The sequence below is a fragment of the Schistocerca americana genome, chromosome 2 (genome assembly GCF_021461395.2).
Source record: "Schistocerca americana isolate TAMUIC-IGC-003095 chromosome 2, iqSchAmer2.1, whole genome shotgun sequence".
Lineage (NCBI taxonomy): Eukaryota > Metazoa > Arthropoda > Insecta > Orthoptera > Acrididae > Schistocerca > Schistocerca americana.
Window position 1 is genome coordinate 539,854,870 of NC_060120.1, and position 144,179 is coordinate 539,999,048.

General features: G+C 42.3%; 1 protein-coding gene across 1 annotated transcript; it reads left to right on the forward strand.

The window, feature by feature from the left end:
• The first annotated feature begins 54,247 nt into the window (after positions 1–54,247).
• LOC124596164 lies at positions 54,248–114,101 on the forward strand. Its single transcript, XM_047135200.1, has 5 exons — positions 54,248–54,297; positions 71,444–71,746; positions 102,930–103,121; positions 106,757–106,877; positions 113,793–114,101. Exons 2-5 carry the CDS (start codon positions 71,451–71,453, stop codon positions 114,042–114,044), a joined length of 861 nt encoding a protein of 286 aa, XP_046991156.1. The 5' UTR covers positions 54,248–54,297; positions 71,444–71,450; the 3' UTR covers positions 114,045–114,101.
• The last annotated feature ends 30,078 nt before the right edge of the window (positions 114,102–144,179 follow it).

Sequence of the window (144,179 nt, forward strand, 5' to 3'; positions counted from 1 at the left end):
AACTTACGCACGCTGCAGTGCAGGTGATTAATGGACGAGGGACGCTGCATTGTAGCGGGCGCTAAGTTGGAAATTTGAGTCGGTTGTCCCTGCACACACATCAGTAACTGCACAATGCTACAGGGATGTCCTGAAAACATTGCAAGTCCATATCAGGCGCAAAAGACCACATTTCTGTGAAGCAGGCTGGATGCTGCACCACGACAATGTGCCCCTGCATATTGCCAATGTTGTTGCTGAATATCTTGCAAAAATCAACGTGAAGTGCATCCCTCCCCCCCTCCCCCCTTCCCTATAGTCCGGGTTTAGCCCGGTGTGACTTTTTTCTAGCCATCGTAGGAGGCATTATCAATCATCAGAAGCAGTGGTGAAGGCTACGGAGGCGATTTTGGAGGATCTCTCAAAAAATGGTTTCCAGGATGTATTTGAAGACTGGCAGAAACGCAGGGACAAGTGCATTGCATTCATGGGAGACTACTTTGAGAAGGACCATCAAAATTATGAGGCTGAGTAAAGCTATGTCGTCAAAAAAAGTTATGATCATTCTTTATTGAACAGCCCTCGTATTTTGCGCTTGACACCACGCCATCTTGTATGAACAGCTTGTAGGTCACAAAAAATATTGCTTTCACTACTATATATTGATAAGCAGTTTGTAAGTGTTCTTCCACAATATGCTTTCTGCTTTAAGTACAATTCTATGAAATTTCGCTTCCGCAGTCATGAAAAATTAAAAGCTCAAATTTTTGTTGGTTTCCAAATTCACAAACTGATGAAGGATCACAAATCTGAGAATATGATGAATATTAGCGAAAATATACTTGCACTGCCTTCAGATCTGGCATTCAAAAAACAAAAAAAAATTATGATTTACTAGAACACAGTCAAAACCGTGTCGGAAAGTTTCGTTAAGTTGGATTGTAAATGAGTGAAGAAGTCCACATCCTGCTACCGCTTCATTTTTTCTGGGAGGCCTTGAAAAGCTGGGACATTATAGTGAAGAGCGAGGACAACGCATCCACCAGGACATTAAGGAGATGGAGCTAAGGTACTAGGAAGGATGGAATGGAAATTGTGATAACCGACTGTTGTACATTGAAGAGGGACAGTAAAAATGAAGGATCTGGGAGGAAAACAGCTAAGAGGAAGTTTGAAAATGTAACGTAACAAAGTACTCATAATGTTACTTACAGAATTGTTTGTAGTGGTTTTAGTACATGCCTAAAAATTAAAACAATAGTTATAAAAATATAGACCTTGATTAAAATTTTGTTTTAATAGTTTGGCTTCAATTACTTAAATATTAAAAATATGAGGTATCTTGTTGCCGAAACCTGGTGTCATAGTACAAAATTAAATAAATATACAAAACAGTTTTGCAAATTGATTTCAGAACAGTTATTTTTAAGAAATTGTGTGACAAAAATTTTAAAAATGCAGGCTTGTATTTCCGTTCATGTCGTTTGGCACCATTCTTGTCAAGTGTGATTATCCTGTGTCATTTTCATAAGGTAAATGAACTGAGTGCGTACCTGGACCATGAACTACACGCTTCGCGCTCTCCCCCCTCTACCTCATATATTGTGATGACGAGAACGTCTTGTTGCATCAAAATTTCAATTTCATTCCTCCAAGTCGAGAGCTTCCGCTCGTTATTCAGCTCGACAATGGAGACGTGCGCTATGTCCAGGTATTTTCTGAGAGCAAAGTGTTGATTGTGATTTCTTTTTACGAAATAACTCTGTCAAGTTAAACCTATCTGATGGGACCTTCTTCCAACGTGTCAAGGCTCTATGCAGCGGGCGATAAAAACTTTTCCGTTCGGAATATGAACAGCCCTTGACTCTCTCTCAACGATAACGCGGCACGTGCTGTTATCTTCCTGATGGTTCCACGTACAGTCTCAAGGAAAAACGGAAAAAATAAAATTTTGCCAGCGAAGTATTTATTTCTCACTGAACTTGTTCATACTGGTATTTAGTCGTTTTGATGAAGATATTTCAAGCAACATTCTTACGACGTCTCCATTTAGGACATCTTCAGTTCCGCAGCTTTGTGTAAAAGTCAGACCGCCAACGACTGACGTTGAGCAGTGTTGCTGATTCGCTAACACTGGAAACCCTTACCATTTAACCCAAAAACTTGAGATGTTTACAGAAAGTCTCAGGAGTAATGGTCAATATTCAGGGATATGACATGAAAAATCATTCGAAAGAAAAAAGTCTAGTAAATAAGGGCTTTTAAAAGCATGCCTTAAGTGCTATGAGCACTTCATCTTCGATACTGTAAAACAAATCTCTTCTACAGTAAGCGCTTTCGTTTCCACATTCTGCGAGGCGGCAGTATGGATCAATACAAGAAAAAATGTCCAGTAAACTAATGCTCTAAAGTGCATACTTTAGGAGCCATGAGTACTGGTCCATTTTCGTACTGTGAAACAAATGTATTCTATCGTATGGGTGCTCATAGGCTCTTAATGTATACATTTTAAAATCCATGTTTATTAGACCCTTTTTTCTTATTTTGGTCCATACTACCTCTCCCCAAAACATGGAAACCAAAGTGTTTGCAGTAGCAGGGATTTGTTCATAGTATCGAAGATGAAGAAGTGATCATAGCTCTAAGGTATGCATTTTAGAGCCATGTGAACTAGACTTTTTTACTTCAAATGATCGTTCCTTTCACATCCCTGAATACTGGCCATTTCACCTGGAACACCCTGAGTATTCCTCCCTTATTAGCGACAGCAGTCTTTACATTTAATTTGACGAGATATTATGTTCATTTGTCATGGTCTTTTTCGAATCAGATCCTACCTCTGAGCAGGTGTATCACTGCTGTTGTTTTCCTCTTTTGCTTGACGGCAATAGTCGAATTGTCTGGACGCCATACAAGATAAAAGATTTCAGGCTCTACTATGCCACATTCTGAATTGTAACTTTACCTCTGAATAATATTTCAATTCTTCATACAAATACCGCCCTCTACACACTTCATTTTTATTGATGAAATCCCTCGTATTTTACTGATCTCGATAAATTTGCTGATGAATCCTTAGCATTTGCTTGATGATGTCGCCATTTACCTGGAGCAAAGCAAAATAATCTGGTGACACCATTTCAAAGTAGAAAGATATGATACAATCTGAAACAAAGGCAAGGACGTGTAAATAAAGATACGAGGGCGGTTCAGAAAGTAACCTCCGATTGGTCACAGTGCGGGTTGTGGGGGGAGTAGCGACGCCATCTGTGCGTTCACGCACTCAACAGGTCAGTCGGCATCAAGCCGTGGTCGAGTGAACGTCGTACCTGCGCTAGTTTAGTTTTTGTGGCAGTTTGAAATGTGTGCTGCAATAGAAAACCCCGCCAAATGTGAAGTGCGTGCTGTCATAAGGTTTTTTACAGCCAAAGGATATTCTGCAGCAGCTATTCATCGTGAGCTTTGTGCCGTGTACTGACCAAGAGTTATGAGTGAAGGGGTTGTCTGTGAATGGGTACGTTTATTTAAAAGTGGACGAGGAAACGTTCATGATGAAGAGAGGAGTGGTAGACCATCATTGGTGACTGACGAACTCGTTCAGACAGTTGATGCAAAAGTTCGTGAAAATCGACGTTTCTCAATGTCGGAGTTGTCTACTGGTTTTCCACAGATTTCTAAGACTCTCTTGTACGAGATAGTGACAGCAAGATTGGGTTACCGTAAGTTCTGTGCACGATGGGTGCCCAAAATTCTTACCGACCACCACAAAACTCAAAGAATGGCCTCTGCATTAGACTTTCTGTCACGTTATGAGGACGAAGGAGAACCATTGTTAAACAGAATCGTGACCGGTGACGAAACCTGGATTAAGTACGTGAACCCTGAGTCAAAAGAACAATCAAAGATGTGGGCACATTCAAATTCGCCTACCAAACCAAGAAAAGCCTCGCAAGATTTTTCTGCCAGAAAACTGATGGCAACGGTGTTTTGGGATGCCAAAGGGGTGTTGTTGGTTGAATTCATGGAATGTGGTACGACCATTAATCAAGACGTGTACTGTGAAACAATAAAAAAGTTACGACGGGCTATACAGAACAAACGCCGTGGTATGCTGACTTCCGATATCGTTTTTTTGCACGATAACGCCCGTCCTCACTCTGCTCGCAGAACAACGGCCCTTCTTGAGTCCTTCAAGTGGGATGTTATCAACCATCCATTTTACAGCCCAGACCTGGCGCCAAGTGATTATCACCTCTTCATGCATTTGAAGAAATGGCTCGGGTCACAGCGGTTTGATGACGACGAAGAGCTCAAAGATGCGGTCACAGGCTGGCTCCAGGCACAAGTGGGTGATTTTTATGCAGAAGGAATTTCAAAGCTTGTGAAGAGATACGATAAGTGCCTCAATCGCTATGGAGACTATGTAGAAAAATAGTGCAAAGATGTAGTTGTAAGATGTATATATTAAAATATTTTTATTTAACTTGGTGTATTTTTTTAAATCAACCGGAGGTTACTTTCTGAACGGCCCTCGTATTATAAAGGGTGATGTGGTACATTACTGAGAACTATAATTTTCGGATAAAGACATCATTAATAATAGTATAAGAGTCGAATTTACATAATCATTTTGTTACCTTTGTGTTAACTGTTATGAACAGGGCACAAATGTTTGTGACATGTAGGTACTGACACTTTTTACTCAATAAATTCCTGAGAAGGGATTTAGCAAGAGGCTCTTTTAGGGATTGAATTGGAACTTTCGCTGGTTTACCTATGTGGGTATAGGTTTTATTTTTTTCTGTCTATTTTTATCCATTCATTAGCCTAAGTAATTACGGCAAATAATAATGCGCGGTATGCCCCAGCAATATAGCGCTTGGGGCTAGCGAGAAAAGATAAAGACCATTAGTTTACTTATGTCTGTAAAACTCCTATCGAATGTTTCATCGATCTTATACTGTTTGTCTTCTCCCATCCGTGATAGAGATAGGATGTGGATTTCCGTTTAGTTCCTTATTTCATCTGATCCATCAGTCTACGTCACTGGTATCTATAATGCGAGGTGCGACAATAAAATAATGAGACTGATTTTCTTTGCAAGATGTGGCAACCCTGCAGGCTTGCGTAGGCACAATAACTTTGGCCTTGGTCTATAATCTACTTCTAGTCCAAGCGGCACATTGATGCAACTCCTCAGTCATGAGTTGTGCTGTAATAAGTTAACATGTGTTTTTGTCTCTCGTCACGGAAATGAAACCGCATAATATTGCGCAACGGTATGCCATTTCGTTTTGCGTTAATTTGGGTGAAAACGCGACGACAACTTACGGTAAGCTTCAGAAGGCTTTTAGAGAGGAGGTTATGTCAAGAGCTCAAGTTTTTCATTGGCATAAAATGTTTAGTGAAGGCAGAACGAATCTTGAAGATGAAGGCCGCAGTGGACGACCATCAACGTCACGGACGGATGTCAACTTGGGCAGGGTGCATGACCTCGTATGATCTGATCGAAGATTATCCGTGAAAATGATTGCAGAAGAACTGAACATCAATCGAGAAACGGTTCGTCTAATAATAACTGTAGATCTTGGTATGAGAAAGATTTGTGCAAAAATGGTCCCCAAAAATCTCACACCACAACAGCGAGAAACACGGAAAAATGTGACAGCCGATCTGTTAGAGCAAACGGGAATCAGTCTAGAATTGTTGAGCCGTGTTATCACTGGTGATGAAAGTTGGTTTTTTCAGTACGAGCCAGAGACAAAATACTACAGTTCGCAATGGTGCTCAAAGGGATCACCCAGACCAAAAAAATCTCGCATGTCAAAGTCAAAAGTGAAATGCTTGCTTATGTGCTTCTTTGATTCCAAGGGCATTGTTCATAAAGAGTGGGTGCCTCCTGGACAAACAGTTAGCCAATATTACTACAAAGAAATTTTAGAAAGACTTCGTAAAAGAGTTCTTCTTGTTCGTGCCAACATTGCTTGGATTCTGCATCACGATAATGGGCCATCCCATACTGCACTGTCAGTACAGCAATTTTTAACCTCAAAACAAATTTCAGTACCACCACAGCCACCTTATTCACCAGATGTCACTCCATGCAACTTTTTTCTATTTCTAAGAGTCAAAACGGCGTTCAAGGGACACCATTTTCAAACAACACAAGATGTCCAAAAAGCTGTGATGAGGGTCTTGGAGGATATTACAGAAGATGAGTTCCAGAAATGTTACCATCAGTGGCAGAAGCGCTGGAAAAAGTGTGTGCAATCAGAAGGGAACCACTTTAAAGGAGACAACACTGAACTTGACTAAAACGGTAAGCAATATTTTTTTTCTCATCAGTCTCATTACTTTATTGTCGCACCTCGTACTTCTTAGAAGCAAGAAATTTAAGCTGAGCAAGCTGGATGCCGTAACATTGTCTTCAAAGAAGAAGAGGGGGCAAATAACTTCAGGGCTCGAAGAACTATCATTTAATAACCCAATATCATATCTCACAAATTTTTCCTGCATACAAAAAATCATAGGCCTGACTGTCTGGAGTGAGCGTCGCTGTGCATAAATTAGCTGAGACGCACACTCCCGAGCGAACTCACTACTGTTGTGCCTCTTGTGCAGCGATAGGAAATTTCCATCATATTTACTGTTCTTAAAATTATTAATGAAACAGTAGATATTATGGCTCGAAGTAGTCATAGGGCCATACCCTACTAGTCTGCTTTCATGCCCAGCAGCTAAACTCGCTGAAAAAATAATTTCATACTGATGACCTGCTGACACATGTTTCCAATAGCCTGTTCCACTTGATCCTGCAAGAAAGCACAAACACGCAGATTCAAGTACAGACCAGTCTTCCCCCCCCCCCCCCCCGCCCCCCCCCGCACCACCACCACCCACAAGGCGAGCATATTATACAGGGCTGGAGCTGTGGCCCCTATATTGCCAGGATAGCGTGGAGCAGAGTGCAGTGGTGAGGACCTGTCGAACGCCCAATGGAAATGAAATGAGCGTTTGGCGTCATTGGCCGGGAGGCCCCTCGCGGGGCAGGTCCGGCCGCCATATCGCAGGTCTTATTACATTCGGCGCCACATTGGGCGACCTGCACGCCGGATGGGGATGAAATGATGATGAACACAACACCCAGTCCCTGAGCGGAGAAAATCTCCGACCCAGCCGGGAATCGAACCCGGGCCCAGAGGACGGCAATCCGTCACGCTGACCACTCAGCTACTGGGGCGGACGAACGCCCAATGAGACACCGTGATCAGAAACCGCGTTTCTTACTCATGAATACACAGTTGTTTTTCTTCAAGGCTGCCATTACACAGGCGAGCATACGGGTTCTGGCCACTCTGGTATGTGCTGACACCAGGAGACAAAATGGTTCAAAAAGCTCTGAGGACTATGGGACTTAACTGCTGTGGTCATCAGTCCCCTAGAACTTAGAACTACTTAAACCTAACTAACCTAAGGACATCACACACATCCATGCCCGAGGCAGGATTCGAACCTGCGACTGTAGCGGTCGCGCGGTTCCAAACTGTAGCGCCTAGAACCGCTCGGCCACTCCTGCCGGCCCACCAGGAGACCTCACAGTCTCGGTTGCCGTGGCGAGCGAGGTGAGGGACGCTCAGCTCTTTGCAACGTCACAGTCAGATAGCTGCAGCTCGGTAGGTGTTGCATGTTCTGCCTCTGGTGGCTACCATGTTACCAGAGCGCGCTCTGTGACATCATAGACTGTGCCCCAGAAAAGCAGCCGTTCTGTACGAGGTGGCCGTAGTCATGAAGTGTTATATCATAGCCCCTCGTTGAGGGAACAGCTAGCGACGCAGGTGCCCACTCGTAGACGCAGGTCAGGGGGCAGCAGCTACTGCGCTCTCCTGTGTTGATGGCAGTTCAGCAACTCACCAGGTACCAACAGCTTGGCCTTCAGGGAGCTTGGCATGCAGATCTTCTCAGCAACAAAGGCAGAAGCGAGGTGGCAGCAGCTCACAGCAGCTAAGTCCTTCAGGTTGGACAAGCTGTTGCATCATGGATGGTAGCCATCTAAGTGGGTCATGGATAGAGCATCAAAGGCCCCACCTCAGGACTTTTTAGCTACAAACTGCGAACTAAGACGTGAAAGTCAGGGTATTTGTACAAGTCAGTCTATCTAAGATGTAATTCTGTGGCATCAATGACTGATTGTTCTCCAGTTTTTTGAAACCGCCAAAACTCTACACCATGCCGCAGTATCCTAACTCTATTCTTCATGATTTCATTCCAATTGTTTCTGCAGCATCTGTGTGCCAAAAGTCATTCTTGCATACGACTTAGGCGCTGTTGCTTCACTGTGTAGTCAACAGAAAGACATTACACTCCCTTCTCCATGAGGCCGCTCAGGTGCATTGGCACCTTGATCTTTCAACTCAGGTGGTGTGTGGCATTTAGTTTAGTGGTGTGTCCATGCTGCATGCCATATCGACTGTTTCTCCACATTAACATTCCACTCTAGATATTGTGCACCACCATGCCTTGACTTCCGCTCTGGCTGTGACATTTTCTGGACAAACTTAAAAATTTTTCAGTCTCCCTGAAATATCATTATGGAGTGCAACAGTATATATAAACAGCAATTCTGCTGGCTGAACTCATTTCAGTTTCACACTGTCTGCTAACGCCAAGTATGAAACTACATTGATGGTGTGTGCCCTACACACATTAAAGACATAAACTACTGAATTTTCTCTTTGGTGATAATAACATAGAGAAGTTAACGAAGACTATTGATGACAGTTGTGACTGCACGTACATATGTTTATGTATAGATTTGTGTGTCTTTCTGTTATGTTTGCTACATGACGTTTTATCATTTTCCAGGATTATTAAATGAGGATATTATCAGTGCAGAACGGGTGCCACATGAGCCAGCTGCAGAAGGTCAGGCTGATATGTAACTGTGTATGACTGTGTGTGTTTTTACAAATTATACATATGTGTTTTTCTTCCATAGGATTTTGCAACCAATTACACCTCATGCTAGTGTATGAGCCAGCTGTACTTGAAGGCAGCATAAAGCACGTATCAAATGGGTCTCCAACTATTTACGACAACTCTTAGTGAATAAATATACGTGTTAATTCATGTTACAAGTGTTTCTACAATTTAGACATGTACACAATAATTGTGATATATTGTTTCTTCTTGCTGTTTCTGTGGGACTTAGATAACATAATTAAGCAGTGGAAGCAAGTCGACATTGCAGCTGCTGCTTATGATGAGTTGGCTAGCATTATGCCAGCACCTAGAAGTTCTTTTACAATGTACAAGCGCATACAATACTTCATTGTTGTTTTGTTTCTGGGGACTTAGATAAAATAATTGAGCTGTATAATCAGATCAATGTCGTGGTTGCTTACAGTGACATAACACTATACCCTATCCAAAGATCATGGCAAATGATTCTGATTGTTCACAGTCAAAGAAGTAGCTACTAATTCACATAAAAAAGTGTTAATAATAATCCCTCACACTTGAATGATCATCACATTTTCTCGTTTCTAGGGATATTAGGAAGTTGGAATGGGTTGGAAACGTGATTAACGACCTAAAACATTGCAATGTTGTTTCAACGCCATGCTCCACCCAGAGTTACTGAGGTACGGCCCCCTTTGTCACTGACCAAATAAGTAGAGATTAATTCACGTCAAAAGTGTTAATAATTCACAGTTGTATACAATGCTTATAATTTGTTTTTTTTTTTTTTCTTATGGGAAGCTAAGGTGACAATGTGATGTATGTGCTACAATTAAATTACTTGACAGCTTGACAGTTATATGAAATCCAAGTGGGATAACAATACAGATGTCGATGAATCGCCAGGTACGTACAAGAAATTATTACTTATGTCTATATAATCACTTATACACGTATGTTGGGACTTAAATGTGGCAACACTGCTGTGGAGACACTATGCAATGGAATCTACTATGGTCGCTGATAGCACACGTTGTTGACATACCTACATTACCTATGAGCAAATAGACTCGCCCGTCCCACGTCACTGGCGTGCGCACAATCGAGGGAAACACAGTCACTTGTGAGCGAGCGGTCTAACGTAACGGTGTCACTATGTTTTCGAAACAGGATCAGTTGGATCAGGATTGAATGTGCCAGAGGTCGTACAGCACGACAGTATCATCAAGGTCTTCAAGAGGAGTGAGAGGAATCGGCATTGCCGTACAGAACAGTGGCTCGTTGGGTAAAAGCCTTCAACGAAGGTCGGCAAACTGTCGCAGACATGCATCGGGCAGGTAGTCCTAGCGTCTCTGAAGATGAAATCATGCTGTCGCCGCGTTGGTGGACAGTGATCGACGCCATACGATTCGTGAGCTCGCCCACGAATCTGGATTAGCGCATACGACTGTGCTTCGCATCCTGAAGGAACGCCTGGGTATGCGAAAAGTTGCATCACCATGGGTTCCACATGACTTGACGGAAATGCAGAAATGGATGCGTTACGACTCTGGTCAGACGCGTTTGGAGCGCTATAAGCGCTAAGAAGAGGCTTTCTTACGCCGTATCGTAACACTGGATGAGACATGGGCCACAATAGTGTGAGCCAAAACTGAAACGCCAGACCAACGAATGGGGTCATTATAGGTCGCCTCGGAAGTCGAAAGTGCGTCAGAGCCCCAGTATGGTGAAAGTTATGGTGGTTCTCGTGTACGACTGTGATGGTGTTATCCTAACAGCAGAACATCAATGCACAGTATTATTGTTCGTATTTGGACTATCACCTGCGACCAGCTTTGCGAAAGAAGCGGCGACACTTTCTGCGCAATCCACCCATCATTTTGCACGACAATACGTGGGCACATACAGTGCAAGCTGTGGCTGCTATTTTCGGTCGATGGGACTGGGAAGTACTGTACCATCCACCATACTCCTCGGACTTAAGTCCTTGTAAATTTGATTTGATTCCGAAGATGAAGGAACCACTTCGTGGTATTCGCTTCATAACTGTTCCAGAGATTCGACAGGCAGTAGACCGCTCCATTCGCACCACCAACAGAACAGGCTCTGCTAACGGTATACTACGCCTTCCACATCGCTGGCAACGGGATCTACACAACGCCGGTGACTACTTTGAAGGACAGTAACAGGTTCAAACATGTAACTCTTTTGTATCGGGCGTGAATAAATAGTTGCCACTAATTTCCAACCCTCGTAAATATAATTAATGGCGTAAACGCATAAAGTTGAAAGTACACGATACTACAAGCAAAAAAGTCTCAGTAAACATAGGATCGAAAATGCATACCATAAGACCTACGAGCAATTTTTCGTCTTCGATACTGCGAAGCAAATCTCTTCTACTGCAGGCTCTTTGCTTTCCACATATTGGGAAGTAGTAGTATGGACCAAAAGGAGAAAAAAATGTCCAGGAAACATTTGCTCTAAAATGAATACCTTAAAAGTTATGAGCATTTGTTCATTAGAATAGTTGTGTTTCCAAGTGGCGAAGATGAGCACGTGCTCATAGCTCTTAAGATGTGCATTTTAGAGCACATGTTTACTGGACATTTTTTTCTTGTTCTGGTTCACATTACCATTTCCCAAAATATGAAAAGCAAAGAGCTTTCAGTAGAAGAGATCTGCTTCACAGTATAGAAGATGAAAAATTTCTCGTAGCTCTTATGGTATGCATTTTCGACCCTGTGTTTACCGAGACTTTTTTGCTTCTGACAATGTCCTAAAAAAATTATGCCTTTTACATTCCGAGAAGATTCTTCTGTAGGCCTGCAGTTATCTGGGTTTCACTAAGCTTATCTTGAGTTTTATTATCATTAGAATAAGTGTCATTTCTTTTATTGTCTGACAGTAATGATTAGAGAGACCAAGATCTTTTAAAACTACTTTACAGTTTTCCTTGCCGATATCTATACGTACATGGAGTAAAACTGATGCTTAACATTTTGATATCCTAGCAGCAGTGTTTGGGATTTGTGCCAACCAAAAGTGTTCAAAAAGTTTTAGTAAATTATTGCTATTTCAAATTCAGCACGTGCATTAATATTCATGTCTCCACGAGTTATTACGTTAGTTTTTTTGGGGCTGAGACTCTTTCCAGGGCTTCATGTAATTTGTTGAAGAAATGTCCACATTACCACTGTATGAGTGGTACACGCACTGAATGATTGACTTTTGTGGACATCTAGCTTTGCTATTTCAACTGCTGCCTATTCAAAATGGTTATTTACATTAACTGCGACCAGATCTACTCTAACTGTAGAATGTGCACCATATCTGACATAAATACCCTTTAAAGTATTTTTACAACAGCAGTTTGCACATTCACATGACGACAGGACTATATACCGTATTTCAATGTCTCTGAATAGTGCTCTGTAATGCATACGACTTTGTTGGGCAAAGATTGTAATTCAACTTGTAGCTGGTGTACTTCATTTTTAATAGGCTGCATATTTTGGTGAAGAATAGATAATTCTGAGCAAATTACGATGGCGTTTGTCCTTATGATTTCTCTTTCTCTCTGATAACTGAAGATTGTGTGTTACATTCTATCTTCCGTGCACACGTTGAAGAAATTTGTAAACCAGTTGAGACTTTTCATGGGAGGGAACCTGTTGTCTTGATTTAGCTCAATAAGACTAGTTCTCCTACTCATGAGAACAGGTATTTGAGAATGTGTGGTCCTAAATTCATCTGCTATATTCTCAGTAATTACGTCGACCAACACCCTTTCCCAATCCCGCCGAAGTGCATACTATACCTAGTGTAGCCCCATCTTTCAATAATCCCCACCAACACCATTGAAATGTGCGCGCGGTCATTAGTCATCAGCTCCATCTTCAGCTCCACGATGAGTCACCTAACAGCACTGCCAAGGCGAGGCAAATCATGCTGCCAGAACAGCTCAACATTGCGCACATTGACGCTACCACTAAGAGAAGCTATCTTTCTTGGGTGTACGCTTGACACCTATTTAAGTTGTTCCCTGGCCCACTCACTACTTCTGTCCAGTCATTTTTCATGAAACCGTTACACAAACATCCTAAACCCTCAATCACCCCTCGGGCATGGATGTGTGTGATGTCGTTAGGTTAGTTAGGTTTAAGTAGTTCTAAGTTCTAGGGGACTGATGACCTCAGATGTTAAGTCCCATAGTCCTCAGAGCCATTTGAACCATTTGAACCTCAATCACCTGATTTAGCCCAGCGTTCAGCTTGAAAGTGCTGGTGACCAGATATTTTTCTGCTAACATCTCCTGTAATTGAGGGCGTACACACCTGCCATGATAGCTGCCTAGCAACTGTACTCTCTTCTTTCTAACGTTAGAGCCTTTCCTGGCCATTCTATTCATGGAGGGAGCTAGTTGCACATTTCCTACTCCTTCACCATCTTGAGACTCCTCTCCCTTCAGTCTGGTGGGCGGAACCAGATACTGAAAGATGCAACAAAACTGCCGGACCGCGTCCACATCCTCCCAGCCTCCCTATCAACTGCAAGTTCCCAGCCACCCCTCTCAACACTGCCTTCCTTCATCCTCTCTAGTTCTCTCCTACCTTCTCCCAAATTGGCCTGACATAACATGTATCAGACTTGATCAAGTAGTATCAAGATAATAGCGCCGCCAACCACTGCCCCGCCGTCTGTCTGCACTGTTATACCAAATGTAAGCAAACACGTAACTCAAGTATGGTTCTTCTGTTTACCTATGCGCTTAAAGCCTGCGTTCTGTTGCTGTAGCAGTTGGTTAACTTGCTCCTACGTTAGTGAGGCATTCACAACGTATACGACGGTTGAAAAAGAGTGTATCGTTTTTGGCGAATGTCGCCAAACTATTTGAGGAGCGGGAGTATGCTGATGAGTATCTACATCGTGCCAGGCATCACGATCTGTCTTTGCAAACATTATCAAAAAATTCGAGTAACTGGAAGTGTGGGGAATAAAGTAAGCTAAGAAAAAAAGAGCAATTGATGGAAGAACTGAAACTAACATTTCAGTAGCAGTAACACACAATGCAAATGTCTCTGAGATGCATCGTGGAAGTGCGAGTTTTCTGCGAACACTACATTCCATTGCTTTTCATCCTCTTTACATTTCGTTGCATCTACAGCCTGACGCCCATGACTTCGAAAATTGGTTGTAGTTCTTCGAATGCTATCTACGAAAAGTTCAAAGCGATGTGGCACCATTTACAAACCATGGTCAAGTCAATCTTCGCAATATGTACTAATCATCAGGTGAAAATTCGCACTGAGTCAAAGAAGTGCGCGACCGCTACGGTCGCAGGTTCGAATCCTGCCTCGGGCATGGATGTGTGTGATGTCCTTAGGTTGGTTACGTTTAAGTAGTTCTAAGTTTTAGGGGACTGATGAACTCAAATGTTAAGTCCCATAGTGCTCAAAGCCATTTGAACTATTTTTCAAAGAAGTGGATAAAAACAACGCTATTGGTCTATCAACCTTAGGTAAATGTTCTGAAGACCCGCATCAGTGGTTCCTTTTTTACTGGAGTAGATGGAGTCTAAATACACTCAAGCATCTCGAATGCCTAACAAGGGGAACTCCCCAACGCACCCCCTTCAGAGTCAGTCATAAGATTGCCCAGTGGATAGCCCTTCAAAAACTGAACACAGATCAAGCATGAAAACAGGAAGAAGGTGCACTGAACTGTGAAAAAAAGCCAAACAGGAACAGTGAACTGTCCAAGCTCAACAAGTGTAACATCGAGTGAATTTGCAGAGCCACGGTGTCGTGGGTATGTGGTGGTCACAGTGTTGGAAGAAGAGAGAGATCTGTGTTCGAATCGCTCTCGCGCCCCAATTTTTTTTTTTTCTCCTCACAAAATTATGTACTGTCCGTTCGGTCATTGACGTGTCTGTTCGCTGTATTCAAATTTATGTCTTTGTCGTGATGTAGCGTCCGTTTGCAACAGCGGGGTGCAAGGAAGGGACCTCCTGACGTACGTACCTCCTATTTGTTCTACACAAGGACCTCATGTTATGACACTAGTGTACCGTTTTGAAAGTTTTGACCCCTGAATTCCTTTGTCGTAACATTGTTCACATCTGTTTGCATGTTGTTTTCATTTATGTGAGAAGTCTATGCGGCATATCGCCTGCTCTCACTGTTCATCACATTTACTTGCGACGATAGCGCATTCTTTCGACCTGACTCATGTTCTATAAACGGTGTATGGTATGACAATTGCCAAACCAACATAAGGAGAACAGACAAGTCAATGGCCGGACGGACAGTTCATAATTTTGCGAAAAAATAAATAAATAGAATTGCACACGAAGGAGATTTTAACATGGATCTCCCGTGTTGTAGACCAGAATCGTGAAAACGCAACCAGGACGCGTGGGTCTTGCAGTTCACCTGAGGTTTCACATCTTTATCTTTGGTCGTTCACTGTTTCTATTTTACTTCTTTTTTCACAGTTCAGTACACCTTCTTCTTGTTTTCATGAGTGATCTCTGTTCAATCTAATGGACTATCCACTGGCCATCTTACCTTTAAACCTGTGGGGAGGGGGGTTGGGGGTGCGGGGGTGGGAACGGGAATTTCCCTTGTAAGATATGCTGCTGCCGCAGTTATTGAGAGACATACCATTGGGCATATGGAAATCTGTGTGCTACCAAAACGACGGATGTCACTCCGATTCCGCACATGTAATAACAGATTGCTGTAAGAAAACATTTGGAGAGCGTTGAAACGTTCATTCAGGAAACGCAAAATCGTCTGCGTAGTCACCAAACTTAACGCTTATACACTAAGTGATCAAAAGTATCCCGACACCTACCTGAAAATGATTTACAAGTTCGTGGCACCCACCATCCATAATGCTGGAATTCAATATGGTGTTGGGCCACCCCTAGCACCGATGACAGCTTCCACCCTCGAAGGCATACGTTCAATCAGGAGCTGGAAGGTTTCTTGGGGAATGGCATCCCATTCTTTACGGAGTGCTCCACTGATGAGAGGTATCAATGTCGGTCGGTGAGGCCTAGCACGAAGTCGGCGTTCCAAAACATCCCAAAGGATTCAGGTCAGGACTCTGTGCAGGTCAGTCCATTACATGGATGTTATTGTCGTGTAACCACTCCACCATAGACCGTGCATTATGAACAGGCGCTCGATGGTATCGAAAGATGCAATCGCCATCCCCGAATTGGTTTTCAACAGTGGGAAGCAAGAAGGTGCCTAATACATCAATGTAGGCCTGTGCTGTGATAGTGCCACGCAAAACAACAAGGGGTGCAAGCCCCGTCCATGAAAAACACGACCACACCATAACATCACAGCCTCCGAATTTTACTGTTGGCACTACACATGCTGGCAGATGACGTTCACCGGGCATTCGCCATACCCACACCCTGTCATTGGATCACCACATTGTGTACCGTGATTTGTCACTCCACACAACGTTTGTCCACTGCTCAATTGTTACTGGCGTGATGTGTGGCTTATGACAGCCTCTCGACCATGAAATCCAACCTCACTTCCCGCCTAACTGTCATAGTACTTGCAGTGGATCTTGATGCAGTTTGGAATTCTTGTGTGATGGTCTGGATAGATGTCTGCCTATTACACATTACGACCCTCTTCAACTCTCGGCGGTCTCTGTCAGTCAACAGAGGAGGTCGGCCTTAACCCTTTTGTGCTGTACGTGTCCCTTCACATTTCCACTTCACTATCACATCGGAAACAATGGACCTAGGGACGTTTAGGAGCGTGGAAATCTCGCGTACAGACGTAGGACACAAGTGACACCCAATTACCTAACGTTCGAAGTCCGTGAGTTCCGCGGAGCGCCCCATTCTGCTCTACCACGATGTCTAATGACTACTAAGGTCGCTAATATGGAGTACCTGGCAGCAGGTGGCAGCACAATGCACCTAATATGGAAAACGTATGTTTTTGGGCGTGTCCGGATACTTTTAATCACATAATGTGTATTATTATCTGTGGCGAAAATTAAAACAAGAGATCTATTAGGAAACACTGACGACTCCCGAAGACATGAAAGTCTAGTGACAGGGGCCTGAGGTGCAGTAAATTCCGCATGACATTCAACGTCCACTAGTATTGTTTCTCCAGAATCACTTTATAGTGTGTAACAATGTTCAGGGTCAACATTCTGAGCTCTTACGAGGAGAACACGGCAAGTGCCCTAACCCAATTTCCCAGAAACTTTGCTCAGTGGGAGAGGGGTAAAAATAAGCGAATACGTGGCTCGGCTTATCCGTAGATACTCGACGGCTCCTGAAAAAACGAAAGTCAAAATTTTCGAGATATTTTATGTGCCTTTTACGGGGGGAAATCCTCAGCTGAACTACTGGCACAGTGGTTAGCGCCCCATCTTTCTAATTTTGCTCCCCGTGTTCGAAACCCGATATTACTTTTGTTTTTTTTCATGTACATAACCATGTCTGCAGTTTCCAGTGTATGGTGATATAACTTTGTCCTTGTTCCTCTATTAACTGTATGCCAAATGAATGATTTTAAAGAAAATGAGAAAATTATTTGAAATTGTTTTCGATGAAATTCTTGCAGTGTACCTCGCTTCGTAATTAATTGCAGGCACCAGTTCTCGGAGAAGTGATCTGTTATAGATAGTTTACCGCGAAATTATTGCCAACGTGCGAAATCTTCGCTAATGATAACGACGTTTCTTTCCCGAGTGAGATTCATAGTAAGAAATGTGACTGTGGCAAACATGCCCTCGCGGGATGCGCATAGTATTCGGAATATCTCTGTTTCGAATGTTTCTACGATCGAATGCATCAAATCCTCCTAAAGAATAAACATGTGGATAATTTTTTTATTATTGTTTTGAGCTTTTCCTCATTACAGAGTCTTATCTCCAACATATTAATTTACTCGGAAATTACTATACAAAGAATAATTGTTATTAATTTTCAGAATATTCCTCCAGGTGTTTCGATCTTGTGTGTCCTCTTCCTCTGCGCCCATTCTCCTCATAGTGTGCTGTACATTTTGGAGCCAGGTGGTCATAGGTCGTCTTCTTCTTCTCCCCTCCGGTTCCCACTCCAGTATCAATTTTGGTATTCTGGCTTCCTCCATTCGTCGTACATGCCTGTACCACTGTAATTTCTTCCTATCCATTACGTCATATATTCTTTCTTTTATTTCCATTCTCCTTATTATTTCGGTGTTCCTTATCTTCTCTTTCCTGGAGAGTCTTGCCGATCTTCTCCAGTAGTCCATGTCTAGAACTTGTAATTTCTTAATGTGCTTCAGGTTATTTGTCCAGGTCTCCGTTCCGTACAGAACCACACTCTCTAGTATAGATTTGTGTATTAATTTTTTAGTACTGCTCATAACATTCCTGCTCCATAAGACTGAGCTAAGCATCCCAATGACCTTCCGTCCACTACTAATTCTTTGTGAATAAAATTTAAGAATTAATATAAGAACTGATATGAGAATGAAATATGTAAATACGAGAGTTTAGAAAGATTGTAACCACTCAACATAACACACACACTACATTATATAGCAAATATTGTGAAATCCAGTTGTAATTTTCCAGTTAGTACAATGCCCTTATATCCTCTAACTTGATGAGAAACATTCCAACAGTAACCGCCTTCGGACACGGGTATACTGTATAAATGGAAACAATAAAAATAAAAGAAAATAGATAAAATGTAATCGTATTTCGATTACGGCCCGCAGAATTTGCAAGTCGAGACGCTAACGAGTGAGCCACCATTATGTCTGAGGAGACCTGAACGTAAAAGGCTCATAAAGTACCTGGAAAATATCTCGACAACACTGACAGTGATTTTTGCAGAAACGACCGAGTATCTACGGATAAGCCGAGACACGTGTTCGCTTATTTTGACTCCTTTTCCGCTGAGCGAAGTTCCTGGGGAAACAGATGATGGCACTCGGTGTGTTCTCCTCGTTAGTATGACAGCCATGATAACAAGCACACGAACCATACCTTAGTTACGTGCTTGCTTATATTTGGTATAATAAGGCAGACCTCTTCTTCTGGCGGCGTGACAGTGGTTTTCGATGCTGTTATCTTGGTGCTATTTCATCAAGTCACATATACACTACTGGCCATTAAAATTGCTACACCAAGAAGAAATGCAGATGATAAACGGGTATTCATTGGACAAATATATTATACTAGAACTGACATGTGATTACATTTTCACGCAATTTGGGTGCATAGGTCCTGAGAAATCAGTGCCCAGAACAACCATCTCTGGCCGTAATAACGGCCTTGATACGCCTGGGCATTGAGTCAAACAGAGCTTGGATGGCGTGTACAGATGAAGCTGCCCATGCAGCTTCAACACGATACCACAGTTCATCAAGAGTAGTGACTGGCGTATTGCGACGAGCCAGTTGCTCGGCCACCATTGACCAGACGTTTTCAATTGGTGAGAGATCTGGAGAATGTGCTGGCCAGGGCAGCAGTCTAACATTTTCTGTATCCAGAAAGGCCCGTACAGAACCTGCAACATGCGGCCGTGCATCATCCTGCTGAAATGTAGGGTTTCGCAGGGATCGAATGAAGGGTAGAGCCACGGGTCGTAACACATCTGAAACGTAACGTCCACTGTTCAAAGTGCCGTCAATACGAACAAGAGGTGACTAAGACGTGTAACTAATGGCACCCCATAACATCACGCCGGGTGATACGTCAATATGGTGATGACGAATACACGCTTCTAGTGTGCGTTCACTGCGATGTCGTCAAACACGGATGCGACCATCATGATGCTGTAACACAACCTGGATTCATCCGAAAAAATGACGTTTTGCCATTCGTGCACCCAGGTTCGTCGTTGAGTACACCATCGCAGGCGCTCCTGTCTGTGCTGCAGCGTCAAGGGTAACCGCAGCCAAGGTCACCGAGCTAGTAGTCCATGCTGCTGCAAACGTCGTAGAACTGTTCGTGCAGATGGTTGTTGTCTTGTAAACGTCCCCATCTGTTGGCTCGGGGATCGAGACGTGGCTGCACGATCCGTTACAGCCATGCGGATAAGATGCCTGTCATCTCGACTACTAGTGATACGAGGCCGTTGGGATCCAGCACGGAGTTCCGTATTACCCTCCTGATCCCACCGATTCCATATTCTTCTAACAGTCATTGGATCTCTACCAACACGAGCAGCAATGTCGCGATATGATAAACCGCAATCGCGATAGGCTACAATCCGACCTTTATCAAAGTCGGAAACGTGATGGTACGCATTTCTCCTCCTTACACGAGGCATCACAACAACGTTTTACCAGGCAACGCCGGTCAACTGCTGTTTGTGTATGAGAAATCAGTTGGAAACTTTCCTCATGTCAGCACGTTGTAGGTGTCGCCACCGGCGCCAACCTTGTGTGAATGCTCTGAAAAGCTAATCATTTGCATATCACAGCATCTTCTTCGTGTCGATTATATTTCGCGTCTGTAGCATGTCATCTTCGTGGTGTAGCAATTTTAATGTAGTGTACATGTTATGTCGTTGAAGTTCTCTTAGAAGCTTCTTTCAAATGCCACAGAAAAAATTTCAAATTCCATTAGAAAAAAAAAAAAAACAAAGTCGATGTCGTAGTTCGGCAACTATAAACAATCAGAATTTCTTGCGAACCTCAGGAAATTTGCTATATTGTCCTCTCAGCCGGCCGAAGTGGCCGTGCGGTTCTAGGCGCTGCAGTCTGGAACCGCAAGACCGCTCCGTCGCAGGTTCGAATCCTGCCTCGGGCATGGATGTGTGTGATGTCCTTAGGTTAGTTAGGTTTAACTAGTTCTAAGTTCTAGGGGACTAATGACCTCAGAAGTTGAGTCCCATAGTGCTCAGAGCCATTTGAACCATTTTATTGTCCTCTCGCTTTAACTTGGTGAAATCCACATCTCGGTCACCTTGATAGCATTATTCAATCTGGATACATTTGGAGGTGGCCTGTGTTACCTCCTTGCCTCCCTCACCCTGTGTACGTTGTGAAAATACGCACTAATGAGAAACGGAGTCGCTCCATCGCGATGCTGGCGGCAACTCGACTGTAGGGAAGAGTGTTGTTCACTGGGAATACTTTTCAGACGTTCGACTCCATCCAGCCCTGTAATATAATATATTTTCTTATGTCATTTTTGAAATTGTTGTGTTCACTTTTATGCGCTGCAGTCTTTTTTTGAAATTACAACAGTTACTCCGAAAAATTAAATGTTTTTCCGAATATAAAAACATGTTCCGGTGCACAACATGGTCAGGTATCTAGGAACAAATATTCGACTGAAATTTAAAAGCGTTGCCGTTGAGAAAATCGTGTCAATACTGTATTTCATATTCTATCTGTTACGTTATTACTCTACTAGAAACCAATATTCAGAAAGTGAAAACAAGTTAAGCAGAAGTATTTGTCAAAAATCAGTCACAAGGTAAAGGCATTCTGAAATAGAAGCTATTGGAAACTAGCACAAATTTCCATTTTCAAGACAAGTAAATACTCAATTCCTTTGCAAAAATTGCATGTTCCTTGGTAAAAGACCTCCTTCTGTTTAAAAGTACAAGATGATGCATGGCCGACGAAGTATGGCTTAACTGTCCTGATGTTATATAAATAATTCTAAAAATATATAGCATTTTACTCGCCATAAAATTCTGTACCTGAAAAATTAACATCATCTCCCAAATAACTTCAGTTCGGGGTGAACATTAATAAAACCGACAAACCACAAGGACGGATTCCTGACTGGAAATTGTGAAAGAAAGGTAGGGTACTAGGAACATGTGTCCGGAAATGGACGATGTGCGTCCAACGACAACAAATCGTCCCAGGACAGAGTACAGAGCTGCATCGCATTCACGTCACAACAGATGTTTAAAGTGGCCTGCGTGGGATGCAGACTCATGCAGGATACACATAATCGTGCCTTATACCACATTGGCGGGACACTTGTATGGAGCTTGTTCAAGGGTTCGTCTCAATATGCTGTAGAGCCCCTCCTTCAAATCTGATGTACGCACAATCTGCCTCTTCCCCGCACGTTCGTCTGGCTGAAAGGACCCATAGCCACACAAAAGCCCAAAAAGAGCTTGAAATGTTGTATGATGTGTTTGGTGTCTGTGAGGGTACTTGCTTTGGTATAGTCCTGCTGTCTCTCGACCGTTTCCATTCGCTTGGCCGTACACAAACACCATCTCGGCTTGTTCCACATGAATACTGGACTATTCTGGTGCTTACAGTACGCTGCGTCCATCACGAGTACAACAGAAGTGATTTCTAGCGTTCCCCAAGGTGGTATTATAGGCCCTTTGCTCTTCCTTATCTATATAAAAGATTTGGGAGACAATCTGAGCAGCCGTCTTCAGTTGTTTGCAGATGACGCTGTCCTTTATCGACTAATCAAGTCATCAGAAGATCAAAACAAAATATAAAACGATTTAGAAAAAATAACTGAATGGTTCGAAAAGTTGCAGTTGACCCTAAATAACGAAAAGTGTGAGGTCATCCACATGAGTGCTAAAAGGAACTCGTTAAATTTCGGTTACACGATAAATCAGTCTAATCAAAAAGCCATAAATTCAACTAAATACCTAGGTATTACAATAACGAACAACTTAAATTGGAAGGAACACACAGAAAATGTTGTGGGGAAGGCTAACCAAACACTGCAATTCATTGGCAGAACACTTGGAAGGTGCAACAGAGGTACTAAAGACACTCCTTACACCACACTCGTCCGCCCTATTCGCAATCGGGAGGACGACGGTTCAATCCCACGTCCGGCCATCCTGATTTAGGTTTTCCGTGATTTCTCCAAATCGCTCCAGGTAAATGCCTGGATGGTTCCTTTGACAAGGCACGGCCGATTTCCTTCCCCAGCCTTCCCTAATCCAATGAAATTGATGACCTCGCTGTTTGGTCTCTTCCCCCAAATCAATCCAATCCAATCCGCCCCGTCTGGAGTATTGCTGTGTGGTGTGGAATCCGTACCAAATAGGATTGACGGAGTACATTGAAAAAGTTCAAAGGAGGGCAGCACGTTTTGTATTATCGCGAAATATAGGAGATAGCGTCACAGAAATGATACAGGATTTGGGCTGGAAATCATTAAAACAAAGGCGTTTTTCGTTGCGACGGAATCTTCTCACGAAATTCCAATCACCAACTTTCTCCTCCGAATGCGAAAATATTTTGTTGACACTGACATACATAGGGAGGAACGATCACCACGATAAAATAAGGGAAATCAGAGCTCGTACGGAAAGATATAGGTGTTTATTCTTTCCGCGCACTATACGAGAGTGGAATAATAGAGAATTGTGAAGGTGGTTCGAAAATACTCTCTGCCAGGCACTTAAATGTGATTTGCAGAGTATCCATGTAGATGTAGATGCAGATCATACAGCCTGCAACACACAAGGAACACACGGCACATGGTCAGAGGAACTGTCATTTGTCAGCGCCATCTACCGTGGCAACGATGCATTTCCGGACACATATTCGTAGGACCTATTTTCCTCCATTTCCAGTCAGCAGCCCGTCTCTGCTGTTTGTCGCTTTTATTAATGTTCACTGTGTATATTATACAGCATTTAAATGTGAAGAGCGTGAAATATTTACAAATGCAGCGCAAAACACAACCTCATATTTGACAAAAACAAGAACTGTAGAAAATGGAGGAAACTGCTTATGGCGGTCTCTTGTGCGTATTCCTTCACGTGATTCTAAAATCGGTTGCTAGACTGAAGAACCGATCAAAAAACCTCGTGTATTCCTAGGTGCATTATCCTCTAACTACCACACTCCCTCCTGCAACATTCCAGAAGCGTGGTGGATCTTTTCTTATACAAAGCCGCCCGTAATTAACGTAGAATGATTAGAGCATCGTGTAAAACACATGCAGATCTCGATTTACCACATCGTCATAAATACAGTTCTGTATCGGTCGAAAACGCCTACATATCACTACGTACCGCATCCCGAATGAGCTCAGTTCTGTATTCTACACTAAGCGGTTCTTGAAGAGAGGCTGGCAATTTATTTTGTCCTGCCTGTCACTTTACAGCGAGAGGCCTGACCTTGTGGCTTGGTATCTCCGTGTTTTCGACTTACCACCAAGTCGAATCTGTAATTGGTGTCATGGGATAGCCGGTGTTGCTCGCAGCTTTCTATGCGAAGAACAAACACAGGTATGGAACTAGTGCGTGACGTTACTTACCGAATCCGCAGGGCAAGAGCGAACGATATGTCTGTCTCCTCGGGCGCTAGGCGCGTGGGCCCGTTGAGAACGTGGATGTCGTGGAGTATGGCCCTCCTGTAACTATCAGTTCCATAATCCTTTGGGATACCGAGCAACGCGATCATCACTCTCGTAGAACGATAAATCGCAGTATCGATAGACCACGCTCCTAGCGCTGTCCTATTCCGACATGTGCTTGGAGGGAGTTCTCCTTCTTACGATGAAGCCACATTCCTATGAAGGAAGATAGACATACAAACCACTCTTTCCCGTTGTGACATCCCAAATCGCCCCACGGCACTACACAAAGCTGTAACCTGACAATACCTCTGTTACACCTTTACCACATCTAGACTCGTACGCAGGATGTAATAAGAAATAACTGTGTAGGCTCTGGCAGTGAGTGAAAGATTCGATCACTCTAAAAAGCTGAAAGTGAGTGAGGCAGATAAATCATTTACAAGAACCACCAGCGAGCATGAACAGTAGATGTTCGTGTTGTTTTTCAAGTGCTCTGTCATATCTCCCCGTTCTTATTCATCTGCATATGTTATACCAGAAGAGCCAATTTTCAGGGCTAGTGGCGGTGCTACAATGTATTTGCGGAATATCTCCAAAGGGTGAACCATTTTCAGTCTGATGTGCTTGACGTGCAAGTTAACCTAACAAGTTTAGCGCCTGCGCTGAGCGCAAGATGTCGATAACAGGTCAGAATGACAGACGATTACGGGGGTGAAACCCAGCTCGCGCTATTCGTCCACGAGACTCCGAGGGCCATAGACACGGATTCCCAGGTAGATGCAGTGTTTCTTGACTTCCGCAAGGAGTTCGATACAGTACCCCACAGTCGTTTAATGAACAAGGTAAGAGCATGTGGACTATCAGACCAATTGTGTGATTGGATTGAAGAGTTCCTAGATAACAGAACGCAGCATGGCATTCTCAATGGAGAGAAGTCTTCCGAAGTAAGAGTGATTTCAGGTGTGCCGCAGGGGAGTGTCGTAGGACCGTTGCTATTCACAATATACATAAATGACCTTGTGGATGACATCGGAAGTTCATTGAGGCTTTTTGCGGATGATGCTGTGGTATATCGAGAGGTTGTAACAATGGAAAATTGTACTGAAATGCAGGAGGATCTGCAGCGAATTGACGCATGGTGCAGGGAATGGCAATTTAATCTCAATGTAGACAAGTGTAATGTGCTGCGAATACATAGGAAGAAATATCCCTTATCATTTAGCTACAAAACAGCAGGTCAGCAATTGGAAGCAGTTAATTCCATAAATTATCTGGGAGTACGCATTAGGAGTGATTTAAAATGGAGTGATCATGTAAAGTTGATGGTTGGTAAAGCAGATGCCAGACTGGGATTCATTGGAAGAACCCTAAGGAAATGCAACGCGAAAACAAAGGAAGTAGGTTACAGTACGCTTGTTCGCCCACTGCTTGAATACTGCTCAGCAGTGTGGGATCCGTATCAGATAGGGTTGATGGAGGAGATAGGGAGGATCCAGCGGAGAGCGGCGCGCTTCGTTACAGGATCGTTTGGTAATCCCGAGGGCGTTACGGAGATGATAGATAAACTCCAGTGGAAGACTCTGCAGAAGAGACGCTCAGTATCTCGGTACGGGCTTTTGTTGAAGTTTCGAGAACATACCTTCACCGAAGAGTCAAGCAGTATATTGCTCCCTCCTACGTATATCTCGCGAAAAGACCATGAGGATAAAATCAGAGAGATTAGAGCCCACACGGAGGCATACCGACAATCCTTCTTTCCACGAACAATACGAGACTGGAATAGAACGGAGCACCGATAGAGGTACTCAAGGTACCCTCCGCCACACACCGTCAGGTGGCTTGCGGAGTATGGATGTAGATGTAGATGTAGATGATGGTGTCCTTAGGGCTGTCATCAGTGACGGGTGGCGCCCGTGAGACGTAAGGCGAGAGGTGGACCGGGCTCAAGCGAAGTGAGACAGAGGCAGACATTGCGTAAGCAGTGTCTCAACGACTCACGAAGGCCGCACGTGTGGCGTTGCGTGAGCTATCCACATCTCTCTTCATTACGTGGCCCGATTAAAGACTCCTTTACAAGAACCACCAAACATTATCAGCCATCTTGAAAGTGGGATGCTGATAGATATGCAGCTAAGGTCGCACGTGTAACGCTGTGCGTCCGATGGCGAGGTCCAACTTAAAACGTCCGCAAAAACCGCGAAACGCGATCTCCAAAAGCAGCTTCTATCGTTGGTGCAGCACACATCTTCTCCATAAGCGTAAGATACAAGCGCAACCGAAGTCTATATCTGCACTACGCAGATCATAATACACGACTGACATACGTTGCTTCTTTTTCTGCGACTTTAATGGAGCATTTCGAGTTCCTCTTACACTCAAAACCCGCGATTAATGGTAGCTTACATGGAGACACGTCCACGTTTCTTTCTATTTACAGTGACATCATTAGATATGGATCTTTCGGCCAGCTTTGTCAGTAGAATCAACAAGAAGTGAACCATTTTTGGTTTCCTCTTTCTTCGGAAGAGCTAATTCAGGCTCCTTTTCTGCGGCCGTGCCCCTTTCCTTTTTCCTCCATTTGACTATTTTCCATTCAGATTAATCTAACAACTACATTTCTTTTCTTGTCTAGTAATGTGTATAAGGAATCGCATATTGTTTGTTGTGGTCTTCAGTCCGAAGACCGGTTTGGTGTAGCTCTCTCTTCTGCGAGCCTCTTCATCTCCGAATAGCTACTGCAACTTCCATCCTTCTGAATCTACTTACTGTACTCATCTCTTGGTCCCTCCTACTATTTTTAGCCCTCCCCCCCCCCTTCTCACCCTTCCCTCCAATACTAAACAGGTGGTCCCTTGATGTCTCAGAATGTGTCCTATCAACCGATTCCTTCTTTTGGTCAAGTTGTGCCACAAATTTCTTTTCCCCCAATTCTGTTCCGTAACTTCTCAATCTTCTTCTGTAGCACCACATTTCGGAAGCTTCCATTCTCTTTTTGTCTGAACTCTTTATCGCCCTTGTTTCACTTCCACACATGGATACACTCCACACAAGTACCTTCATAAAATACACTCCTGGAAATGGAAAAAAGAACACATTGACACCGGTGTGTCAGACCCACCATACTTGCTCCGGACACTGCGAGAGGGCTGTACAAGCAATGATCACACGCACGGCACAGCGGACACACCAGGAACCGCGGTGTTGGCCGTCGAATGGCGCTAACTGCGCAGCATTTGTGCACCGCCGCCGTCAGTGTCAGCCAGTTTGCCGTGGCATACGGAGCTCCATCGCAGTCTTTAACACTGGTGGCATGCCGCGACAGCGTGGACGTGAACCGTATGTGCAGTTGACGGACTTTGAGCGAGGGCGTATAGTGGGCATGCGGGAGGCCGGGTGGACGTACCGCCGAATTGCTCAACACGTGGGGCGTGAGGTCTCCACAGTACATCGATGTTGTCGCCAGTGGTCGGCGGAAGGTGCACGTGCCCGTCGACCTGGGACCGAACCGCAGCGACGCACGGATGCACGCCAAGACCGTAGGATCCTACGCAGTGCCGTAGGGGACCGCACCGCCACTTCCCAGCAAATTAAGGACACTGTTGCTCCTGCGGTATCGGCGAGGACCATTCGCAACCGTCTCCATGAAGCTGGGCTACGGTCCCGCACACCGTTAGGCCGTCTTCCGCTCACGCCCCAACATCGTGCAGCCCGCCTCCAGTGGTGTCGCGACAGGCGTGAATGGAGGGGCGAATGGAGACGTGTCGTCTTCAGCGATGAGAGTCGCTTCTGCCTTGGTGCCAATGATGGTCGTATGCGTGTTTGGCGCCGTGCAGGTGAGTGCCACAATCAGGACTGCATACGACCGAGGCACACAGGGCCAACACCCGGCATCATGGTGTGGGGAGCGATCTCCTACACTGGCCGTACACCACTGGTGATCGTCGAGGGGACACTGAATAGTGCACGGTACATCCAAACCGTCATCGAATCCATCGTTCTACCATTCCTAGACCGGCAAGGGAACTTGCTGTTCCAACAGGACAATGCACGTCTGCATGTATCCCGTGCCACCCAACGTGCTCTAGAAGGTGTAAGTCAACTACCCTGGCCAGCAAGATCTCCGGATCTGTCCCCCATTGAGCATGTTTGGGACTGGATGAAGCGTCGTCTCACGCGGTCTGCACGTCCAGCACGAACGCTGGTCCAACTGAGGCGCCAGGTGGAAATGGCATGGCAAGCCGTTCCACAGGACTACATCCAGCATCTCTACGATCGTCTCCATGGGAGAATAGCAGCCTGCATTGCTGCGAAAGGTGGATATACACTGTACTAGTGCCGACATTGTGCATGCTCTGTTGCCTGTGTCTATGTGCCTGTGGTTCTGTCAGTGTGATCATGTGATGTATCTGACCCCAGGAATGTGTCAATAAAGTTTCCCCTTCCTGGGACAATGAATTCACGGTGTTCTTATTTCAATTTCCAGGAGTGTACTTCCTAACACTTAAGTCTATATTCGATGTTAACAAACTTCTTTTCTTCAAAAATCCTTTTCTTGCCATTGTCACTCTACATTTTATATCCTCTCTACTTCGGCCATCATCGTGTATTTTGCTGCTCAGGTAAGAAAACTCATCTACTACTTTAAGTGTCTCGTTTCCTAATCTGCTTATCTGCTTACCTGAGCATCACCTGATGTTCGACTACACTGAGTTACCCGTGTATTGCTTTTGTGACGTTCATCTTATGTCGTCCTTTCAGGACACTGTCCATTCTGTTCAACTGCTCTTTCAAGTCCTTTGCTGTCTCTGACAGAATTGCAATGCCATCAATAGACCTTAAAGTTTTTATTTCTTGTTTATGAACTTTCATTCCTACTCCAATGTTTTCTTGGGTTTGCTGTACTGCTTTTTCAACGAACAGTTTGAATAACATTGGGGACAGGTTACAACCCTGTTTCACTGCCTTCTCAACCGCTGCTTCCCTTTAATGCCCCTCGTCTCTTATAACTGCCGTCTGGCTTCTGTACCAGTTGTAAATAGCCTTTCGTCCCCTGTATTTTATCACTGCTAGCTCTAGAATTTCAAAGAAAGTTTTCTAATCAACACTGTCAAAATCTTTCTCTAAAATCAATATATCTTGTGTTATTCAAGGATTTTTGCTAGGCCATGTCTTTTAACCTATTTGATTATCTGCTGGCTTCACTATTTCACCTTTTAAAGCTATCCGTTCGCCTCCTACCGTACTCCTACCATCCTGTTCTAGTCAGCTGTTGCCTAACAGTTCCTCTGAAACTCTCAACAACCTCTGGTTCTTTCAACTTATCCAGTTCCCAGCTCCTTAATTTCCTACCTTTCGACGGCCGCTGTGGCCGAGTGGTTTTAGGCGGACCAATAAATTGTGGTCAGAGTCCGCAGCTGCCCCTAGAAATGTCTTGTGTTAGCGGTGATTAAATTATGATCTGTACAAAATTCTACCAGACAACTTCCTCTTTCATTCCTTTCCCCCCAGGTCATATTCACCGACTATTTTTCCTTCTCGTCCATTTCCTACTATCGAATTCCAACACCCATCACAACTGAACTTTAGTCTTCTCTAACTACCTGAATATTTTCTTTTATCTCTTCATAGATTTCTTCAATCTCTTCATCATCTACGGAGCTAGTTGGCAAATAAACTTGTACTACTGAGGCAGGAGTCGGCTTCGTGTCTGTCTTGACTACGATCATGCTGTTCATAGTGGCTTACCCCCATTCCTATTTTCTTATTCATTATTCAACCCACTCCTGTATAACCCCATGTGTCTTTGTATTTACAACCCTTTATTCACCTGACCGGAAGTCCTGTTCCTCCTGCCACCGAACTTCACTAATTCACTCTATATATAACTTCAGCCTATCCATTTCCCTTCTTAACTTATCTAACATACCTGCCCCATTAAGGGATGTAACGCTCCACGCTCCGATCCGTAGAATGCGAGTTTTGTTTCGCCTGGTGATGGCATCCTCTTGAGTAGTACCCACTAGGAGATCCGAATCGGCGACTATTTTACCTTCGGAATACTTTACCCAAGTGGACACCATCATCATTTAACCACAAAGTAGGACCTGTATGCCCTCGGGAAAAATTACGGCTGTAGTTTCCGTTTGCTTTCAGGCGTTCACAATACCGCAACAGCAAGGCCGTTTTAGGTGAGGTTACAGAGCCAGGTCAGTAAATCATTCAGACTGTTGCCCCTGCAACTACTGAAAATGCTGCTGTCGTTCTTCAGGCTGTCTGGCCTGTTGTGGTTACACGTACGGTACGGCTATCTGTATCGCTGAGGCATGCAAGCCACCCCACCGATGGCAAGGTCCACGGTTGATGGGTGGGCCTCATGTACGTCCTATATATTCTCCAGCTCATATTTTTTGCGACTGCTATTATATGATAGAATGAAAATACGTCTATTCACACGTTTTCACGTATTAGGCACGCATGCTTTGCGTGCATATCGATGTGAAACTATCAGAAAAGTGTTTCTTTGAGATATTGTCCAACTCGTGCATCATATTGGCTTGAACGTCGGTTATGTCGTTAAAGTTTTCACCCTTCATAAGAATTTCTGCACTTGTCTACTTGTGGTAGATTCGTATTGATAACATCAAGTCTTGTCACTCGTGGTGTTTTTCCAGAAAAAATTTGTTCACACTTCACATTTCAATCGAGACACATCAGCGTCCGTGCGCCATTGTTTATATTCGGAAGTCCGGTAACCTTCGCACACACTTTTCTCTTCTTCAACACATTCTGGAGAAATTTAAAAGAGACTATCGAGAGTGTTAATTCTTTTTATGCTGAATCCCCCAGATTATATGGCCTTCCGAAGATTCACAAGGGAAAGGTTCCTCTTAAGCGTGCTGTTAGTAGCGTTGGTGCTCCGAGATATTCTGCAGCAGAGCACCTTGCTACTCTGATGGGCCCACTACTATGAACTTTCCTTCCGGAGGATGCATCGTATTGACAAATCGGCGGACTTCTAACAAGGGGCTGCGTTTGATCGACTCTGATATTTTAGTAAGTTCTGATGTAGTCTCTCTCCTCAATCGAATTTCGGTACGTTTTTCGCAGAAAGTACGGAAAGCTGGCTATAAGGTAGCCAGACTTGTCGTAAAGGCCAAAAATCCACACACAACAGCAGAAATGTCGTTAATGTCTGCGCCAAAGAACTGGTGAAATAATTCTTGACTGAGAAGCTGCTACTGAACCTTAAAAAATTCATCTCTCTGCTGACACATTCAGCCATACAACATCTTTCCTGCATAAGGTATGCTGATGAGGATGTAATTGCAAGTAATTTCTTTTTTGTAAAGAACTGTCCGAACGAGCAACCGGTGAAGAAATACGTATTTCGCGTGACCAGTGAACATTTGGTCCGTAACGAATAAACGTGAGATGATTGCCTTAGTGTTTGTAGAGACGGAGCTTCTAATGCAGGCCGAATGAAAGGATTCGTGGGTAAAATACTGGAAGTAGTCCTGCTGTCCTTGCCTGTAAAGGACGAAGTAATAAAAGGCCTCAACTTCATCACAATTCATCACAACGCGGCCCCTAAATACGTGGCTTTTTAAAGTTTTATGTCAAGAAATGGGATCACAGCATACTACACTTCTGCTACACACAGAAGTACGATGGTTATCTCGAGTAAACTGTTGACATCAATGTTCGAACCTAGAGATGAAATATCTCCATTTTTTGCTATTGAGGGGTATGAGTATGCGGATTTATGGATACAGACAGTTAATAATTGATCGTGTGAGGTGTTCCCACTGTATGACCTCTTACTGACGATAAAAAGGTGTTGATGGACTTAATTAAACATTTCTTATTCTTACGGTAGAATTTAAACAAATACGGGATGTGATCAAAAATACGGTGAATAATATTATTAGCAATAAAGTAATAAGTTTACATGGGATCTGATTTAACCTCCTTCAAAGTAATATCTTAATTATCTCAGTGCTGAAACCATGACTGCAAGCATTTCTGAAAGGCTTCTTTTGCATCGAAAAAAAAAAAACAATGAGCGTGATGTTGATATTCGATTTTGAGTGACATGCCTTTTTAGGGAGAGGAGATTTAGTCGTTTTCCATTGGGAACTGTGAATTTTCGTCTCAGTGTCCAACCCATAGAAATAATTTCATCTCCAGTTACAATTTTGGACATGAAGTCCGCATCTGAATGAAGACGATCTTTCAACTGGCACACGATTTTCTTTCTGTTCATCACACAAGTCTGGGAACTAATTTTCCACTCACTCGTCTCATCTGCAAACTATCGGTTAAAACCTTAGCACGGACCCGTACGAAGTGCTAAGTTCTTTGGTAAGCTCTCAAATAGTTTTCCGCTTGTTTGTACGAACAATTTTTGTTACTTCACACGTTTTCTTCTGTGTTTGAGGTTAATGCACGTCCCGAACGTTACTCATCTTCTACTGACTCATTTTCGCTTTTAAATCTTCATATAACCTGTAAACAGTATTCAAAGATACAGCGTTATTGTCATGCACTGATTTCAACATTTCATGAGTTTCTTTGAAAATTTTTGTAATATGAAACAGAATTTAATGTTCACACGTTGTTCGAAACCCATGATGCGCGACAGACACGGTAATCACAGCCTCACTCTCTGGACGCTGACTGAGAAGATAGAAAGAGTTTCAACTTCACGCTGCGTTTCTCAGCGGATCAAGCAATCGGACAAATTACACACATAAAAAAAAAGTTTTGCATCACCCCGGTTCCCAGAACTCCTGAAGATAGACGTTGACTGTGGATATTGTATCACAGACACAGTCCCTTTGACTGTTCAGAGATGTCACTAAACCCGCCCAAAGGTGTAAACAACCATGCATGAGCAGCGCCTATTAGGTGGAGGGGGTCCGACAGCCGATCAGTTCCAGTCATTTCACCAGGAAGGAGGTACACAGCTCTTGTCTGTAGTTCAACCATGCCTAGACGGTCAATACCATGGTTCGATCATGTCCGCATTGTTACTTTGTGCCAGGAAGGGCTCTCAACAAGGGAAGTGTCCAGGAATCTCGGAGTGAACCAAAGCGATGTTGTTCGGGCATGGAAGTGGTACAGAGAGACAGGAACTGTCGATGACATGCCTCGCTCAGGCGGCCCAAGGGCTACTACTGCAGTGGATGACCGCTACCTACTGATTATAGCTCGGAGGAACCCTGACAGCAACGCCACCATGTTGAATAATGCTTTTCGTGCAGCAACAGGACCTCGTGTTACGAATCAAACTCTGCGCAAGAGGCTGCATGATGCGCAACTTCACTCCTGACGTCTATGGCGAAGTCCATTCTTGCAACCACGACACCATGCACCGCGGTACAGATGGGCCCAACAGCATGCCGAATGGACTGCCCAGTGTTGGCATCACGTTCTCTTCACCGACGAGTATCACATATGCCTTCAACCAGACAATCGTCGGAGACGTGTCTGGAGGCAACCCGGTCAGGCTGAACGCCTTATACATACTAGCCAGCGAGTGCAGCAAGGTGGAGGTTCCCTGCCGTTTTGGGGTGACATTATGTGGGGCCGACGTTTGCCGCTTGGCCATGGAAGACCCCATAACGGCTGTACGATACGTGAATGCCATCCGCCATCCGACAGAGCAACCACATCGGCTGCATATTGGCGAGGCATTCGTCTTCATGGACGACAATTCGCGCCCCTATCGTGCACATCTTGTGTCCTTCAGGATAACGACATCGCTCGACTAGAGTGGCGAGCACGTTCTCCAGACATGAGCCCTATCGAACATGCCTGTAATAGATTGAAAAGGGCTTTTTATGAACTAGGTGGCCTACCAACCTCTCTGAGGGGTCTACGCCGAATCGCCGTTGAGGAGTGGGACAATATGGACCAACAGTGCCTTGATGAACTTGTGGATGGTATGCCACGACGAATACAGGCATCAATCAGTGCAATCTGAGCAACGAATCAATGCAAGAGGACGTGCTACTGGGTATTAGAGGTACCGGTGTGTACAGCAATCAGGAACACCACTTCTGAAGGTCTCGCTGTATTGTGGTACAACATGCAATCATGGTTCTCATGATCAATAGAAAGGGCGGAAATAATATTTATGTTGATCTTTATTCCAATTTTCTGTATAGGTTCCGGAACTCTCGGAACCGAGATGATGCAAAACTTTTCTTGATTAGTGTACATCAAATGGTTGCAGCATATTCATCCTATTTTTTGAGCACATCTTCTATTTTGGAGAAAGTGTTGAAGATTTTGACTGGGCTAATGATTCATTTGTGGATTGGAACCACCGTACGAGTAATTTAGGTGTAGGCTAACAAGAGTAACTGGCAGGTTTGAAAACAGGCAGAAAACTGAAATTTTATTTTCGCCAGACTTGTTAACCATCTGTAACTTTCAGCGAAGGGCCATCAAATTTTGACTCAAAGCCGTGTTAACATTTGTTTCTTTTCCTAAAAAACAGTGGAGTTCACACAGTGTCACCTGCTAATATGTTGAGCAGATGTAATTGCGTCAGAATTCCGGAACAGAAGTTTACTAAGTTTATTACGTGAGGAACTGAGGATAAGTAAGGTGAATAGCTCATGGAAAAGCACATCCTCGGTACAAAAATAAACGTGTAATGCCTTCACGTATGATGATCCACCAATTATCGATGCCCCTTAAAAACTGCAGTCTTTCATCGAAAAAGCCTGCAGTTAGTAGAATAACATAGTAGATAATGAAGTTTCGCGTAATAACCGTGAGCTGTGTGACTGCTCAAGTTACGTTATAGAGAAACCTAGATTGCAATTTAACCACAGTTACTCAGAGGAGATAGGAAGCTAGGGATCTTTGCTGATGGACAAACTTGTGGTTGGTACATAATTTTAATGTCGACGAAAGAACAAATTTCATTATTACAGAATTACAGAATCAGAATAACAACATAAAAATTTAATTCGGTCCTTTCAAAACAGTATTTAAAGATAATAACTAGATCTGATTGCAAAAGGATCATAGACAGTCACCACCATAAGCACACTGTTAAATTCGTTGCTTACGTAACCAAAATTTACACAACACTAATGATTCACCTTGAGTTACTTATGAAAAGATCTCGTCCGTCCCGCCGGCCGGGGTGGCGAGCGGTTCTAGGCGCTTCAGTCTGGAACCGCGCGACCGCTATGGCCGCAGGTTCGAATCCTGCCTCGGGCATGGATGTGTGTGATGTCCTTAGGTTAGTTAGGTTTAAGTAGTTCTAAGTTCTAGGGGACTGATGACCTTAGAAGTTAAGTCCCATAGTGCTCAGAGCCATTTGAACCTTTTTTTTTTCGTCCGTCCCGGCGGACAGGCCGGATATTTAACTAAAGGATGGGAGAGCGGCTTATACAAGGTGGTACTCGGAACAAACGAGTATAAAGTAACCTCAAGCAATTTCGAAGATGATTACGCTGCAGGCCAGGGCAGAAAACACGCCGAACACACACATGATCTCAGCCTGCCCGCCAAGGTGACAAACCCCATCTGCCCCACATACCAGACCATTTCTGCAACAGTAAATAATTCACGGGGTTGACAAATTCAACTCGTGATTCACGTTTTTCAAGACCATGCAAGGCTTACTACCTACGTGAGTATCTGTAACATAACTGAAAACCAAACTGAGACATTTACCAAATAGAGGAACAATTAAAATTACACTGACTTAACAAAGCTCTGCCCTTCATATTAAAAGAAAGTCTAAAACCAAAACAAGACGAAGAGCACAGTAATTAACATGCTACATCAAATTAACATTGCAAGTAACCTTTAAAACAAGCAGTAAAACTCTATTCCCTTACGCATTTGCTGATATAATTAGACTCCGCTCCGCGGGAACAACACTTGGAAGCCTTAGACTTGGTAAATTCAGTATAACACTCTCTTATTCAGAACCATCCTTAACTGATCTCCGGCAGATACATCATGCCACCATAAGTTTCACAAATCTTCACAGGTTAACAGCAGTATACGAATCATACGTAACTTCATGCTTCCAGTTGCGTGGTGAGAAGATGTTCAGAATGAAGTGACAGACCCTCCACCGTTTCGCACGCAAACGCGTCGACTAATCAGCACCGTACACCCGGCGCGCGGAAAATCGGCGAGGACGGCGAGGCCCAGGCACAGCGGATGGAGACGAGGGCGTGCCTTCATAACATGTTGCCTCGTTGAACGCCGACCATACAGAGCCACGGCCACACTCCAAGCCGGAAAACCAAAGGCGAAACAGTCAGAGATACAAGACCAGGCGAGTGTCGATATCAGAGGCGCAAGTGAGGACTAACTAGCGCCAGTCGCCAAGGCTCAAACCGTGTCTCCTCTTTGTTTGCCGTCATTAACCAAAATCTCGCTTCGATGTCTCAAATCGTTTATGAGATATGAAGAATGTTATGGCTATTTCATTCTGGCTTCATCGTTAGCGCGTGCGATCGCAAATGGGCACGCTACATATATTCAGATTTTCCGAGATTGGTGACAGATAAGAGACCTCCAACTGAGTCTAGAGAAATATTTCATATGTTAGCTAAATTTCACATGCGGCAACATACGATTTAATATGCACCAAAGGCAAAATCGTAGCGACTCCTATTTTTCATTGCAAACTTTTTAGAATTTTGCGGAATGTTTTAGTTAAAAGCAAATATCACAATAACTGTGACTTAACCAAACGATGGGCTGGTTATAATGCAGCTGACACATGAAGCTGTCTTCTTCTTAAGTTGCCAATCCTAAGATTGATTTGCAGCAGCTCTCCATTCAGTGCGATTGTCGGCCAGCCTCTTCAATTCCGTGAAACTTCCGCATCCTAGGTCCTGCATTATCTGGCTTATGTACTTTCTTCTAGGTCTGCCTCTTGCCCTTTTGCCCTCCACAAGGCCTTCCGTTATAGTGTGGAGAAGACTTTCATGTCTCAGAATGTGTCCCATCCATATATCTCTCCTCTTCTTGACCGTCTTCCAAAGAACTGGAACTTCCTCCGCTCTCTGCAGGACTTCTTCATTTGTCATCCTGGCCGTCCATGGAATTTTCAACATCCTTCGCAGACACCACATTTCGAATCCTTCAATCCTTCTTCTTTCGTCCTCTCCAAGTGTCCAGGTTTCGCTGCCGTAGAGAAGCACACTCCCAACAAAGGTCTTTATTAACCGCTTCCTTAACGACAGACTTATCATATTTGATGTGAGGAGTCCTTTCCTTTTATAGAATGCAATCTTTGCCTGATTTATTCTACTTATTACATCTTTCCTACTACGACCATCTGATGTTATTCTGCTTCCCAAGTAGACAAAGTCTTGTATTTCTTTCAGCTTCTCTCCATTCAGCCTTATATTCGTAATTGCTTGATTATTTTGTTTGCTTGCAACTAAGATTTTTGTTTTTGACTTATTAATTTTCATGTTGTACCGTGTAGCAAGAGTGTTTTCCATTTCCTCCAACACTACTTGTAATTCTTCCTCATTTTCCGCTAGGACAGCAATGTCATCCGCAAAACGCAGCATATCAACTATTTTTCCCTGGATCCTGATTCCATTAGCTTGTCCTAACTTTTCTCTGACCTCGTCCATTGCTTTCTGTATGTACATATTAAAGAGGACAGGGGAGAGTGCACATCCCTGTCTCACACCCTGTTTAATTTTTGCTTGTTGTTGATGTTCCCCACATCTCACTATTGCCACCTCTTCTTTGTATATGTTCCATATCGTTCTCCTGTCCTTGTACTTAGCTCCAGTTTCCCTCAATATCTGGAATAGTTTTTTCCATTCAACCTTATCAAAGGCTTTTTCGAGGTCAATAAATGCTATGTAGGTGTCCTTTCCTTTTTCCATTCTTTTTTCTATTATGAGCCTTAGGGCCATAATGGCTTCTCGCGTACCTCTCCCTCTTCTAAAGCCAAACTGGTTTTCTGTGAGCATGCATTCCACGTTCCCTTCAATTCTTCTGAGGAGGATGGTCGTCAAAATTTTTGATGCATGTGATTTTAGGCTGAGGGTTCTGTATTGTGCACACGATTTTGCTGGCATTTCCTTTGATAATGGAACAATAATACACTTTTTGAAGTCCTCAGGCAGCTCTCCAGTATCATATATTTGGCAGATTAATTTATACAATTTATCTTTTATTTCTGTTCCAGCTGATTTGATGATTTCTGCAGGCAATGAGTCAATTCCTGGTGCTTTTCCGTGCTTAAGTGCCTGTAGTGCCTGATCAAATTCAGACCTTAGTATGCTGTCTCCTAGTTCATCTTTATCTACTTCGTCCTCACTTTCAATCATGTCATCTTGTACGTTGCCTCCATATACACTCCTGGAAATTGAAATAAGAACACCGTGAATTCATTGTCCCAGGAAGGGGAAACTTTATTGACACATTCCTGGGGTCAGATACATCACATGATCACACTGACAGAACCACAGGCACATAGACACAGGCAACAGAGCATGCACAATGTCGGCACTAGTACAGTGTATATCCACCTTTCGCAGCAATGCAGGCTGCTATTCTCCCATGGAGACGATCGTAGAGATGCTGGATGTAGTCCTGTGGAACGGCTTGCCATGCCATTTCCACCTGGCGCCTCAGTTGAACCAGCGTTCGTGCTGGACGTGCAGACCGCGTGAGACGACGCTTCATCCAGTCCCAAACATGCTCAATGGGGGACAGATCCGGAGATCTTGCTGGCCAGGGTAGTTGACTTACACCTTCTAGAGCACGTTGGGTGGCACGGGATACATGCGGACGTGCATTGTCCTGTTGGAACAGCAAGTTCCCTTGCCGGTCTAGGCCGGCCGAAGTGGCCGTGCGGTTAAAGGCGCTGCAGTCTGGAACCGCAAGACCGCTACGGTCGCAGGTTCGAATCCTGCCTCGGGCATGGATGTTTGTGATGTCCTTAGGTTAGTTAGGTTTAACTAGTTCTAAGTTCTAGGGGACTAATGACCTCAGCAGTTGAGTCCCATAGTGCTCAGAGACATTTTGCCGGTCTAGGAATGGTAGAACGATGGGTTCGATGACGGTTTGGATGTACCGTGCACTATTCAGTGTCCCCTCGACGATCACCAGTGGTGCACGGCCAGTGTAGGAGATCGCTCCCCACACCATGATGCCGGGTGTTGGCCCTGTGTGCCTCGGTCGTATGCAGTCCTGATTGTGGCGCTCACCTGCACGGCGCCAAACACGCATACGACCATCATTGGCACCAAGGCAGAAGCGACTCTCATCGCTGAAGACGACACGTCTCCATTCGTCCCTCCATTCACGCCTGTCGCGACACCACTGGAGGCGGGCTGCACGATGTTGGGGCGTGAGCGGAAGACGGCCTAACGGTGTGCGGGACCGTAGCCCAGCTTCATGGAGACGGTTGCGAATGGTCCTCGCCGATACCCCAGGAGCAACAGTGTCCCTAATTTGCTGGGAAGTGGCGGTGCGGTCCCCTACGGCACTGCGTAGGATCCTACGGTCTTGGCGTGCATCCGTGCGTCGCTGCGGTCCGGTCCCTGGTCGACGGGCACGTGCACCTTCCGCCGACCACTGGCGACAATATCGATGTACTGTGGAGACCTCACGCCCCACGTGTTGAGCAATTCGGCGGTACGTCCACCCGGCCTCCCGCATGCCCACTATACGCCCTCGCTCAAAGTCCGTCAACTGCACATACGGTTCACGTCCACGCTGTCGCGGCATGCTACCAGTGTTAAAGACTGCGATGGAGCTCCGTATGCCACGGCAAACTGGCTGACACTGACGGCGGCGGTGCACAAATGCTGCGCAGTTAGCGCCATTCGACGGCCAACACCGCGGTTCCTGGTGTGTCCGCTGTGCCGTGCGTGTGATCATTGCTTGTACAGCCCTCTCGCAGTGTCCGGAGCAAGTATGGTGGGTCTGACACACCGGTGTCAATGTGTTCTTTTTTCCATTTCCAGGAGTGTAATTTCTCTAGGTATTCCTTCCACGTAAGTGCTATATCTTCATGATTATGCACCATCTTATTATCCTCTCTTATTAGGGCATTACATCTAATCCTTTGTCCTCCTGAGAAGAAGCGTTTCACTGTTTTGTATGCTAATTCAAGGTTCCCTTTCTTCAGAAGGTCTTCAACTTCTTTGCATCTGTCTTCAAGGAATCTTTCTTTTACTTGCTTCAACTTCCTGTTGATTTTGTTCCTAAGCACTCGGTATGCCGTTTTCCCTTCTTCCGTTTCATTATTTTTGAGCTTCCTTCTTTCCTCAAACATAAGTATTATTTCATCAGTTATCCACTCCTTCCTCTTTTCAGGTTTTTGTTTTCCAATTATCTCTTCAGCTGCTTTTATTAGGCCATCTCTCATATTTTCCCAATGTTGTTCTACATTCTCTATAGGATGCTGTTGAATTAGATCCTTAGCCATTTCTTGGAACTCCTTCTGCGTCTCACGGTTTCCAAGCTTCCCTATATCCAGTTTTCCATTTCCTATTTTCTTCCTTATGCATTTGAACTTGAGTCGGCATTCCGCAACAACCATGTTGTGATCACTCACAATATCTGGGCTTGCGTATGCTCTAGAGTCTTTTAGTTGATTTCTAAATCTGTTTTTGACTAGAATGTAATCAATTTGGTATCGTTCTCTATCCCCTGGTGACTTCCAGGTGTATCTTCTACGGGGGTGATGTTGAAACCACGTGTTCGATATTATCAGTTGATTCCTGTTACAAAATTCTATAAGTCGGTCTCCTCCATCATTCCTTTTGCCAAGGCCATAGCGTCCAACAGCTGGCTGTACCTCTTTATCTCCTACTATTGCGTTCCAGTCTCCCATGATTATTAAATTTGTTTGTCCTTTGATTCCTCTCAAGGCTCCATTTAACTCTTCATATACAGCTTCAACTTCCTCATCCTCCTGGTTTGTGGTAGACATATAGACCTGTATCACAACCGTCTCTGTAGGTTTGGTATCCAGACTGACAAGTATTATCCTTCCTCCATATTGTATATATCCCTTCACTCTCTGACCCAATTTTCGACTCATGAAGCTGTACGTAACGCAAAAGTGATTCTTTTCACCGAATATTTTCCGTAAAATCGTCTGAAAAAAGATTACAGGACGCGCTTTTCGATTCCGCCAGCGCAGCGCGTAGCGCGCGCGCGTGTGTGTCTGTGTCTGCGCGTGCGTGTGTGTGTGTGTGTGTGTGTGTGTGTGTGTGTGTGTGTGTGTATTCCTAAGGGACCAAACTGCTGGGGTCATCTGTCCCTAGACTTACACACTACTCAAACTAACTTAAACTAACTTATGCTAAGAACAACACACACATCCATGCCCGAGCGAGGACTCGAACCTCCGACGGGAGGGACCGCGGCAGCGCGTGGCCAACCGGCCGAAAATGGGCAATGTTGACCTCCTCGTCTGAACAAACGAATGAACTCTCGCACCGGCCATCGTATCCTGCGCAGACTTCAGCAGTTGTATCCAACGTCTTTAATTATTTGCTGGGTGTAGTGCAATCTCTGTCGCCCCCTACAAAAAAAAAAAAAAAAAAAAAAAAAAAAAAAAAAAAAAAAAAAAAAAAAAAAAAATGGTTCAAATGACTCTGAGCACTATGCGACTTAACTTCTGAGGTCATCAGTCACCTAGAACTTAGAACTAATTAAACCTAACTAACCCAAGGACATCACACACATCCATGCCCGAGGCAGGATTCGAACCAGCGATCGTAGCGGTAGCTCGGCTCCAGACTGTAGCGCCTAGAACCGCACGTCCACTCCGGCCGGCGCCCCCTACAGTTTTTGCTCGCTACAGCTCCCTCTAGCACCACAGAAGTTTTTCCCTGATACCTTAACACACAGCCTATCGTGCTGTCCATTCTTCTTGTCAGTGTTTTCTATATGCTCCTTTCTTCGCCGATTCAGCGGAGAGCCTCCTCTTTCCTCACATTATCAGTCCACCTAATTTTCAACATCCTTCTGTAGCACCACATCTCAAACACTTCGTTCTCTTCTTCTCTGGTTTTCCCACAGTCCATGATTTACGTTCTCAAATTAAGGTCGATGTTCGATGCTAGTAGACTTCTCTTGGCCAGGAATGCTCTCTTTGCCTGTGCTAATCTGTTTTTATGTCCTCCTTGCCTCGTCTGTCATCCATTATTTTGCTTCCAACATTGTGGAATTCCTTAACTTGGTCCAGTTCGTGGTCACTAAATTTTGATACATTTATAGGTTATCCCATTTCTGCACCCGCTCATTACTTTCGCCTTCCTTCGGTTTATTCTCAGTCCATATTCTGTAATCATTAGACTGCTCATTCTATTCAGACGTCCTGTAATTATTCTTCATTTTCACCGAGGATAGCAATATCGTCAGCGAATCTTATCGTTGATATCCTTTCACCCTGACTTTTAATTCCACTCTTGAACCTTTCTTTTATTTCCGTCATTGTTTTTTCAGCGTATATATTGAAGAGTAGGGTCTGTCTATCATCCTTTTTATTCTGAGAACTTCACCCCTGTCCCCTCTGGGTTCTTCCACACATTGTGTATTATGCTGTCCTGTCCTTTCCTATAGTTTACTCCTATTTTTCTCACAATTTCTAACATCTTCCACCATTTTACATTGTTAACCGGGTTTTCCAGGTCGATAAGTCCTATGAAAGCGTCTTGATTTTTCTTCAGTCTTGCTTCGATTAGCATTAGCAATGCCAGAACAGCCCTCTTGGTTCCTTTACCTTTCCGAAGGCCAAACTGGTCCTGATCTAACAGATCCTCAATTTTCTTTTCCATTCTTCTGTATGTTATTCTTGTCAGCGACATGGATACATGAGACGTTAAGTTGATTGAGCGATAGTTTTCGCACTTACCTACCCTTACTATCTTCAGGACTGTGCGGATGACATTCATCCGACAGTCTGATAGTATGTGGCCAGTCTCGTAGATTCTATTCACCAATCTGATAGTCGTCTGGATGCCGCTTTCCCCTATTATTTTATAAATTCTGAGGAAGTACTGTTAGAAGTACTGTTATCTATGACTTTTGCTTTATTTGATGGCAAGTCTTCCAAAGATCTGTTACACTCTGACCCTAACAATGTATCATCTATGTCTTCCACATCTACTCTTATTTCTTGTAGTATTACGTCATCAGATAGTCCCTCCTCCTCGTACACGCCTTCAGTGTACTCTTTCAGCCGATCGATTCTCTCCTCTGCGTTTAACAGTGCAATCCGCCTTGCATTCCTAATGCTGACGCCTTTGCTTTTAATGTCATCGAAGGTTATGTTGAGTTTTCTATATGCTGAGTCAATGTGGAGGTGCGCAACCATTATGAGTATAATTATTAGAAACAATTTAAAAAGACTCTGTGATTGCTTAAAAGAGTCACTGGTTACTCTGAATTTGTTTATTAACAGTCATGACGAGTTTCGGGTTTAATCCCTCATCTGATTAACTTTTTAAAATAGACAACAGTAACAGCTGGTATGTTAGAAATTTTACAGACACACAGATTTCTTATAAAAGTGAGTTCTAAAGGAACAATATTAAAGAACAAATGGTTTTTTGATACAGAAGTACATGTCATATAGACATAATACATAATGAAATGTCGTGTGACGAGGGCCTCCCGTCGGGTAGACCGTTCGCCTGGTGCAAGTCTTTCGATTTAACGCCACTTCGGCGACTTGCGCGTCGATGGGGATGAAATGATGATGATTAGGACAACACAACACCCAGTCCCTGAGCGGAGAAAATCTCCGACCCAGCCGAGAATCGAACACGGGCCCTTTGGATTTACAGTCTGTCGCACTGAACACTCAGCTACCGGGGGCGGACATATTATACATGAGACTCTGTTGTAGGCGTGAAATACCGTCATTACTAATACGTGGAACAACAGATAGCGCCTTTAGTTGTACAGTTCGACCATAACTGTTGAAATACCATATAAACAATGTCCAGTGCACGGTCACGCTTGTTGGCCTAACCGTGTTGATGCATGCGTAAAAAGCGCCGCACGGATTCGTGGCCAATGTATTACAATTAAATTTTAAGGCACAATTGCCTAAAGAGCGCTTCAGTATATAAAACATTTAAAAACTGTTTGCCCAAACACGGGTAAAAATCCTATCTTACTCATAAAAATTCAAGTGACATAAAAACAAGCGTATAAAAATCCTTACAAGGCTTTTTGTTTGTATACATATGTAAAACTTTCAAGAAGTGAGCAACTGAAATCTTTTACAGTACACACTGGTTATGTAACTTAGCTACAAATACATTTTCATTTTTATTAAACTTCACAAATGATTTTGCAATTTCAGTTTCAGAACAGATTCATGGGTCATCACTTACGTGGCCTAGTGCAAAATAGGTGTAACATTAGATGAAGTTTAAATTTCATAACTGAAAGGTTGTCAATAGCTCAGATGATGGGATAAGCAGGAACGGGATACTACTACTTTTTTCGATGGAAAAACAGTTCGTTGAAAAGGCTAAAACATCAGTTACTATTGCTCGTTGCCTGCTCGTTAATAAAAACGGTTGTGTTCGATCGGTTATTGACTTAAATTTCCATGTTTTCCACTATATTCAAATTATTACCTTTATTTTCAGTGTGCAGTGCTGAGAAACAATTTGCAATGGAAGCTAACTGATGATTCTGTTCCCTTATGTGGTAGCCCACGGTATTACCATCACTAGTATATCCTTCTCCCTGTAACATATTTAGAACTCCCTTTCCGTTTGGCTGAAAGGCCACAGGACCCACATTTGAGTCTGTATGCACCGGCATTACAAAACTTATTTTTTGGGGCCTCCAAATTATGTCGCAGAATCTGCGGATGAGCAAGGACCCAAGAACTTTTACTTTGTAATAAAAATGAAAATGTATTTTATGATAAGCTACGTAGCCAATTTGCACTGTAAAACATTTCAGTTGGTCATTTCTTGACAATACAATTTTCTATACAAATAAAAAGCGTTGTAAAGACTTTTATACGCTTGTTTTTGTGTCGCTTGTAGGACAGAACTTTGCCGTGAGTGGGCAAAACGTTTTATATATTGACTCGCTCTTTAGGCAACTGCGCCTTAAAAAATTAAATTTAATGCTTACGTTGGCCACAACTCTGTGTGACGCTCTTCAAACGTGCGTCGACATGGTTAGGCCACCTAGCGTGACCGAACCTTCCTCCCGGCACACATGGTGGTGCTGGCCACAGCTTTTATGGTATTTTAACAGTCAGTGTAAAACTGTGTAATTAATGGTGTAACCTGTTATTCTACATATTAGTAATGACAGTATTTGACGTCTACAACAAACTCTTATGTATTTGTGTCTAAAATGGCATGTACTTCTGTATCAAAAAACCTTTTGTTCTTGAATATTGTTCGTTTAGAACTGACTACTATCTACATCCAACCTAATAATCCTCTCCGCTATGAATTCCTCACCCACATCGACCACATCTTTTCCACCTATATTATTGCCACAGACCTCAACATCCATAATAGATCCCCCACAGAACTCCAACCGTGTCGTCAGTTTACAGACTCCCTCCAAGGTGACATTGTCCCCATCCTACAGCACACTCGTCCCGACAGCAACACCACCCTAGATGTCTTCCTAGCATCTTTCAAACTCCTTGGAAGCCTCACTGCAGAAGTCCTTGATACAGATGGAAGTGACTGCCTGCCTGTCCTCCTCACCATATCCTAGGCACTACCCCCATCCTCATGCAGCCCATCCCAATATCCATCCAAAAGTTGTCCACGACTACTCCTGTGCCAACTGCAGTGCCTGCCATGAAATCATAGATACCCAGATTGGAAGCCACCCTTAACCTTCCAGCAACCCAATGATATGCCCCATACCACAGCCTTCTTACAGCAGACATTGTCAGATGCTACCTCCACCTTTATCCCTACTGAAACCATGTATCATCATCATCCCACCCTCCCACCACAAGCTGTCCTCATTCTCTGTGGATCCTATCGTTAATATCGCTCCTTCCTCCTGACTCGTGATTGGGATACACTCGCACGTCACTGGCAACTACAGTGATACAACAGAAATTTACTCAATGCCGAAAAACATCAGGACTGGCGCCAGACATGCACCAGACTCCATGCTACAAACTCATTATCTCATCCAAGTACTGGAAAGCATTCCCATCCCCTCCATCACTATCAAATCCTTCACAACAACCTTCCATCTGACGACCTAAGCAAACCCAGTCATTTTGCATTCTATCTCCGACATCTTCTCTATCCCTGTCGAACATCATTTTGACTACTCCCAATTCCCTACTGGCCATGAATGCAGAGATATCACAATCCCACCACTGGCTCCCAGCTTCCAGTACTTGAACAACATTCCAGAAATTGAATTAAATACCCCTACCACGGCACAGGGCACAGAATATGTCCTTCACAGAAAACTCAACACCTCATGGTCACAAATGTACTACCTATTGCCATATCAAAGAATGCCCTATCTCCTTTCTCATCACCCTTGCAACTCTGTATAACACTATCCTCTCCACAGGCTACAATCCTGACCCGCGGAAAACCTACAGAATCCTGCTTTTCCTCAAAAGTAACAAGCTCCCCACTTATACCTCCTCGTACTGCCTCGTCTGCCTCATCTCAGTGTTTAAAGGGAGTAAGACGTCAAACGGACCGACCTGGAGCAGGAGAGACACCATAGGACATTTCAATTTCCACTGTCAATACTTTTATATATAAATTCATAAAACTTTGTGTGCATGACTAGGGAGGATTCAGGGTTCACACTCAATGCAGTGGAAGTTCAAAAATAACAAAATAAAATTTTACATGTGAAATTTCATCATTTTTTCACTTATTATTGGCTGCATTTGTTGCTACAGGTACACTTTTCTTCATAAGTAAGAGAGACTCTTCGATGAATTTTGCATAGCATACAAACGGTACTTACAGGTGTATGAAACTCTAGAATTTATTTAATTTATGAAAGAAATGAACGAGCTGTTACATATCAAACTTCATGTTTAGAAAAAACTCAAATTTTATGGTTAATTACCTCTATTCTTACCGCAATTTTAATAGATATGGAAAATTCTAGAGTTTCATACACATATAATTATGGTTTATGTGCTGTGAAAAATACATCGAAGAATCTCTCTTACTTATGAAGAAAAGTGTACCTATAGCAACAAATGCAGCCAATAGTAAGTAAAAAAATGATGAAATTTCACATGTAAAAAAAATTATTTTTTATATTTTTGAACTTCCACAGCTATGAGTGTGAAACCTGAATCCTTCCTGGTCATGCTGACAAAGTTTTATGAAATTATTTCTAAAATTATAGACAGTGGAAATTAAAATGTCCCATGGTGCCTCTCCTACTCCAAGTCAGTCCATTTGACATCCTACTCCCCTTAACAAGGTTTTTGAATCCATCCTCTACCATGACATCACCACCATCTGCATCAACATCATCTACTTCCTATTATGCAGCATGGCTTCTATCCCTCCTTCTGTGGTGATTATCAATTCCTGAATCTCCGCCAACTCCTATCCCAACAACTCAACAACCATGAATCTGTCATCTTTGTCTTCCTTTACCTAGAGAAAGCATATGAGTGCCTATGGCATTCCAGTCTCCTTTTCAAACTCCAGACTTTACACTTCCTGTCAACTATGTCTGCCTTATTGCATCCTTCCTATCCAATCGCACATCCTATGTCACTGTTGACAACATAAGTTCCTGTCCCTTTCACTCCACTGCAGGAGTGCGCCAAGATTTCATTCTCTCCCCCCTGCTTTAACTTTTATACACTGCTGATCTGCCCAAACTAACTCCTCCTGTCCAACTCCTTCAGTATGCTGATGACACAGCTTTCCTCATCCTCTATTCTATGCTCCAGAAATACCAACAATCCCCTCCAAATCCGTCTCAATCAGTTTACCTCTGCTTTAACCAATGGCTCCTTAAGATTAGCCCCTCCAAAACTCAGGCAATGATTATAAGATGCACTTCCCCCTCCTTCCATCTCCATGACTTCTACCTCACCATTTACGACTGTCCCATCCAGCAAACTAACACACTAAACTATCTTGGACTAACCTTTGGCCAACACTTAAAACGTAAACCTCACCTACTAACCATTGAAAAAAAAAGCCCACAATAGTCTAAAACTACAAACTGGTCAAACATGGGGACAACGTCCCTCCACATGCACGCATCCCTGATCTGCCCCATCCTTTGCTATGCAAATGTTGCTTGGATCTCCATCCTCCCAAGTTCTGTAAGTCCCTCTAGATCCTCGAACGCCTTGCTCTCTGCCTCGCTTTCCCCATCCACTTACCTTCCCCCATGAGGACGCTTCACCAACTCATCAAATTCCCACCTCTTCTCACTAACATTGAACCCCTCCAAATAGCCTACACCATCTGTAAACTCAACTCTGACAATCCTACTCTGTCCCCTCTCCTTCCAAATCCTAGTCTGCTGCTGTGCCTTTACCTACACATCCCACCAATCCTTCACCTGCATACCCTCCACATCCTCTCCTGGACCTTGAGTTCCACACCAACATACACCCGTCCTGCAAACACTAAACGCATCCTAAGCTATCCGACTCCCCCCCCCCCCTCCTGCCCAGGGTTCCCTCCTCCTCCTCTTCCTCTCCCCCTGCAACACCTCATCCTTTTCCCCTTTCCTGACGCCCCCCACCCCGCTTTACTCACCAGTCTACAGCTGCCAGTGCCAGAGCCTTTCATCTCTGTATTTTCTGCTGCCAGACCCCGTAAATCTTGTCTTCTACTACAGTGTTCCAATCCCCACGATTATCAGATTCTCACTTCCTTTTACATGCTGAATTACCCGTTTGATTTCCTCACTTATTTTTCTCTATCTCTTCATCGTTTCTTGCGATATTAGGTTGTACACTTGAACTGTTATTGTTGATATTGGTTTACTGTTGATGAGAATAATTCTCTAAACTGATCACAGTAACTCACTTTCTGTCCTACACTGCTATTCATGACACATGACGAATCCTATTCCAGTTAAAACATTTTCTGCTGCTGCTGATATTACCCTACATTTGTCTGATCAGAAATTCTCATCTTCTTTCCGTTTGAGTTCACTGAACCACACCCCATCTATACTGAGGCTTTGCATTTTCCTTTTAAGATTTTCCAGCTTTCCTACCACATTCTTCTGTCAATCCATACAACGATTCATAGAATGTTACCCTTTCGTTGCTGTCTCGATCTTTCCTCGTGGTTACCTTCCTGTTGGCAGTGCCCTTCTGGAAATCCTAAATGGGGCTAATCCGGAATCTTTTGCCAATGGGGAGATTATCAAGACGTTACAGGCGACATGTTCTGTGGATACACATTAAGTATTTTTAACGCAGTGATTTCCTTTGTCTTCTGCATCCTCATGCCATTGGTCGTTGCTGATTCTTCCGCCTTTTGGGGACAGTTTCCTACCGCAAGGATAAAGACCGGTTAGCGTCAGTCCTTGGCACGAACCTGTGCCGACACGACTCTGCTAACTAGCATTCGTGAGATACTGTGCACAGGAAGTATAATCTCTCCTCAGCTTTCCTAGCAAACGGCAACCAAGTTTTTTAGATAGCTGCGTTCTCCGTCAACGCTCCTTGATAAAATTTTTCAACTTAAATTTTCGAAGTGTTGTCATGTGTGCAGAGGTGTCAGGCCTTCTTTTTTCTGACATAGTGCAGCAACTCGACGTGGCATAGTCTCAGAAAGTCGTTGCAAGTCCCCTGCAAAAAAATGGCTCTGAGCACTATGGGACTTAACATCTGAGGTCATCAGTCCCCTACACTTAGAACTACTTAAACCTAACTAACCTAAGGACATCACACACATCCAGGCAGAATCCGAACCTGCGACCGCAGCGGTCTCACGGTTCCAGACTGAAGCGCCTAGAACCGCTCGGTCGCAATGGCCGGCGAGTCCCCTGGAGAAATAAGACTGCTGTCTATCTGCACTTGGTATGGTCAAGCAAAAACTACGTCACACCATTTAATATTGGAATACTACTTTTTTGACAGGTTTAAATTGCTAGTGACTTCAACGTAAATGACATAATGATTCATTTTTGTAAAAATCCTGAGAATCGAGGTAGACATACAAATCACTACTTCCAAGTGAGTCATTCCATCTCTACTCACGGCACGACTCAAAGCTAATGCCCGACATATCTGCATTGTGTCTAGAAGTGAAAACTGCCTAGTAAACATGGGCTGCAAAGTGCATACCTTAAGAGCTATGAGTACCTGTTCATATTTCCTAATGTGAAACACATCTCTTCTAAACAAGTGCTCATAACTCTCAGATTATGCATTTTAGAGCACATGTTTACTAGAAAATTTTTTCTTCTTTTGGTGCATTCTACCTCCACCCAAAGTCTGGAAAGCAAAGACTTGCAGTAAAAGAGGTCCAGTGTCAGAGGTATCAGCACGATTTTTGGTTATAACTTTTGACTCGGTCGTCTTCAGGCCAGGGTTCCTTACGCCAAATTGATACGTTTGCCGTTCTCCATCATCCCTGAAAGTTTGTAACAACATCAGGGAAACATCCTGTGGCTGCTGGATCGGCGCCAGTTGCGTATGCTTTCCTAGAGAGTGAAAAAGAAGTTGATGTAATGATAAACTGTAGAAGGTGCAGGTGATTGAGTCTAACGCGGCCTCCAAGAGTGAGCACGTATACACATGTTGCTTTTCAAATTCTCTTGCATACCTCCACCTTTTCATTCATCCATTTATTCATTCGTACGTTAATGTAATATAAACTTCTTGACTACACATATTACTCCTTCTCTATGGTTTAATTTCTTGATTTACGTACATAAACCAACGGAAAAAAACCGCAACACAAAAAACTTATTGATGCTGAGTACTGAAATTTCTGGAATACATGTGTCTAGGTAACATATTTAAGTGATTAACATTCCAAGATCAGAGGTTAATCTAAGCGCAAGATAAACTATTGAAAATATGAAATGTTGGTACATTAATAACCGGTGTGCGCGCCAAAACGTTGAATGCAAGCATGCAAACGTACATGCACTGTGTTGTTCAGGTGCCGGATGCCAGGTTTGTGGGATGGAGTTCCAGGCCTGTTGCACTTGGTCGTGGCCGTGCGGTTCTAGGCGCTTCAGTCTGGAACCGCGCGACCGCTACGGTCGCAGGTTCGAATCCTGCCTCGGGCATGGATGCGAGTGATGTCCTTAGGTTAGTTAGGTTTAAGTAGTTCTAAGTCTAGGGGACTGATGACTTCAGATGTTAAGTCCCGTAGTGCTCAGAGCCATTTGAACCATTTTTTTTTGCACTTGGTCGGTCAACACAGGGATGGTTACTGCTGTTTGTAGATGACGCTACAGTTGTCGTCTGATGTCCAACGCGTGCTCGACTGGAGACAGATCTGGTAATCGAGCAAGACAAGGCACCATATCAACACTCTGTAGAGCATGCTGGGTATGTGAGCGAGCGTCATTGTGGTGCGCGTACTGTAAGACCTTCGGTACACACACCATCAGATTATTTGACTTGTCGCTCTAACGAAGTAGGCGAGTGTCAGCAATATGTCTCGTGGTCTTATCGTGACGTGCTTATTTTCTGCCGTTAGGTCAGACGATAGAAATGCCACTTGCACGCTTAGAGTAGCAGATTGACGGTGACCAACTTTAAGCAGAACTTGATTAATTTTCACATACATCGCCCGCATCTCGTGGTCGTGCGGTAGCGTTCTCGCTTCCCACGCCCGGGTTCCCGGGTTCGATTCCCGGCGGGGTCAGGGATTTTCTCTACCTCGTGATGGCTGGGTGTTGTGTGCTGTCCTTAGGTTAGTTAGGTTTAAGCAGTTCTAAGTTCTAGAGGACTTATGACCACAGCAGTTGAGTCCCATAGTGCTCAGAGCCATTTGAACCATTTTTTTTCACATACATTTATTAAAATAATAGAAAGCATAGATATTACGTAACTTGATTCTGGATGCGGTTTACAATTGACAATCTGTAGTTCCTTTGGTCTTGGTACGTTAATCTTATCCTCACATATCTCTGATACTTGACAAAGTGTCTATTCATTTCTCTTCATGGCTATGTACAGTAATATGATAATCTTATTAGGCGCAGACTGAAACTTGACTACAGACCAATGCAGACTAATGCAGACTGACTAATCGGAGGTCTGTACACTCGTTATAATACCTCGCGCGTTCAGGTATCACAGCGCTAGTGTGATCCGTGAGGAGAAAAGGTTCTACGTTAGCAGCAATCTCATTGACTGCGTTACATATTAATACGCGGATCGGCGGAAGCAGAATTTGGTCCGTCTCTATGACAGCCCCATCTCGTAGTGCGGAGACGGACGGGCGCTGCGCCTGCGCTGTTGTGCTTAGTGGGACGCGCTCTAGTGGGAAAGTTGTGTACGCGCTGACTACACGGAGCTATGTACACAACAGTCATCGTGTTGGAAAACACCCCCTGTAATGTTGTTCATGAATGGCAGCACAACAGGTCGAATCAGCCGACTGACGTACACATTTGCAGTCAGGGTGCGCGGGATAACCACGAGAGTGCTCTGGCTGTCGTACGAAATCGTACCCCAGACCATAACTCCAAGTGCTGGTGCAATGTGTCTAGCACGCAAACAGGTCGGTTACAGGCTTTCAATTAGCCACCTTGTAATCAACACATGGCCATCTGTGGCACCGAGGCAGAACCAGTTTTCATCATAAGACACAATAGACATCGACTCTGCCCTCCAGTGAGGTCTCGCTTGACACCATTGAAGCCGTAAATGGCGATGGTTCGGGTCAGTGGAATGCACAGTACAAGGCGTCTGTCTCGGAGATGTCCATGAAATAACCTATTTTTCACAGCTCGCTGTTTCACTGTCGTGCCAACTGCTGCTCAAATTGCTGCTGTAGATGGAGTACGATGCGCCACAGTCATACGCTGAACACGGCGGTCTTACTCTGTTGGTAGTGCCATGGCCGTCGGGGGTCCGGTCTTCTTGCGTCAGTACATTTTCGTGACCACCACGGCCGGTAGTCATGTGCAGTGGTTACATTCCTGCCAGATCTTTCTGCAGTATCGTAGATGTAACATCCAGCTTCTCGTAGCCCTACTACACGACCTCGTTCAAACTTCTTGAGGTGTTGACAATGGCATCTTCGTCGCCTTAAAGGCACTCCTGATTAACACCAATTCACCACTTCCAGACTCAAAGGTAACTAACGCTCATGACCTTTACAGCGTGTATTTAAAGAAAACCTGATTTACATCCTCATAGTGGCGCTATTAGATCCACTGTTATGTGACTGGTGCAAAATTTTAATAGACATCATCTTTCAGATGTAGAACGACGACTACCAAATTTCGTGCCTGCATCTCGTGGTCGTGCGGTAGCGTTGTCGCTTCCCACGCCTGAGTTCCCGGGTTCGATTCCCGGCGGGGTCAGGGATTTTCTCTGCCCCGTGATGGCTGGGTGTTGTGTGCTGTCCTTAGGTTAGTTAGGTTTAAGTAGTTCTAAGTTCTAGGGGACTGATGACCGTAGAAGTTAAGTCCCATAGTTCTCAGAGCCATTTGGACCAGACTTACCAAATTTCGTTTATGTCGCACCATTCCCTCTTGGCGTTGCTATTTCCTTTTTCGTAAGTGTATATACCTGTTTCTTTTTCCTTTTTTTTCCAACACAGATTCTATTCTGTGAATGCATTCTGTCTTACTGAACTTCTCCTTTAATTACCGCCCACATCTTCGACGTGTGACTCATGAAGGTTAAAAACATTTCCACGCACGTTTTGAAGATAAATCTTTACCACTAGCTGTTAAAGGCCTGAGAAAAAGTAGCCCCATTATCACACGTTATATCACGCGATTTTTATCAGTGCGTAATATCAAACACACGCTCTGGGACAGGTCAGATATAACTGGATACGGACATATATATTGACAGATACACGCACGCTCGAAGTGTTGGCTGCGAGCTGGAGAACTGGTACCGTGTTCCCACAGGTAAGACACGGAAATTTGCGATCAATTTATGTTTATACAACTTCTTAGAAGTATCCATTGCAGATTGGTGTCATTGACTCCACAGTTTTCCCCACCTTTAATCTCAATTAAAATGTTGTAATTTCGAAAACGCCTCACAGCATGACTGTTTCTGTTATCTGTCGGGACACTGATGTAGAGTGTTGCGAAGAGGTTCTCACGCTGTGGGCCAACCATCTTCGTAAGCACAGCTTGTAAACTGGGCATGTTTTGAAAGTCGCTGAGAATGTTATGTCCTCAACAGGAATTTTACTTTATCAATAATAACTCTATATTGCAAACCAAACTCCACTAATTATTGCAAAACATGGATTAAATCATTTTCAGTTGCAGAGAATTTATTTTGATAGTACCTTCTGTTGTGAGCAGGCGAAGCAACTTTCGCCCGACCGCAACTGTGGGATCTTTGATTGCTCGGTGAGGGCGGCACATCAAACTAGAACATATGAGATATTAGTTCTCTTTATTACAAAAACGAATAACATGATTACATAAATGAATAACTTTGACACATTTCTTTGCCACAGGATTTCTGGGTAATTTACAACTGTCATGGACTAGCAAAGCATCACTTGAAGTACATATTAACTAACTGTTCACCTACAGTACAATGTTCCACCGTTAAATGAACAAGTCCATCAGAAATATTAGCTATCATGGTGGTCCTATACTGTGATATTGATTCACTCAGAAGAATATGAAGATGGTATCTGTTCTTTCGGACATGTCCGAAAGAACACATATCATCTTCATATAGTTCAGGCTAACCGGCCATTGACCTTCTTCTTGCGGATGCACACGTATTGCCCGAACTGTTATGGGACTCGGTAAGATTGTCTGCCGCTAGTAATGTGTGTAATGGGCAGGGACACTATGAATGTAGTGTGTGAACATTAAGTTGTGAATGTGGGTCTCACTGGGAGCGTGCAAGGGATAAGTCCCTGCAGTCACTATATCCTCTGTGTCCCCGGTGGCTCAGATGGCTAGAGCGTCTGCCATGTAAGCAGGAGATACGGGGTTCGAGTCCCGAACGGGCACACATTTTCAACTGTCCCCGTTGATGTATATCAACGCGTGTCGGCAGCGTAGGGTCTTTCAGCGGTGCGGTTCGTTTCTGGGATTAAACGAGCACCTACCTGTGAACTCGTTGCAGCAGATTGCCGGTAGGAAATCCGAGCAGAAGCCTACCGTACTGCGACTCGCACCAGACTGCATACAACATAACTATTCCTAGAATCGGCAAAAGGTCTTAATTTTGAATGAAAGGTGAAAATACTGGCAAAACCTTGGTATGTTCTGAAGTCCAGAATTACACGTTCACAGCCAAGCCCGTGGTAATCCTAACACAGTCATGCACAAACCCTTTCATTCACGTTAGCAAGTTCATGGTAACGTATTTCCCGAAATCTGAACAGCTACTAAGAACGGATTTTTCTTAAATGAAAATGCTCGCCATACTATTAAGTTTATCAGTGTCTAAAGAACTTCAGTTTTTAGTCACCAACCAGCTCTATATGCCACGCGGAATTACTGTCTTTTCTCGTATACAAAATTACTTAAAATCCGTACTTTTAAAAAAAAACGGAATAAATATGCCATCACTTTAAACCACTTCTGAGGTATATAACCCAAATAAAAGCGGCAAACTGTAACTTCTTTCGGAGCTCACACTACACACGACCATACCATTGAAAGGGTGGGCTCCGACTACTTAGACTGCTGTAAGCATTCTCTATCTCCAAGAGAAAAAACGCGCGAACAATACTCCTTTCTGATTGGTCAGTTTTCTTTAAGGCCAATACAAAAATATTATTCTCCCGCGTTAGTCCGCGCTTTTCAAGACTAACCAATCAACAAATAACACATTATCCAATGGTACTTCTTCTCGAAATAAATATTTAACATTCTGATATTTTATTCATACTAAATGATCCTGTAACGAAGCGCGCTGCTCTCCGTTGGATCTTCTCTACTTCTTCTATCAACCCTATCTGGTACGGATCCCACACTGGTGAGCTGTGTTCAAGCAGTGGGCGAACAAGTGTACTGTAACCTACTTCATTTGTTTTCGGACTGCATTTCCTTAGGATTCTTCCAATGAGTCTCAGTCTGGCATCTGCTTTACCGACGATCAACTTTATGTGATCATTCCATTTTAAATCACTCCTAATGCCTACTCCCAGATAATTTATGGAATTAACTGCTTCCAGTTGATGACCTGCTATATTGTGGCTAAATGATAAGGGATATTTCTTTCTATGTATTCGCAGCACATTGCACTTGTCTACATTGAGATTCAATTGCCATTCCCTGCACCATGCGTCAATTCGCTGCAGATCCTCCCGCATTTCAGTACAATTTTCCATTGTTACAACCTCTCGATACACCACAGCATCATCTGCAAAAAGCCTCAGTCAACTTCCGATGTTATCCACAAGGTCATTTATGTATATTGTGAATAGCAACGGTCCTACGACACTCCCCTACGGCACACCTGAAATCACTCTTACTTCGGAAGACTTCTCTCCATTGAGAATGCCATGCTACGTTCTGTTATCTAGGAACTCTTCAATCCAATCACACAATTGGTCTGATAGTCCATATGCTCTTACTTTGTTCATTAAACGACTGTGGGGAACTGTATCGAACGCCTTGCGGAAGTCAAGAAACACGGCATCTTCCTGGGAACCCATGTCTACGGCCCTCTGAGTCTCGTGGACGAATAGCGCGAGCTGAGTTTCACACGATCGTCTTTTTCGAAACCCATGCTGATTCCTACAGAGTAGATTTCTAGTCTCCAGAAAAGCCATTAGCCCGCATCTCGTGGTCGTGCGGTAGCGTTCTCGCTTCCCACGCCCGGGTTCCCGGGTTCCATTCCCGGCGGGGTCAGGGATTTTCTCTGCCTCGTGATGGCTGGGTGTTGTGTGCTGTCCTTAGGTTAGTTAGGTTTAAGTAGTTCTAAGTTCTAGGGGACTGATGACCATAGATGTTAAGTCCCATAGTGCTCAGAGCCATTTGAACCATTTGAAAAGCCATTATACTCGAACATAATACGTGTTCTAAAATTCTACAACTGATCGACTGTTTTCGGACTGCATTTCCTTAGGGTTCTTCCAATGAATCTCAGTCTGGCTACAACTCAATTTGAAACGCGCGCCAAAAACACAACAACCAATCAGAGACTGTGCTCGACATCTATTGAGCATCCCAGAGTGCCACAGAGAGCATCCCAGAGTGCCCCAGAGAGCTACAACACTAAGAAGAATCGCTTCTCGGCTTTTGGCAAGATCAATGTGTAGTATTTGTGGCCCTTAAAAGGGCCGTTTGTTGAGAACTGCTTTCAGTGATTGTAGATGGTACAATCACCAACAATGCGACAATCTTCCAAAGAAAAAGGACCACTAACCTTCACCCATAAGTGAAGTAATAATAATTTACCCTAATAATAAAAATAAGGTAATAAGGGATTATTCTGCAACACAGGCACTAGTAATACTAGGTCCTGTGTTGCTCAGAAAACAGGATTAGTTAAGGTCTATTTTAATTACTGACAGCTAAAGCTGTACAGGAAGTCCTTATCAACGCGATTGCGCAACCGGAAGTGAATTTTCGAGCAACAAACAGACAAGTTGTTTTCGTCGTCGCCGGCGAATGCTGGTTTACAAATCACTTGTCAATGTGGACGGCACTCTTGGTGCTTCGACATCTTCTGGTAAGGGTAAAAAGAACGAACTAAGGGGAGTAGGTAAAACTACTCTAATTTGTTCTTATTCATGGACCTACTTTATTTTGTGGTGCGAAGTTAAATTTTTCTCTAATGAAAGTTTCTTCTTCTTCCAGTTTGGGTAACGGATGGATAACAGTTGCTTTCGTTGCTTGTAACAATGCAGGGAGAGCCGGTTTGGAATCCTTTGAAACTCGTGAAATCTTGGCTTACCGTACTATACCTGTTTCTGAGATTATTATTGCTAGTGAGGGTTCGTACCTTCTGCCGCACGGGAGTTTGTCTTTGTCTTGTCGTAGACGTTGTAAGATAAATTCGGATTGTAGTATTCACTTATGGGTGAAGGCTAGTGGCTCTTCTTCTTTGGAAGATTGTCGCATTGTTGGTATGAAATGAAATGAAATGTCGTGTGGCTAGGGCCTCCCGTCGGGTAGACCGTTCGCCTGGTGCAGGTCTTTCGATTTGACGCCACTTCGGCGACCTGCGCGTCGATGGGGATGAAATGATGATCTATAATCGTTGAAAGCAGTTCTCAACAACAGGTCTATAGCTCTGCACATCTGTTCGACGTCCCTTCTTGAAAACGGGGATGACCTGTGCCCTTTTCCAATCCTTTGGAACGCTACGCTCTTCTAGAGACCTACGGTACACCGCTGCAAGAAGGGGGGCAAGTTCCTTTGCGTACTCTGTGTAAAATCGAACTGGTATCCCAACAGGTCCGGCGGCCTTTCATATTTTGGGTGATTTTAATTGTTTCTCTATCCCTCTGTCGTCTATTTCGATGTCTACCAATTTGTCATCTGTGAGACAATCTAGAGAAGGAACTGCAGTGCAGTCTTCCTCTGTGAAACAGCTTTGGAAAAAGACGTTTAGTATTTCGGCCTTTAGTCTGTCATCCTCTGTTTCAGTACCATTTTGGTCACAGAGCGTCTGGACATTTTGTTTTGATCCACCTACCGCTTTGACATAAGACCAAAATTTCTTAGGATTTTCTACCAAGTCAGTACATAGAACTTTATTTTCGAATTCATTGAACGCCTCTCGCATAGCCCTCCTCACACTACATCTCGCTTCGCGTAATTTTTGTTTGTCTGCAAGGCTTTGGCTATATTTATATTTGCTGTGAAGTTCCCTTTGCTTCCGCAGCAGCTTTCTAACTCGGTTGTTGTACCACGGTGGCTGTTTTCCATCTCTTACGATCTTGCTTGGCACATACTCATCTAATGCATATTGTACGATGGTTTTGAACTTTGTCTTACTTTTAAGAAGACAGATGAAAGATGTCTGAAGGACTCGAAAGTATCTCGTTTTTGTTTCGTAAAAAGGACGAACGAAAATATATCATTGATATTACTACATCGAGATTGGAGAAGTTTTTCATAATACTCAATTTAATCACCGAAAAATAATACGTTATGCAGTGCACATGTCACATAGAGTAACTGTTTCTTTACATTTATATGTATGCTCTTCAAGCTACTTTCCGTACCACTGTCACTTTCCCCCGTTACCTGTTCCAGCAGAGAATGGTCTACTGTAAGAACGATTGTTGGTAAGCCTCCAAGTTAGCTCGAATCTCTCTGATTTTATCTTCATCGTCTTTTCGCGAGATATATGTAGGTGGAAGCAACATATTGGTTGACTTTGCTAGGTAGGTGTGCTCTCGGAATTGTAACAGCAAGTCACACCGAGATTCACAGCGTCTGCCACTGTCTCTGTGACGATTTCGCGCTTATTAAATGAACTCGTGATTAAACGCACTGACACCATCGTTACTTCACTTCCTGAGGATTCTTCCAAACAATCTGTTTTGCCCCTGCCTTAACTGCGATTAGTTTCATGTAGACTTTCTACTTTAGTCTAAATGGCTCCCTGTGTATACTCCCAGATATTAAATGGATGTTACCTTTGTTTCACTGATTGTCCTGCAACTGTGCAATCACTATTGCCTATTTATGTGACACACGCTGTATTTGTTTTTCAAGGATCAGCTGCCAATCCCTGCACTAAGCTTCGATCCTCTGCAGGTCTTCCTGCATTTTTCTACAGTTTTCTACTGTTTCGACCTCTTTGTACGCTTATAACAGTGTCATCCGCAAACAACCTCCTGACGCTTCCAACGTTATCAACGAGGTCATTTATGCACCGGTCGTCCAAAAAGGTGTGTCAATTGTGACAGCCGTGGATGGTCTCCCCGACCATCGTAAATCGTGGAGCTCCGCCGAACTGCCTTCTGGTGACCTCACCCTCCATGCCCGGCGACTAATTGTACGTCTCTCGATAGCAGATGCTCCATAGACTTTGCACAACCGTTTGTGAATATTCCTCGCAGTTTTATTTCTCTGCAGCGAGAAATTCAATGGCGGCACGTTGGTTGTAACGTACATCACCTACAGAAGCCATTTTGAAACTGTCCTGCAGCTACGCTATCTGTCGGAAGTGACTGAAACTTGGCGCGCTCACTCAGTAGACTTCAAATAACACATACGTAACGTTACGCATTCGCAGCATTGTTTTCGGCTCAGAAAAAAATGCGCTGCATTACTTTCTCGACAACCCTCGTACATGCGCTGATAAATAAAGTTCTGACCATGAGCCTAGAGCGCTTGCCCTATATAATCTCCCATACTGTTTTATAATTCATTCCCTTTCAAAACATTCTAATAACAATGAAGAGGCTGTAATGTGTGAACACTTGTAATATGTGAACACTTTTGAACGACACAATTTATTCCACCTTAAATTCAAGTATCACGCCCCTACTTGTTCTGATTGCACTAACACTACAACTGCAATTAACCATCTATCACGAGCTTGTATGAGTTTTCCATTGCTGATTCATTACTGTGTGATCGCATTTTCATTACACAACAAATCCTCCGATACAGAATTTATCCTGAGCTTCAAAATCATTATTTTTAGCAACGATCACTTTGCTTCCACACAAATGCTTTCTACTCAGATTACGGCACTAATCTTTTCACAAAATAATTCACTTTTTTGCGGTAAGCGCAGGCACTCGGCAGCTGCCGTGCAAGCATGCAGCTCGACTAACTCACTCCTTTGCGCCATGAGACCTGCAGGCCTCAACTTCTGCCTTCTAAAACTATATGGCGCCCCCGTCAGCGACATTGCTGCGCTGGATCGAAGAAGCGTAAAGGTCGATTCGATCCTTCAAGTATAGCGTCGATATCGGTACACTTACAAAGTCATTAAAGGCTTGGAGCAAATACTGACAGCTGGCTTCCAAAATTAGTAAATGTAATTTAATACGAGAAAATAGACAAAATTACACGATACTAGGCCGCTGGTGCATCATTTGAAAAGAGGCGAAACTACGACACTACATGCTTCCCGTTAGCAACTGTCCTGTTTGTGTGTTGCTTGGAACGCAGAAGGCGAGCGCCTGTGTGTGCTGCTACGAGCAGTGCACTTCCGCGCGGTACCCGCAGTAGTTCAATGCGTACAGTTTCTTTCGCTATGTTGGTTTTGGTTTTTTTTGGGGAAGGAGACCAGACAGCGTGGTCATCGGTCTCATCGGATTAGGGAAGGATTGGGAAGGAAGTCGGCCGTGCCCTTTCAGAGGAACCATCCCGGCATTTGCCTGGAGTGATTTAGGGAAATCACGGAAAACCTAAATCAGGATGGCCGGACGCGGGATTGAACCGTCGTCCTCCCGAATGCGAGTCCAGTGTCTAACCACTGCGCCACCCCGCTCGGTTTTCGCTATGTTCGCTAGGAAACTAGTTGAGATGTACTTGCATTCACTCACACTAACAATTCCTGTCGGTTTCGAAATCGACTGTCGTTAACAAGGCGTGAGACACGCCTGCAGTCCTTATTGGTTAGGATCGTTTTACGGCATGTGTTCCTTATCGTGTTACGTGGCTAAGAATGGTACTGCATTGCTTGTAGCCACGTTGCACGGTCCTCGTTGATACACCAACAAATCGGCCACCTTAATGGTGTTGCCCGGGGCATATTCAAATAGGACTGCTCCTTTCTGTCACGTCTATCCATCTTGATGCACTGATTCCATACAAACGACAACCACACACACACACACACACATACACACACACACACACACACACACACACACACACAGGTGCGCGCGCGCGCGCGCGCGAGATGTAGCGTCACATGACCACCTAGTAAAGGTTCTCCACCATCTACAGAGCTCCCGAGCGATAAGGGTGCTTTTTTTAAATGGTGACTAATACGAGGGGCGTTCAACAAGCAATGCAACACATTTTTTCTCTGCCAGTTACTGTCGAAAAAATGCGGAATTCGTTGTGGGATACCGTGGAGTATATCCGCCCCAACCCCTGTATCTCCATGGAGTTCCCATCGTTGGCTGTGTTATAGGTAACCTTCAAAATGGCGTCTGTAACTGATGTGCGTACCAAGCGGACAGCTGTCATTGAGTTTCCTTTGGCGGGAAACCAGAACATCGCAGATATTCAGAGGCGCTTGCAGCATGTCTACGGAGACCTGGCAGTGAACAAAAGCACAATGAGTCGTTGGGCGAGGCGTCTGTCATCATCGCAACAAGATCTCACAAACCTGTCCGATTTCCCGAGTGCCGGCCAGCAGCACACAGCAGTAGCTTCTGCAGCGTTGGAATATGCGGACTGTCTCATTCGAGCTGATAGACGGATCACAATCAAACACCTCGCTGCTCAACTGGACATTTCTGTTGGTAATGCCGCGCGGGGTTAGCCGAGTGGTCTAAGGTACTGCAGTCATGGACTGTGAGGCTGGTCCCGGTGGAGGTTCGAGTCCTCCCTCGGGCATGGGTGTGCGTGAAGAAAAATTTCAACGCCGCACCCTCAGTCGCTAAAGTTATGGTGACGGTCTTCTAGGATTCTGAAGGGGTTTAATGTCCTCGTGGTGCAATTATCAACCCTGAAGTACGAGGGTCACTCCAAAAGAAATGCACACTATCTTTGTAAAAATACAGTTTTCATTCTGCATGTGTGAAAGCTTTACAGTGTGTAGATACATCCTTCCTGCTTCTTTTCAAACTTAGTTCAACCTGTTCCCGTGCGTGGCGCCGTCACAGCATGTCTTCAAGATGGCTGCTAGACTTGACGTTCGTCAGAAGCAACGTGCTGTCATAGAATTCCCGTGCTATGAAAACGAGACAGTGGGAAACATCCACAAGAGGTTGAAAAAGGTGTATGGAGATGTTGCTGTCGATCGCAATACAGTTAGTCGGTGCGCAAGCAGGTTACGTGATGAAAGCGGGCACGGCAATATTGAGGATTGTCCTCGCAGCGGCAGGCCTCGTACTGCACACACTCTAGACAATGTGCAGAGAGTTAACGAATCGGTGACTGCTGAAAGACGCATCAGAGTGAAAGAATTGTCACGCTACGTTGGGAGAGGGGAAGGAAGTGTTTGCAGAATACTGAAAGTGTTGGCGTTAAAAAAGGTTTGTGCCAGGTGGGTTCCCAGGATGCTGACAGTGGCTCACAAAGAAACAAGAAAAACGGTATGCAGCGAACTTTTGGAGCAGTACGAGAATGGTGGAGATGAATTTTTTGGAAGAATTGTGATAGGTGATGAAACATGGCTCCACCATTTTTCACCAGAGGCGAAGAGGCTTTCAGTGGAGTGGCATCATGCAAATTCACCCAAGAAAAAAATTGAAAACCACACCTTCTGCTGGAAAAGTTATGGCTACGGTGTTTTTCGATTCCAAAGGACTCTTGCTTTTGGACATCATGCCAAGTGGAACCACCATAAAATGCATATGTGACGACACTGAAGAAACTTCAAGCTCGACTGAGCCGTGTTCGACCACATCGGCAAAAGCAGGATGTTTTGCTGTTGCACGACAATGCACAGCCACATGTCAGTCAAAAAACCATGGAAGCGATCACAAAACTCGGATGGACAACACTGAAACACCCGCCTTACAGTCCTGACCTGGCTCCATGTGACTATCATCTCTTTGGGAAACTGAAAGACTCTCTTCGTGGAACAAGGTTTGAAGATGATGACTCCCTTGTGCACGCTGCCAAACTGTGGCTCCAACAGGTTGGTCCAGAAGTTTACCGTGCGGGTATACAGGCGCTGGTTCCAAGATGGCGTAAGGCAGTTGAGAGGGATGGAAATTATGTGAAGAAATGAAAATATTGTTCCTAAAGGATGTATCTACACAGTGTAAAACTTTCAAACGTGTAAAATAAAAGATGGACTTTAAAAAAATAGTGTGCATTTCTTTTGGAGTGACCCTCGTATATGGTGCTTCGTTGGCTGTTCTTCATCCGCCCTACAGCGTGGATCTCATACCTTATGACTCCCATCTGTTTGGCCCAATGGAGGATGCAGGGAAGCAGTATGCAGATGATGGGGACGTTATTGATACCGGCCGGTGTGGCCGAGCGGTTCTAGGCGCTTCAGTCTGGAACCGCGCGACTGCTACGGTCGCAGGTTCGAATCCTGCCTTGGGCATGGATGTGTGTGATGTCTTTAGGTTGGTTAGGTTTAAGTAGTTCTAAGTTCTAGGGGACTGATGACCTAAGATGTTAAGTCCCATAGTTCTCAGAGCCATTTGAACCATTTTTGACGCTATTGATGCAGGAAGACCTTGGCTCCGACGTAGGCCAGTAGAGTGCTACCATGCGGACATACAGGCCCTGCCAGTGAAGTCGCAGTGAACGGAGATTCTCTTGAGGGTTTTCTAGCCGAAAGAGTGGGAATAATATGACGTAGTGGAATCCTGAAAAAGCCAACCTGCTTTCGGAAGAAAATGTGTTGTATCACTCATTGAACGCCCCTCGCATGTCGCCCAGTGGGCTGGGATTGCCAGAATGCTAGAAGGTCTTTGGAGAATAGCTGCTTATTTAACAAATTCAACACTGTTGTCTCTACTCGTTGACTGTGTAGGTGAACTGGCGATTTTCTAGAAAATTTAAAGAGTAATTAGACAATAGTAAGCATCTGAGAGGCATACATCTAGCATCATTTTAAACACCGTATCTTATAGATTAGGTTATACTTGCTTATGTATATATTGACATCACTACTGGTGTATTAACGTTGCCAAAAATATAAAAAAACTCCCTCCCGCTCCCCACCCCCCCACCCCCCACCCTCCTGGAAATGAGTTTGACATCTGCTAACATAGATTTCAAGTAGAAATTGAAACAAAAATATAACTTCACAAGTACATATTTATTTAATATTTTATGACAAAAAATTATGACATATAAATGAAACATAATTTACTTCCAAATAGTAGTATTGAAAACGCAAGAGCCCAGCATTTCAGTCTTTGTGGCTTGATAATTACGCTTTCTTTCCTTATCTGTTTAACAGTCTCTTTCTTTCCTCGGTCAGAGCAAACTTCATACAGCAGGATGCGGCGTTTGTTGTGTTGGCTTTTCCGGAAAATGGCATCCAGGATCTGCCTGGCCTGTGGTTGGTGTTGATCCCAGTGATTGAATGATCGACTGTCTCCTCTCGCAGCTACCAAGTGCATTCTATCTTTTTTTATAAATCCCACTAGAGGTATCTTCTATTTGGTGACATTTTTGTACAAAACAAAACCATTCACAGTAGAATTAGGAAAATTTGAAAGAAAACTTCTTTCTACCACCTTACTGTTTTGCTAAGGCATGGGTAGCAGCTGCAACGCTGATTGACGCAGTCTGCACCAGTCTTGTTCACGCTATTCTCTACGAGACTGTTTGCCTTTAGTGTTCCTGTAAAACCTCCTTTTGAAGGCACAGTTCTCTGGTGGTTGCGTGACGTTTTGTGGTGAGGCGATGTACGTCACGTTTATTTTTCCATTTGAGCGCAAGAACAGGGTCCATCCTCAAAAAAAAAAAAAAAAAAAAAAAAAGAAGCTTTCTTGTTTGGAAGCTTGTTGGTAGGCGCTTTCTGTTCCTCATGATTGTTCAGACAGCTAGTGTCTGATGTTCCTATAACATGTTCAGTAAAGGCACACAAAGTTCGCCTCAAGTTGGAAGGTGGTCCAATTTTCAACCGTTCTGCGCACTCCAATGGCCGCTGGCAGCCAATAATACACTACTGGGGCCATTAAAATTGCTACACCAAGAAGAAATGCAGATGATAAACGGATATTCATTGGACAAATATATTATACTAGAACTGACATGTGATTACATTTTCACGCAATTTGGGTGCATAGATACTGATAAATCAGTACCCAGAACAACCACCTCTGGCCGTAATAACGGCCTTCATACGCCTGGGAATTAAGTCAAACAGATCTTGGATGACATGTACTGGTACAGCTGTCCATGCAGCTTCAACACGATACCACAGTTCATCAAGAGTAGTGACTGTTGTATTGTGACGAGCCAGGTGCTCGGCCGCCATGACCAGTCGTTTTCAATCGGTGAGAGATCTGGAGAATCTGCTGGCCAGGGCAGCAGTCGAACATTTTCTGTATCCACAAAGGCCCGCACAGGACCTGCAACACGCGCTCGTGCATTATCCTGCTGAAATGTAGGGTTTCGCAGGGATCGAATGAAGGATAGAGCCACGGGTCGTAACACATCTGAAATGTAACGTTCACTGTTCAAAGTGCCGTCAATGCGAACAAGAGGTGACCGAGACGTGTAGCCAATGGCACTCCATACCATCACGCCGGGTGATACGCCAGTATGGCGGTGACGTATATGCGCTTCCAATGTGCGTTCATCGCGATGCCGCCAAACACGGATGCGACCATTATAATGCTGTAAACAGAACCTGGATTCATCCCAAAAAATGAAGTTTTTGCCATTCGTGCACCCAGGTTCGTCGTTGAGTATACCATCGCAGGCGCTCCTGTCCGTGATGCAGCGTCAAGGGTAACCGCAGCCATGGTCTCCGAGCTGATAGTCCATGCTGTTGCAAACGTCGTCGAACTGTTCGTGCAGATAGTCGTTGTCTTGCAAACGTCCCCATCTGTTGACTCAGGGATCGAGACGTGGCAGCACGATCCGTTACAGCCATGCGGATAAGATGCCTGCCATCTCGACTGCTAGTGATACGAGGCCGTTGCGATCCAGCACGGCGTTCCGTATTACCCTCCTGAACCCACCGATTCCATATTCTGCTAACAGTCATTGGATCTCGACCAACGCAAGCAGCAATGTCGCGATACGATAAACCGCAATCGTTATAGGCTGCAATCCGACCTTTATCAAAGTCGGAAACGTTATGGTACGCATTTCTCCTCCTTACACGAGGCATCACAACAACGTTTCACCAGGCAACGCCGAACAACTGCTGTTTGTGTATGAGAAATCAGTTGGAAACTTTTCTCTTGTCAGCACTGGCGCCAACCTTGTATGAACGCTCTGAAAAGCTAATCATTTGCATATCACAGCATCTTCTTCCTGTCAGTTAAATTTCGCGTCTGTAGCACGTCATCTTCGTGGTGTAGCAATTTTAATGGCCAGTTGCGTATTCATTCTCTTTCCAAGCGGCTAGACAGCAAAAAATCTCGCTCCTACATGCTGCACTGTTGCCTTCCTTTACGAGAACTGAATTATGCAACTTCTAGTTTTTTTTCTTTTTTGTTTTAGCGGTATAAGTGTGAATGTGTATCTGTAAATGTTTAAGTGCGATTTAAAAAAAAAAAAAAGCCAGGTGACGGCAATAAATGTGAAGCGCTTCACAAGCGGGCGAGGGGGATTATTTATCGCAGTTATAACTTTTTCAGACATGAATTTGAAAGCAACTCTCCTACTGTTGACATTTGAAGACACAAGAACGGACTCCAGAAACATGTTGTGTCGGCAAGAGAACTGTAAAGAGAATTATAAACGAAAGTGTCAGAGCTGCAGGAACCATACAAAACGTGGGTTTCATGTCACCTGGAAAGCATCTAAATCGCAAGGATGGTTTTAACAACGATGTTTTAAAGTGCTCCATGTGAATGATGAATCCCCAACATCACAAAATCGTGTCACAATTATGCAGGAGGAGATTAGCTTCAATGGTAAGCGCATTGTCAATGTAAAGAATTTTAAAAGACGTTGGTTCCTGATATGCGTATTAGGAAGAGAGTTTTTAGTTCAAAGAAATGACATAGGTGCAGCACAAACTACATCAGATATAAAGATTCACAATACAAGAGGTGGAGGTAGTTCAACAGTGTATTGTTTTGATGAAACATGGGCCAATTAGAATCATTCCAGGAAGATCTGCTGGAAAATGAGTGATGGTACTGGCGGTTTTAAAGTTTTCACAGGAATAGGTTCTCAGATAACTATTCTGCATGCTGACTCTTCTTCTGGTTTTGTTTCTGAGAGTACGAGTAATCTTGTACTCACATGTAAGAAAAACAGCAGTGAATACCATTCAGAAATGGACGCTGTCAGTTTCGTGACGTGATTCACAAATCTTGTCATACCTTGCTTCGAAGTCGGTCATCGCCAGTTATAATTCAACTGTCACAGAGAAAACACCAAGTATGAACACCAGAAAAGCGGCAAGTTTTCCCTGGCTTAAAAAATAAATACATTAAGCACAGTATAAATAAGATTCCTGCTGATCTCCTGTAGCTCGTTAACTTATACAAGTCACATGACAAAACGTACAAACTTGACTTCCTTGCACGTGAATGGAGTCACTCAGTTTTGCGTTTTCTTATGTGTTACTGTCAGTGTTGCCCTATGGAATTAATTTTGGCAAAGGATAAGGCTACTTGGAAGAATAAAAGTTCATGATAACGTCCACTGAATCACTTGTGCATGAGGTAATAGACAACATCCCACCTGTGGCATAGGTACAGTCTGTGCGGCATGCTGAAAAGAATAATTTGACTGGGAGGTGATGATGGATATAAGCCTTGAACCTATCATCGTAAATTTATAATCAAATTGTTCGGAAACAGACTCAAGTAGAAGTGGGGGTGGTATTACGATGCAGAATTTGGAACAAAGTAATAATATTTCTTACTTTTAAAGACACATGGTTTATAAATGAGTTTGTCAACATATCAGTTGCATACATAATAATGCGGACTTCCTAGCCTTTTTGATTAGGACTTTGTATTCTTTGAATTATGCAGACTATAAAGTTCAACTTATTTCCCAAGGAGAAGTTAAGCTTCTCCCATCATGTTGTATGCTCTAATAACATGGGAGAATGCAGCTGGAGAAATTCGTCAAAAGTCCGATATTTCCACATGTAAACCCCTGTCATTTTCAAGGCACGAACTGTATAATGACCTAAAATGACAGTAACTGTTACTGGTCGAGATATTGGTGGTTTTCGATTTTATCGATCATCGTTCCCTGGAGTTATTTGCAGATGATGGTTAATTGCTTGCTTGTTCAATGGATTATAAAGGGAGTCTCTCACTGTAATGTCGAACGAGTTAGTTTACTCTCATAATGCTTGGCAACAGCGAAAAATAGTCTTTTCATTAGTCTTTCCCACCACTAATTGTTTTTTACGCTCAGTGATTACACTTAACTACAGTCAAACGCATCGATACACACACCTTACACACATTTTTAAAAATTCTATTGAGTAAAAGCAGTTGTCAAGCAAATATGAATATTTCGGTTTGTGCTTGAAGTTAATTTTATTGTGTATTAAATTTTTACTTATAACACACTTCATATCGCAATAAATGATAATTATGACAAACAGTTTCAGTGATCTTGTCGTTAGTCAATTATCATTTAAAGAAAAATTGTACTTCACATCTTCACAAAGCTGTGTCAGCTGTTCTCGCCTCCCAACATCACGCAGAGCAAATCTGTGGAAAAGTGGACGCAACGTCGTTTCTCTCATGACGGCTGATCGAAATTGGTTTTAATATTTGTTATTCCCCTCATAGATTTCAACGTATAATACGATATACCGTAGGCAGCAATGCAGTTCGGCAAGGTGGACTTCGTTTGCCCGCTCTCTGCTACCGTGCATGCGCAGTTCTTATCTCTCCACTGCTCCGTCTCTATGCACGGAAGCCCCGTCTTATGTGACGCGAGCTAAAGTAACATTTCAGTGAAAGGGAAAGCCGTCCATATGGCCAACAAAAGCGCGCCTGTTTGGCATACGGGCATAGTGCTGAAAGTATAAAAAAAAAGTGCCTGTGATTTAAGCAAATTATTCTCGCTTACGTCTCATATTTTTTATCAACCCAAGACCTTTTTGAACGTCTGTCATGGTTTCTGTTGTTGTGGTCTTCAGTCCAGAGACTGGTTTGATGCAGCTCTCCATGCTACTCTATCCTGTGCAAAGTTCTTCATCTCCTAGTACCTACTGCAACCTACATCCTTCTGAATCTGCTTAGTGTATTCCTCTCTTCGTCTCCCTCTACGATTTTTACCCTCCACACTGCCCTCCAATACTAAATTGGTGATCCCTTGATGCCTCAGAATATGCCCTACCAACCGATCCCTTCTTCTAGTCAAGTTGTGCCACAAACTCCTCTTCTCCTCAATTCTATTCAATACCTCCTCATTAGTTATGTGATCTACCCATCTAATCTTCAGCATTCTTCTGTAGCACCACATTTCAAAAGCTTCTGTTTTCTTCCTGTCTAAACTATTTACCGGCCACGTTTCACTTCCATACAACGCTACACTTTATACAAATACTTTGAGAAAGGACTTCCTGACACTTAAATCTATACTCGATGTTAACAAATTTCTCTTCTTCAGAAACGATTTCCTTGCCATTGCCAGTCTACATTTTATATCCTCTCTACTTCGACCATCATCAGTTACTTTGCTCCCCAAATAGCAAAACTCATTTACTACTTTAAGCGTCTCATTTCCTAAGCTAATTCCCGCAGTATCACCCGATTTAATTCGACTACATTCCATTATCTTCGTTTTGCTTTTGTTGATGTTCATCTTATATTCTCCTTTCAAGACACGGTCCATTCCCTTCAGCTGCACTTCCAGGTCCTTTGCTGTCTCTGACAGAATTACAGTCATCGCCGAACCTCAAAGTGTTTATTTCTTCTCCATGGATTTTAATTCCAACTCCGAATTTTTCTTTTGTTTCCTTTACTGCTTGCTCAATATACAGATTGAATAACATCGGGGATAGGCTACAACCCCGTCTCACTCCCTTCCCAACCACTACTTCCTTTTCATGTCCCTCGACTCTTATAACTGCAGTCTGGTCTCTGTACAAATTGTAAATAGCCTTTCGCTTCCTGTATTTTACCCCTGCCACCTTTAGAATTTGAAAGAGAGTATTCCAGTCAACATTGTCAAAAGCTTTCTCTAAGTCTACAAATTCTAGAAACGTAGGTTTGCCTTTCCTTAATCTATTTTCTAAGATAAATCGTAGGGTCAGTATTGCCTCACGTGTTCCAACGTGTATGTGTCATGGTAGTGCAGTAAAAAGGAGGAGGAGCCAGTTACGGACGAAGCGTGTGTTCTGCTGCAGGTGAAGCATGAAGTTCTGGACGGTGACGTGCGTGCTGGCGGCGCTGGCGGCGGCGTGCAGCATTAGCGCCGCCAGCGCACCCCGGCGGCCGCCCTCGCTGACCGTCAGCAACGCCATCCTGCGCTCTCTGGCCCGCTTGCCCAGGGCCGAGGCGGTGCGTCGTTTCCGCAACCTCGTGCTTGGACACCAGCGCAACGCTATCGATGACGCCATCATCCAGCTGCTCGAAGAGCTCAGGTCCATCATCCCCGAGCCCGTATCCATTTCTCACGTCGACGTCGATCTCCAGTCGTCTATCTTGGAGTAAGTGCAGTTTACAGTTTTGTGTGTTCTGTGGATCACATACGCACCAACTTGTCACGATGTGAAATGTGTCAATAGGTTTACAGGTAAAAAACATTTTCTCTGTCGAAATACGACTACGTACTGGCCATTCACGTAACTGGATTTTTTTTAAAAATCTTGTCTACAACAAAATTTGCTAAATGCACCCACACCATATACACACACAGAAGTGACAAAAGTCGTGGGATATCTCCTAATATCCTGTCGCACTTCCTTTTGCATGGCATAGTGCAGAAACTCGACATGGGATGTACCAGGTGTGCCGGTATGAAATGACCGTTAAGATACAAATGTGTCAATACGGAACATTTGTTGTGAACGAGCATTAATTTTTTTTTTTTTTTTTTGTTTGGTTGGTATGACATCTGTCAAAGATATTTAGTATACATCAAGTCATTGAACAAACAACATAATATGTTTTCATCGTGTTAACAATGTCGAATTTTGTACCAGAAAATGATGATTTGTGGAAAGCAGAATTTTTTGTTTTAATTTGAAAAAAAACTGCTGCAGAGTCGCGTCGAATGCTTGTCGAGGTATATGGTGATCATGCTCTATCAGAAGCAACATGCAAAAGATGGTTTCAACGGTTCAGAAATAATGATTTTGATGTAAGAAATGAAGAACGTAGAAGACCGCCAAAAAAGTTCGAAGATGCCGAATTGCAAGCAATATTGGATGAAGATGATACTTTGAGTCAGATGAAAATGGCAGAAATGCTAAATGTTGCACAACAAACAATTTCTGACCGTTTGAAAGCTATGGGAAAGATCCAGAAGTGTGAAAAATGGGTGCTACATGAAATGAATGAAAGACAGATGGAAAACCGAAAAACCATTTCTCAAATTTAGCTTCACAGACATGAAAGGAAATCAATTTTGCATCGAATTGTTACTGGCGATGAAAAATGGATTTATTTTAAGAATCCTAAACAAGAAAAATCATGGATTAATCCAGGACAACCATCAACATCGACTGCAAAACCAGATCGATTCGGCAAGAAGACAATGCGGTGTTTGGTGGGATCAGAAACGTGTGGTGTATCTATAGCTTCTAAAACCTGGTGAAACTGTGAATACTAATCGCTACAGACAACAAATGATCAATTTGAACTACGCATTGATCGAAAAAAGACCAGAATGCGCCAGAAGACATGGCAGAGTAATTTTTTTACACGACAATGCACCTGCACACAAATCAAAACTGGTTCAGGATACAATCAAAACACTTGGCTGGGAGCTGCTACCCCACCCGCCGTGTTCACCAGACTTGGCCCCTTCCGACTACCATTTGTTTTCATCAATGGGATACGCATTGGCTGGGAACACTTCGATTCCTACGAAGAAGCCGACAATTGGGTGTCTGATTGGTTTGCTTCAAAAGACGAACATTTCGATTGGCGTGCTGTCCACAAATTACCAGAAAGGTGGTCAAAATGTATAGAAAGCAATGGTCAGTACTTTGAATAAAATGTTTTTACTTTTCAATTCAAAATTAGTGTTTCATTTTCACAAAAAACGCTCATTTCATACCGGTACACCTGGTACTTAATAGATCAAAGACCCCTGGAGAAATATTGAGCTTTGCTGTCTCTAGAGCTGTCCATAAATGCAGAGGTGTTGCTGTTGCAGGATTTTGTGCACGAAATGATCTCTCGATTATGTCCCGTAAATATTTGATGGGATTCATGACGGGCGATCTGAGTGGCAAAGTCATCTGCTCGAACTGTCCAGAATGTTCTTCAAACCAATCACAAACGTGTGGCCCGCTGACATCGCGCATTGTCATCCATGAAAATTCCATTGTTGTTTGGGAACATGAAGTCCATAAATGGTTGAAAATGGTCTCCAGGTAGACAAATATTGACTGGAAATGACTATTTCCAGTCAATGATCGGTTCGTTTGGACCAGGGGACGCAGTCTATTTCCTAAAAACAGGGCCCACACCATTAAGAGCCACAACCAGCTTACACAGTGCCTTGTTTACAACTTTGTTCCATGGCTTTGTGGAGTCTGTGCCACACTCAAAACATACCATCAGTTCTTAGCAAGTGAAATCGGGACTTATTTGACCAGGCTGTCGTCTAGGGTCCAACCGACATGGTCACGAGCGCAGGAGAGACCTGCAGGCGCTGTCATGCTATTACCAAAGGCTATCATGTCGGTTGTCTGCTGCTATAACCTATTAACGCCAAAATTTGCCGCACTGCTGTAACGGATACGGTCATCGTACGTCCCACATTGATTTCTGCGGTTATTTCACGCAGTGCTGTTGTCTGTTAGCACTGACAACTCTACGCATACGCCGCTGCTCTCAGTCGTTAAGTGAATGGCTCTGAGCACTATGGGACTTAACATCTGTGGTCATCAGTCCCCTAGAACTTAGAACTACTTAAACCTAACTAACCTAAGGACGTCACACACATCCATGCCCGAGGCAGGATTCGAACCTGCGACCGTAGCAGTCCCGCGGTTCCGGACTGAGCGCCTAGAACCGCTAGACCACCGCGGCCGGCCGTTAAGTGAAAGCCGTTAACTAATGCGTTGTCCGTGGTGAGAGGTAATCCCTGAAATTTCGTATTATCGGCACACACTTGACACAATGGATCTCGGAATATTGAATTCCCTAACGATTTCCGAAATGGACTGCCCCATGCGTCTAGCTCCAACTAACATTCTGCGTTGAAAGTTCCCGTTGTGCGACCATAATCACGTCCAAAACCTTTTCAGATGAATCATCTGAGTGCAATGTTTTCTCCACTAAGGTACTGCCCTTTTACACCTTGTGTACACAATGCTACAGCCATCTGTATAAGTGCATATCACTATCCCTTGACTTTTATTACGTCAGTGTAATATCAACTCAGGAATTCCTATATGGGGTAGGAGTTGTCAAGTACAAATAATTTTATTTTGTACAACTTCGTAACTCACAATGGAGGTCGCCAAACGTCTGTATTGCTGCATACTTTGCTACTTCCTGAGCAAGAGTAAGAATAAGATTAAATATAGTGGAGAATATTTTTGTTCCTAGTGTTATACTAATGAATATTACTATTATATTGAAATTTCGCAGCAAACATCATAAGAGAGCAAATGCACCGAGAAGCTGTAGTTGTTATGCCTATATTTTTAAATGGCTGCCTACATGACGTTCGCAAATGATCACCTGATATTATCCTTACAGCAAGTTTATTAACAATGAATAATTTGTATCTCAATGGAATTGCACCAGCAAATTATTCCGTATGACCTCACTGAATGGAAGTGTGCAAAATAACCCAATTTTCTAATTCCTTCATCATCAAAATCAACAATTACAAGTGCAGAACATTTTGGTGAACTCAAGCATTTGAGAAGATCTAGACTATGGGATTTCCAATTAAAATTGGGATCCCTTCCCTTTTCCCAGGCTGTATTGTCACTGATGACTATACACTGGCTGACAAAAATACTGAAACACCCAGGAGGGGAGGAAGGAACGAGACGAAACTTCATACGCTGAGATCGTATGTGACGTTACTTCAGTGATTACAATATCGAGTCAAATTGACAAAGAACTTGGCAAGACAAGCCCACTTATCCGTATGATGTTGCACCCACTCTCATTGCTGATTCAGTTGGGATACATGCATTGTGACGGAGTTGATGTCAGAAATGGTCCCACACGTGTTCTGTCAGGACAGCTCTGAGGATCTTGCTGGCCCTGGGAGTACCTCAACATCATGCAGGCAATTCCTACAGACATGTGTCATCTGAGGACGAGCATTGTCACGTTGGAAAATAGCAACACGAAAAAGTCACCTGAGAGGTAACAATTGAAGACACACGATGTTCGTGACGTACCACTGAGCCATCCGAATTCCCTCAGACACTACGATGTCCTAAAGTCGTAAGTAACGGCTCCACACGCTATGATGCCAAGAGTAAAAATGTTGTGCCTCTCAAAAACATTAGAAGAATGGCGCCACACCCTTAGTCCCCGCCATACTCGCCAACAGTGGCCATAGGGGTAGTGTAGAACCGTAATTCATTGATGAACATAATGCGATGTCATTCATCAGCAGACCTTGCTCCCTAGTTGCAGCACCACTCCAAATGCAGTCTATGTGTGAGACCGTAGTACCCCAGTCCGTCTGCTACTAGTCTTTGACAGATGTTGTGAGATAACACAAAATGTTGCAGAGCATCCATTACTTGTTCTTGGATGGCAGGGCAGTTGTGGAGGGATTACATAGTGCTTGGCGCGCATAGAAAGTAATCGACCAGAAAGTTGACAACGATTATGCCTGCCCTCCCGTTCTTATTCAGTTAAACATTGGGCTACTAACACATCCAAATGTCCCACAAATCTGGATATTATACGATTCAACTAGCCAGCCAGATGGAAACCTACAATGAGGCCCATTTCAAACTCTGTAAGGTGCTGATAACGCCATCTCACATGAGTAGATGGCATCTCCACGTCATTTACAGTTATCACTCCCCGTATATACCCTACGAGGCTCGGGAATAACATTACACACGAGCAACGTTAATGCATTCTGGTAGTCATTCTACCTGTCTCAAAGAACTGCTACTCTAATCATTTACATATCCACTAGCGGCGTGTATGTGGACGAAGTTACACTCAAATCCGACCTTTCTTCCAGGTGCTTCACTTTTTTGTCAAGCGGTTTTTTTTTCCATGTCAAATGATAGGCCATTTACCGAGAACCAATAAATAATAATTCAAAATTTTTCATTTACTGCTTAAAGCTCTATTTGGCTTCATTATGAGCTTGCATCCTTGAAACCCACCTGGAATAAAATTAACTTTTCCACTGCATTAGAACGCATTTTGAAAACATCGATCATGCAGAACCCAGCGGAATTCTTCACACACACACACACACACACACACACACACACACACAATGTACATTCAGTGTTTCTACACTTTCAAAAAGAATGAAAGTAGCACACAAATGCTTGCTACAGAACTTACATTTGCGCGTCATAAGTAATCACACGTTCGCGACTGGACTTCGAACTTTTTGCTGAAGGGAACATAACGTGATATTTTTATGTAGTCTTTCAGATACACGAGTTCACAGTACGCAGTGAGATGCGTGATAGTCGTTAGTGCTGATGTTTATTAATGAGGGTAGCGTTAGCTGCAATCCTACTTCCCACAGGCGACACGATCGTCTAGAATAAAAATTACCAATCAAAACTGTAGTCATCAACTCTCGGAGAGACCTTGATAAAATATCCGATTGGTGCCAAGATTGGCAACTAGCTCTTGTCATAGAAAAATGTAAAGTTGGGAACTTAACAAAATGTGAAACTGTAGTTGCCTCGTAGCAGACGATTAAGGAGTTTAGTTGCAGTCAACCTTCTCACAAAAATATCTGGAAGAAACGAAATGTGTAGTGGTCGCATAATATCAGCTGTCGGTAAAGCATATGGCTGTACCTGGAAGCAGCCACAGTTTGCCTGCAAAAAGACGTCGGTTGCAGACCACTTCGATGGATTATAATAGAACACCGAAGCAACCTACATCTCGTTTGCCTAGCAGGAGAAATCGAGCTTAAGCTTGTACAAAGATGACAGCACGAATGAATATAATTTCTTTGAATCGCCAGAGAGTGTAACAAACAGACTCCAGATGACAATGGAGCATGTTTTTCGATTTCATACATGTTAGAATCTGACCATACTTCATCGGAATAACGACACTTGAGGATAACTGCTAAGTCGCAACTGAATTGTAAATAAAAGTACAATACAATTGAGAACTAGATAATCTGATTGAAATAAAAATGCTGAAATTCCTATCTGTCCATAGACCATATATAACATAGACCGCATATGTACCCATCTCTGTCACGTGACTCTGGGCAGAAAGCTGAGTTCCTGTCATTACGCCTTGTGTAAAGTGGAGCTGACAGTTACAGTTTCCCCCATTTATAGCTGAAATCAATCATTGGTTTTGACAATTCGACGAACTGTAGTACGACTTTTACGTATGTAGTACAGTTAACCCAATTTCTCTGAAATTCCTCATACTAAGAAGTGGTTATCATTTTTACGTGTGGTCAAGTTGAGACGTACTGACAGTTCTTTTAAAAAGTGACAGAATGATTGTTCTTTTGTGAATACTTCTTTTTTACGCGGTGAATTCTTGTAGTTCACCACTTCCACAGGAGTGGAAGACAAAATAACAATTTCGAACGCAGCATTACTTTTCTAACGATTCCACAATAATATGAGTGAAATGATTCAGTAACCTCTGTAAGAAAGGAAATTCGTTTATGTACATAATGTCAGGTAGTTACACAAAATAAGCACATATGCTTTCTGACTTTTGCTTAATCCAGTACAGATACCGAAATGATATCAAGATAGGAAGCGTAATACATTACAAAACGTTGATTATACTGGTGTAGTGAGTTAGATATTAATGATATGTCATCTCACAAGCTTAGCCACTCATCAAGTTTTACATCCAAGGACCAACAACTTTCCTAATTTTCAACTTACGGAAATATCTCTGCAAGTATTTTAAAGTAATTTACTTACACAACTGAGATTTTCGTCACTTTACGTGATCTGTAGGGTAAAAAACAAGACTTATCTGAGCATATGTGAAGGTCTTTACTTCTGCATCTAGTAAAAAGCACAACATTTGATCTGTAACATGGAAAAAATGTCATAAATTGTGCACTATAAATGAGTAATGACATACTCTGATTCGTGTTCCGAGTCACGTGAGTTAGATATTGGTTTCAGTAAAATGACGTCATGCGCAGTCTTCGTTATCTATGGTCTGTGCATCTGTCAGACATTTGAAGAAACAACCGAGCGACCGCTATGGTCGCAAATTCAAATCCTGCCTCGGGCATGGATGTGTGTGATGTCCTTGGGTTAGTTAGGTTTAAGTAGTTCTAAGTCCCAGGGGACTGATGACCTCAGATGTTAAGTCCCATAGTGCTCAGAGCCATTGGAACCAAACAACCGAGCGAATAGGCGTAATGGTCAGCATACTGGACTCGCATTCAGGAGGACGACTGTTGGAATCTACGTCCGGGCATCCTGATTTAGGTTTTCCCTGATTTGCCTAAATCGCTCCAGGCAAATGCCGAGATAGTATCTTTGAAAAGGCACGGTTGATTTCCTTCCCCACCCTTGAAACATTCCGAGCGTGTGCTCCGTCTCTAATGACTTCGTTGTCGATGGGACGTTGATCCCTAATCTTTCTTCCTTGAAGAAGAAAGACTAATATCGCGTGGTACCCCTTTCATAATATTACAAGAATATTTTCTTGCTCACTACATATAATTCAAGTAGATATCACGAAGATAACGTAACGTAACATAACATAACAGATGCCAAAGGTCCATAAGTAATTATTGATACCATCTAAATTGGGAAAAAAACCTTGATTTGTTGTTCATTAAGAATATCCACATTACAATGATTTCTTGACTGTAGACCAAGATGTAGAAACAGAAGTAACATAGTTAATTGTGGATTTCTCCTAATTTGCTTCTCTTTGCATTCAAATGCTGGTGCAGTGAGCCTGGTTTAGATTTTTCAACTGTTCAGCTAAATCACTTCACAAGCTGCGACATTGTAGCGAATAAAACAGTGACCCATATTTAGAATACATTTCCTTTTAATTTATGTCTATGGTCACAAACTTTTCGTTTACACATTACTGGTTTCGGTCTATAATGACCATCTTCAGATCTGTGTTTTAGGACACTGGTTTTATAAAACGCAGATCTGAATATGGTCATTATAGTCCGAAATTGGTGATCTGTGACCAAAACGTTTGTGACCATAGACGTAAATTAAAGGTTAGATTAGATTAGATTAATACTAGTTCCATGGATCATGAATACGATATTTCGTAATGATGTGGAATGAGTCAAATTTTCCAATACATGACATAATTAAGTTAATTTAACAACATACTTAACTTAATATAACAACTTTTTTTATTTTTTTGTGTTTTTTTATTTCTTTAATAATTTTTTTTCTTAATTTATATCTAAAAATTCCTCTATGGAGTAGAAGGAGTTGTCATTCAGAAATTCTTTTAATTTCTTTTTAAATACTTGTTGGTTATCTACCAGACTTTTGATACTATTTGGTAAGTGACCAAAGACTTTAGTGCCAGTATAATTCACCCCTTTCTGTGCCAAAGCTAGATTTAATCTTGAATAGTGAAGATCATCCTTTCTCGTAGTATTGTAGTTATGCACACTGCTATTACTTTTGAATTGGGTTTGGTTGTTAATAACAAATTTCATAAGAGAGTATATATACTGAGAAGCTACTGTGAATATCCCTAGATCCTTAAATAAATGTCTGCAGGATCATCTTGGGTGGACTCCAGCTATTATTCTGATTACACGCTTTTGTGCAATAAATACTTTATTCCTCAGTGGTGAACTACCCCAAAATATGATACCATATGAAAGCAATGAGTGAAAATAGGCGTAGTAAGCTAATTTACTAAGATGTTTATCACAGAATTTGCAATGACCCTTATTGCATAAGTAGATGAACTCAAACGTTTCAGCAGATCATCAATATGTTTCTTCCAATTTAATCTCTCATCAATGGACACACCTAAAAATTTGGAATATTCTACCTTAGCTATATGCTTCTGATTAAGGTCTATATTTATTAATGGTGTCATACCATTCACTGTACAGAACTGTATGTACTGTGTCTTATCAAAATTCAGTGAGAGTCCGTTTACAAGGAACCACTTAGTAATTTTCTGAAAGACAGTATTGACAATTTCATCAGTTAATTCTTGTTTCTCAGGTGTGATTACTATACTTGTATCATCAGCAAAGAGAACTAACTTTGCCTCTTCATGAATATAGAATGCAAGTCATTAATATATATTAAGAGCAACAAAGGACCCAAGACTGACCCTTGTGGAACCCCATTCTTGATAGTTCCCCAGATTGAGGAATGTGCTGATATTTGCATATTATGAGAACTGCTTATTTCAACTTTCTGCACTCGTCCAGTTAGGTACAAATTGAACCATTTGTGCACTGTCCCACTCATGCCACAATATTTCAGCTTGTCTAGCAGTATTTCATGGTTTACACAATCAAAAGCCTTTGAGAGATCATAAAAAATCCCAATGGATGGTGTTCGGTTATTCAGATCATCCAAAATTTGATTGGTGAAAGCATATATGGCATTTTCTGTTGAAAAACCTTTCTGGAAACCAAACTGACATTTTGTTAGTACTTCATTTTTACAGATATGTGAAGCTACTCTTGAATACATTACTTTCTCAAAAATTTTGGATAAAGCTGTTAGAAGGGAGATTGGACGGTAATTGTTGACATCAGATCTATCCCCCTTTTTATGCAAAGGTATAACAATAGCATATTTCAGTCTATCAGGGAAATGCCCTGTTCCAGAGAGCTATTACACAGGTGGCTGAGAATCTTACTTATCTGTTGAGAACAAGCTTTTAGTATTTTGCTGCAAATTTAAATCACTTCACTCAATTCTTTCACCTCTCGTTGAAAACCATGCTGGACTTAAATTTATCTGCTGTGTGTTAACATCATTTGTGACTGCATTTTTCTGCAGTATATTTTTGTTTGTAACTTTTACACTAGTAATGCCACTCTGGCCTAGATAGTCATTATACTCACACCTTGCATAGCAGTGATAAGAACATAAATTGTTGTAACTAATCAGTCAACCTCCAGAACTTTATAAAGTAAGTACATGAATTTTTTAATAAAAATATCTACACTGCTTGTTTTATTTCTTTATTTACAATAAAGTTTCTGGTACTGCCAACATCATATCCGCTGAGATTAAATTTTACCGCCATGTAATATCTTTGGTGTATATGAATGTCGCTAAGTGCAATTATCACACTAATTGACAGTATTTCTGTGTCACTCTTCGTACAGCGTTTTGCGAATAAAGTTGTTCGGTATTTATGTGTATTGCCTGTATTGTCAAACCACATCCCAACAGGTTATGCGCCCACAATATGCGAACGGCAAAACGACTTTCTTCGATTAGACAAAAACTTAAATTCATGAGGTTAAAAGAGCGGGAATTATTTAGTTCGTTTTCACGATGGATATGGCGCATGTGACTGCTGCATACGGAGTTCGACTAGAAGCGCTTTCAGGGGATAATCACGACATATTGAGAATACAGTTCGAAGCACTACTCATCGAAAACGACACTTTGGATACGTATCTAGAGACATATTGCAACCTGCAATGTCTGCTGAAGGTAAAGTGGTCGCTGCTGTAGAAGCTGCATACAGTGCGTGGCCAGTGGTTAGAGTTGCACTCTACCAGAACTACGGTTCGATAGTTTTGGTGCACTACATAAATGACGCAATAAATAGTAGGGTTACCAGTAGTATTGGTAGCACCGGTAGGTAAAGAAACATAAATGAATGTGTAAGACAGAAACTGAGACCCTGCGATTTCTCTCTCCCTCTCTTTTTTCTGTGTGGTTGTTTGTTTTGTACATAATTAGAACACATTGTGTATTTTATATCCTTGCATAAAATAATTGTGTTTTATAGGTTATAAAAATTAGTTGACAGAGTAACTTCTGCCCTTTTATGTAATTGTAGCAATTACTTTTGATGCAAGTGCAGTCAGTAGTAGAGCAAAGAGAGCGACACCCAACTCTGCATTGTTTCCAAATTTATTCAAGATGGCGGATCCAAGATGGTGGCGATAGAAGTGGCAATGTCACAATGACGGCATGGCAGGAAGTTCAAATTTTGGTGGGAAAACAACACATTTGGTCTACCTCCATTACCTTAACTCCCTCCCCTCCCCCATCCACCCTCCCCTCACCAAGAAAATCGCGGGAAGTTCAAATTTTGGTGGGAAAAAGGTCGCTTGGGATACCTCCACTAACCTAAGAAAAGGGCGATAATATTTTGGTTATTTGGGATACCTCCACAAACCAAAGTCATCCGAACACTGCCTATTCCTTGGAACTGGCGGGAAAAGAGCTCATCCTGTGCTGGGCTGCTGGACAGAATGAACTAAGTCTTTCTTTTTCATGCAGTGTTTATTTAACAATTTGAGTTGTCATAGGCGTTCACCTTGGGGTCCAGCATCAAACTGACCTCATACACAGTACTGCCACCAGAGGGCTCTGTCGCCCCATCGCGATCTGGGGCAAAATGGCGAGAAAAGGACTCAGCCTGTGTCCTACTACTGGAGAGAGGAAAGAGTGTACTTTATTTATTTTCAGTGGGAAGTTGGAACAATTTATTTAGGGATGGTTTCAAGTAGTTTATTTATTTTTTATGCTGATACAAAACACTCACCCTGATGTGCACGGGGTCGCACTCGTAGTCTACAGATCTGCAAACTGCTCGTAAATTACCGAAATAATTCAGTACACTGCTGAACAGATACGCGAACAACTCGTAAAATGTCAAAATAATGCACATAAATTGCTCTGCAAACACACTCACTAATTATAAGCTGTCGAAATAATGCATTGCGCAGCCTACAGACCTGCAATCTGCTAGTAAGTCACTGAAATAATGCATTACACTGATGTATACACACGAAAACAACTTGTAAATTGTCAAAATAATGCATGTATAACGCTCTGCAAACACGCTCACTAATTGTAAACTGTCGAAATAATGCATTACACAGCCTACAGACATGATCACAAAATAATGCCGTACACTGATGCACAGACAAGTTCACTATGCATAAAATTGGCAAAATAATGCTTATATAATGCCCTGCAAACACGTTCACTACACTGAAACAGCTGGTATAACGCAGCGCACAAACACTCATTGCATGTAAAAGCGCTTTCGGAATGTCATTAAGAAATTCTACTGCGACGTATCAGCAAACTGTTCCCTACTGGGTTCCAAGGAGGAATAATAACTGGATGCATTCTTCCTAACGATCCTGACGCAACAGCCCAACCCACATGCGAGACGCCTCTGGCCGTGCACATGTTTACACAGCCACCACGGCTGACTTGGCTTTCATAGCTGTGGGTCCAGCGCCGAGTGAGATGTTTGCATAGCAACTCACTCTCTCAGGCGCAGCTGAAAGGTTGTCAGTGTTATACTGACGTCTTATGTCTATGTAAATAAGAGCCAAAAGTCCCTCTCGGAAATAGTAATGTGTCGCAGAAATAGTTAATGGATGCTTTTGTTGTTGTAGGAGCTTTTGTGGTGTCTCAGCTTATCTGCATGGAAATCCTTGCCCTAACAGGACCCGTTTACGGAAATAGTCCAAAATAACACTGAACGCATTCTTCCTGATGGTCCTAACGAGTAATACCATGCAACCTTTCCTGGAAATCGCCGGCCCCTGTGGCCATGCGGTTCTAGGCGCTTCAGTGCGGAACCGCGCGACTGCTACGGTCGCAGGTTCGAATCCTGCCTCGGGCATGGATGTGTGTGATGTCCTTAGGTTACTTAGGTTTAAGTAGTTCTACGTTCTAGGGGACTGATGACCTCAGATGTTAAGTCCCATAGTGCTCAGAGCCATTTTTTTTCCCTGGAAATCGTGACGTCCTGCTTTCAACATATGTCTCAGAAACGGTGAAAGCTCTCACCACCAAAAGTCTTCAGCATGCATGTGCACGCTAGTGAAAACACCATTAATCATAAAAGCATTCTTGTTGTTTGGAAAGAGAGCACTGTCTAAGCACAGACGGGAAAATCAGAACAATTACGCAAACACCATTCGAAGCACTCTCCTGCAGAAGAGAAAAATGGCTGGAATTTTCTATGTACTACAGCTGTTGGTCTGGAGATGTCCTAATGCCACAATAGTGGATGAGGGACAGCATCCCACCAGAGATGGAGGATCTGCTTCAACTTGTCTTTGAAAATTTGAACAAAGAAGAAGACATCACATTAATCTCAGAACTTTCCATAGACACCTTGCTCCTATATTGTTCGAACCAGTTCATAGAGGTTCCTATGACCCAGCACAAACGATGTCTTGTGAATCAATGGAGTATTCTGATTGGCTCTTACTGAAGATGAGACTTTCAGTGGCAAAACTATTTTGTACAGATCGCCATATTGCACTGACAGTTAAACCTTGTGAAAGATGTCTACAGATCATGAAATACAGGGAGACACTTCCTCAATTACACTGCTCTGCCACTGACGACAGAAGCTTGAATATTTCAGTATGAGACTGATCTCCATCCCGGCTGTACATCACAACATACTGTGTCGATGTAGTAAACACGCAATTCATATCCTACACCATACAAAATCATCACTTCTGCATCCTGCATATAGCTAGCAACCACCAGACACTCATACGTATACTACAAAGAGAGATAAGATAAGTACATGGATCGTATATAGTCGTCGCAGCACCAGATATTTCCTGCAAGATCGGTAGGTCACCCACCGCAGCCGACGGTCACAAGTCATATGTCCCGCACACACACTGCTCTGATGCGTGACCAGAGCAGCCTCAGTAGATTGAGGCCAACCTCCGAACTGTTGTATAAAGGCTGGGTCGGTTTCCCTCAGCACAAAGGCGTTACTGTTTCTGACCCTGATCTACTTTGCTTTCTTGCTTTCTACGTCCATCTCCAAATTCCAGAATTACAAGAACACATGTATTTTCACATGGTCTGCCAGAATATCATACCATCTGCGTGATACTTCTCGAAATCAAGCACATAGCAATATGCTACTGGTCACTTGCACAGTATAGTTCCAACGATGTAGACTGGAAATTATTTCTCTAGAAACCCTAAACTTTAGCGAGGTGCAGCGTGCTGTAAACCACTGGGTAACTAGAAACTTATCCCATCTGCGAAGATCTTTACATGAAAACTCGAAAGAATAGAGGAAACTGATATTTCCATTCACGAATACTGATGTCGGTGATGTAACAGATTCCAAATCATTCGTATAATTCACAAAATCAACTAATGTGCTTCTCTTGTCTAGAGAACCAGCAAACATGACATTACACCCGTTTTCCACCTGCTAGATGCATACACCACAAGTGATGATGCTCTCTCAACGAAATGAAGGTGGGAAATGTGCATAAGCAGTCAACTGGACAATTTACATGGGAAGGAATAATGGTCCTGCGCAAACACACATCCATACTGAATGTTCTCAAATTTCCACGGGGAATACATGCTATCACGAACGTTGCCCAACACATAGTGAGTACTGATTCACTATCCAGCCTTCTAGAGGGTGATAGGGTTAAATCAGCTACATTCCTGTACCCCAACCGGTCTTTCCATTCGGATGGCTCCTACCGTTAGCTGGAAACATGAATCATTCCGCCATCAAGAGCTCCTCACACACCACACAGAATCGTCCTAGGAAACCAGCCACATATATTTTATCACTGTACTTACAATTAAATATTATAATCGCAGTCTCTATTGGACTACATTCAACAATCAGTGAAGTATCGGAAATACCCCCTGCTGACGGCAGTGGCTCTGTAAATAGAAATATATGTATCATTCCTATCACTTGACATACTTTTCCAAGTAAAAAAAATTCTTTCATTCCCTTTGCGGCTATCACAGTATTCCACGTCAAATCCATACCTTCCTTATGACTGGTCATAGTCTTTTCTTTTCACATGACGGCGCGCGCACATACACACACACACACACACACACACACACACACACACACACACACACGCTTTATAAGACTGATGCTCAAGGTACACCTATCACTCAACACCAATAACTGATTGCAAGGCGATACGAAACAATACTGACTGAAAATCAGCGATGGGTGGACGTGCCTCATAAGTTTTTCTTGTGAGTGGTACCATAGTGTCTTAGAAAGAGAAATATAATCGTCTTATAAGCCGCCAGATGTTAAAAACTACTATGTTACTGTCACAAGCGGTCTTGGTTCTACAAATGCTCACAAGTATCACTAACGATATCCATGACAATAACTATACAAGCCTTATAAATCGAGGTATGGCACTATGTCTGAATGAAGTGGTTTCTCCAGACAAATACCGCAACTCTGAATATAGACGGTGATCGCCAGAGTGTATATTAACAGACCAACAGTGCGGTTACACATCGCTGATGGTGTAAGCTCGTAACAAAATAATCGAATTTAGAAAGTGATTTGGCTAAGGAACGCGGTATGAAGTTGGTATTTACAACTCCCCCACGCCACTGCTAGATATTTCTCCAGTATTTGCAACACATTCGGTCTCCACATCAGGGGATCTGCAATATATCCACTGGGTTGTAGGTGATGGTTGATTGAGAATGATCACATACAGTAGACGGTGTGCTGATTGAGGTTGTAAGAAATGTGCACTAGCTTGTAGAAATGCTGTCTGCGACCTGGAATCAAGTCTTCCATTCAACCACATACCTGCGTTGGATCCTATGGAGAAGTCTTTTAATGATTACAGCCTCTAGTGGATCAGTTTCTGGCACTATCATGTCTCGACACGAGTCATCTTTTTCGAACCTATCTGCTACAGTAAAATTTTAGGTAGTCCCTATGCATCTTGCAACTGCCCCTCAGACTCTGCGCTGCCATCCCTGCAGTTTTGCGCACGTGATCATTTCAGTTTAAGCCGGAACTGAGTAGAAGTCGGGGAAAGCTATATCTACCACATTCTGCGGTCCATGTAGAAACAGGCTAAATGAGTTTGATGGAAATGGGAACATGTTGTCGTAGGTCTGCAAACTGTGCACGATGTGTAAGTTAGGCGCCAAATGAAGCCCGCTCCTGGAGCACAAGGTAGTGTAAAGACAGGACAAACAATTATGGTGGTGTTTCTTATTGGGAAAACCAGGAAGCCTCAGTATCATACAGGTACTGCAGTCCGAAACAGATTCACATCCCTCAGGGTACATTCACGTCTATCACCCCAACATGCTATCATCTTTATTCTGTACCATCCAACAGAGAAAAATTACGAACTATAAAAGCTCCGCTAACTTCATCCAATAGAGAACTCGATAAGGTTTTTACCGCACCTCTCTCTCTCTCTCTCTCTTCCGATATATCGGAAACAAACACTGTCTGCGTGTCAGCATCGAGCACATGCAGCAATGCTATTAAATATATAGGTATCGATCCATTGGAGCAGTCAGCCAGTGATCGAAGTCGCTTGCACAGACCGGTGTAAAGTGTCAACGCCCGTACGCTAGGAGGAGGAGGATGACCATATCCCACAGACTATACTGTCAGTCGCAAGAGAGGCTGCCTGTGTCGTTGTTTGAAACATTGTTTTTTTCCTGCTGTAACACGCTTTGTGCACTGCCATACATTTTGTTTTTACCACCATGACATTAAAACGTTCTGATCCATTGCCCCTCGCAGAAAACTAGACGTCACACGGTGTAAATCACCTTGTTGCTGCTATCACAACACACACACACACACACACACACACACACACACACACACTATATGATTTTAACTAAAAGACAGTCACAACATAAGGAAACTGGAGAGTTTTAAGGCGTTGTGGAGGGTTTCCAAACTGCTCTCCGAAGGTGATTGACGACCTCTACATTTAAACTCATTTGTCACAGTGATGGGATAGCTGATGACTCTGTGATCCGCTTCGTTTAATTCCTCATATTGCAGTCATGTACGTTATCGCTGTTTCGGTGCTAGCCATCCGCAGAAGGCGTTGCCCCTCCACCAAGACTCTTTCTCCACCTCAAACAAGCGATGTCAGTTAATCATTATGTGGTAATCAACAGCGTACCAGTGGATGGATGGGATGGAAAAGACACCGTCGATGTACTGTAATAATAAGCATCACAGTTGATAGTGCGAACAATTTTAGCAATTTTACAGTAATTTCGACTCCGATCAATGATGCGACAGCATGCTTCCCAGTTTCAGTATCATTGCTAAACTGTCCCTTCTTTTACTTTGCGAGTACCACTGCGAATGTAGATAGATGACTGTGCAGTACGTCCATTCATTGTTAATTCTCGAACATATGTATCATCATAGTACAGCAGACAGCGATCAACATATTTCTAACACGTCGAGCATAGTGCGTAATGTACGATCTTTCTCTATGTGGATGGGAGTCACAGGGCGTTCTGGGATTCTTAGGATAGTGTCTGAAAGATCCCCTCGCACTGTCTTGGACCAACACGCCCTGCAGCACCGTTACTGATTTAACCTGCAGCTGACCAGAAGTAGACCATTACATTCCATGTCTCGTGATTAATAGGGATCTTGCAGAGTCCGTACCCATCCAGGTGCACAAGGTTTCTGCAGATGCGCGGACGTCGAGGGGTATCGGTGTATAGTAGTAGATTTGAAAGTATTGTCGTGTAATAGGACACCATTAAGAAGAACAAGAAATGGGTGGTTTTTATGCACGATGGAGCTCCAGATGGATGGAGTTCGAAGCATTTTACGTAAATCACCTACGCTGTATACTAAGTTTTATGTATACTGTTTACACTGCATCTGTAAGTATATTTTTAAGGTCTTGCCAAAGAACTTGATCTTTAAGTGTATACACATACCTATCCCAGTATATTACACATATTAAATTCCTACTAAATTACAATGAACCATGAAATTTTAAAGATATTTGGTGATACGAACGTAATTCATCGGCAGTCAGTGTTAAGGCCAATCGTTTCAAAAGTAAAGCATACAAAATTTTTGAAGAGAGAGTCAAACGTTCTGTGTAATGATTTGTCTAAAAGTATGAAATAAAAAAATATTAGGGACGTTTGGTGCACCTCATTTTCTGTTCATAATTTCGAGCACCATTCAAAGGCACGTAGAACGTTTCTCTGATCTACTTATTTCCTTTACACAAATCATTTCGACTGATTTCTTTCATTTTTATTTTCAATTTTTATTCAGAAAGAATGATCTTACGGACTCCTCGTTTGCCTTCCTAACGTACTTGATACGAAGGAAGCCTTTTTGACATTTAAATACCGCACCAATGTATCTTTTTGTGTGCAAAAGCCGCGCGGGATTCGCCGGCGGTCTAGGCGCTGGAGTCATCGACTGTGCGATTGATCCCAGCGGAGGTTCGAGCCCTCCCTCGGGCATGGGTGTGTGTGTTTGTCCTTAGGATAATTTAGGTTAAGTAGTGTGTGAGTTTAGGGACTGATGACCTTAGCAGTTAAGTCCCATAAGTTATCACATACATTTGAACATTTTTTTTGTGTGCAAAATAGCTAGGCCTCGAACAGATGAAATTTTTGACACTTCATTTACATAGCTTGGCAGCAGCTTTTCGTGAAATATTTCAATGTTTCCTCAACTCATTAATTAAGTTTTCGTTAATTACCCTGATTACTTTTATGCAGTTAAATATTTTCTGAAAAACTAGACCTCACGCTGGTCACTTTGATACCTCGTATATCTGTTTCTCTCCCTTTGTTTAGCTACGAAAATTCGGAAAAACCTCATGGTGTAATTTATAGGGAATCTTATTTTCGCTCTGCTCACGCGTTTACAAAAACGTAACGAGTGTTAATCATACGATAAAATAATCCTTTCTGCGTGCTGTCATTTACAAAAATCGTCGTTTCGTTATCTTAAACCGTTTATGAGATACGACGATTTGTACGACTACTTGATTCTCGAAGCGCAGGAAAGCTTCGGACGCTCCGCGAGCGACCCGTCCGTGGATATAACAATCAATATCTCAAGAATGAAAGATATCATTCCGGTCTCAACTTTAAATACAATTTAGATATATTGGTTACATTCCATACGCAATAATGTATGGCCTTAACGGAACCATACGGAAAGTCTACCCAATGTGATTTTACCTCTGCAAATTCTTCAAATTTAGTGCAGTCGTGTACTCAATTTCGTGCGGCACAGTCACTATGACGAATAACGAAAACAAAAACCAGACCTTTATCGTTTAAAGACAGTAAGCTATAAGATGCAGAAGAGTCAAATTTTTTCTCCGAACAGTTTTTTTTACTTTATTTTTCTTTTCTTTTTTTAAATCGGATGATAAGTATTTCATAGTTGCCATCGCGGCCACTCCACTGCTTCGCGAGAAGACACGTACGTGGCTGTCGCTCTCTTTCGCGCGTGCTGCAGCAGCGACAAGATTCAAACACGTTTGAATTCAAATGTCGCCAGTTGCAGCGGGAGACAGGCAACGACACCACGTAGGACACTTCGGTAATTGTACGAGCGGTTGTATTTTGTCGCCTGAAGCTGTCGGTCGCTTCTGTCGCTTACGCAGTACGCGGCCTAACATAACGGTCACGACATTTCGCCTCGATTTTGTTGCCTCTTGCGTCAGCATCGCGTCAAGCGGCCAATAAGTAAAACTGTTGAATTCGGCACGATCGTGAAGGCGAAAGAGAATAGTTCCTGTTTATTTTGATTTTTAAAAATGTGAGCGTAGCGTAGCGCAATAAATTGCAACAACAACAAGAAGGATATATTACATTTGTTTTTTTTTTTAGGTTTCCTAAGGAACCTGGAAGGTATACACTATCATGTTACGAAATTGTATGGTCAGGATTCGCTTGCGCGCGGCCCCTCCCGCCAGAGGTTCGAGTCCTCCCTCGGGCATGGGTGTGTGTGTGTTGTTCTTAGCGTTAAGTTAGTTTAAGTAGTGTGTAAGTCTAGCGACCGATGATCTCAGCAGTTTGGTCCCTTAGGAATTCACCCACTTTCGTAAATTTTTGATTCGCTTGCAAACTGCATGTATAACGATGATTGACGTTTCGTTTTAGGACGGCTGAAGAGCGGCGCCTATGGTGCTGCCAGCCCGCCCCTTATGGGATACTGAAATACAATAAGGGAAAAAAATCGTTTTAGGAGCAGAAAATTGCTAGTGATTACCAGACAATAACATCTTATGAAAAAGACCCAGTTTATCTTGATAATAATGTTAGGTTTTGTTCGCTACACGTCGAACAAGGCCAGTTCATGAATGCAGACAATAACAAACTCGTCTGGAATGCAGTAACCACACCGGTTGACATCCCAAATAAGCCACCTGAGATGACAATGAAGAGGAAACTGCCATAAAGGTTCGACAGTCTGTCTAAAGCTTTAAAACACTCCTATGGCACAGAAGCAGCCAGTTCAATTTTCCATATATCAGTGCCAGATTCATCTTAATAGTCAACACAGACCTCCTTTGACGATGAAGTGGTAGAATTAAGTGCAGTTATTCGTGGCTAGAAAAAGCGTGTGGTGTATCGAAATGTGCAGATCGCTAGACTTCGTGCAAAACTATTATGGGACAAGGAAACTGTCTATCATTCTAAGTACAGAGAGCAACAGGTACTGTATCAGAAGTATCAAGTGAAGAAGGACAAACAAATTTTGAAGACTATAGGAACCTGGTATATAAAAAAGGACACCCTTAAGCCAGATTAGCATGCCATCTGCGAGATGGAAAGACTAAAATAAGCTGTTTGCGCTCAATTTATTATATTACAGCACTCAGGCATACAGATTTTGTCAGAATATTTTACGTTTCCCTCACAGTAAACATTAAAGAGGTATGTGGAAGGCATACAAATAAAATGTGGGATAAGTGACAATGTGTTCCACCTTTTAAAGCAGAAGGTACAGCATTTCTCCGATACTGATAAACTAGTGCAAATGTCATTGGAAGAAAAGTCTCTAATGGAAAATTTAACATGTGACAGCACTTCGGGCAGTGTTATTGGCTTTGAGGACTTGGGGATTACACTCAATAGGAAATTGAAAAAGAATGTAGGAAAGTCATCGAAAAGGAAGAAAGTTTTGTTGTTAGGCAGTTCTCATGCCAGAGGTGTAGGCCAACTTCTGCAGGAGGAATTAGGACCAGAATACCAGGTCACAAATTTTTTCAAACCAAGTGCTAGTCTGGATCAGGTGACAGAGGATTTAGGTTCACTCTGTAAAGGATTTACCAGGGAAGACACCGTGGTTATTGTGGGAGGGCCAGGGAACAGCATCGACAGAGATCCTGGGTACAGTATAGAGTGTGACCTGGTAAAGATTGCGTCAGCATCGAGACACACCAATGTTGAATTTGTATCTGTCCTGAGACGCCATGACCGGCCTCATTTGAACTCTTCTGTTGGGAGAGTTAATTTGGAGTTGGAACGGCTGCTTGGATCGGGTGCGGGGGCTCATATTGGTGTGGTTCCTGTTGATTATCTCAGTAGGTGGGACTATACCAGGCACGGCCTACATCTCAACAGGAAAGGGAAGGGGAAACTGGCCGGGGTAATAGCAGGAAATTTAAGGGGGGGAGGCACTGCCATGAATGGTAAAATACCAGTGGTTACAGGTGTTGGAGCAGCACCTTTTTTAGGATAGGTAAGACAGAAAGATGTCAAGTTCTACGAGAGGTCATGATTGAAACAAATCTTCAGTTTAGGAAAGAAATTAAACAGCACAATTCTAGCACATTGGATCACCAATCACAGCTATCAATTATAAATTTTCACCAATCACCAGAAATTTTATCTCCACCAAGTTGTATCTCAGTCCTAGGTAATTCCATTGATGAATTAAAGTCACCCAACCCAGTTGACATAATCTGCCTCTCTGAACACCATGGTTGGTTGGTTGTTTCGGGGAAGGAGACCAGACAGCGAGGTCATCGGTCTCATCGGATTAGGGAAGGACGGGGAAGGAAGTCGGCCGTGCCCTTTGAAAGGAACCATCCCGGCATTTGCCTGGAGCGATTTAGGGAAATCACGGAAAACCTAAATCAGGATGGCCGGACGCAGGATTGAACCGTCGTCCTCCCGAATGCGAGTCCAGTGTCTAACCACGGCGCCACCTCGCTCGGTGAACATCATGTGACCACTGGTATAGGAACTAGGCCTAAGCACAATGAGAAACTCAGACAGGAGAGTACTGCAAATGTTAGAATAAGGAAAGGTTCTCATAAAAGTATAATTAAAAATAATGTAAGTATATTTCATCAGAATATTGGGAGTTTAAAGAATAAAGTAGATGAGCTTCTGGTTTGTTTAGAAGATTTAGAAGCTGAGAATGAAATAGATATACTATGCCTGTCTGAGCATCACATTGTTACTGATATGGATAAGGTAAATGTAAGTGGTTATAAGCTCTCTGCACATGTAATGAGAGAAAATATGGAGAAAGGAGGAGTTGCCGTATATGTCAAAAGTTATCATTGTGCAAAAAGTATAGAAACAAAAAAGTTTTGTGTAGAGAAACATATAGAAGCATGTGCCTGTGAGCTTAAATTAAATAAAGGCACATTTATAATTGTAACTGTATATAGGTCCCCATCAGGAAATTTTCATCTATTTCTGAAAAATTTGGACTCCTTGTTGTGCTATCTGTCAGACAGGGGGAAGCAAATTATTATTTGTGGGGACTTCAATGTAGATTCTCTGAAAGAGGGTAATAGGAAAAATGACCTTGAAGTATTACTCGGTTCTTTCAATTTGACACCCGTTATTGATTTTCCTACTCGGGTGGTAAAGGATAGCAGCTCACTGATAGATAACTTCTTTATAGACCAAGATAAGTTTAACCAGATATATGCCCATCCTGTTGAGAATGGTCTTTCTGATCATGGTGCACAGCTAGTTACAATATATGACATAGCTCCATTCAGCAATACTAAACAGTCCTCCAAAGTAGTACGTTCAGTCAACGATTTAACAATTGCAAATTTCAGGGAAAGCCTACAGCAGTTAGACTGGGATGAGGTGTACCGTGAACCTGATGCCAATTTAAAATATAATTTATTTCATGACATTTTTGTAAATGCATTTGAAAACTGCTTCCCCAAGAAAATAGTTAAATATACTCGTAAGAAACCTTGTAACAAACCATGGCTTACTAAGGGTATAAAAATATCTTGTAACCGGAAAAGGGAAATGTATCTGACAGCAAGAAAGAGTAGTGACCCAGAAACTATCAAAAATTATAAAAACAACTGTGTTATATTAAGAAAAGTTATTAAAAAATCCAGGAGTATGTGTATCATGTCTGAAATCAGCAACTCTGATAATAAAATTAAAACAATTTGGAATATTATTAAAAGAGAAACAGGTCAACCAAGAGCAGAGGAAGACAGTATTACCATCAAATTGAATGAAAACTTTACGAACAAAAAGTCAGAAGTTGAAAATATTTTTAATAATCATTTTCTAAATGTTGTGGATATAGTAGGATCCAGGTGTTCATTAGAAGATGCTAGGCTGTTAATGGAAGAGGCCATACCTATGCAATTTGATACAATTGAAATCTCACCCACTTCTCCCTCTGAAATTAGGAAAATAATAAACTTGCTTAAAAGCAAAAACTCACATGGAATTGATGGCATTCCCAGCAAAATACTAAAAGCTTGTTCTCAACAGATAAGTAAGATTCTCAGCCACCTGTGTAATAGCTCTCTGGAACAGGGCATTTTCCCTGATAGACTGAAATATGCTATTGTTATACCTTTGCATAAAAAGGGGGATAGATCTGATGTCAACAATTACCGTCCAATCTCCCTTCTAACAGCTTTATCCAAAATTTTTGAGAAAGTAATGTATTCAAGAGTAGCTTCACATATCTGTAAAAATGAAGTACTAACAAAACGTCAGTTTGGTTTCCAGAAAGGTTTTTCAACAGAAAATGCCATATATGCTTTCACCAGTCAAATTTTGAATGATCTGAATAACCGAACACCTCCCATTGGGATTTTTTGTGATCTCTCAAAGGCTTTTGATTGTGTAAATCATGAAATTCTGCTAGACAAGCTCAAGTATTGTGGCATGATTGGGACAGCGCACAAATGGTTTAATTCGTACCTAACTGGAAGAGTGCTGAAAGTTGAAATAAGTAGTTCTCGTAACATGCAAAGATCAGCACATTCCTCAAACTGGGGAACTATCAAGAATGGCGTTCCACAAGGGTCAGTCTTGGGTCCTTTGTTGTTCTTATTATATATTAATGACTTGCCATTCTATATTCATGAAGAGGCAAAGTTAGTTCTCTTTGCTGATGATACAAGTGTAGTAATCACACCTGAGAAACAAGAATTAACTGATGAAATTGTCAATACTGTCTTTCAGAAAATTACTAAGTGGTTCCTTGTAAACGGACTCTCACTGAATTTTGATAAGACACAGTACATACAGTTCCATACAGTGAATGGTATGATGCCATTAATAAATATAGACCTTAATCAGAAGCATATAGCTAAGGTAGAATATTCCAAATTTTTAGGTATGTCCATTGATGAGAGATTAAATTGGAAGAAACACATTGATGATCTGCTGAAACGTTTGAGTTCACCTACTTATGCAATAAGGGTCATTGCAAATTTTGGTGATAAACATCTTAGTAAATTAGCTTACTACGCCTATTTTCACTCATTGCTTTCATATGGCATCATATTTTGGGGTAATTCATCACTGAGGAATAAAGTATTTATTGCACAGAAGTGTGTAACCAGAATAATAGCTGGAGTCCACCCAAGATGATCCTGCAGACATTTATTTAAGGATCTAGGGATATTCACAGTAGCTTCTCAGTATATATACTCTCTTATGAAATTTGTTATTAACAACCAAACCCAATTCAAAAGTAATAGCAGTGTGCATAACTACAATACTAGGAGAAAGGACGATCTTCACTATGCAAGATTAAATCTAACTTTGGCACAGAAAGGGGTGAATTATACTGGCACTAAAGTCTTTGGTCACTTACCAAATAGTATCAAAAGTCTGACAGATAACCAACAAGTATTTAAGAAGAAATTAAAAGAATTTCTGAATGACAACTCCTTCTACTCCATAGAGGAATTTTTAGATATAAATTAAGAAAAAAAAAGTATTAAAAAAATAAAAAAATGAAAATAAAAAAAAACACAAAAAAATAAAGTTGTTATATTAACTTAAGTATGTTGTTAAATTAACCTAATTATGTCATGTATTGGAAAATTCGACTCGTTCCACATCATTACGAAATATCGTATTCATGATCCATGGAACTAGTATTAATCTAATCTAATCTAATCTAATCACAGTTTATTTCTCCTACTATCTGGCAGTTGCTTGTCCCACTTTGAATAATATAAAGATGAAGATCGTACTTGTGGCAACAGGCGACAATGACTAAAAAACGGAACGACAAATGGTGCGTCGATCCCTTTTGCACGTAGAGGTACCTGTTTGTACTTCTTACGTGTGAATCTGTGTGTTAATAATCTATTGATATCAACACGGTAAGCAGCAATTCTATCCAACGTCACAAGTGTTTCTTCACGAACTTGCCACTGGATTCATGATTTTTATCCCTAATTGCGCTAATTTTAGAATCATTTTTAGAAACATCTATGTCTTCTGATATTACACGAACTCTTGGAGGCAAAAAAATAATCCAAATATTTCGTACATGACATAGGAAAGACATGCAACATCATGCTTACAACGCATCTGAGGTTCTTCTTTCTCGCCGCTTCGAGCGCTAGTGTCGCTCTAGCGACTAATATGTTACAGACTCAGACGTCGCCACGCGCGGGCGGTTTGCTTAGCAACCTCATGCAATATTACAAATGCCACCATGTTGAGTAGTAGGTCAATGGAAAATGAACTATCTTTAGCAGCAGTCGCAGTTGATTTCTGTGCTTCCACAAATACTTGCAAAAGACTAAATTAAAAGAATGGGAATGGTAATTTATCAAACTTGTTTTGAAACCATTTTCCTGAAAGTAGAATATTATTTATGGAATATATTACGTTCTTCACTGAAAGCAAGTGGATCGAGTACATTTTTCTAGTGTGTTAATACAATTAATTTTTCATTTGTTAGTCCTCAATTAATTATTTTTCATTTATTACTCGTTAGATTATATTAGTACTTGTTCCATAGATAATGAATACGACACTTCGTAATGATGTGGAACGTGTCAGGTTAATAAAAGGTGTCTATACAAGATATTACATTAGACAAAATATTACATGACACTCAATATTTTTAATTTTTTTAGTTTCAAGTATTTACACAATGTTTTTTCGAATCTCGATGTGACTGTAGAAGTGTTGTGAATAGCAGTACTACACATAACTCTTTCCATAAATTATATGAGAGAATTATCGCTATAGCTGCATAATATATTTGCCATCGTGCGAGGTGGCGCAGTGGTTAGCTCACTGGACTCATTCGGAAGGACAGCAATTCAAACCCGCTGCTGGCCATCCAGATTTAGGTATTCCGTGAATTCCCTAAATCACTTCAAGCAAATGCCAGGATGGTTGGTTCCTTTGAAAGGGCATGGCCAATTTCCTTCCGCATTCTTTTCTAATCCGAGCTCTATTTCTAATAACCTCATTGTCGACGGGTCGTTAAACACTAATCTCCTCAACTTCTTAATGTATTTGTCCTGAACATTTAAATTAAAATGTTAATTAATATTATGGTACGTCACCCTGTTTAGCAGTCAGACTTTAATCATGCCTGTAATTGTTTCATAAATCATTCGAATTCATCAGCTAGAGCCCAGAAGATACTGACTATCTCTATGAACTTCCAATCAGTTCTACTTCTACAGCACAACCTTCAAAACGTTGATCACTGCAAAACTGGAGGGTTTATTTTGTATTACTGCTTAATATAAATGGCAGCTCCAGTCTCAGATTCGCTTCTTGGGGTAGTTCATGGCCCCTGAATAACCATAAATTCTAACGTAAAGTTCTTGCTCAACGCAGGCAAAGTAAAACGAAACAAAACTGGACAACTACACTTAATAATTAGATGAGTAGCAGCCATAATGCAACACATTGCTGCTAACCAGCCAGGCAGCCTTATTGCAAGCATGAATCACATGCGAACAATTAGATTTCCTGGGAGTAACAAGCAATTAGTGATCGATCGCTGTGATTGGGCCATACATGTGCGATCTACGAAGCAATGAGTCACCCATGCAATGGATTGCAGCGATTCATTACTCTTGTGTGGGGCCCTTAAAGTTTGACATGTTGTTTGATCGTTTAATCCTCCCACAAACGATCTAACTTTTTTGTCAAATTTGCTCTTATCTAGCCAGGGATCTGTCAAACAAGCCCTTACCAAAAATGTTCTTCGATTTAACCACACTTTTGAACCAAATACCATTACTGTATGCTGTATTTTGGCACTAGTGGAAATGGCTATGTATGCAGATTGTGGAAGTAGGGTACTAAGGTGTGCTAGAAACAATACTGAATAATGTCTAACATGATCACACATTAATCATTTAATACACTGAGCAAATTTACAGAGTTTTCACACAGTAACAACGTCAAGAATGCATTGATTGTCTCTGCTTTTTCTCCTCCAAAGATCCTCTCCCTGGGATGTCAGGGGAGTTTCGACCTCTTGATGTTCTCACAGAGCCCCTGTGGGGTGTACGGAGCACTGTGTGCTGCATTGACAGCAAGTGATGGGTGAGATCATCAGACCAACCATGCCACGGCTCGCGCATGAGCAAGACATTGTCAGACTGTTTCTCATTGAGGCGTTTGTTGGATGGCTGCTGTACAGTGGTTGTGAGCTCATTTCAGGCCTGCAGCGTGTGTAGGTATTTGTTGTCTGTCACAGACGGGGGAGGATAATGCTTGAGAACGATGTACGTATGTTATTGCACAAGGTGTTGAGGCAGCCCTCTGAAGTGACTGTAACGTGGTTAGTGGCGATGGCTTGTGCAGGTGATGGAGACAGTAGTTCCTTGAGCAGCTGAGGAGGTGATGTTGGTGCCAGGGGAGAGGTTGTTGGCATCAGCTTAATCTGTTTGCCCGTGTTGGAACTGGGTGGTCCAATGTCTATCTTTGAGGGTCGTAGTATGGTCGTCCTGCAGAACAAACACAGGTCTGAGTCTCATAAATGACATTGTTGTTGGTATGTCATGTACTAGTACACTGAATGTTTGTTCACCATGGGAGAAGGTCCTGTTTATGGTGGCTGGATGTATGGTGTCATCACATATCATTATGAATTCACACTGGCAAAGGTCCTCATGAACGAAGACTTTTGGCTGCATGTTTGGTGATGGCGGCAGCATGAACATGTTCTGAATATGTGTATGAACTCAGTCCACTAATGTCAGCAGGGCAGTGTGCACTGTGGAACATAGGCTGCACAAAGTCCACAGAAAGTGATAGGGTTTTGCCATGGTAAGATATGGTGCACATGTGACAGAGGCCACACAGGCAACACTGGGCTGTGAAGAGCGACAACTCGAACTGTCAGCCCTGGTCCATGGTGATCTGCTCTGGGATTCTGAAGCATTTGATCCACATTTCTATAAACATGCGCACTGTCATTTCCGCTGTAATATCGCAGATGAGTACTGTCTTGGCCAATCTTGATGTTCGATCGATGGTTGAAAGCACATACTGGAAGCTCTCCAATCAAGGAAGATGTCCTACAATGTTGATAAGTATTTGTTTGAAATGTGCTTCAGTTTCGGACAGTGTCTCAGTTGTGGCAGAGCATGTCAGCCAGTTTTGCTTCATTGATAGGCTAGGCAGCCCTGTGCGGTCTTGCTTAACCCCATGCCACACAAACCTGTCCATTACCAGGTGTAGTGTTTTCTGACTCCTGGGTGGCTCAAGTTGTGTACTCTGTTGAACACTTCCCATTGCATGCTGAGCGGCTCAATGGGGCGTATTCTCCCTGGGGACACATCGCACAGCAGTGGTCACTCAGTATTCAATAATGTTTGGTGTTCAATCCGAAGACTGGTCATCCAATCTGTCATTGGGCTGCTCTGTGGTCATAAGTTCATGGTCGTATTGTAACGAAATTGCACCAAGAGGTAATCTGCGATTCCGTTGACCATCCCTTGAACGTAGCAGATGTCAGTAGTGTTCTGCAAAATGAGGTCGAGGTGGAGGAAATGGTACCAGCTAACTTCTTGAGGTGGGTTCTTGATTGTGTCCACAAGTGCCTTATGTTGGGTGTAAACCATAACATTGTGACCTTCTTCCTCTCAACAAGAATGTTTGATCACAGTGTAGATCACAAATAGGTCACAATCTAGGACAGACCACATAGACTGGGGAGGTGTGAGCTGCTTGGAGAAGAATCTAAGCAGCTGTGGTAAGTCATCAACAATTTGCTGCAGTACAATCCCCACTGTGGTGTTGCTAGTGTCTGTGTAAGGATGATTCATACAGCTGGGTCAGGATCAGCAAGGGTGACAACATTAACTAGCGATCTTTTTTGAGGTCTGGAATGCTTCTTGCTTGCTTGCCGTCCATTCGACCATTTTCTTGCTGTGTTTGTTCTTTCCAGCCAGCACATCTCTCAGTGGTGGCTGTGAAGCAGCCACATTTGGTAAGTTGTGGCAATAAAGTTTAGTGTGCCAAGGAAATGACACAAGTAATGGTACATCTCCAGTAGAGGCAAGTTCTGGACCATAAGTACGCACTCTGCTGTGGGGTGGACGCCACCCAGGATGTGGCTCAGGAATATGGCCTCAAGTTGTTTAAATTGGGATTCAGCTTCATGGAGGGCAGCTAAGACCAGCTCTAAATGAACAGAGTGGTCTGTGATGTTACATACCTGCTAAAGGTGTGTAGCAGTGGGAGAGGCAGAATAAGAGCTCCTTGATGAATTGCTGCCATGTTTACAGTGCAAAGCTGTATGGCACATGCAGGTACTCAGATAGACCAAATGGGGTAATGATGACAGTTTTCAGTGTTGCCTGGGCGCATTAGAATCTACAGATATACCGATTTACAGTAGATGACACTGAAAACTATGGTGCCCATGAGTGTATGAGTCAAGTCTTGAATGTTAGGAATTGGGTAGCTGTCATGGATTGTCTTGGAATTAGGAACCCTTTAATCAAGACAGAGTCTCATGGTACAGTCTTTTTTCAGGACAAGTGTGATGCTAAAGGCCCATGAACTGTCCGATGGTAGCACAATTCCCACTTGGAGTAGTTCATCAACAGTGTTCTTAATCATCTGCAGATCTGCTGGACAGAAGCCCACAAAAACGATCACATTTGTTTGTCAAATTTACTCTTATCTAGCCATTGACCTGTCAAACAAGCACGTACCAACAAACTTTGTCAATTTAACCTCACTTTTGAAGCAGACACTATTTGTGTATACCGCATTTTGATACTTGTGGGAATGGCTACAAATGCAGCTAAAGCATTTCTATCATTGACTTTGGCACTGTGTTTACTGGTCCAGGGAATGGTTTCAAATGAGAGAGAAATAAACACATGCAATCCTGTTAAAGGAATTGTTACATTCGAAACCTGATTATGATTACATCAACCTTCTACGAATTGACAGTGAAACAGACAAACAGAACAAGTTATTAGAAACTTATTCACCCTCACATTAAAAAAGAAGATAAGTAGTGGACATTTGTTTTCTACCTGCCCCCTCCCCCCAATGACAGTTCATTAAAATACCACAAGATGGGAACATAATTTATAGCCTAGAAACAGTCATTCTCAAAGTGGGCTTTGTTTGCTGCGCTGGTTCAAAATTCCATGGAAGAATCAGAGATCTTTGACTTACTTTTATTTTATAGCACTCTTCGTTGTACGTTGTGTGCAGAATATTGATTCCTTCTTAATCTCCTACTGCACAATAAATGGCTAGAAAAGATGTGTCACTTCTACCAGTCTGGTAACTGCCAGTGTTCTTTTATTTTTATCCTTGATTGTATTTTCCATAGTGAGATAAATTGTCATGAAACTATTTTTCAATAAACATATGTGGTGAAATGTCAACACAAACAACCTCTGCCACCTTCTCAAACTTTTCCCCATTCAAAATTTCTGTCAGATATGCTCTATGTTTTGACAGAAATGTCAAACAGCACCATACATGGTCAAATATTTTGCAAACAAAACAAAATTTGACAAACTGTTTGATCGAATACTTCTGTATTATAAAGCTGTTCAGTTTCAATAAAATTTTTTGCAACTGAACATTGTTTTATACGTCCTAAGTTTTGACATGATTATGGCAGTAGCCAAAATGTCATTACAAGTAAATATACATATTATCTAGAAAGCCTTATTTACAAAGAACTCCACAATAATTGTTATACTCATTCATTTTGCGTATTAATGAGCATATGGTTGAGTTAATTATGTCTGGCACTGGTAATGACTTATTGCTGTAACGTGAATGGCTTTTCTTTTTTTTCCAGACTGACAGGTGCTTTCGATAATGTGACAATAAATGGTCTCACGTCGTACGTCATCAACAGTGTAAACAATGACCTGGACAACCTGCAGGCCAACTTTTCAGTAGGTATCCCAGAGATCAACTTCGCAGGACAGTACAATCTTGAAGGGTCAGCTGGAAGCATCGTTGGCCTCTACGGTGAAGGGCCTTTCACGTAAGTTCACCATCTTAGCATGCTACTGTGCTCTTTGTTTAGAGTAATGTACAGCAGGTGTAGATTAAGGCACATATTTGGAGCAATTTCACTCTGTTTTTAAAAATGACGTTGAACAGAATACTGTGCATCTGAAACAGTCACTCTCAAAGTGGGCTTTGTTTGCTGAGCTGGTTCAAATGTTTTATTACAACTTGCATCATGAATCTCTTCTGAAGATTCTGCGTACACCATGTCCATTCTCTTATCAACAGTCTATTACCATGTTAGCTAAAACATAATTGTGAACAAAGTGTAATGAAAAACACATGCACTCACAGCTAACAGGTTTCAACCCATATTAGGGGCTAACATCGTACTGTACTGATTTATTAATGCAGCTTTATGCTTTCTTTTCATTTTATGCAAACATAATGTTATACCCATGGTTAGCCATAATGTACTACATGTTACTGCCACAGCCTACTTCTATATGTTAAACTGGCATTTTGTCAACCACAGAACAAGTAAATAGGGAAATACAGGTATGACAAAAGGCTGAAAGTGATTTTTGAGGGTGGTAGACGCCCTGCAACCAGACTTCATGGCTGACTGTCGAAGCATAGGCTTATCCTATAACCACATTAAGTCTTCACACTGCAAATAAAGTATTAATACTTGAAATGGGCTTTAGTTCTCTTTATCGAACACACCACACTATCACCATTTGCGAAGGGGTCATTTATCTGCACTTACAATACAAGAACATGGACAAGTTAGTTACTGAGGAGTACAGGCTGCCTACCTGCCAGGAAAAAAATTTGTCTGCTCTTTAAATAAACACGTGATTTCTGTACTGACAATGGGAATTAGTGCATAGACCAACAGATGTTTTTTTATTAATTTCTGCATGCTAATTACTAATATATCACATGGCACTGTTCCTAACAAGTGGAGTGTTCCAATTCCTACTGAAGGTAATTAGCAGCCTGCCTTCCTAAATGTCATTCATTAATTGCTAGTGGCTTATGATGGGTCATCGTACAAGGGGCATTCAATAAGTAATGCAACAAATTTTTTCCTTCACCAGCTTCAGTTGAAAAAATGAGGAATTTGCGTGGGATATCACAGAATATTCCCACTTCAGCCCCTGTAGTTTTATGAAGTTCCAATAGATCGTGGCACAATATGTAGCCTTCAAAGTGGCATCTGTAATGGAGGTGCATTCCAGGCAGAGACCTGTCATTGAGTGTCTTTTTGCAGAAAATCAGAGCAAGTCAGGTGAGGCATCTGTCATCATTGCAACAAGGTTGTGCAGAACTGTCGGATCTCCTGCATGTCAGCCAGTTGCATACAGCTGTGATTCTTGCAACATTGGAACGTGTGGACACTCTCATTCAAGGGGATTTACAGATCACAATCAAACATCTTGCTGCTCTGTTGGACATCTCTGTTGGTAGTGCTGACACACTCGTCTACCAGTTGGGATACTCAAGGGCGTGTGCCAGCTGAGTTTCTAGCTGCCTTACAGAACAACATAGAGCAGTGAAAGACCATTTGTGCAGAACTGTTTGCATGTCACAAAGCTGATTGTGGCAAATTTTTGTCGAACATCATCACAGGCACTGAAACATACATTTATCACTTCAAATTGGAAACAAAATGGTGATCCATGGAGTGGCACCATACCACCTGTCCTCAAAATAAACGTTCGAAGCTACAGCCTCAGCCTGTTAAGTCATGCCAATGTTCGGACCCTCTCAGCCTGTAAAGTCATGGCAATGGTCCTCTGGGACTCTGAAGGGGTTATTCTGTTTGATGTCCTTCATCAGGATGCAATGGTCAAAAGTGAAGTGTATTTACAAGAGTTGCCCAAGAAGTAATGCACCACATTTTTTTCTCAGCCAAAAACAATGCTACGAATGCAACACATTACATATGTATTATTTGAAGTCTCCTGGATGAGCGCGCCAAGTTTCCGTCACTTCCAACAGATAGCGTAGCTGTAGGACAGTTTCAAAATGGCATCTGTAGGTGATGTACATGACAAGCAGTGTGCTGTTATTGAATTTCTCATTGCAGAGAAAGAAACTGTGAGGAATATTCACAAATGCTTGTGCAAAGTCTATGGAGCATCTACTATCAACAGAAATACAGTTAGTCATCGGGCACAGAGGGTGAGCTCATCAGAAGGTGGTTCGGTGGAGCTTCACGATTTGCAGCAGTTGGGAGACTATCCTAGAGGAACTATCAAAAACTCATTGGACTGTTCTTCCTTGTCCACTCAACAACACAGATATTACACCTTCCAACTTCAATTTCTTTAGCCCATGAAGGATGCACTTTGTGAGAAACAGTACATGGTTGCTGGGAAGGTTATTGATGCAGAAAACCATTGGCTTTGACACTGACCATGTGGGCATACAGCCTCTCCCAGTAAGGTGGCATAAGGCCATCACATGGAATAGAAATTATGTTGAAAAATAGGATTTTGTAGCCAAAGGAGTGGGGAGTAATGTGGTGTAGTGGAATCCTGAACAAAACCAACCTGCTTGCAGAAAAAAAGTGTTGCATTACTTATTGAATGCCTCTTGTACAACACATTTTCAGTCACGACTTTTCTTGGGCTTATACGGGCCTCAGAAATCAGTTAAAGCCCTGTGTCAAAGTATATTTGCTATGTAAGTGTCCTAGGGACTGAGCTCACTTGGGATCTTTCCTCTTCTGATACTCTTATAGAAGTAATGATTCTATGCAGTGAGCTTTTTCAGCTGTCTGACATTTCAAAGATGACAATGGTCAGCACTGACAAAGGCTAGATAGTATTCTTTAACTGCTGTTCTTATGTGACACCCTACTTTTTTGTCTTTCTGAAATTTTTTGAAATACTTTCACATTGTCACTTACTAAAAAAAAAAACATGTTTACAAAGTATTGTACCAGGTATAGTTTGGATGAAAAACTTTCTTACAGACAGAACTCAACAGGTCTTCCTTAATAAGGACACACATGAAAGGAGTGTGGCATCATGTGTATCACAAAGCAAGTCTGATAGGACTGCTGCCATAACCAAAATCCATAGTGAATATGCACAGCATTTTTAGAGATGGATCAGGAATGTCTGTGGACTGTCCATTGGGCAGTTAGTGCAGAACTGTATTGAGTTCAGTTTGCTACCCCAATTAACATTGTATCGAAAAATGAATGGCACATGAAGACTGTTGGTCACATCAAATCTGGACACAGTTCCTCATTTTTCACATATTCTGCCCAGTACAGAACATGTTTTAACTTATGTAGATGGCAACTTCACACAACTGCAGCTTGACATCCACTGCAAAATGGGTACTTGTTATGCGATCTTTTCTACCTCAAGATTTCCACTGTACCCCATATTTGCCTTTGCTTTTAGATCATCTTCTATGGGGAAACAGTCAGTGGAGAGGTAAACCACAGTAGTACCAGTGATCAGATAATCAGACGTATCCCTCACTTGCAAAACAGGTGTTAAAAAAAATGTTGAACAAGGAAAATCCAGATCCTTTTAAAAAACCTGCACATTGTGTTTTTGTAATATGTAACAGTTGTATATCCACTGTTCTGTCAATTTCTACTAAGTTAACACTGTTTCAATATCACCTGACCAATATTTTCAGATTGCTGGTGCAGGATTTCCAGACATCTGGCACGGTGCACATTGGCACTGCAGATGGTTCCAGCAACTCTGCTGTATCAATCACGGCAATGGAAGTACGCTTCTCTGTTGCAGTCTTCCGGGTAAGTTCTGAAGAACATCAACTATTTTTATACAGCAGAGAAGACTGCTACATTATGACTGCTCCTGTAGTTCAATGGTTGCAGTTTCTCACATGCCCACATCTGTAAAAACGTATACTGAATCATAACACCTCTGTGATGGCATTGGTGAACTTGTCATTTAGCGCCATAAGACACTAATCACTAAACATCTCTGAGATGATAAACACAAAGGGTCGAGCAGGTGGTGGAGCAGTCATAGAGTCAGCTTTTAGGTATTAAGCATGAGAGGGTAACAGGTGGAAGATGTCAAAGTTGATTATGACTCAGTTTCCAAGGTACCTTATCCTGATTTTTTTCTCTAATTCACCTTAAGACTGAAATGTCCCTCTTCTTTGGAGGGTCAAAGAAGAAGCTCGGAGCCATGATCCACATGAGCCAAATGACACATGTGTGATTCTGCTCTTGACATAATAATTACGCCACAGTCACTAAAGCAAACATTTATTAGATGCTCATGGGTTTTCCTACCCTATCATTACACCCATTAAATTGTTTTAATTAGGTTCACAAGCCTTGTTTTTACTAATTCAACCAATAATTTGAGTTCTGTTGGTACCAGCCCTCAGAAATCCCCCTTGTGATCATTGTACAGAGAGGTCAGAGATTGTTGTCATCAGTGATCCTTCAGTTCACATGATAGAATGTAAAAGGACAATAGTCTACATTACTTTTCATAGAAACAACTCGGATTATTCTCTCTCCCCAGATAAACTTATTCCCAAGGTACACTTATCGCAATAACAATGTTCCTGACCAAGTGCCTATGTGACATGTGCCTCTCACAAGAAACCCCTTGGGTGCGAGGTCACAAGTTCAAATTTTTCCTCTTCAAATCCTGGTTGATAATAGTTAAAAACAATTTCCTTACTGAACTATGGAATAGGTTTGTTTATCTCATCTACAAATTTTTGGCCCAATTCCGCAGTTTGCTGTGCATCATCAAGTTAATGCTTTAAAATTTTGTTATCTTACATCTTCCAATTCTTTAGCACTGTTTGAAGTCATGCAACCATCCACTGCCAGCACTGAAAGCATCATAATCTATGTCATACACAATTTACTGTGCATAATGTAGTAGGTCACTGTCATGCACATTCTGTAAATTGTATTGAGCATCCTTGAAACGTGCAAACACCAGTTTTTATAACAAGTGTGCATTGTCCTCCCTTCAATATCTGTAGATTTTCTTATGCACTACACAGTCGTATTAATGTGGACTTATTCAAAATTTGTTCATAACAATTTTTTTACTATGCTGCAGATGATTTTCCACATATATAATTATGTTTAGTACCTGCTTCTTTGACAACAATGTCCTTTACTTCATTTCAGTGGTGACATAGTTTGTGGCTTCCTGTTCAACAAAGATGATGGACTACATGGCTTGACACCTGTTTCAATATCACTTTCACTTGTTAAGCACACATCATCATTACTGTACTCCTCATGTACCTTTCCCGCACAGTTGAATATGTACGACACCACACATTCCACTGACTCATCTTGCAAAAATGTTAATATTTCCCCTTAGACTTCTTTTTCACTCTGCAAAATTCCTTGAGTTCCATTCTGAAGAAAAGTCAACTTTGGCAAATGTTGCTGTAGATACAATGCAATGTTTGCTTTGTTTATTGTTGCCATTGCTCTGCTTTGTATCAACACTAGTAGCACTGTGGCACTGTTACGAGTTACTCATTGAATAAGCAGTTCAACTATGCTCCATAGCGTCATGCTGTGCTCACCATTTGATACCTCCAGTCCCACCCCCTGTTGCTATGAGTTGCCAATATTGTGGCTGCACAACAGACATCATTTGGAGTGTTGAATGCTGTAAACATCATTAGCTTGTTTGCAACCTCACACTCCAGGGGTTCCTTGCCAAATTTGAAACTTCCTCTTTTCACGCATCTGTCTCACTACATATACTGTCATGAATAAAGCTGCTGCAACTGTACTGTTTATAAGTAATATTGAGTTTATTACAACTCTGATACATCAAAATGCACCCTACATCAATCTAAAAACTAACTTCATTACATCAGCACACACACTACTTGTACTTTCATGCAAGTTAGCAAGTTCCCCACACAGCTGCTCTAAAAAAAAGCTTACTGATTCATGTGACACAAGTTTACTCAAAATGAATACTTCATGACACTATTTGTGACAGATGGGGTGCAGCCCAACTCATACATACTCACACGATGATGTCACTCTAGAAACTGCCTATTGATGTGGCGCCCCCACACCATCTTTGCTCATCCATCCAGCAGAGACAGGTAAAGGTAAGATTTGACATGTAGCAGCAGTATTGATAACTGTTCCCTTACAGGACTGATGATACCTTTACCTTTCATCAAGTTAGTTTCTTCCATCAGACTCCCACAGCTAAAAGTGCTCATATAAGTCTACCACCAGACGTTTCTTGCAGTTATGCTAAAATATCAACACTCTTCTGATGTCTGTTCCACATTAGCTGCCCACAACAACAAATGAAAACACTAATTTCTGAGCAACTGCACACTTTTGTCTCTGAATTCATGACTCCAGAACAAATTCCAACAACTAGAATGGGTTACCTTTGGAGACCTGCAAGTCTGATTCACATACTTCCTTAAGCTCATGGGCTGGCTGATCACGTGACGGGACAGTAGCACTCTTAGCGCATAAAATCGTAACTGTGGCATCCGTGACATTAATGTTTTTAGGACAACACCCTGACATGAATGGCAACTCTTTCCCAACACACCATGCCTACAAATTATGCCTCAAAACTCACGTTTTTGAGAGTACTTTCATTTTATGCTCACCCACCTTCAGATGTTCATATTTATTTACTTGTTGTTCCTTTAATTACGACATTTTACAATAGGTCTCTTAAAAAGTTCCATTGCAAACAGAAAAGATGTTCATGACATCTGCAGGTGGGGTGCCAAGCATCATGAAACCTAATTGTTGAAAAATGAACGCCTATAAAACAACCGGTTGCAGGTAATTCATTATAAATTATCTTCAGTCTCAACAGTTGCAATGTCTAACATGTCCACAATGGACATGAATTATTTACTAACATTAATACAAGAAAGAATATCAAAGTTGCAATGTCTAACATGTCCACAATGGACATGAATTATTTACTAACATTAATACAAGAAAGAATATCCAAACAAAATATGGCAATGAGATAGGCCATCCCAATTAACAAACAATTAGCAGTAACATTGTGATTTCTGACCACAGCAGGTCACCGGAAGTTTTGACATTTAGTGTGTTAATATCCATAAACACTATTGAAAAACATTTTTTAAATACTTATCCAAAAATGCTTTTGATGATTGTTCTCACAGATGTGGGTCTTTCTGTAACACTAAAAAAATTATGCCATCATCTCTTTGCCCATTTTAAAAAGTTTAAAAGTCTAAACTGCTTGAACTTATATTTGCTGCAGCTTATGGAAACCAAACTGGAAAAATTCAAAGAACAGAATGGAAAGACCTGAAAATGCATCCCAGGCAAAGTAAAAAGCAAGTGCCTTGCTTTCCCACACATTTTTCCAAGGTCTGAACTGAAATCAAATAATGGGCTGGATCCAGCCTGAAGGCCACTGGTTGCACACCAATGGTTTAAAATGAAGCTGTTTAGTCAATAAGCACTGAAATTACAGTGTGATTAGCTTTTGCCTCCAAAGTGAACTTTCCTATCAATGCTGCTGCTACTTATGCTAGTTAGAAATGTCTGTGTTGTGTTGCAGGTGTGGATCCATGGGTGGGAGGGGGGTCAAGACTCTGCCCCCTTCCCAAACAACAAATTTTTTAGCTAACTTTTGGAGAATGCAGCACCTAGAGAACTAAGAATCTCAAAAATGACAAGGAATTCTAAAAAATTACAAGCTTCATTTAATACAAGGTACTTTTCAGTTGATTTCCTAAGGGTTAGCCTACATGAATTGGTTTGTGACCCCACTGGAAGTAGGAAATATTCCAGCCAGGAAAATTTCACAAACTAATCTCCAGCATTTATATGGGATCAACAGATAACTTGCAGTCCTGTACATGTGACTCTAGTGTATATCATGATGCTACAATTAGTTTCAGCACAAACAATCATCTCCCTCTGCTCCACCTAAAGAAAGAGCAAATAGAACAGTTAATAAATGGTATGACAAAAAATGCCCTTAACCATGTACATAAAAGTGTTTTACACAGTACTCCATCAAAATTGCAACACTTGGTAGGATAACCAACAACAAAATTTTATTTCTCATGCACATACAGTATAGTGCTGTGCTAAGAACAAACAGCTTAATTTTGTAAGTGATTTGGGAGTATTCAGAAGTCAGCTGAGCAAGGATCACAAATAGAAGTATTTCATTCCATGCTGCTTCAACTCTATCCCAGAGTTTATCAATCATAGTGGCAGGCGAGTCAGTCTCTCGGCAATCTGTGACGAGATGTTTGCTGTGGGTGAGTGATCTGGACAATGTGTTGGTCAGGCCAACAAATGAACACCCTTTGTATTGAAGCCTGTCACAACATCAAAAGCAACATCCAGTCTGCATAATCTTGTTGAAGGATAATGTCATGGAGGCTTCAAAATTGGGCATAGCCGGCAGGCTCAACACATCAGAAATATAACAGCTGCTGTCCATATTACTGGATGTGCAAACCACAGGTGATTGTTGTGCACTCAGTAATACCCCCCACCATCATCACGAGCAGACCTCATATCACTATGATGAATGCAGTCTGGCAATGTTTGATGTCCTCAGAGCCTCTGCACAAGGATATGTTGTATGGGATGCTCTATGCAGAACCTGGACTTGTCAGAAAAGACAGTGTGGTACCATTCCTGTGTCTAGTATCATCGCTGGGTGCACTTCTGTTGATGTGCCTCTCTCTGACTTATCTTGCTGTACATTAAGCCCTTATCCTGACAGAAGGTATATGATATGGTCGTACAATCTTACATGGGTGATTGAGCAATGTTATCGTTCTCTCATTGATCGGTGCCCCTGAAACCTTTTATAGGGTTAAGTACAGCCTTCCTGAACCCATCATATGATGGCTGTGAGACCCCAAGCAATGCGAGTAGTAATGTTGCAGAACAATAAACTAAACTACAGTCTTGATGAGCCACAATCCTAGCACCATCAGACTCATTAGCATGCTGGCAGATGTTTTTCCTTCTTACATCTGGAATTACACAATCTTCTCACAAACAACTTTCCATTAGAACTACTGACGGCCTTGGGAGAGCCAGTCCTGACAAAACTCTACCATCTGGTGAGCAAGATGTATGAGACAGGTGAAATACCCTCAGACTTCAAGAAGAATATAATAATTCCAATCCCAAAGAAAGCAGGTGTTGACAGATGTGAAAATTACCGAACTATCAGTTTAATAAGTCACAGCTGCAAAATACTAACGCGAATTCTTTACAGACGAATGGAAAAACTGGTAGAAGCGGACCTTGGGGAAGATCAGTTTGGATTCCGTAGAAATGTTGGAACACGTGAGGCAATACTAACCTTACGACTTATCTTAGAAGAAAGATTAAGAAAAGGCAAACCTACGTTTCTAGCATTTGTAGACTTAGAGAAAGCTTTTGACAATGTTGACTGGAATACTCTCTTTCACATTCTAAAGGTGGCAGGGGTAAAATACAGGGAGTGAAAGGCTATTTACAATTTGTACAGAAACCAGATGGCAGTTATAAGAGTCGAGGGGCATGAAAGGGAAGCAGTGGTTGGGAAAGGAGTGAGACAGGGTTGTAGCCTCTCCCCGATGTTATTCAATCTGTATATTGAGCAAGCAGTAAAGGAAACAAAAGAAAAATTCGGAGTAGGTATTAAAATTCATGGAGAAGAAGTAAAAACTTTGAGGTTCGCCGATGACATTGTAATTCTGTCAGAGACAGCAAAGGACTTGGAAGAGCAGTTGAACGGAATGGGCAGTGTCTTGAAAGGAGGATATAAGATGAACATCAACAAAAGCAAAACGAGGATAATGGAATGTAGTCAAATTAAATCGGGTGATGCTGAGGGAATTAGATTAGGAAATGAGACACTTAAAGTAGTAAAGGAGTTTTGCTATTTAGGGAGTAAAATAACTGATGATGGTCGAAGTAGAGAGGATATAAAATGTAGACTGGCAATGGCAAGGAAATCGTTTCTGAAGAAGAGAAATTTGTTAACATCGAGTATAGATTTTAGTGTCAGGAAGTCATTTCTGAAAGTATTTGTATGGAGTGTAGCCATGTATGGAAGTGAAACATGGACGATAACTAGTACGGACAAGAAGAGAATAGAAGCTTTCGAAATGTGGTGCTACAGAAGAATGCTGAAGATAAGGTGGGTAGATCACATAACTAATGAGGAGGTATTGAATAGGATTGGGGAGAAGAGAAGTTTGTGGCACAACTTGACTAGAAGAAGGGATCAGTTGGTATGACATGTTTTGAGGCATCAAGGGATCACAAATTTAGCATTGGAGGGCAGCGTGGAGGGTAAAAATTGTAGAGGGAGACCAAGAGATGAATACACTAAGCAGATTCAGAAGGATGTAGGTTGCAGTAGGTACTGGGAGATGAAGAAGCTTGCACAGGATAGAGTAGCATGGAGAGCTGCATCAAACCAGTCTCAGGACTGAAGACCACAACAAACCTGGATGAGAAACCTGCTCCATAATCTTTCCTTACAAGTAGAATATAGATGGCATTGCTCTCACTTACTTTGGGCAGTTACACTGAAATGTTAATGATTTGCATATACAAGTATGTAGCATACTTCATGCCAGTTTGACATGCTTCATTTCTCAGTGTACACACAGTAAGCAGAGGGAAGAACATGTCTTAAGTGTGTATTTTGGTATGCAGGTGAATTTTGAAAACCTGAATGGTGGCGGTTTGGTGGGTGATCTGCTCAACGAGCTCATCAGCGACCTGGCACCGGAGTTCATCGCACTGAACCAGGAGCAGCTGGGCGATGTGGTGGAGCAGATCGTGCGTGACCTGGTCAACCCCTACCTGGGCACGTGCACACTGCAGGAGCTGCTCGACTACCTGGGCTACGAGGGCCGCAGAACGCCCAGGGCCGACTCCACCTGCATCCTCTACCAGCTACCCTAGTCACTTCCATTTTTATTGTACATATGCTAAGAAAGAATAAACATTTCATTTACCAAATCAATCAACTTTTCTTCTTTTTTTGTTCATTTGATTCTCTTAGTTGCTAACTAATAGAGACTCTAACACCGAAGCTACTACATCTACAAGGGATAGTCAGAAAGGTTCATTATCACCTTGAAAAAGTTGTGCAACAATTATGAAACTTGATGCTGCTATTAGTACTTCTCTATACTCACCTTTCAATGTTACATATTTTTCTCAATGACAGCTGACTTGCCAGATACCTTGGTTATCGAAGCAATATTTTGATTATTCAGGAAACCTTGAAAATTACCTTCTCACCATTTTGGAAATGCATGCCATGCAGTGGTTTTTTCGCCCAAGTAAAGAGGAAGAAGTTAGTACCCAAGAAAAGAAAAAGAGTTAGTGGGCTACAGGCCAAGAGAACTGAGTGGAGGTCAAAATTTGGTAACATGTATGACTGCCTCCAGTGCAGAACGAACTGGAGTGTTGTCACGGAATAAATACAGCCCCTTGGACAGCTTCCCTCGATACTTCATATTGACTTTTTACAGTAACCTCATCAGGAGATTTCAGTAGTATGCTCCTCTCATGGTTTCCCCCTTATCAGCATAATTTATTAGCACCACACCATGACAGTAACAAAAAAAGTTGTCTGATGACAGTTGAGCCTCCAATGTTGAATTCACATCCGCGTTCCTTTGTCTTGGGGCCATTGTGGTACACACAGCACTTGTTCATGGTATATAGGTGATTCAAGAATCAATCCGTATTGATCTGATACATCTACAACATTTCTTCTGCGGCTTGGCAGGTTTTTGGGAAGGATGTGAGCTGTCACTCAAAATTTCATGCAAAATGTTGAGAACAGATCCATCGTTGGTTTACATTTTTCCACTATTACCTCGCTAACACAATTTTCATATTTTCCACTGTTGTTTCAACAGTGATACGTCAGTCTTAGAGCAACTGGGCTTCCACTTCTCTTATGATTTGTGGTTCTTCATGGAGAGGTGGTCTACCCGTTTTTTGAGCACAATGGAAGTGTCTGCATCACTGATCCACTGTGTTATATGATGGTGCCTAGTTGCCACACACTTCCACCATCTCAGCATGGATTGTTGTAGAAGTTTCCCCTTCAAATGCAGAAAACATATTACTGTACAATATTCCACTTCATCAATGGGCTGCACCAATTTGTTCAAGCTCCCCTGATTGTGTGGTGTGGCACTATAGCCCACAGATTTCATTGTGTACCATGACTGCAGTGATGTATCTGTAATCAAACAAAAAATACATTAATGATATGGTTACAATAGAGGGAAACATTCCACGTAGGAAAAATATATCTAAAAACAAAGATGATGTGACTTACCAAATGAAAGTGCTGGCAGGTCGACAGAAACACAAACAAACACAAACATACACACAAAATTCAAGCTTTCGCAACAAACTGTTGCCTCATCAGGAAAGAGGGAAGGAGAGGGAAAGACGAAAGGATGTGGGTTTTAAGGGAAAGGGTAAGGAGTCATTCCAATCCCGGGAGCGGAAAGACTTACCTTAGGGGGAAAAAAGGACGGGTATACACTCGCACACACACACACACATATCCATCCACACTTATACAGACACAAGCAGACATATTTAAATATGGTCTTTAAATATGTCTGCTTGTGTCTGTATAAGTGTGGATGGATATGTGTGTGTGTGTGCGAGTGTATACCCGTCCTTTTTTCCCCCTAAGGTAAGTCTTTCTGCTCCCGGGATTGGAATGACTCCTTACCCTCTCCCTTAAAACCCACATCCTTTCGTCTTTCCCTCTCCTTCCCTCTTTCCTGATGAGGCAACAGTTTGTTGCGAAAGCTTAAATTTTGTGTGTTTGTTTTTGTTTCTGTCGACCTGCCAGCACTTTCATTTGGTAAGTCACATCATCTTTGTTTTTAGATATAAAAAATACATTAATTAATTTTAGTTTTTTAGGTGATAATTAAACCTTTATGACTACTCCTCATACACTGCTTTCCAGAGAAAAATAACAAACGTTGCAATAATTTGGGAAACTATAGCAATTATCACAAAAGTTAAGCACATTGCTGGTGCAGTAGTGCTGCACAAAAATATCGTATGCAAACCAGGAGCACAACAATCTGCTTACTTTCAACGTACTGTAAAGAAAAGCCATTTTAAGACAGAACAAGGCCCATAGCACTGATGAAATTCAGGGCCCATATTCAATAGTACATACTCATATTTTGTTTTAAGTGTTATTTTAATAGATATAATGTGTGAACATAATGTCTAATAACATTTTATTTCACTAATTTAAGCACTAACAGATTCTATGCCCTTTAATTTTTGACACAATCATCTAACCAAAATAAGAAATATACCTGTGAACTAATGACCTTCATTAGCTCCATTCACGTTACACAGAGGTTATAAAAGTCATGGGATCCTCCTAATACTGTGACAGACCTCATTTTCCCAGCACAGTGCAGCAGCTCACCATGGCAGGGACTCAACTAGTCTTTGGAAGTCTTGATGTCCCTATAGCTCTCCATAACTGCAAATGTGTTGCGGTGCAGGATTTAGTGCACAAACTGACCTCTCAGTATGTCCCACAAATGTTCAATGGGACTCATGTTGGGTGACCTGGATGGTCAAATCATTCCCCTGAATCATCTAGAATGTTCTTCAAACCAGTTGCAAATAACTGTGGCCCAGTGATGTCCTGTATTGTCATCCACAAAAATTCCATCATTGTTTGGGAATAAATGGCTGAAATAAGTGGAAATAAAATGGAATAAATGGCTGATAATGGTCTCCAAGTAGCCAAACATAATCATTTCCAGCCAATGGTTCTTTATTTATGTCCCATATCAGTAAGCAAATCGTGCGACTGTGCAATAATGTGTCATGACTGTCAGGTTGTCTAAACAGTCGCTGTCTCTGTTTGATGCCAGGTCATTCCCAATCAGTTCTGCTCATAAACCACAGTGTGGGTTGCATAGGCATTTATTCCTGAATTACACTCAACACGGCCAGAAAGAATACAAAAAATGCTTATTCATAAGAAAACTAATACAGAGAGAGACGTCTACATTCATCTATAGATTCAATCATTAGTCATTTTTTTTAGACTATACATGCACAGAAGAACATTTATAAAAGGGAAAAGAAAAGAATATGTTGGATACCCATCTGTGCAAACTGTCATGTGTCTCAGCACTCTTATAAAAAGGAATTAGCCATCCCTTCCACACAATATTACGAGGTGCATTCAATAACTAATGCAATATATTTTTTTGTCAGCCAATTGTGGGTGAAAGAAATGTGAATTTGTTGTGGGTCATAGAGGAATATTCCTGCTTCAACCCCTTTAGTTTCATGAATTTCCAGTTGGTGATGGCACTGTACGTAACCTTCAAAATGGGATCTGTAATGGAGATGCATTCCAAGCAGAGCTCTGTTGTTGAGATCCTTTTTGTGGGAACCAGAGCATCGTAGATATTCATAGGTCATTGCAGAATATCTATGAAGACCTGTCAGTGAACTGGAACATGGTGAGTTGTTGGGCAAGGTGTCTGTCATCAGCGCAATAAGGTCACACAAACCTGAGTGATCTCCTACATGCCTGCCAGCTGCACATAGCTGTGACAACTGCAGTACTGGAACATGCAAGTACTCTCATTCAAGGTGATTGACAGATCACAATCAAACATCTCACTGTTCATGGATGAGGCCACAACACACAAGTATGCGCACCCAAGAGGAGCTCACAAAACTTCACTGAGCTGTTCTTAGTCGTCCACCTTACAGCCTGGATCTCACACCTTCTGACTTCCATCCGTTTGGCCCAATGAAGGATGTACTCCACAGGAAGCAGTATGTAGATGGTGGGGAGGTTATTTATGCAGCAAGACATTGGCTCTGACATCAACCAGTAGAAAGGTACCACAAGGGCCTACAGACTCTCCCAGTAAGGTGGCGTAAGGCTGTCATATTGAATGGAGATTTTCTTGAAAAACAAGGTTTCTTAGCCAAAAGAGTGGGGAATAATATGGTGTATTGGAATCCTGAACAAAAAAAAGAAGGTGCTAACAGAAAGAATAAATATTTGGCATCACTTATTGAATGCCCCTCTTATATTCTGCTGCTACTCCCCCAGAATGCTTTCCGGAAATTAATGTTTAACACTTTTAAGACATGTTGAACATGGCCACAAGTCATTTTTAAGACAACTGATACAATGTGGAAGATTATGATGATGACTGACAGTTAAACATGAAAGCATGCATGAAAACTTTACTGAAATGTGTTTAAACACACTAGAGAAACATACTATAAAAGTACACCTTTTCTTAACTTATGGTAGGAAGATTATTGTTTAACATACCACCAACGATGAGACCATTAATGACAGAATAAAGCAGGGGTTGAGGAAGGATGGGGAAGAAAATTGGCTGTGAACTTTTAAAGGAACTACCCTGACATTTGCCTTACATGATTTAGGGAAAGTCAGACAGAGGTGGTCGGACTGTCAAATGTTCCTTGTCCTGAAGTTCACAGAATATGAAGACAGTTTGTGGTCACAGCTTCTGCACTAAGAAAGATCAGCCAAGGATTATACTGCACAACAATGGCACATATTTTCAGCTACACATTTGAATAACTAGGACTACTGCAATCACAATGCATTTACCATCTCCCTTTCTGGAACCATCGTATTGTCAGGTGAGGGAATGAATAGCAGTGACCCCACCCCCTACAAACAACTACACTGGAGTGCATACCAGTTTAATGGTATTCTCTTCATGGATGGTCCTCAGTTTAGTTTGCGAGGTAACTCTAGACTTTTTTTTTATTTGATGAGCAGTGTAACTGTGACATTCATTAAAATGTATAAAATGGTTGCCTTTGGACCAGGTAGTGTCCATGAGAGAGATGGAACTTCTTAAAGTGGGTGCACACCTGTCCATGGCTTTTCTTCTGGCTGTGGTGCACAGCTCTGTACAGATGACATTCTCATTTCTTCTATATGTCCTTACACTGATGGAGTGAGCAATGACTTCATCCTAAAGGGGAATGACTGTTGACCACAAGGCATCTGTGTCATCTGACATGTTTCAACAGTTACTGTTCAGCACACTGACTGACCAGCTGCATCTCTTGCTCTAAATCCCTAGAGTATCTACACATACAACTACATTTACATCCATACATTGTAGACCACTGTGAAGTGCTCATCACAGGGTACTTTTCATTGTATCACATTCCATCCATATATGAAATGTAATATGTTTAATCTTGTGCTCAGTCTAGTCTTGTGATTTCTAAGTTTTTTCTGCATGATTGATATATCATTTACTTTTGAGTGTTGAACTAATTTGTTGATTCCATTTGTGAGCAGAATATTTCTAAGACTGACCCAGTCATCTTTTTCAGGTGCTGCAAGCTGGTTGTTATGTGTGCTTGCTGCCTGATCTCCAGTACTCAAGTAGGCGTTCAGGCAATGAATGCACATAATATTACACCTTGCAACACCTGCAGAGGATGGCAGGGTCAGTCTTCAAAGGATCATACATAAAAATAGATCAACAGCTCAAGTGAGCACCCAAAAGCACACCATTAATCTATGCTTGCCTTTGCAGCTACTTTGCACGTGATACACAGGAGGCTGCAGAATTGTCCTATATCCTTCATTTAATATTGGTTCTTGAAACTTTGTGAGAGGGTACTTGGGAAGTTCTCAGTAGTCACAGGCTGCCTTCCTCGATTTTTGCCCTGTTGAGACCACTTTTATAAAACAGTGTTTATGTACAATAAAGCTTATAAACATCATTATTAACAGCACCCAACATCAGTGTATGTGCCCTATTTTCAAGCCTTTGGTGAGACAGGGTTAGTCTGAGGTGTCTCTCATCAGGTCTCCAGGCTTGATTTTAAGCCTTGTCAGAGTGTTATCAAATCATTGGAAAGTAAGTAGGACATAAGACCTACATTATATTCCATAGTATGGTTTAGTGACATACAATTTCTTACATATTGTACCACATAACATGCTGGCACATTGGACAAAAAATTATCAGCCCAGGAGACATCACACTAATACTGTGTAATACAGCATTGATAATGGTTTACCAAATTATGAGGATATTGGTTCCTATGTTTCACCTGTTATTAAAAATAGTCCCAAATATTGTCCATGAGATGAGATTAGGTAATTTAGTGCATCATTCAAGGTGTGATAAGAAGTCTGAGAGTTCGTCAAACCAGGGACGTATACATGCAGCCCTGTGAGCACTACTGCTGTGTGATAGCCCTTTTTCAGAATCAATTGCACAATTGATCACTCCACAGACGGAATGACACAACTTATTTAAAAATAGAAACAAATGATTCTTTAGCAGGGATCTTCTCTTCCTCATTTTTCTTCTGCCTTAGCCTCTGGCATACATGCACACAGTATTTTCTCATGTTTGCACGTTTTATGACAATATGTGCTTTAAACTTGGAAATGTTCTTGTTTGAAAGAGGTTATCATTTCTCCCTTGTCCTAACCCACATTTCTCTGTGTCAGAATTTGTCAGACAAGACAACGTGGAAGTTTGGTAAGAAGATGCAACTGATTGGCTGCAACTGTAGCAGCCTATATGCAAATTTGCATGACCACTCATAGAATCTGCCTTCATAATTTATGAAGTCTGATTACAGTTTCTTGAACACATTTTTATACACATCACCATTGGTGACACAAATCTTTATTACCAATACATAGTCTACCTTCACCCCATTAATGACTGACCAGGAAAACCAGCTACATCAATCATTTCATTTTCTTTGACAAAACATCTTGTCGTCCTAGACAATAATAATAATAACAATCCTGCTCTCATTAATCCCACTGTAAAACCATTATTATTATTATTATTATTATTATCGCTGTCATCTTGGGAGCCAGGATGTCCACAGCATACTCATCATATAAAGATGTAGAAGAAAGGACAACACTTGGTCACTAAGGAAGTTAAAATAAACATTCATGGTTGCCTGAATGACTGGGTGCTAGTCATGGCACATCATAAAACTGGCTCTGGCTTAAAGCAAAACCTCCACATACTGCAGGTTAAATGCCACATTGGGGTTTTGGTGTATTCGATGTCCTGCATCACTTGGAATAAGGTAGAATCGTAGCCCCTCAAACGACATTACACACACCCAGTTGGCTAATGGCCAGTTTCTGTGTTGTTTGTCCCACTGCAAGAGTGCTGCTTTATATGCCACAGTGAGATACATGAACCCAAATGTCCATTGCTTACAGTTCCTCTCACAATTTTTGCTTGGAAACTGGTTGAGATGGACCTGCATTCACTGACAGCAGTGATTTTGTATCAGGTTTGAAACTGACTGTCACTTGTGATGAAGCAAGCTGGGATCTCTTTACTTCTTCTCTTGTTTTGCCATCTGCCTCCTTAAATTCATTTTATTTTCATTTTTGCCTAATTACCATTAACATGCGTGAGTATAATCTGCATTTCCATAAAATAGGAAGGTTGGCCCTTATTCTTAAGGTCTAATTTTGTGCTTAGTTTTTTATATGTAGTTAATTTCCTAACTTATTTTGACTATTCCTAGTACATGTTTTTGTTATAGGGTGAAATCAGTAATTGTTCTGTGACTTAGATTCTATTGTTGACTTATATACAAATTCTGTACTAATTGTAATCATTTGGAAGAAGAACTACTAGGATTCTTAAAGTATTTATTTGGCTCTATTTCAAAACATATTAGCAAAGCTAACACATAATTAATTCCAAAATAATTACCAGGTTTGTCAAAAGTATTTCATTATTTAAACAAATAATTCGGCCTAACCTTTGTAGTAGAAGCATCTATTAAAAAGAAGGAAGTTTTTGATGTATTCAGTTAACTGAATGAGTTATGTTTTAATTTCTGCAATTTAAACATCCAACATGTATAGTTTCACTGCCTATTATTGTGAGGATATATATAAAGGACTCATATTTGATCCCAAGACAGTCAGTCCATGGCCGATTTTCACACGTGAAATGTGTATTGGCTAGATTAACAATGATGCATTAACTTAACCATGGAATAAGTGTAACACAAATAGACTGTGTGTTAGAACAGTTAATGACAATGTCTGTTTAATTTATTTGAAAAATAGTGTCACATGTACCATATTATTATGCAGGAGCTGTGTGGTTAGGTTTTTACTGCTCATTTACCAGTGGTGAACTGGCCATATAATTGTGTAATATTGGGGGATTGTGAACAGTGAAAGTAAAGAACTGTGAAACACAATTGTGCAACCGCTGGCTACATCATTTACAGTATTCAGAGCTGAACTTCTACCCTCTATTTTTCAGCCAGTATAACTATGCAGTACGTCGACTCTGAGAACTATCAGCGAAGAAATAAACAGGCAAACGCACACGCTGGTAAGACTTGACACTTATCACCAATACCTTTAGGTTAGGATCATCCTACGACCACTGTTCTTGTGTCGTGTTATGTGGCTGCAAATGCTACACCATTCCTTGCGTACACATCTTTCAGTACATGTTGATACACCAGCAAATGAAGCAACCTCATTAACATAGCCGCCATGAGCTGTCCAAACATGAGAGCTCATTTCTACCATTCTGCCACTTTTCCAGGTCGACCCATTATAATGGATGGATTCTGTACAACTGCCTGGCACACACACACCATTTCACTGCCATGACTGAAGTCATTGGGTGTAAGTTCTATTTGAACAAAAGCACTCCAAAGTGACCAGTGTACCCTTGAAGAGGGATATTAATATTCCGTCCAGTGAACTTAAATTAACATAACAGAGCTATACAGGTAACAGATCATTTAGGTCATAAAATGACTTTCCTAGCTTTTTTTGTCGACTAATACATCAAATTGTCCTTCTCCATAGCTAAGCAAACAGCACACCGGGCTGCTGTGTGGAGCATCCAGATTCGCTTCGTGGTTCTACTGGGGATTTTTCCTTGGTAGGAGGATTGGAATGAGGTGAAGTTAATCTCGTGAGGACAAATGAGGATCAATTGGAAGCAGTGGCTCCAAGATGACAATGGCTGGGAAAGCCAAAAAATGCTTTAGGAAGTTTCAATAGCTGTCATTCATTACCAGTGTTGAAGACTGGATAGTGAATTTGACTGCAGCAACAGCATTAACACTGTAACTCTCCTCCTCAATGTTGAAGAAAAGTGGCATTTAATTTTGCTATAATTGCAGTTTACTGAAATAGCGTGAGTTTCTTGAAATATATTCATGTTCAAGCTGGCTCTGAGAACTGAGTTTCTTGCTGTGGAGTGGTGCACATATTCATGCTACCCTTTGCCTGATGGTGCTGCTTTTCTTGTTTCTCACCACGTGGCAGCTGTTGTATGCAAACATCTTAGACTACTATTTTAATATACTGAGCTTTTATTTGAAAGTGGCGCAAGTCCATTTTTTAAATAAAAAGAGAAATCACATAAAACAGTTTTACACTAATCACAAATTATGCGGTATCTCACTTGTTATGACTACTCTCTCATTGAAGGCTCACACCAAATTTTATTCACAGCTGTTTGTTGTGCCTGGCTGACAGGTTATACACCACACATTAGTGTTTTGATGGTAGCATAATTTGTAGAGTTGAGTGTGAGCCACCAATGGTAAATGACACCTGCTGGGAAGGTCTAGTGTGAGCCACTGATGATACATGTCAGTGTGAACATCTCAAAGTTATTTAAGAGAAGTAGATGAAAGAGATTTAGGACTTAACTTAAAGGATTGATGCTCTCAATGATTGTTGTTTTGTTGTTACTTCAAGTTTTTGCTGAGAAGTCCTGTATTTTAATTGTTTTGCACACAACAGGTGCCTTTTTAAATAAATTTCAACAGCCAAATTCAGTAATTCTTCCATTTATTCATAAATTTTTGCACCACCACACCACCCAGACCATTCAACTACTCCATAACAGCTAAGTTCAACTCAGTGCTACATGTGCTCTCTGCTTGGTCTTGCACCAGATCTTATACAGGCACATAACAATTGCTAACTGCTTTCACATTGTTACAATTTTAATTTACAGTGAGGAAATTTTCTTTTATAAAGCTTTAAATGTGTCAATTTATTCTGCAGAAACAAATTTGAAACACGTATTTTTGTTAAACACAAAACATTCCTGCACGAAGTTTTGTAAAACATTTAATTTCAATAACCAATTTACAGACAAGTAAATTTCAGAATATACATCAAGTATTTCACTTCCCATCAATTACAAGGTTTCCAATGCTAAAGTTGTATTATTTTACACAAAGAACTGTCTTTAAAACTGTTCTGGAAGTTGTTAACATACTAAATGTTCACCTTTTGAACACTGCTTATGTCATTTCAGTGTATGGGAGCAGGATACGAATAGCGGTATACAGAATAAACTGTCCTCAGTAATATCTGCACATACATATATTTCGACAATTATCATACACATGCACACAGTACAAGGTATAAGAACAGACTGAATTAACATGGCAGCTCAGATGAGCGACTGGGTCTCAAAGATATGACCTCTCGATGCCACACAGCCGCCCCCACCTCGCAGTACAGAGTACCGCATGTGAGCCTTGAGGGAAGACCGTGTGGCCATCGATGCTGATGGTGGTTGTACGAGCTAGTAGATGCATGACCGGGACCTCCACCCCCAACTGGGACAGGGAGCGGAGGCGGAGCGATGGGAGGCAGGTCCGCCTCGAAAAGTCATTGAGCCAGTGAGGACGGATGATGTGGTGGACAGGCCAAGAGCAGGCGGGTTGAACGACGGATGGCAGGGTGTAAGTGTGGCAAGCCTGGATGCTAATCAAGCATCCGGCAATATGAAGGCACGAATTGTCATCGGGTCGCACTCACGAGGGACGGTGAGGCTATGCACAACACTGACATTTACCTGGTCGTTGGGTGGCGGGACCGCAGAGTCTGTGAGTAGAATGAGAACTCGGTCATTGAGAGTGACAATTGAAATGTCACCATGCAGTGTGGGATTATGTTGCAGAGCAGGGTGACTATGGGAGAAGGTGTCTCTGTAGTCAATGAGGTAGCAGCGAAACCTGCACACAGGGTGGAGGGTGACGTGTCTGAGAAACCCACGAAAGGCGACGGGTAAACAAAACGGCGTGGTGGCCCGAGGAGAAACATTGTCAGAATCCATGGCGAGAGTGAGACTGGTGGGAAAGTCATTAGGAGAATCAGACTGAGCCAGCAGAGGGACGTTGGGGTCCACAAATGCCGGTTTGAGTCGGTGTAACAAAACAATTTGTGGACTGTCTTTGACGATGATGTCGAAAGTTGTATCGCCCCGCCTGAGGACTTTAAAGGGCCGAGATAAGGTAGTTGCAGAGCAAATCATCTCTCAGCATTACATGGGAGCAAGTGTTGAGAGCGGTTGGCACGTGTCCGGCGGGGAGGGGCTGATAGGTGGGTGCAGGTGTGCATTTTTGAAGTGGGTGCACATGCGACTTATGAAATCCAGGGATGGAGGGAAGTCTTCAGGAACTTGAGGCTGAATTAGTTCCCCTGATAGGATGGGGTTCTCCCTGAAAACGAATTCTGAGATGGTTCCCTGTAAGTCAGGCTTGAAAGTTGAATGGAGGCCAAGCAGTACCCATGGAAGTGCTTCAGACCAGAGGCAGTTGTGGCACCTGAGCGCCATTTTTAGAGTGCGGTGCCACCATTCTACTAACCTGTTGCTTTTTGGGTGGTAGGCTGTGGTGTGAAGTTTCTTTATGCTGCAGACATTACATAAAATAGTGAACAGGAAAGACTCAAACTGCCGACCCTGGTCGGTGGTGATGGTGGTCGGACAACTGAACCTAGTTATCCATAAGGAGATAAGACCCTTGGCCACAATCTCGGCAGTGATGTTATGTAAGGGGACTGCCTCTACCCAGTGGGATGTGCAGGCAATTGTGGATAAAATGTATCTGTGGCCCTCCGACAATGGAAGAGGACCGATAAGATCGATATGTACATGACGATATCGTCCTGGTGGGGTGTTGAACTTGCCCAGTGGTGGGATGGTGTGGTGGCCAATCTTGTTGCGTTGGCAGGGGATGCAGATGCGTGCCCAGGCCTGACAGTCCTGTTCTATATTTTTCCAAATGGAACGCTCGGAGAGCTGTGTAGTGCCACGGACGCCAGGATGAGCAAGGTTATGCAGAGGCCTGCCGGCAAAGGAGGGGGGGGGGGGGGGGGGGGAGTAACGAGCATAAGGTACCGGTAGAAGAGTTGCTCCCACACCTTGTTCACAATGCCAGGGAATTTAGCTTTAGTAAACACAAGGGATGTTTGAGGATCCATGAGGGGAGCTTGAGATTCCTCATTGGAAACTTGTAGGATGGCCATGTTGGATAAGTCAATGATGTGTGAAATAGTATTGATCCACAAAAAAAAATCTGCGGCGATGTTGTCCGTGCAGTTGTGAATTGGGAGACTAGATCAAAGTGACGGAAACGCCGAGGGGGGTGGGTCCTTGGGGGGGGGGGGGGAGGGGGGTTCCAGAAAGCATCTGCTGGTGGTGTGTGATCCGTGGGGATGAAGAAGGAGTGACCCTCCACTTCAGGGCAGAAGTGTTTGACAGCCTCGTAGACTGCAAGGAGTTCTCTACCGAAAGCAGAGTATTTCTTCTGAGCTGTTGATAGTTTTTAGAGAAGAAATGAAAAGGGGAAACCGTGTCTGTCTTGTGTTGGTTGCTGTAGTACCGCTCCCACTGTGATGTCACTGGCATCCTTAGTGATGAACAACTCGGCCAAGGGGTCAGAGTGGGTGAGTGTCACGGCGTGAGCTAAAGAAGTTTTTAATGCATTGATAGCCTCCAGCATAGGTACAGTCCAGCGAATAGGTTTGAGTCCTGAAGTCTGTTTACCCGACAGTGAGTCTGTCAGTGGGGCCTGCACAGCGGTGGCAGAAGGAAGGTGAGACGGTAGTAATTTATTGTGCCCAGGAAATGTCAGAGTTCCTTGTAAGTAACCGGGGGTGGCAGTGAAGTGATGGTGTGCATGTGAGATTTGGGGCGGCTGTATTCCATCGGTGGATACGGCATAACCCAAGAAAGTGACAGAAGGCAGACGCGACTAGAATTATTCGTTGTTGACCTCGACGCCATTGGAGTTCAGGGTCTGTAGGACCATAGGTAAATGATTTTCATGTTCCTCAGCTGGCTTGCTGAAAATGAGTATGTCATCCAGATATGCGAAGCAAAACTCGAACTGTTGTAAGACGGAGTCAATGAAATGCTGCCACGTTTGTGCCAGTTTTTTAGGCTGAATGGCATGAAGTTGTATTGGGATGTCATCCGGCGCTACGGGAATCTGGTGGTAGGCATGTTTACAATCAATAACACTGAAGATTGCAGCGCCCGATAACATATGGGTGAAATCATTTATGTCAGGCACAGGGTAATTGTCCATGGCAGTACAAGTGTTTAAACGTCTGTAGTCACCACACATTCAGAAAGAACCGTCATGCTTGAGGACGAGGCGGATCGGTCAAGACCAATTGCTGTCTGACGGTTGCAGGATACCTGCCTCCAAATGCTTGTTAATTTGCTGCCAGGCAGCATGCAACTTAATAGGGTTCAGTCGTCTAAACTTGTGCCTAATAGGAGGGCCAGCAGTGGTCACTATCTTGTGTGTCATTCCATCAGTGACGGAAAAACTGAGAACTGCACACGAGACTGATCAATGTTTTGACGCGAAATTTTTGGATGGGTAGGGTGTGATGAAGCATTGCCTTTAGTGCAAGTGGGAAAAGGCAGGACAAAAGTCACATGTCTAGTATGTGCGCATGGCATGCGCTTGTTTGGAGAGGGCGGTTGCGCACGCAGTGCGGAGAGGGTCGGAATGCGCGGCGACTGTCTGCTGCCAAACTTGCACTTGGTACCCGGCGCGGGTGAGAGCGGTGTTGGCATTGCGCGTCGAACAGTGATGGCCACCGAGTCAGGTGGCTGGTGCGCGAGAGAGGGGAAATGTTTATCAACACGCGGGGTGGCTGCCCACGGTGTGGGCATCGTTGTATCACATGCGTGATTGTTATTAGAAGCACTGTATGACACGTGAATCGTCACACGCAACTAATGTTTTTAGATTAACCTGATGAGTGTCCAAGTTGGTGTCTGCTGGAGAAACACGATTGGGTGCCGGGACTGCAGACTGCAGTTTCAGCAGCGAGGTACGAGCCGCAATGAGCTCATTTTGTGTGCTATTTGTTGTTTCAGCTCGTCATTTTCCCCGCGGAGTTGTGCCACCAAGTCGTATTCTGACAATACGTTAGTGACGCAGGTCACAACGTCACCTGCGAGGGCGGAGCACTCGCGTACCAACTCCATGGAAAACACAGAAAAGGAGATACGTGCATCATAACCTTGACAGAGCCTGAGGTTTGTAACGCTGATGCATTGACAGCTCATAGAAGTGACTTCATTGGTGATGGGAGGGGGGGGGGGGGAGCCATTGATGTAGGTATGATAAACAAGACAGCACCAGTGTCGAATAGGAAAATGAGCCGTGACAAAATGTCAGTCACGTACAAACGACCACTTGGCTGGGTGGACGAGTGAATGGAGTGCAATATATGAGGACGTCTGTGAGGTTCCCCGCAGAACTCGGGGTCTCTTAGGTCCTGCAGTCAGCGTTTGGGTGCTGGCGAGGTAATTGGCACTTATTGGCATCATCACCGAAAATCTTGTGGTACCAGCAGTATGGATGAGCCGGATGTGGTTGTGGTGGTGACTGTGGCAGTGGAGGAGGCTTGCCCTTGTTGATTTGTTCTGGAATGTATACTGGCACGTACGGTGGAGAGAGCGAACATATACTGCCAGGTGATGTAGAAGACACGGAGGTGGAGCGAGCCCTGCCTCTGTCAGCAGACAGTCGGTACGCAGGAGCAGTTGTACCAACTAGCAATGAGTGGTGAGCTGGTTGGTGTTGTCGTAGCAATGAATACAATTGATCTGTGATGCGGAGACGAGAGCTGATTGACTTGAAGGAGTGCAGTCCCCCAGGTATTCCTCGTACAAGATCTTGATGATTAATTCTTGTGGTGAGCAGGTGAGTTGTTCCATGATCGTTTTCTTCATGAACTCTTACTTCGGTGGAGGCGGTGGCGAAAGGAGTAGACCACAAATTAAGTCCAAGTGATCATCGAGGTGTGTGATGAGACACAGGAATTTAGAGGTGTCGTCGGACACGTGATGCAACTCGAAAATATGCTTGACAAGCACAAACTATAATACAGGGTGGTCTTCGTATAAAGGTGGCAGCTTCAGCAGACGACCTGAGGGAGGGGATGAAGGCGGCTTTGGTGTCCCTTGGAAAACCAGCTAGTCCTCGGCAGGAGAGGCCATACAGCAGGCCGGCACAATAGGAGTGGGTGTGTTACTGGCAAGAACGTCCGTAGCAAGGGCAGGTTGCATTGTCCTTGACATGTCGCTAAAACACGACGCGGTTGGCACGGTCAGTACCGTGGGAACAACTGGTTGCATGATACATGTAGGTGTCCTGTAAACTGGACCGTAGGTTACAGGTACTGATTTCAATTTGCCCACCTTGGAAATAACGCAGAAGGTCGGCGCTGCAGACACAGTCAGAGCTGTGGGAGAGGCGAGCAGCTGAGCAGTTGGAACTGGGGCCCCATGTGAGTGGGGGGTAACTAGTGTGACAAAAGTGTGAGTTCTCCACGCACATTGATAACACGCCCCGTGGGGTCAGACTATAAATTACCGGTGGTGTGGTAAGATGCCCCTGGAAGGCGAAATGCTGAAAGATGTACTCGAACCCACGTGGTCAAAAAGTTGAGCAACAAGTCTGGGGGGTGAGCAAGGAGAATTTTGCACTCGAAAATGTCCATCATTGGACTGCAAATGAGGGAAAACCAGAACAGGTCACAATTGATAGTGGCCGGGTGCGTTTTGCACAAATGGCGGCGTGCAGACGGCACGACAGTAACTGTTGTTGCAGCCCGTTGAGAATCAAAGTATGTGTGTGAATTATACATTTGAACATTATACGATTGATTGGTAGGTACACAGTTCTGAATATTATCCACTTCACACTTCACGCATTGGCGAGCACAGTCCGGCAACACGAAACCTGAGTCCATTATTTGAGTTAACGGTGTAGCACTCGACCGTTGTAGAACAACAAAGTTTGAGGTTAATGTGGTTGGAGATCATGAATCACTACGGAGTAATGGAGAGCCGGCCATTGACGAAAGATTGAAGGGGCCCGGCAGTCATAGTTGGGCTTCCAAATCTTCGAACAAAGTGTTGGGTGAGGCGGCCATGGTGGTGTGTGCATAACCTGTTGATTTACAACACCCGGCGCGGAAGTCGCGGAAGATATATATATATATACACTGACAGTTATCATACACGGCCCGGCGCGGAAGTAAAAAAAAATACATATATAAAAAAAACACACACACACACACACACACACACACACACACACACACACACACACTGACAGTTATCATACACGTGCACACAGTACAAGGTATAAGAACAGACTGAATTAACATGGCGGCTCAGATGAGCGACCTGAGTCCCGAAGATTAATGTTGTCTATGGTCGATATGACCTATCGATGCTACAAGTGCTTTTTAGTAACTTCTGTTGAAACATTCTATGTACTTTATACAAAATTTGCATTGCATGACTAGATCTTTATCTTCCCGTACTTAAAATTATTCAGGTGACTGAATGGAAATTTGCATTGCATGAATAGATCTTTATCTTCCCCGTAGTTAAAACTATTCAGGTGACTGAATGGAAATATGTATGCACAATGTTTCAGCTTGTACAAAATCATAATTTTTCCTATGATAAAAGATGATGAACTTTCCTGCTGCATGTCATGAATTGCAAGTGTTGTTAAACAGTGATTAATATATGTAACAGACTCAAATATTATTGTAAATATACAATAACATAATAAAAATTGCAGTATGAGGTGTACTCTAATTAAAACATGACTCGCCTACTCTTATATGAAAATTTCAGATTTTTATGATACTACACATCTCACGGCCAACTTGACAACATTATGTCAATAATGTAATAGAGCAAGTTGCCACAAATCGTCATTTTTTTCCACTTTTTTTATTGCTTGATGCAGCTTAATAATGTGTAAGGTAGACTAAATAGGAATGAAGGGAGGTTGTGCTTCATAATTGAGTACCTGGTGTTATATCATTCTGACAGGGAATATGGTATTCTTCTCCTCATAAATTGTTAGGCAATTAAATTTGCCTGTCTTATATTCACACTTTTTAAAGAAAAGTTTATAAATGTCACACATATCAACAAAGTGGGAAAAGATAGGTTGCAACTTAATGTGTCATCTTTACAGTAATTAAAGATGACTCCTTGCAGTGTGTAGTCTTAACCTCCCACAAATCATCATTAAATTTCTCTTAGTCTCTTCATTATTTTCAAAAGCATCAAGAGGCATAAGATACACAAAAGAAAAACTTTTCACTTATCTCCATTTTCTCTTCTTGTTGGCTCCAAGTCTCGCATCTAGGGGTACATTCTTGTGGCTGAAATTTCGATTTAACATTGTGGGTTCCTGATAACCAAATAACTGATGAAGATTTGCTTGTATATTTCCTGAATTTTATCCTTTGTCACATTATTAAATATCCCACCGTTTTTACAATTTCCCCTTAATATTCCAAATTACACCGTTGGTGTCAATCACATAAGTACATCTGTCTCCATCACAGGCATGTCCACTACCACTTACATTCTGCGGTACTCACAATATTCCAAAGAGTTTACAAAGCAAAAGAGTTTACAAACTTTCTTGACAAAAGAAGAAGCTTCGCTAAAATATATCATTATTTTGTAAATGAGTCCCGTAATAAATTTTATAACTATCATCAGATTGTAAATTAATAACAGGAATTTGAAGTAAACCAGAAATTTCATAATTTCAAACATTTTTAAAAGAAGAGTACTTTTAACTGTATGTACATAGTACTACAAAATTAAGTTCTTTTTATATATTTTAGCCTTAAATATAATACATTGTATACAAAATCATATGAAATTCTCTTACTGAAATAGCCGAGAATGTTCTCCTGTACCAGATTCTGGATTAATCCTGGTATTGGCTACTTCTATATATAAAAAAAAGGTTATGTTAGAATAGGGTGTCCCTTTACAAGTGGTAATTAAAGATGACTCCTTCCAGCAGTATGGGTCAAAAGTGGTAGAACTGCTAGGTGGTATTATGACAAAGTGAAAGGCATCTGAACCATAAAATACAGAAACAACATCAAAGCATCATTAAATCATTGCCTAAAATGAACTTAATAACTAAGAAACTTATGATCTCATGTTTAGGCACTTGAATTAAGGGTATATCCAGTGAGGGGGGGGGGGGTGAGAGGGCAGACCCCCACCCCCTGGCCTGCCCCCATCCCTACAATAAGAATCTTCACCATTCAAACTGGCTATCAGCCTGCCAGACAGGTAGACAAATTCACTATCAGTTGAAGGATGCTACAACATCTAGTTGCTGCTCTGTTCTCTCAACCCGTGCTGCCTCCCCCCCCCCCCCTCCCCAAGCCTTGGGTAATCTTCTGATTTGAATAATGGCCTGGCTGCCTTTTCATGATTTTGCAAATGTCTGCCAGTGGCAGAAAAGAGAGCACACTCTCTAACAACCTACTACAGTCATTTGGCCTCTAACAATACTCTACACAAAACATTAAATACAGTAATCCTACCATCCTATTTATGTAAGAACAGTTTTTATCTAGCAAAAGAGGCTATTTCTGTGACAAGCTGAAAATTTTCTCCATTACCAAGCACACTACACAGAGTATACTGCACATGAGAATTAAGATAATTTAAAACTTAATGCACTGATCAGGCAGAACATTATGACCACCGACCTACTATTGATATAAACCTGTCCAGGTGATTGCAGTGTCACCTGGCAAGGAATGATTGCTACTCAGACACATACACAGTGCCTGCAGTATCAGTGAGCGTGCTGTCCATGTGTAGAATGGGGAAGGTGCACATTCTATCTGAGTTTAATTGTGGTCAGATTGTGATGACCTGGAGGCTTGGCACAAGCATTTCGGGAACTGCACAACATGTCAGATATTCAAAGAGTGCTGCGATGAGTGTTTTCAACACTTGGAAAAATCAAGGAGAAACCATGTCCAGATGTCGTGGAGCCCTCGTTACAGATGTCGGATTTCATAGGCTGGGCATATTGGTAAAACAGGATAGACAGTCAACTGCGACAGAACTAACATCAGACTTTAATGCTGGGCTGTGTACAAATGTGTCTGAACACATGCTGCACTGAACAATCTGAACGATGGGCCTCCACAGCCGATGATCCATGCATGTGCCAATGTTAACATGACATTGAAAACTATGACTGAAATGGGCACATAACCATCAGAACTGGACGTTGATGCAGTGGCAGAGCACTGCATGGCCTGATGAATCCCAATACCTTCTTCATCGTGCTGATGGGCTGGCATTAATCTGTTGACTTCCAGGGGATAGCTGCTTGACACCTGTATTGTGGGATGGAGACAAGCTGGTGGTGACTGCAGTATGCTCTGGGGAACATCCATGTGGTCATTCATAGGTCCTGTGGAGCTTGTGCTAGGCACAGTGACTGCCACGGAGTATTGTACACTGGTTGCAGGCCATGTACACCCCTTCATGATGATATTTCCTGACAGCAGTGGCAGTTTTCAGTGCAATAATATGCTATGTCACAAGGACAGGAGTGTGATGGAGTGATTGAAGGAACACAGTGGTGAGTTACAATTGGTGCGCTGACTCCCCAACTCACAAGATCTGAAACCGATTGAACACATCTGGAATGTGGTTGAACATGGTGTCAGAGCTCATCGTCTCCCTTCCTGGAATTTATGGAAATTAGGTGACATGTGTGCACATGTGGGGCCAACTCCTTCCAGCGAGCTACCAAGGCCTCATTACTTCCATGCCATGACGCGTCGCTACTGTTATCCACGCCAAAGGTGGACATACTGGCTGTTAGGTAGGTGGTCACAATGTTCTGGCTGATCAATGTATAACATTATGCATCTGCATAAGGACAGGGTGTAGATGCAGATATGGTCCAAGGGTATACTTTCCAATCCCTTGCTCTTTATTACACATACTGTATATATAACTCAACATTTTGAAAGAAAATATTAACATACAATGAACATTCTATCAATAACTATCTGAAATAAATTTGTTATCAACATACTATGGGAACAGAACTTGCAGGCGCACAAAACAAATACAAGGGTTGGAACTTAAATAGTGACAACTATTTATTCACAACCAATACAAAAGAGTTACATGTTTGCACCTGTTACTGTCCTTCAAAGTAGTCACCAGCATAGTGTAGAGCCCATGGCCAGTGATGTGGAAGGCATAGTATACTGTTAGCAGAGCCTGTTCTGTTGATGGTGCAAATGGAGCGATCTACTGCCTGTCGAATCTCTTGAACAGTTCTAAAGCGAATGTCATGAAGTGGTTCCTTCATCTTTGGAATCAAATCAAAGTCACAAGGGCTTAAGTCTGGGGAGTATGGTGGATGGTACAGTATTTCCCGTACTTCCCAGTCCCATCGACTGAACAGAGCAGCTACAGCTTGCGCTGTATGTGCCTGCACATTGTCATGCAAAATGATGGGTGGTTGCGCAGAGTGTCACTGCTTCTTTTGAAAAGCTGGTCGCAGCTGATGCTCCAAAAATGAACAGTAATACCATGCAGTGATGGTCTGCTGTGGAGGAATGTAATGCATTAGGATAACACCATCACAATTGTACACAAGAATCACCATAACTTTCACCATACTTAGGCTCTGATGCACTTTCGACTTACGCGGCGATCCATAATGACGCCATTTGTTGGATAGGCGTTTCAGTTTTGGCTCATACAATGTGGTCCATGTCTCATCCAGTATTATGATACGGCTTAAGAAAGCCTCTCCTTCGCACTCATAGCATTCCAAGTGCATCGGAGCAGCGTCATAATGCATCCATTTCTGCATTTCCGTCAAGTCTTGCAGAACCCATCGTGATGGAATATTTTGCATGCCCGGGTGTTCCTTCAGGATGCAAAGCACTGTTGTATGTGCTAATCGAGTTTTGTGCATGAGCTCACGAATTGTATGGCGTCAATCACCGTCCATTAATGCTGCAACAGCATGCTCTTCTTCTTCAGAGACGCTAGGATGACCTGCCTGATGCATGTCTGCCACAGTTTGATGACCTTCGTTGAAGCCTTTACCCACTGTGCCACTGTTCTGACAGTGTTTCCCTCGATCGTGCGCACGCCAGTGACATGAGGCAGGCGAGTCCATTTGCTTGGAGGTAAGGTAGGTATGTCAACAATGTGTGCTATCAGTTACAATAATAGATTCCATTGCATAGCGCCCCCACAGCTGTGTTTCCACTATTTAAGTTCCAACCTACTTATATTTGTGCCCCTGTGCTATAGTAATGCTATAATATACTAGATAATACAACCACAAACACAATATAAAACAATTAAGGTGCTGTAATGTGAGCTGCTTCAGCATACACTTACATTGTTCGTGCAACAATGAAACAAACACAGTAAATGTGCATACAAAAATTGTCCGCAGAAAGACTACATCCATCTACAATGTTGTCTTCTTTAATATTCAGACAATGAAACCATGCTAATACTCTTCCTTCATCAGATGCACAAAACGCTGCATGATTACACAACTCTTGACACAGTCTAAGAATATGATACACCAGCCATAACTGCATGGTCTATGATAGTGATAATAATGTGTCAAAGTATATTAAACAGCAGAAGCGTGGTGATAGCAGAATTTGTAACTTAGGTAAATGCAACAACGATCAGAGTCCTTATATCACTGAAGGTTTCACTTACTAATTTAATTGCATCTTTCATTTCCTTGCCTAATATTTCCTACTTTATTTTGTAGCTATTGACACCCTATACTAATACTTCATGATATGAAAGTTTGGAAGGACAATGTAAATTGTGTGTAAAAAAGGTTCTATAATTTATGTTGAAGTTCCAGAAAGCAGAAAAAGACAACAATTATTTGTATTCTCTAAGGCTTTCTTGGTAAAACTGGAAGTTTACAAGCTTTTTGGCATTTGCAACTGAGTTATCATTTTATTTACACAAAAAATATGGAATGCTTCACAATTTTGTGTGTTATTTTTGTGCAAGCCCATGCCATGAAGTGCAAAATCATGAGGCATTCTACATTTTTGTGTAAAGAAAATGATGACTCAGCTGCAAACCCAAATACTTTAAAACTTCATATTGGGGAATCCAGTTAACTATATATTTACACTCTAGAATTGCTAGCAAAAGCATAAACCAGACAGACTAAGCTGTTAATGAGAATATGAGAGGACCCTAAGGATTTAATTGCAGCACAGTGGTGTGTGCTTAATGAAGAGAACATTTCATTTCAGAAGTTGTGTTTGCAGTCAACATTATTCTGCTATTGTTTCTATATTACAAGGCTCACTGGCATGATTTCCATCAAAATTATGCAGAACAGAACAGTTTACACACTATGTACAGATGTGTGTGTGGCTACCTATTTGCATTTGCAGATTCGTAACTTGCACAATGGCTTAAAGTGGATAACAGCATAAAGTACTAATCTTTGACATTAATCAATGGAAAAAGTAAAATTCTTTGTCTTCTATATTACATATGCTGATGTTTAAATTTCAAAAATTTGTCTATAAATTAGGAGATGCCCAGAATATAGTTCTCAGTGTAAAGGGTACTTCAAAATAGATATAACAATTACAAATGATTATAACCATGTAATTCATAGTGATACACCAGTAAAGAGAATCTAAAAGAAAGTTCATAATTTTATTGTTGAATAGGCAAACTGAATCAGAAGCCAAAAAGTGAAAAGTTACGTGCCACGAGTGAAATTAGCAGATCCCATACAAAAGGTATTTTCATCTTCAACTTTTGTAGCCCTGTCTTCCTCAGTTGCATGTAATATTACGATATATTGATAATTTTTACTTATGGACCGTCTGACATTAAAACAAGCGTTCAGTACATAGTGCTGTGGAATGTGGAAAAAACCGCAAATTGGCGTTCATAAGAAGAAGAACAACACCAAAAATGCAACAGGAGTGTAATATGTAAGAAATTGTCCACACAATCTGCCACTGATGATGCCTTGCAGAAAATAAAGGCAAAACGCGTATGGCACTAAAATTGTGTTTTATTCAGTTGCTGTCAGACGGTCCATAAGTAAAAATTATCACTATACCACAAAAGGTATTTTGTGTGTTAGAATTTAACAATTATCATTACATCATCATAATGCAGTGAAAATATTGTCAGAAACACAATTAAGCCCCTCCAAATGCCAAATATTCACAGGTGGCATTTGCAGTTTCAAGAAACAGGATTTTTGTGCAGAACCAGCAGGCCATGTGATCAGCACAAAATGTTGGAGAAATTCACCAGTTGTTTGAACATAGTCCACAGAAGTCGACACCCAAGACTATTGGGGAGCTAGAAATGCCACAAAAAAGGGTTTAGCATGTTCTCAAAATAATCTGGAAATGTAACCACACATAATACAAATTTTACATGAATTGAAACAGGAAGACTAAGTCAAATGTTAAAACTGTGTTACAGCAATGCTGGAAGCCATTGTGGATTAGACATTTGCTGTGTATCTTATTTTTAATGACAAGGTAATCTTCTACGTGAGTGGTAAGGTCAGATGATACAACATTTGATATGGTGCACAGAAAAGTCTTCATGTGTAATGGCACATCCACATGACTCACCAAAAGTTAATGTGTTCTGTACAGTGTCAGCACAAAAATTGTATGCTTCATTTTTCTTCATTAAGGTTGGTGATTTGGCAAACATTTACTAGGATATACTTGGGCAATGGATGATACCACAACTTGATACTGATTCCATGGACAACATTTTTAGCAAGATGGAGAACCCCCAAATTGGTGTATAGAGGTTCAGAAATTTTTAAATCAACATCTTCCAAACCTTTTGATCAGTCATACTGGAAATGGTGACACTGTGTCCTGCTCTTGGCCACATAGATCTCTGGCCTGGCACCCACTAATTTCTTTTTTCATGGGATTATCTGAAAGAATTTGTGTGTAGGCCTCCTGTGCCAAAATCAATTTCAGAATTCAGATTGCGCATTTCTAAAGTGTTCACTCTGGTGACTCCACATATGCTTCAGAATGTATTATGTAAATGGATTATTGCTTGTCTGTACAACCAAAGAGAGTTCTATAGGACACTTAGAAAGTACGCAAAAAGAAACTTGCTTTTACGTTGTCTGTAATTCTTACTGATGTATTACTACACATTAAACAGTAACAGCCATGTGCAATTGCTATATTCAATTTGAATTGTTTTGTACATTTTTTTGATGATTTTTAAACAATGTATGTGCTAGCCATGATTAATTATGCTCTAAGCAAAATTCTACATGTCAGCCTTCAATTTGATTTCTTTCCTTAGTTCATGTTCTCCTATAATTTTTCCTTCTCTTCCCTTTCCTGCCATTGAATTGCAAAGCACCATCGCAATCAAATTTTCGTCTGCCTTAATGATTCGAATAATTTCTTTTTCTCATTATACATTCTTACAATCTCTTTACCACCTGCAGAGCTAGAAAGCCTTTATTCTTGCACTACTGTGGTGACTAGCGGGTTTGTTCCCATCTTGTTTGTGATAATCCATTCACTATGCTATTCACAGTAACTGAACCACTTTCTTGTTTTCTTATTCATTATTAGATCTGCTCCTGCATTACAGATATCTGATTTTCTGTTGATAACAATGTACTCATCTGGGCATAACTGTTGTTCTTCCTGTGACTGTGTTTCACTTATTCACACTATATCTCACTTCAGTGAAACCATTTCTCTTTTTAAATTATCTAATGTACCCACAAAACTAAGAGCTCTAACATTTCATGCTCCAACTCATATAACACCAATTTCATTTTTCCTACTGGCAAAATTCTGTCAATGGCCTTACTGCAGTGGTAACACCGGTTTCTGTCAGATCAACAAAGTTAAGCACTGATGGGCAGGGCTAGCACTTGGATGGGTAACTGTTCAGGTCTGCCAAGCACTGTTGTCTAGCAGCATGCATTTAGATCGTATGAGTGCAACTGAGGAGCTGTTTGACTGAGATGTAGTAGCTCTGGTCACGAAAACTGACAATAGCTAGGAGGGGGATGTGATGACCGCTTGCCCTTCCATACTTGCATCCATTGATGTCTATTGGCTGAGAGTGACACTGTGGTCGGTCAGTACTGTTGGGCCTTCTGAGGCCTGTTCGGACAGAGATATTGGCAAAATTTTCCTGGGCAGTCCCTTTCTGGATATCTAAATGGGGGACTGTTTTACCTCTGGAATATTTTACCCAAGATGATGAAATCATAATACAATCATACACCACAGCTGCATGTCCTTGGAGCAATGTAGAGGTTGTAGTTTCTCCTTGCTTGTAGCTGTTCGCAGTGCCAACATAAAGCCATGTTGGCTAATGTTTCAAGGCTAGATCAGTCACTCATCTAGATGGACGACCTTGCAACTATTTAAAAGGCTGCTACTCTTCTTCAGGAACCACATGTCAGTCTGGTCGCTCTACAGATATCCTCCATTATGATTGCACCTACTGTACGGCTATCAGCATCAGTGAAGCATGCAAGACACCCCATCTTAGTATGGTCCATGGTTCGTGGGAAGTCTCTTACAATCTTTCATATGGTAAGCTATTTATTTTCTATCCTTCTCTGTATAGGCAGAACACAGTTTCTGGTCACTCACACTAACAATAACGCAGAGATTGATGGAGTTCTCAAGGTCAATGAGGCCAGAATTCATGAAGTGAACGGCTAACCAAAAGACAAGTCAAGAGTGAAGCGAGGTTTTCTTAAGCATATAACAACAGTTCAGCTGCAATCTCAAACATCTTCTGTCCCCTATTGCCAATACAATGCCTTGGGTCCACTCGCTGTTCTGGATCAAAGTACGAAACACGATGTGGGATCCCTCACAGTAATACGGCTGTATGAAAATGCAGTGGATCCGTGGAATCAGGCATAGAAGACCAGACAAGGTGTGGTGTCTGCTTGTGTGTAAAATTTCCACTGGACTTTGTCCATATATGATGGTGGATTGGTAGATGGTGAGGAAGATGATGAGTGCTACTCCCACGTCTGTGTTTTTAAGGCCTTGACCATCTGCTAAGCATCTGAAGTGGACAAAAGATGGAAAAGGGCAGTGGTCAGCTCCTTAATGCAGTTGCATTGACAAAAATCCTGGAACGCAGATGCAGTGAATGAGGGCTGTTGTTGAAAACCATGGTGGAAGGTGTCCCCTCTAATGGTAAAGCAAAATCAGCAAGCACTCTTTGTCAGCATGATCAGGACAAAGCCAAGGGTTGAAATGCTGCGGTGGAGCTGACTGAATGTAGGCACAGGGCTGGCAGTTCTGGTTGGTGTGTTATATGGTGGCGTCAATACCAGGCCAGTAAACATGATGCTGCGGCATTGGCTTCATCCTGTGCAATTCCCAACGAGGAGGAGCTCCAGTATGGGGGGTGGGGTATAGGAGGAGCCGCCACCAGGCATTCGGAATTGTCCATCAATGTAACACCATCAGTGACATTAAGCCTGAGCTGTAATGAAAAACTGGAGCTTCATTAGGGGTTAGTGTCAATAGGCAGGTGCTCTGGCCAACCCACTCTACAGCAAACATCAGCATGTGGAACAATGGAACATGGCCTGTTTCTGCAGCCACTTCAGACACCTTAATAGGGAATTCTTGGAGGCTGTGTTGCTGATTGGCATCTAAAACAATTCACAGGCCTTTGTGCCTGTCAAACTCTGCATCCGGGCCACAGGACAAGTGGGAAAGTGTGTCTGCATTTGAGTGCAGCATGGTGAAGCAATAATGGATCTCATATGCATAGTTACTCAGGAACAACACCCACTGTTGCAGATGATGTATCATGAAGTTTTAAATGGGGGCTGCATAGCAAAATAAGGGGTTTGTGACCGTTGATCATGTGAAACTTAGTACCCCAGAAATATACATGAAACTTCCTGCTCCGGAAATGATAGCCTGTGCATCTTCCTTAACTTGTGAATAATTCAAAAATGGCTCTGAGCACTATGGGACTTAACATCTTAGGGCATCAGTCCCCTAGAACTTAGAACTACTTAAACCCAACTAACCTAAGGACATCACACACATCCATGCCCGAGGCAGGATTTGAACCTGCGACCATAGCAGTCCCGTGTGAATAATTCCTCAGTGCCGCAGAGAATGCTTTAGCATCAAATGCAATGAACTGCTCCATGCCATCTGCATATTTGTGGGATAGCATGGCACCAATATGAAGCATCAGTGTCAAGTGTTAAGATTTGAGGGAATGGAGAGATGCTAAACGAGGTGATGGCCTAAGGTACTTTTCAAGCTGCACCAGAGCTTTCTGGCATGCCTCTGGCTACACAAATTTTACACTCCCCCCCCACAAATAATTTATTGTGTGGGAATTCTGAGCTGCACTGGGAATAAATTTTGCATAATAATTGACTTCTCCCAGGAATGGCTGAAGTTCTTTGAAGCTGGTAAGTTAGTAATTATGTTCACATGATCTTGTTGCTATGAGAGCGAGCTCTTTTTTACGTAAGGCATATCCCAAGCACTTTACACTTGGCACAAAGAAACTACATTTGCTGAAGCAACAGCTTGGAGCTGCTCATACAACATGTATAGGTTATGCAGGTGCTGCTCCCACAAACAAGTAATCTAAATAATTAACACAGTTCAGGACACCTTGGATAAGTTGCTCAATGTATCTCTGATTTATCACGGGTACATTTGTGACTCCAAAAGGCAACCTGTTATAACAAAACATGCTGAATAGCATATTAACCACAAATAAATGTTTCATCAACAGGCAACTGAAAGTAGGCATCAGAGAGGTCTATCTCTGAAAAATAGACCTTTAAAAACAATGTTCCCTCACTCGGTTTTCCAACAGTTCCTTCAGCCTAGCAACTGGATGCAGATCGACATTTGCTTCCACATTAACAGCATACTTAAAATCACCACAAATTCAAGGTAATCCATTTGGTTTCTACATCTACATAGATACTCCGGAAGCTAGCGTACGGCGTGTGGCAGAGGGTACCATGTACCACTATTCATCATTTCCTTTTCTGTTCCACTCGCAAATAGAGCGAGGGAAAAATGACCTCCTATATTCCTCCGTATGAGTCCTAATTTCTTATATCTTAATTTCGCGATCCTTATGTGTATATTGGTGGCAGTAGAATCATTCAAGTCAGCTTCAAATGCTGGTTTTCTAAATTTTCTCAATAGTGTTTCTTGAAAAGAATGCTGCCTTCTCTCAAGGGATTCCCATTTGAGTTCCTGAAGCATCTCCGTAATATTTACATGTTGTTTGAACCTACCGGTAAACAAATCTAGCGGCCTCTGAATTGCTTTGATGTCTTCCTTCAATCTGACAACAATCGAGCAGTACTCAAGAACAGGTCACACCAGCAACCCATATGTAGTTTCCTTTACAGATGAACCACTCTTTCCTAAAATTCTCCAAATAAACCAAAGTCTACCATTCACCTTGCCTACCACAGTTCTCACAAGCTCGTTCCATCGTATACTGCTTTGGAACGTTATGTCCAGATATTTAAACGACTTGACTGTATCAAGCAGGATACTAGCAATACTGTATCTGAACATTACAGGTTTGATCTTCCTACTGATCCGCGTTAACTTACATTTTTCCACAATTAGGGCTAGCTGCCATTCATCACACCAACTGGAAATTTTGTCTACATCGTATCTTCCTTCAGTCTCTCAACTTCGACACCTTACCATGCACTATGGCATCATCAGCCAACAACCGCAGATTGCTGCCCACCCTATCTTCAAATCATTTATGTATATAGAGAACAAAAGTGGTTCTATCGCACTTCCCTGGGGCATTCCTGACGATATCCTTGTCTCTGATGAACACTTGCCACTGGGTACAACATACTGGGTTCTATTATTTCAGCAGTCTTCAAGAGACTCACATATCTGTGAACTTATTCCATACACTTGTACTTTCATTAACAGCCTGCAGTGGGGCACTGTGTCAAATGCTTTTCAGAAATCTAGAAATATGGAATCTGTCTGTTGCCCTTCATCCATAGTTTGCAGTATATCTTGTGAGAAAAGGACAAGCTGAGTTTTGCACGAGTGATGCTTTCTAGAACCGTGCTGATTCCTGGCTATAAGCTTGGCGGTCTAAAGAACATTTTTTTATATTCAAACTGAGAATATGTTCACGGATTCTGCACCATACAGAAGTTAGGGATATTGGTCTGTAATTTTGTGGGACCATTCTTTTACCATTCTTATAAACTGGAGTCACCTGTGCCTTTTTCCATTCACTTGAGACTTTGTGCTGAGCAAGAGATACACGATAAATGCAAAACAGATAAGGAACCAATGCCGTAGAGTAGTATTTGTAAAATCAAACTGGGATTCCATCTGTACCTAGTGATTTTTTACTTTCAAATCTTTCAATCGTTTCTCTACCCAGGGATGCTCATTACTATGCCATCCAAATGGGAGTCTGTCCGATGGTCAAATGACAGTATGTTTGTGCAATTCTCCTGAGTGAATGATTTCTTGAACATGAAATTTAAAACTTCAGCTTTCGTATTGCTACATTCAACTGCCATACCAGACTGCTCAACAAGGGCCTGAATAGAAGCCTTAGACCCACTTAGTCATTTTACATAAGACCAGAATTTCCTTGGGTACTCTGCCAGATCTTTTGCTAAGACGTGATGGTGGTAGTTTTATGCTTTGGGCATAGCTCTTTTCACAGACGCCCAAATTTCTACTAACTTTTAATTGTTGTCATTTGTACATTCTATTTTGAACCAAGTGTGCAACAGCCTCTGCTTCCTCAGTATTCT

What these genes read in the sequence shown, in the direction of transcription:
- LOC124596164 (XM_047135200.1), top strand. Translation starts at nt 71,451, where the DNA reads ATGAAGTTCTGGACGGTGACGTGCGTGCTGGCGGCGCTGGCGGCGGCG. An exon ending in TACGGTGAAGGGCCTTTCAC is followed by an intron (nt 103,122 to 106,756) that starts GTAAGTTCACCA and finishes CAATATTTTCAG; the next exon opens with ATTGCTGGTGCAGGATTTCC. An exon ending in TCTCTGTTGCAGTCTTCCGG is followed by an intron (nt 106,878 to 113,792) that starts GTAAGTTCTGAA and finishes TTTGGTATGCAG; the next exon opens with GTGAATTTTGAAAACCTGAA.